Below are 108,005 nucleotides of genomic sequence, written 5' to 3' on the forward strand. Positions count from 1 at the left end.
TGTACTGGGGTAGTAGTGGGTGGTGCTGGGCACAACTGGGTGTTACTAGGCACTGATGGGCTTTAGTATGCACTGCTGGGATCCTTTAGGGTGCACTGGGCACTACTGGGCTGCGCTGGGGCATTGCTGGCACTGCTAGGGTGTGCTGGGCGCTGCTGGATGTTACTGGGATGTGCTGGGGTTTGCTGGGCACTGCTGAGGTGGGGGGCTTGTGGAGGTGTCACAAATGGCCATGGGGGAGCACTGAGGCTCCTGGGGGGTGCCATGGAAAGGCCTTTGGGGCCATAGTGGGGACTATTGTTTGCCATGAAGGTTCATTGAGTCCCACGGTGGGGGGCGGGGGAAGGGGCATTGAGCACCATAGCGGGGCCACCGGGCGCCATGGAGCAACCATTAGGTACCACGGGAACTGACCACGGGGTGCTATAGCAGGGGGCCGCTCGGTACCATGGAGGGAGCGCCGAGTGCCATGGGGAGGTATTGCGGGAAGGGCCATTTGGTGTCGTGGGGGTCCCCAGGGGAAGGCTCGGGGGCCGGAGGGGCCGGGTTACCGGGGGCCGGGTTACCGGGGGCCGCTCCGCGCCCCTTTGTGCCGACTCCCGTCACCATGGCAGCCGCGCGGGCAGGTGGCACCGCTGGGCGGGACCCTGTGCCCTGCCCCGCCCCCTCCGCCCGTCAGTCAGGGGCGCGCAGCCAACCCTGCTGGGGGCGCTCGGGCCCGCCCCTCGGCGGACAAAGGAGGGCGGCAATTGGCCGGGGCGGCGCGCAGGTCCCGCCCCCGCCGCGCAGGTTTGGGTGAGAGGCGATCGCGGCCGAGGAGCGCAGCGGGAGCGGCTGGAGCGGCACCGGCTCGGCATCGGACTGGCGGGAGCGGGAGGTACCAGCGGGAGCGGGAGGTACCGGTGGGGGCGGGCCGGGCCGGGCTGTGCTGTGCTGGGCTGTTCTGTTCCATTCCGTTCCATTACATTCTGTTCATACTGGCGGGAATTGTCGCGGAGGTATCGCGACGGCTACGACAATCGCGGCAGGTGCATATATCGCGATGGGCGAGGGTGTCGCGACAGGCGGAGAAGAGGAGTACCCCGCCACCCCTGCACAGGGCGTCGGGCAGGGTGTGGCGAGTCAGAAACATTGCGTGTGGCTCCCGCCCATGTACGGAGAGCCCACCTGTCGCGACAGGGCGATGGTATCGCGACAGCGCGAGGGGTTCGCCTCGGCGGAGTGTGCCGACGAAGCAACCCCGCCCGAATGAGCCCGGCTCTCTTTCGTCTGTGCCGTGTCGCGATCGGGTGCGGAGTAGCAGGTGCGCGAGGTGCGGTAGATCGGGGCGCCGGGGCAATGCGGGGCTCTGGGGTGCGGGGGGAGAAAGAGGCGGTGGGGGTGGCGGGCGAGGGTCCCGCCAGGCCAGGGCCATTGTTCCACGGGGGTTCCCGAACGGCCCCGCCCCGGCTCCGAGCATCCTTTGTGCTGGGCGGCACCGGGGCTTTGTCTGCGGGGCCGCCCCGGGGCCCGTGGGGCCGGGGCGCAGCCGCATCCCCCCTACCGGGACCTGAGCAATGGGGCCCCGCCGCAGCATCTCTGCGGCCGCCCCTCAGCCTCGGGCCGCGCCTCGCCCTGATGCCCTCGCACCTTGCCCCGGGGCCCTGCAGACTCCTTCCCAGGGCGGGCACCTCCAGCTCTCTGTCCTGGGACCACTCACCCCCAGCTCTGGGCTCCCTCCCGCAGCCTCATATCAAACCCTCTCCCCGAGGACTGGCAGCATCCCTGGATTCGGTGCCCGCCGTGTCGCCGGCCTGCCGCAGTGGCGGCCGCGGCGTGCCCTCCCGGCACACCCTGGGTGTGACAGTGACCCCATCACAGGACCGGGAGAGTCCCACCGGGCACTGTCACCTCCCGGCTGTGACACCGCGCCTGTGTGCACTCGGGTGTGGCCATGCCGTACTGTGGCACGTGCTGCACCAAGGTGCCGGAGGGGACCGTGCCCGGCTGCTCGCACACCCGCAGCACCCCTGCCAGAGCATCCTTGGCCCATCATCCATGTATCACAGTCCCCCCAGGCACCACATGGGTTTTCCTGTCCCTTCTGGTCCTGTGACATGGTCACCCAGACGCTGAAACTCATTGTGGCTGGGGGGTTGGTCAGTTGGCCCCTGGCACCAGGGCAGCCCAGGCCCCATATGCATCATTGCAGTGGGACTCTGGCATCCACCCTGGCTGTGTCTGAAGCAGAGTTGGGGAAGAGGCAAGGCTGGGAGTGATGTGGCATTGTGACCCCTCACAAGAGGCACCTGTAGTGGGGGGTGATGCCCATCCACCTGCCCCTGCTGCCAGCCAGAGACAGGCAGTGGTTATGGTTTGGTATCACCAGAAGTGCTTGTGCCAACAAAAGAGGGTCCCGGCTAGGGCCCAGCCAGGAGGGTGGGTGACAGGCAGGGTCACTGCCGGGGATCTCACTAGTACAGACAAAAGCAGAGGACACTGGGGTGACTGTGGCAGGCCAGTCATGAGAGCAGCTCCTGGCCTGCCCTTGCCACACAATGCAGCTCTGTGTGTGGCCGTACCACAGCCCCCAGTGCCCCAGCACAAAGGCCCCAACAGGTGCCCCTTTAGCAGCCCCCGCCAGGGCAGAGTCCCTTTGTCCTAGCAGGATAACAGCTGTCCCTGTGCCCCCGCCCCGCCAGCCACCGCGGCTCAGGTCCAGCAGAGCAGCCGACAGCAATGGGTGGGCCATGAGCCCTCCTAGGTGGCCGCACTGCTTTGTATGTTGTGAAGCATCACCACAGCTCGACTGTGCTGCTGGCAGTGCCCAAGGACTGCCAAGCCCAGGGCCTGTGACATGGGTGTTAGCTGCAGTAACGAGGGGGGTTCCCCAAGGACACTCACAGCTCCCCTCCCTCCAGTGCTGACACTGCTTTTCTGCCCTGCCTGAGGAACCTGTTGTCTCCCAGAAACCTCCTGCTACAGCCTCAGTCAGCAGCCACTGCTGCTGCTGCTGCCAGTTGTGCCACCAGACCTCATCAGCTTACCATGGCACAGGCAAGAGCCCCCGAGGTGTTCTCAGGGCAAGACTGCCACGATGCTACTGCAGCAGAAGATGTGGGCCAGAAGGGCAGAGGCCCTGGGGATACTGGGTTTGAGCCGTGGGGGACTGCTCTGCCAGGCATTGGGACTGGCATGTCAGCTGGCATGGTGACTGGTGGGGAGTGGCAGATCTCTCCTGGGGCCCGGGGCAGTGAGTGGCCAGTCAGGTTCTTGAGGAGGAGGCAGGAAGGGAGCCTGTTTCAGTGAGGCTGGGGGAGCAGAGTGGCAGGTATGTGGGTGGCTCCATGGTGGCCAAGGCCTTGGGCAGCATGCTGGGCTGCCAGCCCTCATCTGTATAGTATGTCCAGCCCACACGGGGCTCGCCCTTGCCTGTGTCTCCAAGAGATTCTCTGTCTCCACGGCCAGCACCTCACCCCCTGTGCATCCTAGTGATGTCCACCGTGCTCTGCCATGCACCAGGCACAGTGAATGCCCTCTCCCCCCATCCCACCCGTGTCGAGTGGGTGCTGCAGCACCATGGGGAAATGGCACAAGCTGTCTCCCCGTGTGCTGCTGTGCTCCAGATCTGTCCATCACAGCAACCTGTTTTCATCTTGGGGTACGATGCACCACCTCCCTCCACCACGGCAACACAGCCATGGGTCTGGGTGCCCCACAGCACAGCCCTTGCCTGGGGTAGCAGCTTCCCTGAGTGCCTGAGGCAGAGCTGAGTGGCAGTGTGGGGACAAGTACAGGCAGGAGCTGCCCCAGTAGCAACTCTGCTGAGGTGCCAGTGCTCAGTGTGCCTTGGAAGCCTGGCATGCTGCACAGGGAGCTGCTGCCGGTAAGGTTGTCACCATCCCGACTCAGACCCTTTGGGACTCATTTTTGGCAGCTGGCACAGTTAGCCTTGGTGGTGGCACTTCTGGCAGAGTGAGAGGCTACCTTTCCCAGGGGCATTCCCCATAGTGGAGGGCTGCCTGTGAGACCTTCCCAGCAGATGTTTACTGCAGTCCTCAGACAGGAGCAGAACAGCAGGAAAAGACATGGGCTGACACTGGGCTTTTCTGTGACATCATTCATGGAACCCTGGGGAAGGAATGAGCCTGGGAAGGGTGGTTGTGGTGGTCATGACCCTGTGGTGGGCATAGCTGATTTCCCTCCAAGGGCAGCTGCTGCTTCTTACCGTGCTGGGAATGCTCAGCTGTTGGCAAGGCCCAGCTCAGACCCTCTAAGCTTCCCTGGCACCCAGGGAAGCCATTTGCTGCCGAGCCAGTGTTTTGCTGGGCAGTTGGGAATCTCTCACATGTGCTCAGGGCAGTCCCTTTGGAGCGGTGCTGGGATGCCAGGAGAACAGGCCGGTCCCTTGCCATGAGGGACTGTGCCCCTGCCAGTGGCACACTCGTCTGGACAGCCTTGTGCTTGCCCTGCCATCACGGCAGGAACAACATACACTGTGTCTTCCTAGGGGCTCAGGGGCAGAGGTTGAGCAGGCACTGGGGCCTTCACCACACCATGGTCAGCTCTGGCCCGTGGTTGTGCCAGCATGGTGCTGTGCTGCCCACGTGTGCCCTGGCTGTTGCCTGGAGGCAGCACTGCTGGAGTCTCTGGAAGTGGGTCCATCAGGCAGTAGTCCTGGTGGGGTCCCAGCACCTTGTGTCCCCAGGGTGGAGACGTACTCCCAGGGTGCGCATGCAGCCAGCATCTGCCGTCCTTGCTCAGACTGGTCGATGGTGTTTGACCTTCATCCACCAAAGGACTTATAGATTGTGTCTGGGGACACCCCTTACTACTGAGGGGGGCAGAGGTGGCTCTGGAGCAGCACAGGGAGCTCTAGCAGAACTGGCATCCTGTGGGGCCATGGGGCATGCCTTGGGGTGCAGTGCCAGCCTTGATGCCCTCTGCATGTCAGCCCGGGCCACCCTACAGTGCCTTCGGGGCAAGGTGGGAAGCCTGCCCCAAGCACGGATGCAGGGCTGAGGGTCCAGCAGCCCTACGCCCTAGTCAACACCGGGTGCAGGGACTACAGGTTAACTGGCGTGGGATGGGATGCGGGATCACATCATCAGAGCAAGGGGGGGCTTGACAGGGCGGCAGCTCTCACTAAGCACTCAGTCCGTCGTCGCCCTCCCCCGCCTCCACGGATTTCCCGGGATAATCCAGTGTTGACATGGCCCGGGGCGGGGATGGGCATGGTGGATGCGCAGCCGCGGGGCTGCCCGCAGCCCTGCCTGTCCTGGTTTCCCCGTGCCGAGAAGAGGAACTCGCTGCAGTGACAGCAGTGTGCCAGCCTAGGGACCCCCTGGGGTGGGAGATGGGGGTGAATTATTCCTGGCCCCGGGGCATTGCATGGGATGGGGGCACCTGTTGGTCACCCCTGGGCTGACACCTGCCTTCACAGCGCCATGCTCGCCAACGCGGCCACCATGCGGATCCTCATCAAGGGGGGGAAGGTGGTGAATGATGACTGCACGCTGGAGGCTGATGTCTACATCGAGAATGGCATCATCCAGCAAGTGGGCCGTGAGCTGATGATCCCTGGTGGGGCCAAGGTCATTGATGCTACTGGCAAGCTCGTCATCCCGGGTGGCATCGACACCAGCACCCACTTCCACCAGACCTTCATGAATGCCACCTGCGTGGATGACTTCTACCATGGCACCAAGGTACTGTCTGTCTGTGCCCCCTTTGCCCTGCACATTCCTGGATGTGCTGCCCATCTGCACCACTAGCCTCCAGCTCTGGGGCTTGGTTCCCAGCTCTCTGGTCCCCAGGATGCTGATAGGTACTGCAGGGGGATGCTGGGCAGGCAAGAGCATTCAGTGGCAGGAGCTGAGTGGTGTGGGCAGGCTCTGCCCTAGCACTGCAGGCAGTGCTGGCTCCCTGACAGCCTGGCCTGGCACTGCCTGTCCCGATGTTCCCATCCATCATGTCTCCTTGCTGTGAGCATCCTCCTTCCTTTCTGGGTCCACAGCACTCATGGTGCCAGCTCAGCTTGGGGCCCTCCCAGTGCTGCATGCGTTGTGGTGCTGTGCACCAGCTGCCACTGCCTGGGGGTGTCAAGGGGCTGAGGTGGTCTTGTCCTGGGCAGTGTTTGGGCCAGCTGTCTCCAGCACTCTGCACAGAGCAGCCATTGTGCCAGATCAGTACTGGCTGTGCCTGGTCCCAGTGCTCCCAGCATCACTAGGCAGAGGGCTCAGCAATGCCACAGCTGCTGCAGCAAGGGATTAGGAGGCAGTCCCACATCATGACACAGTGAAGGGGGCACAGAGATGTACCAGAGGGCAGTGTGCTGATGCAGTGACCATGGGTATCCTATGCTGTACCTGCTCCCTGTCCCAGCAGGCTGCCTTGTAGCACCATGCCAGTGCCTGTACCAGCCCATGAGGGCCAACTGGTAAAGGAGCTTTGGGGATTAGCCAGGCCGGGTGAACCAGGGACACTGCTGGGTGCAAAGCACCCTCCCTACCGCCCACACATGCAATGGCTCGGGGGGGGGCTCTCCCTATGACCTCCATGCTGCCAGGGCTGGGTTAGGCACTCCCATTCCACCCCATGCCAGGGGTGCAGCTGGGGGAGGCTGCAGTACCCAGACTCACAAGCAACTCAGGCAGGGCATCCCCTTGGTACCCCAAATCCAGCTGTTGGTGTTTGTGGCAGGGGTCAATGTCCAAGTGGGTAGCAGGATGGGGCCCTCTACATGTTTCATGCACCCAGATGTGTCCTACTGCAGCTGAGGAGCTGCAGACAGAGCTATGGTCCTGTGGGTGGCAGTTGTGCCCCACGGTGATGAGGGGGATCCCTGCCTGCAACAGGACCCAGCCCAGGGTCCACACCAAGCTGTGGGCAACACTGTGCCCCAAATGTTGCTTCCCCAGACTACCCACCCAGGGACTGGCCCCACTCGTAGCCAGGCAGGATTTGTACCACCCCATGGCTTGAGCAGCACCATGGGCTCTGAGAGATGTTCACCAGCAAAGTGAATCTCGTGTCCCCCCCACCACCCTGCAGGCAGCCCTGGTCGGGGGCACAACGATGATCATCGGCCACGTCCTGCCCGACAAGGAGACCTCACTGTTGGATGCCTACGAGAAATGCCGCAGCCTGGCCGACCCCAAGGTCTGCTGTGACTATGCCCTGCACATGGGCATCACTTGGTGGGCACCCAAGGTGAGTCCAATTGCCCTGACACAGCCTGGCTCCAGCAGCCCCAGCACAGCCAGTGCCCAGGAGCAGCTGCTGTGACCAGGGCTAATTCCTGACCCCACTGATCCCATTAGCTGCTTGGTGAGGTGGGCTGGGCTGAGCCCCCAGGCTGCCTTTTGAGCTGCCTTGAGCCAGGCTCAGCAGGGCAGGGGGTCCCTGCAGAACTGAGCACATCACTGGATGCTGCTGCTCTTTGGAAGATATTGGGGTGCCTAGGTGTGACACTCCCAGCTTGGGGTGGGGACCCTATCCTCCAGCATGACCCCCATGGTGGTGGTCCTGTTCAGAGCCCTGACTCTGTCCCACAGCAATCTCAGTACCTGCAGTCCTGGAGCAGGAGCAGGCCTTACTTGAACCAAGCTGCTGCCAGGTGTACTGCAGGGAGACCCCAGCCCTTGAGTACCCCATGCCCCAGCCAGAGATGGGGATGGATAGGGTGCTCCCCAGGGTGCATCCCAGTACCAGCACACTGGGGATGTGGCCAGGCCAGATCACAGCATGACGTGGCAAGCAAAATCCCCCCAGCATCTGTCACTCCCCAGATCACCCCAGGGTGTGGGTACAAATCCTGTATCTTGTGTCCCCAAGGACAAAGTGTTGGTCCTGGCCCCATGGTGGGATGAGGAGATGGGAGCATGCACCCCAGGGCCACCGTGTTGTCTCCCTCACCGTGCTGCCCTTCCTGTCCTGGCACAGGTGAAGGCAGAAATGGAAACGCTGGTGAGGGAGAAGGGGGTGAACTCCTTCCAGATGTTCATGACCTACAAGGACCTGTACATGCTGCGGGACAGCGAGCTCTACCAGGTCTTTCGGGCTTGCCGCGACATCGGGGCCATCGCCCGCGTCCATGCTGAGAATGGCGAGCTGGTGGCCGAGGTGAGCACCAGGAATGCATCAGGGATGGGCACCTAGCCATGTGCTTGGGTCATCCTGTCACCCCCTCCTGCCCCATCTTCATTCCTGACTTAATTCCCCAGGGAGCAAAGGAGGCACTGGACCTGGGCATCACGGGACCGGAGGGCATTGAGATCAGCCGGCCTGAAGAGGTAGGTGTCCACTGTCATCACCGCAAAGATGGTGGCCTGGGACACGGGTGAGATCCTCTAAGGCATCCTCCTAGCTGGCACTGCCTATCTGCCCCCTGTGTACCCATCTGCATGCCTATCGTTGCACCACCAACCCAGCCATTGGTGCAAGCAAGGCGTTTTGCTATGCCATGTCTCACTGCCCACTCTCTTCACAGCTGGAAGCTGAAGCCACACACCGTGTCATCACCATTGCCAACAGGGTGAGTGGTCCTGGGCTGTATCTGGGGGTGGGCACCCCATTTCCATGGGGCCCTCTTGTAGAGCTGGGGTGCCCACAAGGCTGTTGGCACTGACCCCTTCTTCACAGACCCACTGCCCCGTCTACTTGGTGAACGTTTCCAGCATGTCTGCGGGGGATGTCATTGCTGCTGCCAAGATGCAAGGTATGGGGGGCTTGGGTGGGCAGCTGGCTGCCCTGGGTACATGTGGGGACACGGGCACAGGAAGAAGGTTAATGTGGGCACTGGGAAGGTCATGCAATTGAAGGGATGTGGGCACGGGTACAAGCAGAGTCATGTGTGTGCAGAGGCATAGACGTTCATAGCACAGGAGATGGGTGGCAGTGGATGCACAGAGACAGACAGGTGGCTCCAGCAGCAGCGGTGAGGGGACGTGGGCCCTTGGCCACATCTGCACGTGTGACCCCACAGCTCTAGGCTTGCACAGACGTGACCACATGGGCACACGCATGGAAACTGGCTTGTGCCCAGCTGGGGGCACACGCTGCCTGCAGCAGTGCCCACGCAGGCAGAGCTCACACACGCTCCTTGCACACTCGCCCCAAGCCCCACGCCTGTGCTTCTGCCCGGCAGGGAAGGTGGTGTATGCAGAGACAACCACGGCGCACGCCACGCTCACCGGCCTGCACTACTACCACCAGGACTGGTTCCACGCTGCTGCCTACGTCACTGTGCCACCCTTGCGCCTGGACACCAACACCTCGGCCTACCTCATGAGCCTGCTCGCCAAGTGAGGCACCCCCTGGCACCCTTTTGCCCTGGGCACCCCATCCCCACAGGCCTTGTTTCTCTGTGCACCCTCCTCAGCTGCTACGTTTGCTGGGCATCCTGCAAATAGTACATGGGGCTTTCTGGGCATCTCTCATGTCCAGCATTCCCAGATGTCCTGCTGCCAGGTGCCAAGCCAGCCAGCTTCCCTGTCTGACAGTACCATGCTTTCTGGTACCATGCTCCCCTGATGCTGTGCTCTTCAGACACCCCATTCTTTGGACACCCTCCTCCTGGGCATCCAGCTTCCCTGGCACCTCATTTCTTGGGCACTGGGCTCTCACTTCACACTGTGCTCCCTTGGTGCCTCACTCTGTGACTGCTGCGCTTCACAAGCACTTGCTGAGCACCTGGGATACTGGGTGTTCCACTCCCTAGGCACCCTGTTCCCTGTGTGCTGAGGTCCCTGGGCACCAGACTGCGTAGGTACTGCATTCCCTGAGTGCGAAGCTGCCCAGACATCCCACTGTATGGATGCCCCACTCCTCTGACACCCTGCTCCCTGGGTACCCCACTGCGTGGGTGCTCCATTCCCCAGGTGTTGAGCTACTCAGGAGCCCTACTGCATGGATGCTTCATTGCCTAGGCACTGAGCTCCCTGGTCCCCCCACTGCCAGCTGGCTGTGCCTGAGCTGCCCTGGCTATGCCATCAGCAACTCTACCCTATCCTCTTACAGTGACACGCTGAACATTGTGGCCTCTGACCATCGACCCTTCAGCACGAAGCAGAAGGCCATGGGAAAGGAGGACTTCACCAAGATCCCCCACGGCGTCAGTGGGGTGCAGGACCGCATGAACATCATCTGGGAGCGAGGCGTGGTATGGGGGCCTGCACCCCTCCCCTGCCCCTCTGAATGAGACTGGGATGGGGCTGACCCCCCCCTTTCTCTTGGGGGCTCAGCAGTGGGACAGCTTTGGGGTAGGATGTTGCTTGGGGAGTTTGCTGTCTGGGGTGGGAATGGGTGAGGTGCTCCCCAGTGCAGTCCAGTGGGTCTCAATAAGGGGCACAGCCCCAGCAGCACACAAGGGGATGAGGAGATGAAAATTCCAAGGGGTGTCGACCCCAGCAGTGAGGGGTCACCTGGGGACAATTTTGAGGATCACTCAAGGATGTCACCTCTAAGGGCTGGGGCCCTCCAGGGAAGGTGTTCCCAAGGGTTGGGACCTTAAGGGAACATAAGTACTAAGGACCCCCAGGATTAGGGCCCTCCAGGGAGGGTATCCTCAAGGGATGGAATCAGAGGGATATTAGGGGTTAGAAGGGACCCAGGGAAATTGAATCCAACCCCCCTGCCAGAGCACAACCACAGATCACAGAGGAACACATCCAGACAGGCCTTGAAAGGCTCCAGAGAAGGAGACCCCACAACCTCTTTGGGGAGCCTGTGCCAGTGCTCTGGGACTTACAGTAAAGAAGTTCCCCCTTTGTTGAGGTGGAACCTCCTGTGCTGCAGCTTCCATCCATTGCTCCTTGTCCTAGGGAGCAGTGAGCAGAGCCTGTCCCCCCTCTCCTGACCCCCAGCCCTCAGATGTTTACAAACATTGATTGAATCCCCTCTCAGTCTTCTCTTCTCCAGACTAGACAGCCCCAGGTCCCTCAGCCTCTCCTCCGCATCTGCAGTCCCCTAATCACCCTCGTAGCTCTCCAGTGGACCCTCTCCAGCAGATCCCTGTCCCTCTGAAACTGGGGAGCCCAAAACTGAGCACAGTATTCAAGACGAGGTCTCAGCAGGGCAGAGTAGAGGGGCAGGAGAACCTCCCTTGATCTGCTGGACACACTCTGCTTAATACACCCCAGGACCCCATTGGCCTTCTTGGCCACAAGGGCACATTGCTGCCCCATGGTTAACTTGTTATACACCAGGACTCCCAGGTCCCTCTCCATAGGGCTGCTCCCCAGCAGATCACCTCACAACCAGTCCTAGTTAACATCCCAAGGGTGAGACCTTGCAGGGTTGGGACCCTTGAGGTCCTTTACCCATGAGCTGGGGGGGGGTTGGCGTAGGCAGCACAGGGTGTGAGGGATGAGACACAGGCATCTGGGCAGCACTGTGGGGCTGAGGCAGGATGTAGCCTGGCATATCCTCATCCCACCCAAACCCGCTGGCAGGTCGGGGGCAAGATGGATGAGAACCGTTTTGTGGCCGTGACCAGCTCCAACGCTGCCAAGATCCACAACCTGTACCCCCGCAAGGGCCGGATCATCCCTGGGGCTGATGCCGATGTTGTGGTCTGGGACCCTGAAGCTACCAAGTAGGTGCAGCCACTGGCAGATGGCCGGAAAGAGGACTCCCAGTGCCATTAGGCACCTGCTCACTGCCAATTTCTCCCACCCAGGACTATCTCGGCCAGCACCCAGGTGCAGGGTGGCGACATCAACCTGTACGAGAACATGCGGTGCCATGGAGTGCCGCTGGTCACCATCAGCCGCGGGCGCGTGGTCTATGAGAACGGCGTCTTCATGTGCGCCGAGGGCACCGGCAAGTTCTGCCCGCTCCGCTCCTTCCCAGACTCTGTCTACAAGAAGCTGGTGCAGAGGGAGAAGGTATGGGGATGGTGCTGGGTTGCACTGGTATTGTGCTGGTGTGAGGGCAAGGGCTGTACTGTTCCTGGCTGCTGGAGGGGACACGAGAGGGACAGTGACCACTGTGGGGTGAGTGGCATGGGACAGTGCTGCCTGGTGCTGAGAGGAGTAGATCTGTACCACCTAGTTCGGTGACATGTCAGTTCTGTGCTGGTACCATCCTGGAGTGTTGCATGGACACAGTGCAGCTGCTATGCCCAACTGGGCTGAGTGCCAGTGATGAGATTCCTGATGGTGGACACACAAAGGAACCCCCTGGCCCTGCCGGTCCCTGGCACCTTAGCTTCATGTTGCAGATGTCACCCTGCACGTTGCTGCCATCATCCCAACGCATGTGCCAGGTGTGTGCCAAGCAGTGGGGTCTTCCACACTCCACTGCCCTGGGCTCTCTGTCCTTTGCCGGGTCTCTGCAGCCCCATGAGGTAGGCATGGTGGCTGCAGTTCATGGTGGCTCTGTGTGCACCAGGAGAGTGACACATTTGGGATGTGAGGGAATCCTGAGGCATTCCTGATCCTGCTCATGCTCAGTGATGCTGCAAGATCCCCTCTCTTCCTCTCTGTCCCCCCATCTCACAGCAGGCATGCAAGCACGCCCCACCAAACTCCTCTGCTCTCCTGTGTCCCTAGGGCTGTCTCAGTGCAACATTTGGAAGCTCTGGCACTAAGGACCCTTCTGTGCCTGGCCATGGTGAATGCACAGGGGGGCTCAATGTGGTGCTGATGCTTTGAGGGAAGGGGAAACCTGGCACCATCTGAGGGGTCTGGGAGGCGATGGTCAGCACTGGGGTGCCCATCTGGACCTAAGCATTGCTGTAGCAGCACCAGGAGCACGGGGCAGGGTCTGCTGTGTCTGCATGGGGCATTGCACGTAAGAGGAGTCAGCTTGGCATTGCCATGGGGACAGTGAAAGGGCAGTGCCATCAGGGTCACCCCCTGCCTTGGCACTTCTCTGCACCAGCAGCCCAGTCAGCACCCACCTCAGCGCCTCTTCTCCCTGGCTGTACCCTTCCTCACACCAAAACTCTCTCCCTAGCCCCAGCATGCCCCAGCCCCGGTCCTTTCCCCCACACCCGGCTGATCCGCACCCCGCGGTAAGGCAGTGGCATCTCAAATCCCGCTTCGCTGCGAGCCATCCCGATGCTCCCCCTGCGTGCTGTCCGCAGCCCCTGGCCCGCCATGGCACGGTGCCAGCCGGGGCTGACGCGCTCTCTGCTTTTCTTCTCTCCCTTCCGGCAGAGTTTAAAGCTGCGGGGTGTGGATCGCACCCCGTACCTGGGGGACGTGGCCGTGGTTGTGCATGCCGGGAAAAAAGAGACGGGGACACCCTTGGCCGATACGCCCACCCGGCCTGCCACACGACACGGGGGCATGAGGGACCTCCACGAGTCCAGCTTCAGCCTCTCCGGTAAGAGCAGGGCCACAGTGAGGGTTCCGGTAGCTCTCTGGCACCGAGTGCTTGCCACCCCACTTCTTCTAGGTAGGGGCCTGCACCCCACTGGTGCTGCCATGGCAGAGTAAGGAGCAGACCCCAGACCGATCCCCAGACTTGCAGGTCCCTCACCCATCCGTCCATGCATGTGTCCATGCCAGGCAGGGATCCATGCTAGGCATGGGGTAGACAAGGTTCCAGGGCAGGCAGGACTGTTCTGGCGCAGGCATTGTGTTTGTCCTGGGCAGGCACCTTTGTCCCTGGGGGCAGCACCAGAGGGATGGGAGGCATTGCCATAGCCCTGGTTGGTGCCCACCCTCCCAATGCGGTACTGCCCCGCACTTGAGTTGACCAAGCTGTGTGCTATGTGCCATGCTCAGGTGGAAGTGGGGTCTGCCACATCCCGCTCCTTGGGTTGCAGTGCTCAGTGCTGCCCATGCCAACCACAGCTCAGTGCCAACCAGTGATTCTCCACAGAGTGGGTCACAGGGACCTGAGGGATTGCAAGAGTCTGTCCTAGCATGGCCAGTGCAGCACAAGACACTGGTGCTCCAGTGCCCACCCACGACAGAGAAGCTGGGGACACACGGTGCCCGTGGTCGGGCTGCTGGCTGCACGAGTGGTGCCAGGGTGGCTATGGAGCTCTTGCCCCTGCCCCAGCCTCCCTGACGCCTGTCCGTCCGTCTGTCTGTTCGGCAGGTTCTCAGATCGATGACCACGTTCCAAAGCGAGCTTCGGCCCGGATTCTCGCTCCCCCCGGAGGCCGGTCGAGCGGCATTTGGTAAAGCCGGGGACCTGTCCCCCAACTGAGGACCAGGCGCCGGCCTCACGCCGTCCCCCATCCCGGGACCCCGGCTCCGGCGGGGCTCCCCTCGCATCGGGAGAGGGGGGCCCTGCCCGGCCCCCGTCCTGCCGTGATAGCCGGTAGCCGTGTGCGGTGGGCCGGGGGCTGTGACCCGGCCGGCCGGAGGGGACAGGGGGCAGTGGGTGGCTCTGCCCCGGCCCTTTTCTGTTTGCACGTTGGGTTTGGATCAGTGAATTTTTGACTTGTTTGTGCATCACGTGGAAATACTCTGAAGTGGTTTGTGTCACTAGCATTAGGGGAGAAGCAAGGACCCCCACCCCCCCGGGCTGACCCCCTCGAACCCTGCACCCACCCCCAGTCCCCGCCCCAGCCCTTCCTCTGCCTTGACAGCATCACGACATGAATGCACCTGCACACGGGGCTGGCATCTCCGTGCTGGCACACGTGTGCAGCTGATCATGAGTTGTGCCAGCAGACTCCTCACTGCTGCATGTCACACCACACATGGGGCTCAGTGAGACCTTCATGGCACAGCCATGCCCTTGGTGCAAGGTGCTGGCAGGCTCCTCACCGTGCCGTGCGTGTACACGCATGTCACGCTGCGTGTGATCTCGGCGGGATGGCTGTTGCACTCACTTGCATCCCACCAGGCAAGATGCCACCAGGTTTGCTGTGCCACGGGTGTGCACACATCTGTCACACCGTGTGTTTTCTCAGTGAGATGATGGCAGTGGACGTGCCTCGGGCACACGGCGCCGCGCATGTCACATCGTGTATGGCACTCCCTCTGCGCGAGGTGCCAGCAGGCTCTTCACTGTGCTCCGTGTGTGTCGACACATGTCTCACACCATCCACATGAGCGTGCACACATGAACTCCTCAGCAGTGAGGGTCTGCTTCATACCATGCCAGTGTACCCCTTGCCTCTGCCTCTCGACGCTGGGGACCCCAATGATCCTGAGCACCCACAGCGGGCGCCAGTGGAGTGTGGGTCGGTTAGATGCCAGCGGGATGTGGGCCGGGGGCTGCAGGTCGTGGTGCTCATAGCCCCAGCAGGAAGGGGTCCCTATCACCTCTACTGTGCACTCATCCCCACCAACCCAGCTGTCCCTGGGGTAGTGTCAGATGTGAGTTGTCCCTTGTGCACTTTTCCCCTAGATGGTCCCTGTAGGTGTGTGGTGGGGGGGAGCCAGGTGGACACAGCCTGGGGCTGGGGGGGGGGTCCCGCCCGCCCCCGGGTAGTTCCTATTGACCGTTTTAGGATCCTGCAGTACGTTTCTGTTTGCTCAATAAAGACCGTTCTCACAGTGCCCAGCCTCCACCTCTCTTTAGGTAGGGGTCACTGAGGGAGCCCATGGGAGTCAAAGCTGAATTAAGGCTCACAGTCAGCTCTGCGTCACCTCCACCTGCACCCCAACCCTGTCAGGATATGGGACCATTTACCACCTCTACGCACCTGTCCATTGTCCCCCGTCATGCTGCTCCCAGGATGGGGTGCTGAGACCATCTCCTCAAGCAAGGCCGGCTTTAGAGATGAACATTCTGTTGGGTGGGGGTGTGGTGCAGGTAGGAGTTTGGGGTTCTGTAGTTGGGTGGGGATGGAGAGTCTGTAGAGCAGAGGTGGGGTGCAGGTAGGGGACTTTGTGGATCTGTAGGGGCAGGGATGGGGGAGGAAGGGGTGGGCAGCCTTATAGGGTAAGAATGGGAGGTAGGGGTTTCAAAGAAGGTACAAGGGGTCCTGGGCTGCACTGGTCCCAGCATCTCAGGGGACTCTGAGTATCCCGGATTCAGATTTACAGATTGCACTGGGTTGGAGGGGACCCTCAAAGGTCATCTTGGTCAGCCCCTCTGCAGGCAGCAGGAACACCTGCGCTTAGATTAGGCTGTCCAGGGCCACATCGAGCCTGATCTTGAATATCTCTGGGGACAGGACCTCAACTGCATCCCTGAACAGCCTGTTCCAGTGTTTTACCACTCTCAGGGTAAAGAACTTCCTCTTGATGACCGACCTAAATCTCCCCTGCTCCATTTTCAAACCATTGCCCCTTGTCCTATTTCTCCAAGCCCTTCTGAACAGTCCCTCCCCAGCCTTCCTGACGATCTCCTTCAGATACTGAAATGTAGCCCTAGAGTTTCCCCAGAGCCTTCTCTTCTCCAGGCTGAACAGCCCAAATTCTTCCAGCCTGCCTTTCTAGGAGAGGTGCTGCAGCCCTGTGATCATTTTTCTGTCCCTCTTCTGGACCCACTCCAGGGTCTGTGCCCCTCTTGTGTTGAGGATCCCGTAGCTGAACACAGTACTTCAGTGGAGGTATCACCAGAGCAGAGTGGCAGAATCACGTCTCTCAGTCTGCTGGCAACAGTTCGTCCGATGCAGCCCAGGATGATTTGCTTTCTGGGCTGCAAGTGCACATTGTTGGCTTGTGTCCAGCTTCTCATCCACCAGTCGCCCAAAGTCCTTTTCTGCAGGGCAGCTCTCAATTTCATCATCCCTCAACATGTGTTGGTGTTGAGGATTATCCTGACCTAAGCACAGGACCTTGCACTTTGCCTTATTGAACCTCGTTAGGTTATCCTTGGCCCACTTCTCCAGCCCATTCAAGTCCCTCTGGACGGTATCCCATCCTTCAGTCTTATCAGCTGCACCACTCAGCTTGGTGTCATCTGCAAACTTGTTGAGGATACGCTCAGTCCTGCTGTCTGTATCATTGATGGATGCATTGAGTAGCACTAGTCCCAGTACAGACCCTTAGAGGATACCACTTGTCACCCATCTGCATCTGGTCATTGAGCTGTTTACTGCGATCATCCACCCAATTCCTTATCCGCTGGACAGTCCACCCATCAGATCCATATCTCTCCAGCTTAGGGAGAAGGATCTTGAGAGGACTATGGCAAAGGCTTGACAGAATTCCAGACAGAGGACATTTGTTGGTCTTCCCTTGCCTGCCAACGTAATTACACCACCGTAGAAAGACACTGGGTATCCCCAGGGGATTCCTGGCTGCAGGGGCCCTGGGAGCCCCTGTGGTCTTGGGGGGAGCGTTGAAGTTTCTCACGTGTGTCACAAGGACTGCCGAAGATTGGTCCCAAATGTCCCAGGAGGCTCTGGGACCCCAGGATGCCCCGACAGAATCCCGGCGATGCGGAGAGAGACCCCACCCGCCCGCAGGGGGCGCTGTGCAGGAGGGAGAGCTCCGGGGGAGGGCGTGGTCGGAACGCCGTTACCATGGCGATAGGGGCGGGACGAACGAGGCCTGGCCCCGCCTGCGGGGCGGGGCGGCGGCGGCAGCGGTAGCGGGTGCGCATGCGCGGGGCGACCCGTGTGGTCCCGGCCCGGTCCAGGCGAGCCCGGCGCGGTGCGGAGGTTGCGGAGCGGCGGGAGGAGCGGCCGCTGCTCGAGCGCGGTGAGTGCGGGGCGGCACCGCGGGGAGGGATTTGGCAGCACCGCATCGGGCCGTCGTCATCTCCCGCATCCCGGTACTGGCAATAGACATCCCCCTCGGGACCCGACGCGGGGGGCCGACGAGGCCTCGGGGGATGGAACAACCGGCGCGCGGAGCGGCCGGGGTCGGGGTGTCTGTTCGGTGCCCCGGAGGATGGTGCGGCCGTGACAGGTTGAGCGGCCCGGGGATGCAGGGGCCCTGTCGGGCACCGGAGATGGAGCGGCCGTGACCGTAATGGAAACGGCTGGGGAGCTCTGGGGCCCGGGAGGGTCGAGTCCGGCGGTGTCAGTGACGGCGGGGTTCGGCCTGACGCAGCGGCGGCCACCGTTGCGTCCCCGTTGCGTCTCCCGCAGGGCCGCGGCCCCGGTACGACACGGTACGGTATGGCACAGGCACAGCACGCCGGGAGCTGTAGTCCTGGGCACCGGCCTCTTGGTACCACGCAATGTCAGTTACCGGGCATCACCGCCGGTTACTGGTCATTACTACCGGTTACAGGGCATCGCCACCAGTTACTGGGCATCACAGGGGAGATCCCCGAGCTGTAAGGGTCCTGCAGGGCCCGAGTCTCTGCCAGGTGTGGGGTTCGTGGTGCTACTGGCCCCTGTCCCACGGGCAGCAGGGTGCTGGTGCTGGGTGATGCTCCTGGGACAGGTGAGCAGAGCCTACGTGGCATAGGCTTGGCCAGAGCAGTCCAGAAGAGTGCGGTTGGCAGCACGGTGGCCTCTCTGAGCATGATGCACTCCTGTCCATAGTCCTCATGGTGACTCCAGCATGGTGTCACACCCAGGACAACTGGGGCATAGGCAAGTTGGCACCAACGATGCCATTCCCATGGGACGTTCAGCCCCATCTACCAATATCCCTCTCATCACAGGGTCCCCAGAGCCATGGCATGTAGTACACAGATCCTGGCTTCTCCAGTGCCACTGGGGCTCCCTGGGAACACTCTGTGCCACTATAGTTGGTCTGTGCATGGGGACATGTTGAGGAATGGTTCTCGCCAGTGAGTGGCACAGGCACACTGGCATGTGGGGCCTCTCTTCTGTGGCTTGGCCATTGCCCATGAGAAGTTGTCTGGATCAGAGGTTGCTCTGCCATGGCACAGACCTGCTGGCGTGGATGTCTCCGGCCATGGGGTGCCAGTGACTGGCTCTCCCCATGCTGAGTCTGCCAACCGCTGGGTTTGAGCCATCAAAAGGCACTTGTCATTAATATTTCAGGAATGCAGTGCCGGATGAGGACGCCAGTACGGGTGAGGCGGGTACTATGGGAGGTGCTGCCAGCGTCACTGAGCTCTGCACATGTTCCTGCTGCTGCTATTTCAAGTTATTTAGGTTAGCCAGAGTGGAGCAGAGAGGGACTCATGAGGCTGGGCCACCCTCTCTGTGCTCCATGTCCCCATCAGCCTGGCACCACCAGGAGAGCCATGAGCTTCTGATGAATGAGTTTCCCTTGCCACAGGCTGGGATGAGCGCTGCCACCTGCTAAAGACCTGGGAAACCAGTAAAGTGCCAGGGGATGGATCCTGCAAGGAGCTGGGTGCTCTCTGCACCCAGGCAAGCCCATCTGCCATGCATGAGCTCTGATGTGGCACAACATGGGGATACTGTCCTCAGGGTAGGAGGAAGTGGCACTGGGAAGGACATCTGTGATGGTCACCAGTGCAAGTGGCCACCTCTGCCAGTGCCTGGGCAACCCTGCCCACTGCCTGCCAGCTGCCAGATCAAGCAGGCGGCACTGCAGCAGCTACGCGCAGCACTCAGCCCCCACTGGCTTGTCTGCCACCCCCCTCGCGTATTTGTCACTTGAGAAGCCACCGGGACGACTCCCAAAATAGAACCTGTGAGTCGCAGCAGCCCACCTCGCTCTGCTACAACGGTGCTGCCAGGCTGGTGCGGACGGCGAGGGGTCAGCACCAACTCACAGGCTCGGTAGGCAGTGCTGCCCATCTGGTGCCCGAGTAGCTGCAGTGGCACGCAGTTGGTGCCCAGCTTTGGCAGCCTGCGCTGGCACCACTGCCTCGGTGCTGAGCAAACACATTCGGCACGGCTGCCGGCCTCATTCTCCTCTCGCTTTGTTTGGCCAGAGCGCACCGGCCCCGGCCCAGCGAGGGCTGCGGCGTGGGACGCCAGTGCCTTGCCGCCATCTCCCCGGCAGCGTCGGTGCGAGGAGCCAGGCTGGACGACCTCTCCACGCCCCGGCAGCGCCGGCGGGACAGGGCAGAGAGACACGCCCGAGGGTTTTGTTCGCTGTTGGGCCTTGATTAGCAGCTCTGCGGCCGGACAATTAAAATGCAGCGGTAAGCGTCCCCCCCTGTCCCGGCAGCAGGGCTGGCCAGGCGCCCGGCACAGGCGGCACAAAGGCAGGGGGGGGCTGCCCAGCATGACAGGGGATGCACCCCGAATCCCTGCATCACACCACCACGGAGGCACCAGCCTGGCAGCAAGGGCAACGCTGTCGCACCAGCCACTGCCCCCTGGGGACCTCACATCTGAGGCAGCCATGTGATGAGCCCTGTGCCAGAGCAGCTCCTCTCCCCACGGCATGCCAAGAATTGGGGCTAACTTCTTTTTTTTTTTGATCCTTTTTTCTTGCATAAGCTGGTGGCAGCGGCAGCAAACTGGCCAGGCCAGAGGTTACTTTCCCTGGGTGTGTCTGTCACCTGACATCGGGGTGGCAGCAGGGCCAGAGGGCTGGCACAAGCAGTGGCTTCCCTGTGATTATGCTGGGGCATGTTTGTCACTGCCACAAAGGGCTTGGAAACATGGTATGGTGTTTCAGAGAGTAGGTGTCACTCTGTGCCCTGGGCAGCGTCCCTTTACAGTGCTGGTGACGCTGGATGCTTGGGGCTGTGTCGTGCCAGAGCAGGGTCAAGGTGCACGACAGAGTGTGCAAGAGTTGGGGTGCAGCTGGCGGCAGCACGCCAGGGTGTGGCCGCTGTGGTGACACCCGAACTCACCCTGCAGTGACACCCATCCCTGCAGCCTTTGGCATGAGTTTTGGCTTGCTTCAGCGAAGGGGAGGCCGTGGCTGCATCAAGGCACGGGGCACCAACGCCGGCAGCTTGCTGGGAAGCACGGTGGAAATCCTGAGTGGTGAGGGGGTGGCATAGGTGTCCCTTCCTGCTTGGCAAGGTGAAGAGGAAGGTGCTGGGCTGAGCTCGCAACCAGCAATGGACAAAGTTTTTCCTGGTGGTGTACCCCACTGATACTGGCACTGGGATGGCACTGGGGGCTGCCCTGTGCCTGAAGCCATGATTGAGTGCTTCAGTCCTTGGCTCTGTGCCATCCTACGTACCCGGGGAGCATCCCTGGTGAGGGGCTGCCTGCCTATGTCCTCAGTGGTGGTGCAGCAAAAGTCTCTTGGGCCTGGCCATGAGAGGCACACCACAGTGAAGGGGCTGAGTGGTAGGCTTGCCTGTGGGGATGTACCAACCCTGGTGCCAGCAGTGTGTGCCCCATGGTGCATGCCGCCCACACAGAGTGCTGGCAGAGGCCAGAGAGCTGTGTGCCGGTTCCGGGCACCATGCATCACCTCGGCTTGAGCAGGGCAAGAGCTACCCCTGTCTGGCTCGGCACAATGGCCAAACGCTGCCGGGGAGCCTCCAGCACCCGTCGCAGCCCTGCCCCGGCACTGCCATGCGGCAGCTGCTCATAGCTATTTTGGGAAAGGACGGCAGTGGCAGGGAGGGGATTGTCAACCGGCTGCTGGCTCCTCGCCGGGGTGGGCAGCCAGCCCCCTGCCCGCTTCGGCAGCAGGCAGGCAGACGCTGTCCCTTTCCCGGCTGCACCGCGGCGGCCTCACCGCAGTGCGCGTGGCTCTGGCTCTCCGCCGCGCATGACTCAGCTCCAGTGCTGCCGGATTGCGGGGGGCACCTGCCAGCAGCCCCCAGCCTGTGCTGGGCGTCCGGCGGCTGTTCGGACAGGCGATGCGAGCTCCTCACCGGCGATTGCGGTGCCCCCGACGCCGTGCCGGGGGTTGCTGGGGCCTCGTTTCCAGCAGCTAAAAACGCCAGCACTCCTGCCGCTTGACAGCGACGTTGACCCTGCGTGGGGTGGGACGGGGCGCTGGGGGTCCCAGGGAGGCTCTGGACCGCACTTAGCTGCTGGCGGCCGTTCAGTCAGCTGAGATGTGTAGCTGTGCATCACCGGTGCTGAGTCACAGCAGTGCCGAGGCTGTGAGTGTGTGTGGGGGGGCTGCGGTCACCAACACCTTCCCTCTTCACAAGCCCAGGGAGGTGGCAGCACCCCGCGGCCACCCACCGGTGCACCCACAGCTCCTTTCTGCCGGGTGACAGGGAGTCCCTTTCATGCCCTTAGTGTAGGCATGGTGCAGTCAGTGCACCCCTTCACCAGCCCCACACAACACCCTGGGCTGTGGTAGCAGGAAAGTGGGGCTAGGCAGGTGATGGAGGGCCAAAGGGGGCTGGGGGGGGAAGGGAGGGCACTCCCTACCCAGAGCCCTGCCCTGGCTGGCAGCTGGGCCCACACCCTACAGCCCCCCTCACCGGGAAGCTGGAAGCGGATTAACACTGCTGCTGCTGTGCTGGGACGGAGGGGGGGGGGGGGGTGGGGAGGGTAAGGGAGGCATGGAGCTACAAGGTTTGCTGGGGACCCTCACTCAGGCAGGGCGCAGCAGGGATGATCTCTGCTCTAAAACATTTGATGGCCAGGGATGGGATGGTGCACCACCCCCCAGCTCCTCAGCATGGCTCCTTAATGCTCTACCGTGGCACAGCCGCGGCGGTGGGGTCTACACTCCTGTGGTGCCCAGGCAGAGCCCTCCACCATCTGGGAGCGGGTTTGTGGATGTGCCTGCTGGCAGATGTTGCCCCTCTAAGCTCTGCTCTAATGGACCCCGATCCTGGCCCCAGCAGATTAGGGCTGCAAGGGGGGGTATAAGCTGCTTATGGGCCAGCAGCAGCCCCCAGGAGCCCCATGGCCTTGCATAGGGAAGGAGCTGTGCCCTGGCACAGGGGCAGTGCCCTCAGTGGTGCCTGTATCCCTCTGAGACACCCTGCCTGTGAGCCGCATCCTGCTCTGCATGCGTGTCCTGCGGTGGGTCCCGCTTCTCAGCACCCAACTGCCCCTGCTTAGAGGAGGGGTCCACCTGGCCATCTGGGATGTCAGAGGACTACCAGGGACCCTCATGCCCCATACACCTGAAGATGCAGTTGGGGCTGGGGGTCCTCAGTGTCCTGGCCCTGGTGTCCCCTGATGCTGGAGGCTGGATGAGATGGACACCCTGAGTCCTGCTACCCTTTGCCATGCAGCAGGGCTGTGTTGAGACGCACAGCACCCAAGGTGAGGGTCACACCGGGGTGATGATGCCATCATGGTGCTCATCTCTTGGCAGCTGGGGCATGGCCGTCAATGTGTACTCGACGTCGGTGACCAGCGAGAACCTGAGCCGCCATGACATGCTCGCCTGGGTCAACGATTCCCTGCAGCTCAACTACACCAAGATTGAGCAGCTCTGCTCAGGTGAGACGTGGGTCCCAGTGGCGGGGGGGGACAGGGACGGGGACATAGATGGTGGTGGTGTGCTGCTGACCCCCTCCCCTGACGCCACGGTGTGGCCCCGGTGCAGGGGCTGCCTATTGCCAGTTCATGGACATGCTGTTCCCTGGCTGCGTCCACCTGCGGAAGGTCAAGTTCCAGGCCAAGCTGGAGCATGAGTACATCCACAACTTCAAGGTGCTGCAGGCTGCCTTCAAGAAGATGGGAGTGGACAAAGTAGGTCCATGGGGTGGTCAGGGATTCACAGTGGGGTGGGGGCCATGCTGGGGTGCAGCCCTGCCACCCTCTCTCTGTCCTCATTGCAGATCATCGCAGTGGAGAGACTGGTGAAGGGCAAGTTCCAGGACAACTTTGAGTTCATCCAATGGTTTAAGAAGTTCTTCGACGCCAACTACGACGGGAAGGAGTACAACCCGCTGCTGGCACGGCAGGGCCAGGACGTCACACCCCCCCCAAACCCAGGTGATCACATCTTCAACAAACCCAAGAAACCCATTGGCACTGCAGGTAATGTCCGGGTCCTCCCCGGCAAGCGCTGCCCCCCTGCCCTCCTGCACCCTGCGTCGGTCTGGCCACAGACGGGTGTCTACCCCCACAACCCTGTCCCCCGCCATCCCTGCTTGTGCCCTGCTGTGCTGCCTGCTTTTGATCAGGGGTGGGCCAGAGAGTCTGCAGGGACATGCAGGGCAGAGGTGACACTGGAGGGACTGGGGACTGGGGAGCTGGGTAAGGTTCAGCTGCCTCCATCCTCCTCACCCTGAGTCTGACTGACCCCACTCTGGCTGTCTTCCCCACCATGCCAACCTGGTCCTAGCCATGAGTGATGCACTGTGGGCATTGTGAGCTACTTGTACCAACCCTGTGGGAGCATCTCAAGAACTGGGCCCTCTCCATTCCATGTCAAAGACCAGCTAGGCTTCAAGCACCCCTCACGGAGTCTAGGGATGAGATTGGCCAGGGAAAACTGAGGCAGAGGACAGCCCAGTCATGGCTCAGTCTCCAGTGCTCTGCCTGCTCTTGCTGCCTGCTGCTGGCCTCAGGCACCACAAACGATGCAGGGAGGGGTTCCTGCTATCATGACCCCAGGCCGGTATTAACCCATTGGTCCCCATCTGTTGTCAAGTCCCCCAGAGAACCTCTCCCACCGGCCCCAAGAACACATCAAACCCAGCTCGCCTCAGCAACGTTCCCAGCGGCATCCTCCGGAAAAACTCCCCTGCAGCTCGTAACGGGGGCACTGAGGCTGATGCACAGATCCTGGAGCTCAACCAGCAGGTAGGCAGGACCCCTGCCCACCCCTGCCTGCTTCTGGGGTGCCCAGTGGGCACCCTGGGTGAGTGGGGACAGTGCTGAGCCCACATGTATGGGGGCTTTGAGCTAAAGGCTTTGGCCCCTTGCTGCAGCTGATGGACCTGAAGCTAACAGTGGATGGGCTGGAGAAGGAGCGGGATTTCTACTTCAGCAAGCTGCGGGACATCGAGCTGATCTGCCAGGAGCATGAGAATGAGAACAGCCCCATCATCACCGGCATCATCAGTGTCCTCTACGCCACAGAGGTGAGGGCCAGGCATCGCTGCCCACCCCACAAGGACCTCCATCCTGCTCTTTGGGCATCACTGGGAGGAGACCCTCTTCCCAGCTGCTCCCAGCCTCTGCCCTCATTTGGTGCCAGAGGGGGCAGTTTGGGCTTTGCTGAAGCCCTTGCTCATGCTGGAAGGGTGCATGGGGATAAGGCAGGAGCCAGTCAGGAGCAGGATTGCCTACCCCATGCCAACCCTGAGCTAATTGCCGCTTGTACCCCCTTGCCAGGAGGGCTTTGCCCCACCAGACGATGATGAGCTGGAGGAGCAGCAGCCAGAGGACCAGGACGAGTACTAGCCCCGGCACGCTCCCGCGCCCCGCCCCGCGCTGTACCCCCCACCATAGACATTCGAGGTCCTGAGCCTGTGCGCCTCGCCCCGCACCGTCACACGCCATTACAGTCTCCATCACGGCGTCCAGCAGCTCCAGTGGGAAGCTGCTGTCTCCATCATTGATGTCCACCCAGCGAGGAACACAGCTGTACCTCTGCCGGGGGCTGGGGGGGGTGGGCACGGGCTCCAGCCCTCGCCACCCCCACCCCCCCATATTTATTTCCGTTGTCCCCTCCGGTGTGAGTGCCGCAGCTGCCCCTGTGTCCCCGCCTGCCCTGCTGTGTGAGAGCAAGAGGGAAAGAATGAGTCCTCCTCGGGGCGGTTGTCCTGGGGTGGAGGGTGCCAGCGTGCTGCCTGCACCCTGCCAGCCCCAGGGAGGGAGGCTGGAGCCAGGGACCACTGCACGGAGCTCGGTGGCCACTCATCAGCTGCAGAGAGGACATAGCTTGGAGGAGGGAGACGTTGCTTCAGGTTTCTGGAAAGATGATAAAGAGCCCCCAGCCTGGCTGAGGACATGGCCACCTGCCTGCACATGCAGGTGCAGGCAGCAAGGGAGAGACTGAACCACCAGTAGCCAGGATTGAGGATCCCAGAGTGGGAGCCTGTCACCACCATGGAGTCCTCTCCTCTTGCCCATGGCCGCAGAGGACTCCCTGGGGCTGAGCCAGCCAGGTCTGCGCTGGGGTGTGTTTGCCAAGAGCGGCAGGCAGAGCTGGCCCTGGCCATCGTCCCTCCCGTCGCATTGCTTGTCTGGTCTGTCACTCCGGTCGCAAAGCCTGCATCTGTGTTCAGTTTTATTTAAAATAAAACTCGTGTGGTTAAAACCTTCTCCTGGCCGCTCCCTGGCCTGGCTCCAGGCCTCCTCTGGTTCAGAAGGGTAGAGGAGGAACTGGGAACCACCAGCCTGCCAGCCTCGCCTCTGTGCCTGAGGAGATCATGGAGCAGGTCCTCCTAGAAGCTCTGCTAAGGCACACAGAGGACAGGAAGGTGATTCCAGACAAGCCAGCATGGCTTCAGCAAAGGCAAGTCCAGGCTGACTGACCCAGTGGCCCTCTGTGATGGAGTGAGTACATCAGTGGACAAATGAAGATCTCTGAATTTTGCCAGTCTGGCCTTTGACTTGCTTCTACAAAACATCCTTGTCTTTCAGATGAAGAGAGACATTTACTGGATGGTCACAGCCAGAGAGTAGTGGCCAACTGTTCGATGTCCAGATGGAGATTGGTGGCGAGTGGTGTCCCTCAGGGTTCTGTAGTAGATTCATAGAATGGTTTGGGTTGGCAGGGACTTTAAAGATCATCTAATTCCAACTCCCTGCCATGGGCAGGGATGCCTCCCACCTAGACCAGGTTCCTCGAGGCCTCATCCAACCACTGTTGTTTAGTACCTTCTTCAGTGACATGGATAATGGGGTCAAGTGAAGTGCACCCTCAGCAAGGGTGTAAATGACATGAAGCTGAGTGGTGTGGTTGACACAACTGAGATTGTCATCCAGAGTACAAGATGAATAATTGAGACCATGTGAACCAGCTGAGGTTCAGCAAGGCCAAGTGCAAGGTCTTGCACCTGGGTAAAGACAGCTCCAAAGCTGGTCAATGAAAGGATGGAGAGATGGAGAGCAACCCTGTGCAGAAGGACTTGGAGGTGCAGGTAGGTGAAAAGCTGGACAGGAGCTGGTCATGTGCACTTGCAACCGAGAAGCCAACTGTCTCTTATGTTGCATTCAAAGCAGCATGGCCAGCAGGTCAAGAAAGGGGATTCTGCCCCTCTGCTCCACTCTGGTCAGCCTCTACCTACAGTGCTGTGTCCAGCTCTGGGGTCCTCAGCACAGGAGAGACACCGACCTGTTTGAACAAGTCCAGATGAGGCCTCAAAGATGATCCAAGGGCTGAAGCCATCTGCAGTGAGGATAGGCTGAAAGATTTGGTGTTGTTCTGCCTGGAGAAAACTCTGGGGAGACCTGGCCTAGTGTCTGCTGCCTGATGATGAGATCACAAGAGATCATGGCCAGTGTGTGGATGACAGTTGTGACAGCACTCAGAAGGCAGCCCTTCCACTGCAGGGCACAGCACCAGGAGCCCAACAGGGACAAGTAGGGAGTCCCTGACAAAGCTCAGGCTCTGCAGGGAGTATGCAGAGTGTGTAGCCAGGATGGGAACCATGGGGAGCAAGTGTGTCCCAGCCTCGGGGACAAACGCTAGGGGAACTGAGGGTCCAGAGGTGCCACAGACCATGGGCAGGGTGCTGTACACAGGAAACCTGGTGACACAGAAGGTGAAAGAGGCAGAAGCACTGGATGCCAGTGTCACACTTGGCTTTGGGATACCAGGGACTGAGGAAAGACTGGTGCAGAGATGAGAACTAGGGCAGCAATCATCCCACTGTACTGTGCATTGGTGAGGTCAGAGCTCAAATACTTGGTCAGTGTTGACCCTGCACCTCAAGAAAGGTATTGAGGTGCTGGAGCATGTTCAAAGGGCCTAGAGCACTGAGGAGCAGCTGAGGGACCTGGGGTTGTTTAGCCTCAAGATGGCTCAGGGACACCTTCTTGCTCTGTACAACTCCCTGAAAGGAAATTGTTTTGAGGTGGAGGTTGGTCTCTTCTCTGGGGCAAAAAGCTATAGACAAGAAGGAAACAGCCTCAAGTTGAGCTGGGAAAGAATTATGTTGGACATGAGGAACAGTTTCTTTGTGGATAGAGTTCTTAAGGCCTTGACCAGGCTGCCCAAGGCAGGAATGGAGTCCCCATCCCTGGGAGGGGTTTAAAAGTCCTGTAGATGTGGTACTGAGGGAGGTGGTACAGTGGTAACCTGGCAGTGCTGTGCTAACGGTTGGACCCAATGATCTTAAAGGTCCTTTCCAACCATAGCCATTACAATTCTGTGATGCCTTCTGAAACAGGGATCAAGGCACCTGGACGTGCATGACTCCTTGGGCCTGATGTGCCACACCAGCTGTGCCCAGGAGCTGGAAGAGGCCATAGTTACTGGCCCGTGATAGCCACAGTGATAGCAGAGGTGCCTGAGAGCTGCAGGACAGTAAATGTCACCCATGTCACATGCAGCAAGTCTCAGTGCTGGATCCCAGGAGGTCGGTGGTGAGTGAATCTTCAGCGTTGGGCTCCTTGCACAGACGGGCTAAGCTGAGTCCTGGCTTGAGCAGCGCTCGCCGCACAATGGGGCGGCGGGACTGCTCCTTGGGCATCCCAAAGGTATCGGCTGGTGACGGTAGAGCAGATGCACCGAAGCGAGCAGGCTGGCTTGGCAGCAGCCATGGAGTTGCACGACCCTGCCTCTACCGTAACATGGCATCCTCAGATCCTGGAATGCAATGGCTGAAAGGCTAAGGGGCCGGGGCGGGGCCATGCAGATAACATAGCGCGCGGCATGCTGGGGGATCGCCGGACCGACAAAACGCCGGGGCCGGGCACGCGCTGCCGCCGGCGGGACAAAGGGTGTCGGTGCGACCCGAGTGTCGGGATGCGACTTAGCGGGGTGTGCGGGGTGTCGGTGCGACGTGCGAGTGTCCGTGTGTTTAGTGTGCGTGCGGCGGCGTGCGGCGGGGCGGCGTAAGGCAGGAGAGCATACTTACCTGGCAGGGGAGACACCATGATCAGGCAGGTGGTTTTCCCAGGGCGAGGCTCATCCTTTGCACTCCGGGTGTGCTGACCCCTGCGATTTCCCCAAATGCGGGAAACTCGACTGCATAATTTGTGGTAGTGGGGGACTGCGTTCGCGCTCTCCCCTGGTCTTTCGGGGTGCGAAGAACAGACAAGGTGGCTCTGGCTGTCCTTTAAGGGCTGCTATCTCTTTTTCTCTCTCGCTCATCGCGCCTGGGCCACTGACAGTCGCTCTTGCACGCACCTACGTGCCATTGCCAACACTCGGCCCCATCGCGGCACCTCGCCGCACGCCCTGCCTGACGGACAGCGCCACGCCGCCCGGGGGGACACGCACGCACCACTCAGCGCACAACACCACGCTCGCTCCTCGCTCTTCTTCACCAAACCAACCTAGCGGAGCCAACCGCTAACCGGACCAACAACGCATGCTGCTGAGAACGAGACCGACGGCTCTCACGCCGGCCCCGTCCGACCGTGCAGCTCATCGCCAGGCGCCTCGCCGCCGCCCACTCAGAGCGCGGCGCCGACGCTTGGCAGCTGTTTTGGCCAGGGCCGCACGAGAAACGGCACAAACAGCGGGCTCAAATCTCCGCGACGGCATCTCAGCCTCACCTGCTTCTGCCTAACTCCTCACAATCCAGGGCCACGGTAAGGCTGCACAACGCCCCAACGGCAAACCACTGGCCACAGATACACAGCACAGCACAGACCACTTGGCTCTGCTTTTCGCACCAAGAAAGACCAGGGGAGAGCGCGAACGCAGTCCCCCACTACCACAAATTATGCAGTCGAGTTTCCCGCATTTGGGGAAATCGCAGGGGTCAGCACACCCGGAGTGCAAAGGATGAGCCTCGCCCTGGGAAAACCACCTGCCTGATCATGGTGTCTCCCCTGCCAGGTAAGTATGCTCTCCTGCTCTACGCCGCCCCGCCGCACGCCGCCGCACGCACACTGAACACACGGACACCCGCACATCCCACGCACGAACCGTGCATTCCCACACACCTCATCCGGCCAGCCCCGGCCCGCTCACAGCGCTCTCCCGCCTCCACAGCGCCCCGCGCCCGGTCCCGCCGTTTTGTCGGGCCGGTGAGCTCCCGGCACACCACGCGCCCTGAAATCTGCATGGCCCCGCCCCGCATCTCTAGTGGCAAATCACAGCTTTCCTCTTAGCATCCTGTAGTACGCCCTGTCCCCGGGCGTGCTCTCTACAGCCATCAGCTGACTGCCAAGGTATAAATCGGTTCTAACTTGCTCAAGGCCACAAACACTTTTGACACTAGATATGAACCATCCATTCCCAAAACAATGCTCCAAACATCTCGTTATCTTGCTATCTTTACCCCATGTGCATAAACCAACCAACATACAGAGTCAAGACATTTGGATTATGCCAGTTCTGCGCAGTAAAGGGTGCTGGGTGATGAGTCCCCAAAGCTATCACTCCAACTCAAGCTGAGGCAGAGACCTGTACGGTAAAACATTCCGTACAGCCAAAACGAACACTTAGCACCTAGAGAACAGCAGACATAGCATGATTCTTACTTCATGTTCAAGGTACTGATGCCATAAAATTTGGCTATGTAAGGAAATCACCTAAGACTCCAGCTGTAAACTTTGGAAGGCAGACATTTTTATTTCTAATTTGTGCATGTTTGGGTGTATGGAGAATCATGTCTCAGATCTTGTGCACTGGCAAGGCAGAGGAGCCACTTTTTAGCTTTTTATTTTTCAAACACGTGCATATCTGTTTGGATTTCCCAGAATGGTCACGCTCATCCATCTAATTTACTAGAACCATATTTACATATCTATTACACATGTGTGGTGGTCTCTGGTGGCATTCAAAGGGTCAAACATCCTATCCTTCAGTTGAAGTTTAACTTTATACAGTTTGCTAGAACTACATCATTGGTCTTTCAGCCTTGGGGATGGCCTGATTTGGGCCAGTTTGCTTTCTTATCAAAGAAGCAGGGCTCCTACCTATTGTGTGTGCTTTAAGAACATCTGTGTCTTGTCCTTGGAGATTCTGTTTGCACAGCAATAGAGTCATAGAAGCAACCAGGTTGGAAGAGACCTCCAAGATCATCCAGTACAACCTAGCACCCAGCCCTATGTTGATTACTAGACCATGGCACTAAGTGCCTCAGCCAGTCTTTGCCTGAACAGCTCCAGGGACGGTGACTCCACCACCTCCCTGGGCAGCCCATTCCAATGGCAATTCCAGTTGCTCTTTGTTAGCAAGTACTCACACTGGGCTGTATTTGCTCCATCAGTAGAACTGCTTCTAAAATCACTTCACGTGCTGGGAGGGTATGGGGCTTGTAGGGGTCAGGGCTTATCTAGGGAGGTGTTACTGATTAGAGCCACGGATACAATGCAGAGCCTTTGTTGGTAGCTCGACTTTCAGGTGTTTGTTCTTGCACATACCCTTTTAGGAACATAGTTCAGAATCACAGAGCTCAGCAACAAATAGTGCGGTGAGGCAGATCTCGCGGAGAAGGGCTAATCTCAAATATGCAAGGACACCGCACAATCCAATGTGGATCAAAAGCGAGTGACAACTTTATTTAGTAGACGCGCGCTTATATGTGTTACAGATAATATATGCATACATGTAAGAAGCTAAATGGCTGAATCTCTAAATACCCCATTTGCATGGTGCACCCACTTGCTACGTGCAGCTGCAAGCAGCAAACTACTTCTTATCTTATTCAGAGTTAGCTGTATCCTGCTCTGCTTGAGTTGTCTGCTGACTCGTCAAGGACAGTGCCTCCCTAGCTGACTATATTAAATGCTGCCTTTGTTTATTCAATATGTCTTTGTTTCTTCAATGTGACCTTTGTTTCAGTGTGGCCTAGCACAGCCTTAATTTAGTTCCATATACTCATCCTGCTTGCCCACCTCTAAGTCATGTCCATTTCCCTTTAGCCATTCTGCAACAAAATAGTAGAGACTTTCAGAACTCAGCAAAGATAGCAAGATAACGAGATGTTTGGAGCATTGTTTCGGGAATGGATGATTCATATCTAGTGTCAAAAGAGTTTGTGGCCTTGAGCAAGTTAGAACCGATTTATACCTTGGCAGTCAACTGTTGGATGTAGAGAGCATGCACGGGGACAGGGCGTACTACAGGATGCTAAGAGGAAAACTCTGATTTGCCACTAGAGATGCGGGGCGGGGCCATGCAGATTTCAGGGCGCGTGGTGTGCCGGGAGCTCACCGGCCCGACAAAACGGCGGGACCGGGGGCGCTGTGGAGGCGAGACAGCGCTGCGAGCGGGCCGGGGCTGATCGGATGAGGCGTGTGGAATGCACGGTTCGTGCGTGGGATGTGCGGGTGTCCGTGTGTTCAGTGTGCGTGCGGCGGCGTGCGGCGGGGCTGCGTAAGGCAGGAGAGCATACTTACCTGGCAGGGGAGACACCATGATCAGGCAGGTGGTTTTCCCAGGGCGAGGCTCATCCTTTGCACTCCGGGTGTGCTGACCCCTGCGATTTCCCCAAATGCGGGAAACTCGACTGCATAATTTGTGGTAGTGGGGGACTGCGTTCGCGCTCTCCCCTGGTCTGTCTTGGTGCAAAAAGCAGAGCGAAGTGGTCTGTGCTGTGTATCTGGGGGCGTTGTGCAGCCTTACCGTGGCCCTGGAGTGTGAGGAGTTAGGCAGAAGCAGGTGAGGCTGAGATGCCATCGCGGAGATTTGAGCCCGCTGTTTGTGCCGTTTCTCGTGCGGCCCTGGCCAAAACAGCTGCCAAGTGTCGGCGCCGCGCTCTGAGTGGGCGGCGGCGAGGTGCATGGCGATGAGCGGCACGGTCGGACGGGGCCGGCGTGAGAGCCGTCGGTCTCGTTCTCAGCAGCATGCGCTGTTGGTCCGGTTAGCGGTTGGCTCCGCTAGGTTGGTTTGGTGAAGAAGAGCGAGGAGCGAGCGTGGTGTTGTGCGCTGAGTGGTGCGTGCGTGTCCCCCCGGGCGGCGTGGCGCTGTCCGTCAGGCAGGGCGTGCGGCGAGGTGTCGCGATGGGGCCGAGTGTTTGCAGTGGCACGTAGGTGCGTGCAAGAGCGACTGGCACTGCCCGAAGCGCGATGAGCGAGAGAGGAAAAGAGGTATCGGGTCCCAAAGGACGGCCCGGGCCACGGCGTCTGTTCTTTGCACCACGAAAGACCAGGGGAGAGCGCGAACGCAGTCCCCCACTACCACAAATTATGCAGTCGAGTTTCCCGCATTTGGGGAAATCGCAGGGGTCAGCACACCCGGAGTGCAAAGGATGAGCCTCGCCCTGGGAAAACCACCTGCCTGATCATGGTGTCTCCCCTGCCAGGTAAGTATGCTCTCCTGCTCTACGCCGCCCCGCCGCACGCCGCCGCACGCACACTAAAGACACGGACACTCGCACATCGCACCGACACCCCGCACACCCCGCTAAGTCGCATCCCGACACTCGGGTGGCACCGACACCCTTTGTCCCGCCGGCGGCAGCGCGCGCCCGGCCCCGCCGTTTTGTCGGTCCGGCGATCCCCCAGCATGCCGCGCGCTATGTTATCTGCATGGCCCCGCCCCAGGGCCCTCCCCGCGACGCCCTCTGCGACGCCCTTCGTGGTCCCGATCCCGCTCCAGCTCCTCCAGGTGCTGCTCATCTCCCTCTGCCGGTCCCCACGCAGGCTCCCGCACACGCCAGTGACAGGGCTCTTTCCTTGAAGGGCGCTTAGGGGAAGGTGGCGCTCCAGGCTCCGCGGTTGTGAGATTCGCGCCGCCCTGGGAAGGAGTCTACCAGACAGACACACGGTGAGGATGCTGCGACCTTTATTCACCCTCAGGCCTAACACAGCGAGCCACGCACTAAGGCATGGAGCCCCCTATGCCGTATGGGTCACCTCATGACCCACCGCACCTGCTGCTCTCAGCAGAGGCACTGGTGCAGACCCATGTCCCTGCTCAGGGGGTCTTGGCTTTCCGACGCTGCGTGCCCCACAGCAGGAGGGACATAGACACGGTTACAGCTCCCAGGATCCCACAGAAGAGCAGCATGGGGAATGTTCCCTGCAAGAAAGCAGCAGTGAGCAGTGCTGTCCCCCAGTGCCCACCCCCACCCCATGCAGCCCACGCTGCTCCAGCATCATCCCATGGATGCTGACCTCACGCAGGCACCTGTAGCCATGGAAGGGGCTATTGCAGAGACACTGGACAAGGCCAGGGCCATCCGGGGCACAGGCAGCATTCTCTGGGCACAGCCAGGCTGGTAGAGCAGAAATGCAGAGGTCATGGGCCTGGGCCAGGCCACCTCCCAGCCCCAGACATGGCCCTCCTGCTCCTTGCCATACCAAGCTCCTCAGAATTGTTGCAGGAGTTCCTCTGACCCTGGCAGAACCGACTAGTCCCGTTCGTCGTCACCTCCTCCCAGGCGCTGTGCCCTCCTGGGCACTTCAGTGACAGTGGCAATGCTCTGTGGAGCAGACAGCTCAGCCCCCAGCACCCCAGGAGGCCCGTGCCCTCTCCCCGAGGTACTCACAGGATCTGCAGTCGAGTGAAGCCCAGGAAGGAGCTGTTGGGTAGGAGTGTCAGGGGGTTCTTTGTCAGGTCCCTGCAAACAAACACCAGACACTTGGACTTTCTCTGCAGGGCTGCTCTCCATCCCTTCATCTCCCACCTGGACTGATACTGGGGATTGCCCTGACCCGTAGACTTGGCCCTGATGAATTTCAGGAGATTGCCATGGGCACTGACCTCCATTCAGATGCTGAGCTGTTCATTAACTATGTCTTTCAACGTGGCCATCCAGCCAATTCCTTCCACCAAAAAACATCTCTTTGCAGTTGAGAGACAATGATGTTACATGAGACTGTGTCAAAAGCCTCACAGAAGTCAACACAAATGATGTCAAGTTGCTCTTCCCTTATCTGTCAGCATGGTCTCCCCATCAGAGAAGGCCTCCTGGCTGGTCAGGCAAGGACTTGCCCTTGGTGAAGCCATGCTAGCTGTCTTGCTCCACCCCCCCACCACCCATATGCCTTGGCAGATCTTCCAGGAGGGTCTGCTCCATGCTTTGACTAGGCACAGAGGTGAGGCTGCCTGGACAGTGGTTCCCAGGGTCCCCCACATTCACCTGCTTTAGAAATGTAGGTGATGTTGCCTTTTTTCCAGTTAGTGGGGACTCCTCCTAACTGCCAGCACAGTTCAAAGACAGCGTGGAGTGGCCAGTGTCCCCTGGGTTTTGGAGTGCCATGGGACTTGGGGACAGTATGGTGCTGAGTGCACAGTGGAATGGCAGGGATCTGGACCAGCGAGGCAGGGCTGTGCTTGCCCATCAAGATGGGGGGGTCACACCACACCCCTCTCCCTGTCCAGGGCACCCTTTGTTGCAGGGAACAGGAGGGGACACAAAGAGATATACAGACTCACAGGACGATGGTGGTGGTAGCCTCAGTCAGCTCTGGTGGGAGGTTGTCCAGAGAGCAGTTGCTTAGGTCCAGCCTGGGAGGGGGGTAGTGCAGTGAGGAGGGATGCCAGGATACCTGGCACACCCAGCACTCCCACCCTGCTTTTCCCACGCAGCCCCTGCCCCACAGAACTCCCACCCCTGCATTACCCTGATCCACTCTGTCCCTACAATATACACCTTGTCACATCCCTGCACCAGGCAACCCTCCAGCCCAAGCCATCCCATAATGTTGTCTCTGAACACCCTCTGCTTATCCCTCTGCACTCTCAGCACCCCCTCATACATCACTCCTGCCCCATACCCCAGCAGTCGTTCTGGATGGGTGTCCTGTTCCCAGCAGCAGCGTCCCTCACTCTTGGTGCCAACCTGGGATGTACAGTATTGGGCCACGATGGAGTCATTCTGCAGTGGTCCTGGGCAGTGACTGCACACCTGTCACAGGGGACATTCAGTGGGGCCCTGGCAGCACCATCACATGCACCCCTCAAACCCTGGAGCCTCTCAATCCAAGCACCTCTAAGCCAGGCACCTTCCGACCCCTCCAGAACGGCTACTTGCTGATGTGTGGAACTCCCCCGGAGCCCATCGACATGGTCACCTGAGTGCACACATCTTCACGCCGGGCACTACGGCTCACCAGCACCGCTAAGCCGGGCACCCGGGGACAGCCATTCCCCGACCCCCCGGCATCCACGTCCTTGGACATTCCCGGCCCGGACACCCCCGACACGGGTACCTTCTGGAGCCGCCAAGTTGGGCCCTCTCCGATCTCCCTCGATCGGACATTCACCGACCCTCGGGGCTCCCTCGGACTCCCTCCTTCATCCCCCGACGTGGGCACCTCCGACCCCGGGTGTCCTCATCTCGGGCATTTCCCGACCGGCACCCCTCGAGCCCCGGCACCCTCAAACTCCGGGTTCCCCGCCGCTCACCGCCGCCCCACTGGCGGACCAAGGCATCAGCAAGAGCACCAGGAAAGCAGCCATGTCCCCGGCCCCACCCCGGGGCTCCTCCGGGACCGCCCTGGTCCGCCGGACACGCCCGCTATGAGGACGCCCCCTGGCGGGAACGGTGTGGGTTTCTTCCGGGACACCGAAGCACTACCAGACAACGGCGGGCGCAGTGCCGCGGCACCGACACTGACCGGCACGGCCTGGGACGCGGGCAGGACACAGCTGGGTCCCGCACCAACGGGAGACGGCGGAAAGCCCCGAGAGGAGCGGAGCCTTTGGGAGGCTGCACAACGGGGCCGGGCCGGACCAAGCCAGGCCAGACGACCCCTGGACCAAGAGCGAGGCGCAGCCAGGGTTGCCCGCAGCCAGGGCTGCCCGCAGCCAGGGCTGCCCGCAGCCAGGGTTGCCCGCAGCCAGGGCGCGGTAACTCGCTGGAGGCAGCCGAGCGCGGCCGCGGCGCCCCCGCTGACCCCGTGCGGGCCGTGTGACGCCGTCGGGGCGCGCCGGGGCCGGGCGGAAGTGGCGGTGCGGGCAGCGTCATCTCGTCATAGATGGTCAGGTTGCGCCCACGGTTGCTGCGGCGGCACGTGGGGGCTGAGCTCTGCCGCGCCGGTCGCCGCCGCCGGTGAGTGTTACACCGCGGCTGCTGGGGAGTCCTCAAGGTCACCGCCCAGGACAGCCCCGCAGCGGTCTCTCCGGGCTCGGAACGCACGCTGAGGCTGTGCCGGGGCTCATCTTGTCGCTGCCCGCCTCACCTTGTCTCCTGTCCACTCTGGCGGTACCGAAGCGCCGAGGAGCCGCGCCAGGGTACAGGGTCATTGGGGACAGCAGAGTGGAGGGGGACCAAGGGTCTGGGGGCACCGTGAATCCTGAGTGATCAGGGGCCCGGACATTGGCGGAGGGCACCGGGGATCCTGAGGGACTGTGAGGCTGATACTCGGGCTGGGGGCACCAGGGAGCACAGAAAAGGGAGCAGGGTCGCTGGGGACGCGGGAACGATGAAATGCAGGTCAGAGGGCACCGGGACACAGGAGGGCCGGGCCTCAAAGGGGGTGACATGGGGACACCGGGAGACAGGGAAGAGCAAGGCAGGGGAGAGGGGACACGGGGCAGCCTGGGGCTGTGGGAGCAAGGCTGGGCATGGGAACTCGGGGACATCAAGAGAAGGGTCAACAGGGTCTATGGGACCACTGAGAGACAGGGAATGGGGCCTTGGGCCAGGGACACCAGAGGACGCTAAGGCTCGGTGCAGCAGGGCATCAGGGACACCAGGTACAGGGCAGCCTTGGGCAGAGAGCACCCGTGGCTGGCCGGCCTTGGGCTGCAGTGCTGGTGAGGCAGCTGTCAAGGACCACAGCACTGCCTGCCCCGTGTTTAGTCTTGGTGGTGGAATGTGGTGACCTTGGACCCTGGCTGGGAGCTGTGCTGTGTGGTTGAGTGGTGTCCGTCAGGAACAGGGACGGTGGCAGGCAAAGCAGGAGGTGCTGCCCTCTCACCTCCTTCGTGCTCAGCCAGCACTGCTGCAGGACACGGTGCCAGCACAGCTGCCCTGATTCCCCTTGCCCCCACAGTGGGCAGGCCTGGGCAAGCTGTGCTGGATACAGTGGTTCCAGCCTAATCCCCCCAAGTATGCCCCAGACAGACATTCCTCTGAGGATGTGGTGGGCACAGCGCCAGTCCCTCACCATTGGCAGGCCGGTTTTGTCCTCCTTGTGCCCTGCAATACCCCTTGGCAGACCTTAACACTGCCCCACAGTATGGTGGCACAGGAGGATGCTTTTTGTCCTTCATCCACTGCCCCGTCAGTGCGTGCTGTTCCCTGGACCCTTGCTGCTTTTGACTGCCTGCTGCTTGCAAGCCTGTGCCCACTGGCAGAGGTAGAAGGTGTGGTGTCTTTGTTCTGGCACTCTTTCAGCCCTGCTCCTGAAACTGCCTCTCCCCTCCAGCTCTGCTCTACTGGGGCTTGAGCCACGGATGGAGGGTCCCGAGGATGAGCCTGTGAACAGGGCATGGAGGTGCCAGGGCCAGCAGCAGCTCAGGTGTGCACCATCTGGCTGCTGCCCAGAGCCTCTGAGGCTGTCGGTACTCATCTGTGTGTCCATCTGTCCATCCCTGGTTGTGTGGGGTGCGTGTCTTGCAGGTCACCCTATCCAACCTCTGCTCAGCTGGACTGGGGGTGGCAGGGCTCCTCCTGCACCTGCTCACTGACACAGACTGGGCTCCACTGCTGGTCCTTCTGCCCTCCTTATCCCCATCTGTGGGTCCTGCAGGGCCAGGGGCTGCCCAGCGGGGGCTCCTGCGGGGGCAGCCGCTCTGGCGCTGGCTGTGCTGTGCTTGTGCTGTGCCGCCCGCAGGGCAGCTGCCTGGCGCCGGGGCGGTTCAGGTCTTGGCTGGGCTTTGGCACCGGGGGCGACTCAGGCGGGTTTGGCGGGTCCGCGCAGGCTAGGGCGGTTGTCTTTGGCGAAGGCACAAGGAGCGGTGCTGCCGGGCTCAGCAGGGCTGCCGCGCACCTAGGGCGGTTGTGTCGCTGCGTTTGGCCGCGCCAGGCCGGTTCTGCCGGGCTTTGCAGGGCTTGGCAGACTTACGTGGGGCCGGCAGGGATGGAGTCCTGGGTGGGACTCTTTTCGCAACCATGGCCTCGGTGCTCTTCGGAAGAGATGCTCGTTTGCCTTGGCAGAGGCGGAGGGAGGAGAGGGGTTAAGGAGACGTCTCTTGTTCTGCTTGGCGCCCCGCCCATTCCAAATGCTTGAGGCTGAGGAGCGAGCGAAGGTCCTTGCAGTGTCGTGCGGCTCCCAGCGTGGTCGTGACACTTTTCTTTCCTCCTGCAGATGCCAGTGCTGGGGAGATGACGGCCAAGACCCGCTGCTGTGGTGGCTGCCGGGGTTCGGCGTACCCCTGAGGCCAACGAGGTGGATCCAAGGCAGGTGGCTGGGCAGGGGCAGCTCCGGTGGGGCAGCAGCAAGAGGAGACGCTCACCATGGAGTTCACGGTGATCGACTACAGCATCTTTGCGCTGCTGCTGGTGCTGTCGTCGGCCATCGGGCTCTTCTACGCGCTGACTGGGAACCGGCAGCGCACAGTGCAGGAGTTCTTGCTGGCCAACCGCAACATGAGCTTCCTACCTGTCGCTCTTTCCCTGCTGGCCACCTTTCAGTCAGCTGTGGCTATCCTGGGTGTGCCAGCTGAGATCTATCGCTTCGGTACCGAGTACTGGTTCCTGGGCTGCTCCTACTTTCTGGGGCTGCTCATCCCAGCCCACATCTTTATCCCTGTCTTCTACCGCCTGCGCATCACCAGCACTTATGAGGTGAGCCGCGTCCTGCCTGCTGCCACAGGGAGGACGTGGGGGACACGGGATGACCCCCGTGCTCGGGACACTGTGTGCAGGCAGGACAGTGCCCTGACCTATCTACCCCACAGTACTTGGAGCTGCGCTTCAACAAGACGGTGCGGGTCTTTGGCACTGTCACCTTCATCTTCCAGATGGTGAGTGGGGCAGGAGTGGGGTGGGCATGGGGGACCAGGCACAGCTGCAGTGTTGCTCTCTCTGCAGGTTATCTACATGGGAGTGGTGCTCTATGCACCTGCACTGGCCCTCAATGCAGGTAAGGGAATAGGAGCAGAGGGTCAAATGTGGTATCCCTCATCCTGAGGGGGACAGAGGGGCAGCCACTCCCTGCTTATTAATGGCTTCTGCCACTTCCAGTGACAGGCTTTGACCTCTGGAGTGCAGTCCTGACCATCGGGCTGGTTTGCACGCTCTACACCACGCTGGTGAGTCCCTGCCTGCTGCTCTCTGGCTGTGGGGTGCCCAGTGCTCCCCTCTCTGGGCTGTGGTGACAGGTGCTGTGCCTCCACAGGGTGGGCTGAAGGCTGTCATCTGGACAGACGTCTTCCAGACGCTGGTGATGTTTGCGGGGCAGCTGGCTGTTATTGTGGTGGGTGCCCAGCGAGTGGGTGGCATGGCCCGCGTCTGGCACCTGGCCGAGCAGGAGGGCAAGATCTCTGGCATTGAGTGAGTGGCCCTTGCCAAGACACCTTCACCCACCCAGGGCAGAGCATCCCTTGTCACACTGTGGGGACACATGAGGCAACTGGGAAGGGCCTGAGCTGGTGCAGAGGGACACCAGCACTGCATGGTGTGGAGGAAGTGTCATTCCTGCTCCACCCTTTCCTGTGCTGTGGGCTGCGGGGTGCCGACGAGGACCTGACACTGTGACACGCACCCCTCTTCTGCTGACACCTCTCTGCAGCCTGGACCCTGACCCTTTTGAGCGTTACACCTTCTGGACCCTGGCGATGGGAGGGGTCTTCATGATGCTGTCCCTCTACGGAGTGAACCAGGCACAGGTGCAGCGGTACCTCAGTGCCCGCAGCGAGTGGGAGGCCAAGCTGTGAGTGGGGCCAGAGTTGGGGGTCCCATGGCTGGGATGGGCCTCTTTGCCACCCCCCCTCAACCCCTCTGACACTTACCTGGTGCCTACAGCTCCTGCTATGCCGTCTTCCCCTGCCAGCAGATTGTGCTCTGCCTCAGCTGCCTCACTGGCCTGGTCATGTTTGTCTACGACCGGGAGCACCCACTGACACCTGCCCAGCGCCCCAGCTCCTCTGACCAGGTGAGTGACTGGGTCTGCCCAACACCTCCCACAGCCTGTGGGGCTGGACCATGTTTGCCCTGGGTTCCTGGCCCCATGGGTGCTGACCCTCCTGCCTCAGCTGGTGCTGTACTTCGTGATGGACGTGCTGCGGGACCTGCCTGGGCTGCCTGGGCTCTTCGTTGCCTGCCTCTTCAGTGGATCCCTCAGGTGAGGAGGTGGTCTCAGGGATGGTAGGGTTGGGGGAGTCCTAGATGAGCCCCATCCTGCTCCTTCTCCTCCCCAGCACCATTTCCTCTGCTTTCAACTCGCTGGCCACGGTGACAATGGAGGACCTGGTCCGGCCCTGCTGCCCTGGGCTGTCAGAGTCACGGGCCACGCTGCTCTCCAAGCTGCTGGGTGAGTGAGGGACTAGGGTAGGGGATAGCACTGGTGATGGGGAATCCCCAGCACCCCCATGACCCCCTGCTTCTCTCCTCAGCTCTTGGTTATGGATTGCTTTGTCTGGGGATGGCCTACATGTCCTCTATGCTAGGCCCTGTGCTGCAGGTAGGGGTGGTGGCATGGCCACCCCCAGCTCTGGCACCCACCTGGTGTGTGGTCAGTGCTAGGGCAAGGGGCCAGCTCTGAGACCTGTGTCCCTGCAGGCAGCCATCAGCATCTTCGGCATGGTAGGGGGCCCTCTCCTGGGACTCTTTTGCCTGGGCATGTTCTTTCCCTGTGCCAATGCCACGGTAAGTGTCCCTCTGCCTGGCTGAGGGCATGGACCCTGCGGGCCAGCAGGTGGTGGAGCAGTGCCAGAAGGCCTGGGGTTCCCTAAGCCCAGCCAGGGCTCAGCAACCTCCCTCTCCCCTGGTGCAGGGTGCTGTTGTGGGGCTGCTGGCAGGCCTGGCCATGGCCTTCTGGGTGGGCATTGGCAGCCTGCTGCAGAGCATGGGGTCGGCCAGGGAGCCCTCCCTACCCAACGGCACTGTGCTACCCATTACTGGCAACCTCACCACTGTCCTTGCCACCACGCTGCTGACCCCCACGCTGGCTCCCCAGAGGTGAGTGGGGCTCAGGGCTTGGCCCCAGGGTGCTGTGGGGTGAGTGATGCAGGGGTGCTGTTCTGTGCCCCACCTTACATTTTCTCCTCTCTCCTGCTCATCTCCCCCAGGCCCACGGGGCTACAGAAGTTCTACAACTTGTCCTACATGTGGTACAGCGCCCACAATTCCACCACTGTCATTGTCGTGGGGCTTCTGGTCAGCCTGCTCACTGGTGAGTGCAGGAGCTGCTGGGGCTGGCAGTCAGACCCCCAACCTCCCTGCTCACCCTCTGCTCTGCCTGCCCAGGCCCCACGCCAGCAGCAGCCGTGGACCCCCGCACCATCTACCCAGTGCTGCCTCGTCTGCTCTGCTGTCTGCCCCGCAAGTACCGGCAGAAGCTCTGCTGTGGTGTGGCTTTCCCTGACCAGGTGAGGGGCCCAGACCCCCGTGAGGGAAGGGCATGGGGTCTGTGCCACGCTCCCCATGCTCCTGCTGCCACTGCTCTGTCCCTGCAGGATGGTGACTGTACAGACACTGTGACAAAGAGCAATGGGGTGCCCAATGGCTTGGTGCCCCCTGGCTCCGGGCGTCGAGAGGAGGAGGAGGAGGGGCAGGGATACATCTGTATGGCTGGAGCTCCAGTGTGTGCCGTGCAGGAGACCTCCTTTTGAGCTCCACAATGCTGACCCTTCCCAAGTGTGGGGATCCCAGCCCCCCCCGTACCCTTCCACAGCTCCCCCCAAAGCCAGGGGGCGCAGACCCTTGTGGGTTGGTAGCACAGGGTTGGGGAGCACCGAATAACAGAGGGGCTGGGTCCTTCACTGGAGGGGGCTGGCTGGGCTGCACCCCTATGAGCAGCTGAGCTCTCAGCCTTCCAGCTGCCCACGACAGGGGCTGTGCTGGACTCTGTTCTCTGGCCAGGGGGATTTGGGACCACAGGTACTGGGGTGGATGTTGGAGCAGTGCTGAGTACCCACCCTAGGCTGGAATGCTGCCTGGTGCCCCCAGCCTGGCCATGTGCCTTACTGCACTGCTCCCAGTCTGGGGGCTGCCCCATACCTCTCCGGCCCCACCCATCACTCATCTCTGTGTTTATTGTCCCCCAATAAATGGTTCTGGAGCACAGTTGTCAGAGAAGCTCTGTGACTAGCCACCTCCCCACCGTCACCTGGAGCCTGTGGGGAGATGGACCCCTGTGTCTCCAAGCAATGGGGGCCCCTGCTGTCCCCTGGGAGTGGGAACCTTGACCAACAGGACAGATTTATGGCCACAGCCTTGGCCCCTTTCCCATGGCACAGGGCCGGCAGGGGGGCCTGGCTGGGGGGCCAGGTTAGCAAGGCTCACAGGGGCAGAAGGGGGGAAGTGTGTCTGTGTTAAGAGGGGGTGCAGGGTTCCCATCTCCCCGCCCTCTGAGCACAGATGACTTGGGGCAGTGCTCAGGGTGAAGGTCCTATGGAGGAGTGGACCAGGGTGAGGGTCCCACGGGGGTCATATCCTGCAGCACCATTAGCCGAGGCAGAAGGCAGGTGCTAGCTGCAGGTTTATTACTGTAGGTGGGGCCAGGTGTGCCCAAGCCCCCATAGGCAGTGTTGGGCACCCCCCTCCTCAGTCCAGGCAGGGAACACATCAGCCCCGTGATGGCAGTTCTCACTCTCAAGTGTCTCTGGGGTCCTGACACGCTGACTGCAGACAGGGACTGGGCAGGGAGCCTGGGTGTGCCACTGCCCACCCTGTGCCCACAGAGCTTGCAGACCCCTGTGCAGGATAGGGGTGTGGATCCCATCAGCACTGCTCCACCCCATCCTGACGGATGCTCCCAATCCTCACCCCAGAGCACACCCTCCCCGTAGTGTGGGGAGGGGGCAGATGTAGGGATCCTGTGGCCATAAGCATGGCAAGGCTCAGGGAGGGCTGTTCCCTGCTGCCAGCCTGCTGGCCCCTATACCTGCATGCTCATGGTTGCTGCTGGCTGCATCTGGCCCGGAGAGGTCAGGACCAGGGCCCTGCCATGAGCCAGCATAGAGAGGCAGGAGCACACTGGCCACTTCTGGTCGTGGCTGTGGGGCAGACTCCTGTCCTGCTGCCAGTGCCCCACACTCAAGGATGGGGGAACCCAGGGACGGCTGATACGGTGTGCTGGAGGCCCTGGGGACAGGCTGATGGCAGGGATGGAGCATGGTGAGGTCCCCAGAATAGAGTGGGCACCAAGAGCTAGCTGCTGGCATGTACTGGGGTAATGGCGGATCCTAGGGTGCCATCATGGAAGGGGACTCTAGGGACCAGCTGCAACATGTACTGGGGGACCCTAGAGGCTAGCTGCTGGGTAATGGGGGATGCCAGGGTGTTGTCATGCAAGGGTACCCCATGAACCAGTGCCAGGGAGCTGGACCCCAAAGCAGAGGTGCTGTAAATCTCACCTTCAGAGGATGCAAGAGTGTTCATCAAGTGGGCAGGAGGGTGCAGCTGTGGGGGGCCCACAGCCCAGAGTTTGGCTAAGATGGGCAATGTAGCTGGTGGCCAGGACAAGGATGTCCAGCTTAGAGAGCTTGGTGCCAGGAAGCATGGTGGGCAGGGCTGCCTGTTGAGACAGGAATGCCCGACAAAGTGCCTGCACCCGGCTCTGCTCCCACACTGTATTCTGGGGGCACGGGGCACCCTGCAGACACAGGAGGGGCTGAGCTGGCCTGGGACCCATGGCGCCCTGCAGCTGGGGCTGGGGTGGTCACCATCTCCCCCAGTGAGAATGGGGACAGCACTCATCCTCTAGGATACCATCTGTTCCTGGGGACCCAGGTGAACCCAGGATCTAGGCCCACGGGGTGTCTGTGCCCCCAGGACTGCATGCCGTGGGGCAGCCCACGTGTCCTGCCTGTACTCCACCCGTCTCAGCCCTGCCCACAGCCCACCAAGCAGGGTAGACTGGCACTGCCAGGCATGCACACCCTTCACCACGGCATCTCCCCAGGGCCTCCTGTGCCATCTGGCTTTAGTGCAGTAAGCTGAGGGGTGGCATTGCTGGGGCTCCCTGCTTCCACCACACACCGAGGCCATGGGGTCCTCCTCCTGTGCTCAGCTGGCCCCTTACCTGTTCTGATGTGGAGCTGCTCCCTGGGGTGCCAGGGTAGGCAGTTGAGACCCCTGGAGTTGTGTCTGTGCTCCCTCTCTGTCAGCAGCAGGCAGCTCGTGGGGGGCTGCAGGCAGCCCTCCTCCCCTGGCAGCTGGAGGAGACAGGGGAGTGGCTGTGGGTGGCAGCTGGCTTTGCTCTGTGCCCCTCACCAGAGCATGCCCCCATGTTCTCAGCCGTGCTGGGCCCCACCAGGCAGCCCCTGCCTACACTCCTGCTTGCACTTCAGCCCCGCGAAGCACTGGTGGGTCGGGGGGCCCAGAGGAGCACCTCTGCATCCCTGCCACCTCCCAGCATAGCTCAGCCCACAGCCTCCTCTGGGTGGGTGTCCCACCTCCTCCTCCTTGGCACGGGGATGAGCTGGAGGTACAGGCTGCCCCAGCCAGAGCCTCCCCCAGCCCACAGCCGCCTGCAGCAGCCCACCTTGCCCCACAGCCTGGCCTCAGTGTCACAGGACCCACCAAGATGTGGGCAGGGTGCCATAGGCAGAGGTCATGCTCTGGGCATGGCACCCACGTGGGGTCACACCAGGCCACAGGCCCTCGAGGCCCTTCCTGTTGGATGGAAGCCCAGTGCTGGTGTGGCACTGGTGGTGGGCAGCTGCCTGAACTGGCCCAAATACTGAGCCCCAGTGAAGGCCACTTGTGACTATCTGCCAGCTGGATTTAACTCCATTCACCACCACCCTGTGGGCTCAGCCATCCAGACAGGTTTTAACTCAGTGAAGCATCCACCCAGCCAAGCCATGTGCAGACAGTGCCTCCAAAGGGCGCTGTGGGAGACAGTATCAAAGGCTAGAGGTGAGGTAAGTAACACCCACAGCCTTTCCCTCACCCACAAAGCTGGTCACCTTGCAAGGGGAGGAGATCATGCTTATCGACTGGGACCTGCCCTTCATTAACCCATGCTGACTGGGTTGCCCTGCACATCCTGCGTAATGGCACTCAGCATGACCTGGTCTGTGACCTTCCCCAGCACCAAGGTCAGGCTGGCAGGTCTGTAGTTCCCCAGATCCTCCTTCTTGGGGCTGGGTATCCAGGGAACAATTGGTCTCACTACTAAAGACTGAGGCAAAAAAAGATATTGAGTACCTCAGTCTTTTCCTCATCCTCGACCGCTCCACTCCCCCCTGACTCCAGCAAAGGACAGGGATTCTCCTTAGCCCTCCTTTTGCTGCTAATTTATTTGTAGAAGGACTTTTCTTTAACAGCTGAAGCCATACTAATTTCCAGCTGGGTTTTGGCCCTTCTCATTTTCTCCCTGTCTAGTTTCATGACAATCTTGTAGTCCTCCTGCATGCCTTCCAACGGCACAGGCTCCTCATTTTCTCCCTAAGCAGCAACCAAACCTCTCTATCCAACCAGGCCAGCCTTCTGCCCCGCTGACTTGTCCTTTGGTACACGGGGATGGCCTGTTTCTGCACCTGTAAGACTTCCTTCCTGAACAATATCCAGACTTCCTGGCCTTTCAGGACTGCCTCTCAAGGGACTCCCTTGACCAGTCTCTGAAACGTGCCAAAGTCTTCACATTGAAGTCTAAGGTGATCATTCTCATGACCCCTTTAGTGACTTCTCCAACAACTGAGAACTCTGTCACTTGATAATCACCATGCTCAAGACAGCCCCCGATCATTGCACCCCCCACCAGACTTCTCTGACAACTGAGAACTCTGTCACTTCATGACCACTATGCCTGAGACATCCCCTGACCATTGCACCCCCCACCAGACTTCTCTGACAACTGAGAACTCTGTCACTTCATGACCACTATGCCTGAGACATCCCCTGACCATTGCACCCCCCACCAGACTTCTCTGACAACTGAGACCTCTGTGGCTTCACGATTGCTGTGCTCAAGACGTCCCCACCGGTCCTCCCCTGTTCAAAGAGCAGGTCCCGCAGGGTGCCTTCCCTAGCCAGCTTTCTCACCCGCTGCGTCAGGAAGTTGTCCTCTGCACACCCTAGGAACTTCCAGGACTTCTTCCTCTCTGATGTATTGTGTTTCCAGCAGACATTAGGGAAGCTGAAGTCCCCCACAAGAACAAGGGCTAGATGCCTAAAGAATTTTATCTGTCTCTTCATCATGGTTGTGTGGTCTATGACCGACTTCCACCAGGATATCTGCCTTGTTGCCTTCCTTCTGATCTTGCTCATAAACACTCAACTCTGTGAGCCTCAACACAATTAAACCACTCTCCAACACACAGGGTCATGCCACTGCCTCTTTTTCCTTACCTATCTGAAGAGGTTGTAGCACTTGACTGTGGCGCTGCAGTCCGCAGTGAGCTGTTCCACCACAACTCTGCACCACAGCTTTCCTGTTACGCTGTGGCTCCCAGGTAGTCCTGTTTGTTTCCCATGCTGCATGCATGAGGGTAGATGCACTTCAGGTGATCTAAACTCCTTGCCACATTTATGTAGGGTGGAGTCCTAATTCCTACCTGGCTGTTCTCAGGTGCTCCTGTGGTTGCTAATTCACCAGTGGCCCTGGAGCCTTTGCTCCTCGTGGGTCTCCATTCCCTACCTCCACTGATGCCGCAGACTGACAGGGCTCACTAGCACACCATCCTTCAAACGTGGGTGCACTGCTCTCAGGCTTATTTTCTTGGCAAGCTGTTTTGTGCCCTGTCCCCTTTCAATCTCGCTTAGAACTCTTCCAATGAGCCCTGCTAGCTCCTAGGCTAGGATCCTTTTCCCTCTTTGTGACAGGTGTACCCCATCCCTTGCCAGCAGTGCTGGTGACCTGTAAATCAGCCCATGGTTAAAGAATCCAAAGTCCCGACAGAGACACCAGTCTTGGAGCCAGGCATTGATCTGCTGACTCTTTTGTTTATTCCTTCATCACACCCTGCAACTGGGAGATAGATGAGAAAAGTTATCTGTGCTCCTGATCCCTTAGTTAGTCGTCCTAAGGCCTTGAAGCTGGCCATGGACTTTGCATTGCAACTTCCTCATTGCCGATCTGAAAGATTAGCTGAGGGTAGCCTGAGGGCTGCACTAGGGAAGAAAGCGTTCTCCTCACATCGCTAACCTGCCCCCCACGAACGCTGGCGGCTGCTCCATCCCCACCCCAGCGCCCTCTCGCTCGGGGCCCCAATCTCAGCACACCCTAGCGCCTGCATCTGCTGCCAGGCAGCGGAGCGAGATCCCCCAAGGGAACTGGAAGCCGGCGCAGGAAGAGCAAAGCCAAGTCAAAGCTGGGATGGGGAAGGCGCAGTCGGGATCAAGACTTGGAAGTAACAGTCTGGGGGTCCCATGGCAGCCCAGGCAGCTCTCTGTCCCCTGCCTCGCCCAGCGTGGCTCCGCAGGTGGGGGCACTGGGGCTGAGCGGTGCCTCTGCACTGCACCGGACCCCCGTCCCAGGCCACCCTCGGGCCGCAGAGCTGCTTCCCCGCGGCCGTGGAGCCGGCGAGGGCCCATCCCGGGCAGCGAGCCAGCAGCCAACCTGGAGACCAGCGAGCGAGGCGAGCGACCCCTAACCGAGGCGCCGCGACGGCAGCCCGCCGACGGGCGGGGGAGCGGGCGGGGCTTAGGGTGAAAAGAGGCTGGGCTGGGGACTCGGCGGCGGGGCCCGGGGCGGCGGGGGCGGGCGGGGCGGTGACGCGCAGGTGACGCGCAGGTCGCGGTGCCGAGCGGGGCGGTGACGCGCAGGACGCGGTGGCGGAGGGGCGCGGCGATGCGCTGACGTGTGCGGCGCAGCCATGGCGCCGCGGCGGCCGGCGGAACTGTACCGAGCGCCGTTCCCTCTGTACACCGTCCGCCTCCACCCACGGCGGCCGTTAGCCATCACTGCCGGCGGCGGCGGCGCCGCCAAGACAGGCATCCGCAATGGCGTGGTGCGGATGGGTCGGGGGTGCCGCGGGTGGGTGGAGGTGGGGTGCGGAGGCCCGGGAGCTTCGGGGCCGGGCACAGTGGGCGGGGAGCTGGGGGTCCGGGGGCCTCGGAGGGGGAGAGGGTCCCAGACCGCGGGCTGGGGTCGGGTGCAGGCGGCAGCGGTCGGATGCTATGGGGGTAGCCTGGGCTAGGATGTGGAGCGGGTGGTCCCGGGGCGAGTCCCTATGTCAGAGCCTGTGGCTGAGTCCGACTGCTGTCCTGCAGCACTTTTTGCATCTGGAGCAGATCGGGGGGCAGCTCAGTGCCTCCCTGCTCCACTCTCACGACACCGAGACTCGCGCCACCATGACCATGGCATTGGCCCACGACGACATCATTGCCGCGGGGCAGGATGCCAGCTGCCACATCCTCCGCTTCAGCCTGCAGGCACCCGAGGCCAAGAGCAGCTCAGACGGCCAGAACGGTGAGGTCCCGCTTTGCCTGGGGCCTGACAGCACTTGCCCTGGGCAGTGTGGGGCAGGATGTGGGGAGCTGGGTGATCTGTGGGGTGCTCTAGAGATGGTCTGCAGCACCCCACTGGTCTCAGCCTGCCTAGTGGCAGGGACCTGTGCTAGGGCTCCATGTCATCTGCCCCACCACAGGCAGTGGGGAGAAGGGGCCACGGAAGCGGAAGGGTCCCAGTCCGGTGGGGCAGGGTGACACACAGAGTCAGACAAGCGAGGTGACAGTGGAGAGTCTGCACAGCGTCCGTACGGATTTCAGCCCCGACGCCCTGCAGAAGGCTGTCCGCTTCAATGCTGACTGCTCTCTGCTTGTCACTGGTGGTGCTGATGGCTTCCTTCGCCTCTGGGAGGTAAGTACAGGGAGAGCTAAGGCCAGGCATCGCCGTGCTTGTGCCATGCATCTGGTAGGGAATGCCAAGTCACAGTGTTGTCAGTTTGGCAGCACCTGTGGCTGTGTAATGCTTTGTCTTCCCTACACCTTCTCTGAGTGATTCTGGGTGCTGCTGTGGGGATCTGGCCCATGGGCACCACTCTGACACCTGCTGTTCTCTTACAGTTCCCCAGCATGAAGAAGACACTGGAGTTCAAAGCCCATGATGGGGAGATTGAAGATATTGCGCTGGGCCCTGACAACAAGGTGAGTGGCAGGTGGCTCCCTGGCCCCTGACATTGAGGGTATCAGATGGTTCCACGTGATGAATCATCCCCTGGGTGCCTGTGGCCTCTCTGTGCAGGTGGTGACAGCAGGACGGGACTTCCAGTGCTGTGTGTGGCAGCAGGACCAGCTGGTGACAGGGCTGCGCTGGAATGAGAACCTGCCCAGCATACCTGACAAAGCTTACCGCTACCAGGCCTGCCGGTGAGGGCAGGGGGCTGGGAACGGAACACCCCCACAGAGCTGCTGCTCTACACCAAGCTTACTCCCAGTTCCCTGGGCTAGGGGAAAAAGCAACTCTGCTGTTTGCTTTAGTGGGGTTGGGTCTGGCTTCAAGTCTGAGCATGGGAGAGGTGAGGTGGGAAGTGGAAGGTGCTGGGTGCTGGTGAGCTTTCATTGCAGTGCTGGCAGGCTTTCCCTCAATGCACCAGATGTCCCCCTCACAACCCTGGGTGGAGGAGGCATGGTGGTGCTGACTGTAGGGAGCGATTCACCGTGTGCTCTCCCTGGGGCAGGTTTGGGACTGTGGAAGACAACGCTGGGCTGCTGCGGCTTTACACTGTGCAGGTGCCCCACAAGCGAGAACGTCGCCCTCCACCCTGCTACCTGACCAAATGGGATGGAAAGAGCTTCCTGCCACTGCTGACCCGACCCTGTGGCAGTGAGGTCATCTCCTGCCTCTCTATCAGGTACCCAGGGGCCAGGCAGGTTTGGGACTGAGGGCTGCACAAGTCCCACTGACTGTTCTTCTCCTGCAGTGACTCAGGCACCTTCCTGGGGCTGGGCACAGTGACAGGATCCGTTGCCATCCACATTGCCTTCTCGCTGCAGGTAAGCTGTGGGGTAGCCAGGTTGAGCAGGGAGACGTGAGGTGGCAGTCCCAGTGTGCTCCTGTGGCCAGGCTACCTTGGGCCAATCCTCCCCTCTCCCACCCTGCAGAGGCTATACTACGTGAAGGAGGCACATGGCATTGTGGTGACGGATGTGGCTTTTGTCCCCGAGAGCCAGCGTGGGCGGGAGCTGCTGGCAGGGAATGAGGCTGCCCTGCTCAGTGTCGCTGTGGACAGCCGCTGCAAGCTGCACCTGCTTCCCAGCCGACGTAGGTCCTGGGGAGCTGCCGTGGGTGCTGGGGTACCTACCACTTCTCTGCATTCCGGAGCAGGGTTTTGCCTTTTCCCATCCTCCAGCATGCATGGGGGTCCCGGGGGCTGCAGCACCCATCTTCACCTCTGTCTCTTCCACAGGCTCCCTCCCTGTCTGGCTGCTGCTGCTGCTCTGTGCGGGGCTCATTGTGGCCACTATCCTGCTGCTGCAGCTTGCCTTCCCAGGGTTCCTGTAGGTTACAGCCTCCCCCCAGCGCCAGGACAGACACGCCCCCCTCCCCCGAAGCTGGCCAGTCTCTGCTGTACCTCGGCCCACCCTAAGCAGACTGTGAAGCAGACAAGGGACCAGCCCCAGTCCTGCTGTCCCCGCTGGTGCTCGGGGAGCAGACGAGGGGCCCTGGCCTGGCAGGACTGTGCTGGCTGCATTGTGGTACGGGGCTGGCCCCGCGGAGGAGGTGGTCCTACAGCCCTCTGTCTCCGTGCTGCCATTAAAACTGGAGAGCAAAGGCACCGCTGTCTGATCTGTGTTGACAGAGAGTGATGCTGGCTCTGGAGCTGCTCCTGGCTTGGGAATCTGCACTAGCCGCCTGCCACACCTTCCCTGCCCAGTCCATGGACACATGGCTGCAGCTGTGCAAGTTTATTAGGGGGTCAGGTAGTGCCCTGCTCGACAACCCTCTCCCTGATGCCCTCCCCATCCCCTTCCAGCTGCCGTACTTCGTCCCCGTGCTCAAAGACAGCAGTGATGAACTGGGAGAAGAGTCGCTCCATGAAACTACCAGGGCGGGGCCAAAGCCCTTCCAGGAAGCCAATATGTCCCCCATGGGCTGTGACCAACAGTGCCACGTAGGGCAGGTGCCAGGCGGTCTCCACGGGGATGGCTGGACAACCATAGTGAGAAGGAGTTTGCCAGGGGCAACCCCACTGTCAGGGCTGGCCCTCGGTTCCCCCCACTCACCATGCAGTGGGGAGAAGGGATCATCTGAAGCATTGAGGCAGAGCACAGGCACGTGGATGCGGTGCAGCTGGCGCTTGGGGCTGGCCGCCTCGTAGTACTCGTGGCAGGAGCGGTAGCCAAAGGCCTGAGCCGTGTAGCGCTCATCGAACTCTCGGATGGTTCGTGCCTGCACGGGGTGGGGGTAAGGGCAGGCTCTGCCTGTGGGGCCAGGGTGGGGTTCTGCATCCTACCTTTAGAACGTGCTCCACATCCACTTTGTCCCCGATTGCCGCTCTGTGCCTGCACCAACCCCTAGGGTCAGGGCTGGGTGATGACACCACCCCTCTGCTGGATGTGTGGACCCCACTGTGTCCCCCACCCACCTGCTGACAAGCTGGCAGAGGCTGACAGCAAGGCGCTGGTTGAAGAGCAGGCAATTCAGAGGCTGCTCCAGTGATGTGGATGAGATGCTGGGGTCCCAGACTGGGGACAGGGCCATGGCTGCCACTAGCCCTGCTGCCTGACCCTTCCGCCCCAGATAGTTCAGCACCTGCATCCTGTGGCACAGCCAGTTAGGGGCAGCTATGCCACCATCCCAGCCTGACCCCGTTCAAGGCCAGGCGTGCCACCAGCCTGACCCATTCCTGGTCAGAGACAGCCATATTGCCATCCTGGTCTGTCCCTGACCAGGGACAGCTGGGCCACCATCCTGACCCATCCCTGGTGAGGACTGGCCGGGCTGCCATCCCGGCTCATTCTCAGCGTGGACCCTGCCCATACCCGCCCAGGGAAACGCCCACAGCCAGTACTGGGGCACACGGGTACTGGCGCTTGACATGGGCAATGGCTGTCTCCAGGTCTTCGGTGTTGCTGGCGCAGAATGTCCGGGGCGTCTGAGGGGGTAGCAGAGCTGAGGACGGGTGGTGACCCACCGTGCCATGTGGCCCAGCTCTGCATGAAACTGGGGACGGGGGTTTAGGGGTTGTGCCCACCAACAGCTCCTCGCCCCGGCAGCCTCGGTGGTTGAGCACGACGGACCTGTGGTGGGACAATACGTGAGTTGGTTGGCTAATCTGCAGCCGGCCCGTCCCCGGGGCTCACCTGTAGCCGGCGCAGCTGGCCCGGTGCGCAAGGCGGAGCAGGTAACCGGCCTGGCTGCTGCCAGTGAGACCCGGCAGCAGCAGGACGGTGGGGCGGGCACGGGGATCCGGGTGCCGGTGACTGTCGGTGTTCTCGGCCCAGTCGAGGATAAGCTGCCCTCCGTCAGGGGTGCGGATGGCCTCGCTGTGGGGCGGAGCGGTGGGTCGGTAGAGCGGCTTGAGAACCGGGCCGCTGCCGGTGCCGAGTGCTCACCTGCGGTAGGAGACAGGCGGGCGGGCCTGGAGCAGGGCTCCCAGCACGGTCTGCAGGCGGCCCTCGAAGCACCAGGGCGTGGGGCAGAAGGTCTCGCCCACGGCGGGGCAGTGCCGCTGCAAGAAGGCGCGGAGCCGCGGGCCGGCGGCGAGGAGCGGCCGCTGCGGGGCCGGGCATGGGAAGAAGCCGGTCAGCGGGGCCGCTAGGCGGGGCCGAGCCGCTCCCCCGGAGCCCAGCAGGCGCTCACCCGCGGCACCCGAGCCCAGTAGTAGCCGAAGAGGACGGCGGCGGCGGCCACCAGCAGCAGCGGAAACGGCGGCAACAACGCGGGCACCGGCAGCCCCTCCGCGGCCATGCCCCAGCGCGACGCTGCCGCTCCGCACCGGCCTCGCCTCGCCGTAGCCCCGTCCACTGCGGCACCGCCCACCACTGGCCCCACCCTGGAACGGGCGTGTGTGGCGCCGGCTGCCATCTTTGAAGCGGGCGCAGAGTGCCGGTTAACCCCTGCACTGCCGGCGGGGCGAAGCCGAAGAAGCTCCGGGACGCCGCGGGTGGGGCTGGGCCCTCCCGGGCGGGGAGGACTCAGCGGGGTGGGGTAGGGCGAGGCGGATCTCAGCCGGTACCGGTACGAGGCAACGTGTCAGCTACGTGGCCCCGGGCGGGGCGGGTGGCACCGGGCGGTGGCGGGACGGGAGAGCGGGACCGAGTGAGTGGGCAGAGGGGCTGCGGGAGCGGGCTGAGATGGTGCATGGTGTGCGCGGCAGGGCAGGACGGTGCGCTCATGTGCACCGGCTTCTCCGTGTGCCTGCAGTGCCCGGAGTACGCCCGAACTGTGACTGCAGAGTGCGATCAGTGAGTGTGAGCAGCGAGTGCGAGCAGTGCCAGCAGTGAGTGTAAGCAGTGCCCTCCGGTGCTCGCGGCTGTCCCGGTAGTGCCAGCGTGTCTCTGTCGCGCTGGAGCCATGGACCGCTCCTGCAGCTTCTCGGGACTGCTGCACGCTTCTGGGACTGGGGTAGCTCGGGGCAGCTCCCTCACCCCAGTGCAGGCAGAGGCTGCGGGTACGGCTGGCCGGCAGCAAAGACCAGATGGGGCGGGGGGGGGGGGGAGGGGGGCTGGCGGACGATGCCGTGACCAAGGCTCGGTGGAAGCGTCTCGTACTGACTTCCCTACTCTCCCGTGGCCAGGCACAGCTTCCCCCAGCCAGGAGTGTCCACTTTGCCACTCTTGTCTGGCTGCAGCCCAAAGGTGCAGAATGAGGAACCCATTGGTGGCCTTGCTGCTGCTGCTGCTGGTCCCGGTGGCACTGACTGCCCCCAAGATAGGGGAACAAAGGTATGTTCAGGGGGCAGAAATATCAAGGGGTGCACGGGTGTGAAGGGAATGCATGAGTATTAGGGTCTGCACAGGTATTGGGCAGCACAGGTATAAGAGAACTGCCCTGGTATGGGGTGGTGCAGGTCTGGATGGGGTGCATATGTACAGGAAGGAACAGGTACAGATAGGCACTTGGGCATGAGAGAGGTGCACAGGTACATGGGTGCAAGTGGGGTGGATGGGTGCAGGGCTGGGGGCACAAGAGTGGCTGAGGCACATAGCTGCAGGTGGGTGCAGAGGCCCAAGTGGCACGGCCAAGGAAAGGGTTTACGTGTCCAGACAAGGCACAAGGGTGTGCAGAAGGCTGTGGTGGCTGTGGATGGAAGGAATGCTGTGTGGGGCACTGCAGGGATGTCAGGCCAGGCTGGAGTGGAGTGGGGTGGGCAGCCTCCTCCTCACTACTCCACACCTAGGAATACAAGTGACATTCCTCTCTCCTGCCCAGGCCTGAGGACCCCAAGGCCATGAGACTGGATTATGACACGGACCCACTGAGCCCAGAGCTGTCAGCGCTGCTGTGAGTTCCTGCCCCTTGGGCAGCCCCACATCAGTGGGTTCCAAACCCTTTGTCTGGGTGCTGTGCATCACTGAGGACAGTGGGCACAGGTACTACCCAAATAACTGTGGGGCAGGGTTGTGCTGGGGACAACTCTAGGGCAGAGCTGCCCTGGGTGAGGTCGTGGGGCAGGCTGTGGGACAGAGGCTGTGTGCCCACTGCCCTGCCTGCTGCCCCCAGGCTGCTGCAGAACGTGGTGAGGAGCCTGGGGCTGCCACCGGAGTGGGACGCAGAGGCCATGACACGGGAGCAGGGTAAGGTTGCAGGGATCAGGGGGTCCCATAGGTGCAGGAATATGGCTCCTGACTTATGGCACCCTGTGCCCCATAGTCCTGCTTTTCCTCTTTGTGCTGCATGACCATGACCGAAGCGGACACCTGGATGGGCTGGAGCTGCTGCAGCTGCTGGGCACAGTGCTGGCACAGCAGGAAGGGGGGTGGCCAGATCTCAATATGGTAGGTCTCACGAAGATGGCTCCTGGCACCCCACAGAGCCCTTGGACTGCACTCTCACACTGTCCTCATCCTGTCCCTGCAGGTGGTTGTGCTTGTGGACAGAACCCTGGAGAGACAGGACCTGAGCAGGGATGGGCTGCTTGACCCACCCGAGCTGCTCTTCTTGCCCCTCTGGGACCACAGACCCCCAGAGCAGCCCCACCCACAGCAGTCTGGGGAGCCGCAAGCAGGGACTGGAGCTGCACCTAGGCAGAACAGAGATACCCCTGGGGAAAACACAGAGGTGGGTGGTCCAGAACATGGCCAGGCAGAGGAGCAGGCAACTCCCCATGTTGAGGCCTCTGACATGGAAGCCATGGAGGTGGAAGAAGTCCATGAAGCTAAAGGCTCTGACATGGAATCCATGGAGGCAGAGGAAGTCCCTGAGGCTGGAGCCTCTGAGAGGAAAGATGTGCCAGTTTAGGGAGATCTCAGGGAGGGGCATGCCATGAAAGGTAGGCAGCATTGTGCCAGTCTCTGAAGAGGGTTGCAGTGCTGTGACTGTTCCCTGCCCCACTCGGGACACATGGGGATGGGGGAGCTCCCTTCACCCCTCCGTCCTGTGGCAGGGCTGCAGAGCACAGTGGGGCTGGGGCTGTGTGGCAACCCTTGTAATGTGGCAGGACAGAGAAATATAAGTGCTGCTGGTGGTGCTTGCCTGGGCCATGTTCAATGCAGCTTCTGTCCAGGGCAAAGGGCTGGGCACAGGAGGCAATGCTGTGGCAGTGCAGGGCTTTATTTGCAGCAGGGCAGTGAGGGTGCAGCAGGGTGCAGTGTGTCCCAGGGATGGGGTCTCCTGGCATGGGCTGCAGAGCTCAGACAAGGCTGTCAAAGCCCTGGATCCCACATTTTCTGCCTGCAATCTGGCAGCCGAAGGTGAGGGCATCCTGCAGGCTCTTTCCTGGAGAAGAGGCACCTTGTCAGCCCTGCCAGGCCATGCTGGGCTGTGCTGGGCCATGCCACGACCATGCTCACCTGCTGAAAGCGCGAAGATCGTGGCGGCATTGAAGGTGTCCCCAGCTCCCAGGGTGTCCACAAGAGTCTCTGGGGGGAATGCCTCTGAGTGCACCAGCTGTCCATCAGGTCCCACTGCATCAGCCCCTTTCTCGGCCCAGGCACAGATCAGTGTGGCCCTAGGGGTATGTAAGGAGTGGGTACAGGGCTTGGTCGTGCCCTCCTGACCTGCAGCCCTCTTGTGCTTCATCATACCCTGGCTGTATGCGGCTGCGTAGCCCTTGCAGTGCCTCGGGGGCTGACTGGTACCCAAGGTGCTGGGCCAGGTCCTTGCTGATGAACACCTGCAGCAGAGGGGCTAAGATGATGTGATACCCTCCCCAGCACTCTCAAAGCACCCACTGCTGTGCCCCAACCGTACCACCCTCACATGACAACTACACCCCCTGCACCTTGACTGTGGCCCCCCATACCTGAACCGAACTCGTGCTCCATCTGCACTTGCTGACACCCTGGCACCCCTTGGACCCTGGCTGTTCTCAAATGCCATCTACAGTTCCCTATCCGCACACCCTCCAACCCCTGTACGCCCCCTAACCCAACTGAACTTCCCCATTCCTGCATCTCCTATCGTCCACCCCGTACCCCCACCTGGCCCCCGCATCTCTGTATCCTTCCTGAGGCCTCGATACTTCGTCTCCTCTGCTCCCTTACCTGTTGCTCCTGGGCCGCATCCACGGCAGGTAGCCCCACCCCGTGCCACTCCCCCCGTGGTCCTGACCCCTCCCAGGGGCGGTAACGCAACCCCCAGCCCTAGCACCGCTCTGTGGCTCCCAACCATATCCTCAGCCCCTGCCTTCTCCCAGATCAAGGTCTGGTCCCTGCCCCCAGACCCAGTCCCTCGACGGTCCCGCCCCCGATCGATGCTCCCGCCCCGTACCACGTGCCCCAGGCCCATCAGCTGCAGCAGCTCCTGCCGTGGCTTCTCCACTTCCACCGAGATTCGGACCCTCTCCGCTGCAGGCCGGGACTGGTTGTACTGCTCCACTCGCCGTATCATTGCCACCTGCTCCGCTGCATTCCGGGCCTGCGGGCACACACTGCCTGGCACCGGCACTGCCTGTCCATGGAGCCTCCCTGCCTTGTGGTCACCCTGCCCCCTGGTCCCCATCCCAGCCCCGGGCTCACCCTGCCCCCAGCCCCAGGCTCACCTCCCAGTGGATCCACTTGTACTGGGAGAGGTCAACCCGCTCGAAGTCACGAGCTGTCACATCGGGCAAGTTCCTGCGGGGCGGGGGGTCAGGCAGGGTAAGGGGACCCCCCTTTCCCCTGGCACCCAGCCGGGGGCGAAGTGCGGTGCCAGGGGCTGCAGAGGGCTTGGCAACGCCCGGGGCAGAGGTCCCTGTGGGGGTTGGCACTGCGCGGGTGAATCATTAATAATAGTACAGCTGGACCCCGAGATGGACTCAAAGGGCAGCATGGTGGCAGTCAGGCTGGAGCTGCAGGGGGTTGGCAATGCCCAACGGTCCCTTCCACCATTAACCTGTGTGCCTTGGCACCAGCACAGCTGAGAAGCACTGCTCTGCACAGTGCAAGGAGATCGATGAGGACCGTACCAGCCTCCCAGCACAGTGCGGCACGTGACCACACGGGGGTGTCACCACCAATCATGGCTGTGGCACAGGGGATGATTTGAGGCTGTGGGGATGATTCCAAGTGATTGTGTGTGCAGGATTACAGGAAATCACCCAATCTGGCACGCGGGACCCCCCGGATGGCAGCACTGGGCTGGCACCAGCTGAGCCCATGTCTGGGGCTGAATACTGTAAGACCCCTGAAGTGCAAGGGGTGGCCTTGGCAGCATCATAGGCATAGAGGAGGCCACAGCCCTGAGCTGGCCCAGCCGAGTGGTGCCAAACAGGCGATTGGGCCCAGGGCTGATGCCCTTACGTGTCGTAGAGCACGATGGTTCGGGAACCGCTGGCGGAACTGACAATGCAGCAGGCGCAGGGTACGTTCCCACGGGGCTGCCAGGCCACGTGTGTCACATCCACACCTCGGCGCCGGAAATCCGCCACAATAAAACTTGAGGGACAGAGAGCCGGGTGAGGGACACCACGCACCCGCTGGCGTGCAGGATGGTGCGGGTGCCCCGGCTGGCACTGGCGATGACGACGGAGGTGGGCAGGCAGCCACCAGGCTGCAGCACCGCGTGGCTCACGTCCACCCCATAGCGCCGCAGGTCGGCCAGGACGAAGCTGCCGGCGGGAGAGACGTGGAAAAGCCGTCGGGAGCGTCAGGACGGGGGCGCCCCCAGGACCCTGCCAGTAGTCCGGATCCCCCCCCCGTTCAGCACCCCACTTACTCGGCGGCGTACCCGGGGGCCAGCGAGCCCATGAAAGAGCAGGGGGCTCCCAGCAGCGCCAGGACCGTGCAGGAGTTGGAGGCATTCCCGCCCCGCTGCCACCGCTGCGACAAGCACCTGCAAGATGGTCGGTGTCGGACCGGGAAGAGCCTCAGTCCGAGTCCCGGTGAAGCCCTGAGAGGGGAGCCGCGGGAGACCCATTACTAGCAGTACCTGCTGTCGGAGTCCTCGGACGGGTAGGACTCCACCACACTGATGATGTCCAGACACACCAGCCCGACGCACATGATCCGCTTCTCCCCCGCGGGGCCGGAGCTGGGCTTCGCCGCCATGATGCGCTAAGGCCGGGTCGGGACGGACCCGCTCCGCAGCGGCACCGAAGCCGCCGCTCTGCCACGGCCCGCCCTCGCGCCACACCCCTCGGGGCGCCGCCCCCCGCCAATCCGAGCCCACCGGCGCGCGGCGGGCGGGGCGGGGCCGAGCAGCCCTCGCCCGCGAGGCCACGCCCCCACAGCCTGCGCGCTCCCGCCCCGCGCGCTGCCGGCTCGAGCGCCGCGCTCCGGGGCGCCGCGGTTGCGCTGGCGGCGGAGAGCACGCGCGCTGCGCGTGGTGTGCGCCCGGTCCAAGGACAGCCAACCCCCAGGGCGCCCGTACCGGAGCTGCTCGGAGACCTATGGCCCGAGGGCAGCATGTGCGGGGACACGCCGGGCGCCTGGGGGCATGGCCACACGGCGTGCCCGCAACCCCACCGTCAGCCACGCACAGCGCACTGGAAACACAGTCCCGCGGACACTGGATACGCAAACGCGTGGCCCCATAGGCTGTGACACACAGGGTGCCTGCAACCCCACGGTCACCCACGCACAGGGTGCCAGAGACACACAGTCCCATGGATATTGGATACACAAACGTGTGGCCCCATAGGCTGTGACACACAGGGTGCCTGCAACCCCACGGTCACCCATGCACAGGGTGCCAGAGACACACAGTCCCACAGATATTGGATACGCAAACGCGTGGCCCCATAGGCTGTGACACACAGGGTGCCTGCAACCCCACGGTCACCCACGCACAGGGTGCCAGAGACACACAGTCCCATGGATATTGGATACACAAACGTGTGGCCCCATAGGCTGTGACACACAGAGTGCCTACAACCCCATGGTCACCCACGCACAGGGTGCCAGAGACACACAGTCCCATGGATATTGGATACGCAAACGCGTGGCCCCATAGGCTGTGACACACAGGGTGCCTAGGGACACATATCCCTACGGCTACCCACATAAAGGTTGCTGGGGGACATGTAGCCCATGGGCATAGGGACACATGGAGTGCTTGTGGACACATGGTCTGGGGATACATAACCCCAAAGGTAGCCAGGAGCACACAGATGATGGCAGCCATGTCCAGCATGCTGGGGACATACGGCCCCATGGACATTGCTGCCCAGGGTGCCAGGGACAAAACCCCATGAGCAGCTATGCACAGGGGACATCACCGGCACCCTCCTCCTAGTGGTGCTGATGAGGGTCAGAAACTTTCCTCAGCCCCAACCCCACACCCTGGGGACCCAGAGGGGAGATCAGGCAGATGCAGGACAGCACAGAAAAATCAGTTTAGGTGCAGCACTGGGACTTGTCCTTGTGGCAGGGAAGGCTTTTCTTCATGTAGTGATTCCCTGAGGAGTTTGTCACATGTGAGCTCATGAAGGTGTGCTCCCCTCTTGCCTACCTTCCCCAAAACCTCTGGTAGACTTGTGTGGTCCCTGCTCAGCACTGTTTTGTATTGGCCTCAGAGGAGTCCTGCAGACTCTCTCAGCTGCACTCCAAGGAACAAGCACTCCAGGGGACCTCCATCCAGCAGCACATTTTACCATCATGACATGAATTTAATTGTGACATATCCACAGGTGGTGCAAGGATTATTACAAACATTTCACACAGACTCATCCACGAAGCCTTACATAGTGCTGGGACAGTAGCTTCAGTCTGGACACCATGGGAAACTCAACTCTTCTCCATAAACTTCTCTCTCCAGAGGAGGTTTCCCAGCAGTCAAGCACAATTTAAAGGGAAACATGCAGCAGTGATGTTCCCTGTGCCTGTTAACACAGCTCACATTGGTTGTAACCACAGCCCAGCTTCATCTTCATCGTCTGGAGCTCGCTATGTAATGAGGAGCCACCAAATTCACAACCAGTGAGAGCTCTTTGGGAGGTCTCTGAGACAGCTATAAGCATGTCCAAATTCTCCCTCCTCAAATTACAGAGGGATCCCCACCTCTGCTGTCACCACAGCACACAAAGTTACACAGATTGCAACATCAGTGTTTGCGTCCGCTCTGCTGCTGGGACAGCAGTGAGACAGCCCAGACAGGGCTCCTCTCCTCTAAATCCCGTTGGATTGGAAGCCACACCAAGCCTCTCCATGGAATAAATACCACTGCAGAACTGAAAGTCTCTTCTGCTCCCTTCCATCCCTGCTCCTGGCAGAGGTGTATGAGCAGATGTATGCATCTTCTCCTTTCAGATGCTGTCCCTGGCATGAGCTGGTCAATCTGCAGAACACATCAGGGTCTGAAGCAATGGGAGCCACAGTTCTCTTGTATGGCTGTTTTTGTGTGTGTCTATTCTCAGTAGTGTTGATTTCAGACATGCCTGACCTTGTGATTCAGAGTGGAGAGAAACCCTTCACATAAAGCCATCTGAATCATTGCCATCCTGCAGGGAGAAAGACCAATCAGGATGGATGTACATGCTGAAATGGTGCAATGGTGCATCCTGCAGGAGTCAGAACTTCAGTTATTATGGTTTCTTTCCTACCACTTTGATGCCAACATCCTTACAATGGACCAAATGGACACACACAGCAGCTCTGGAGTGGAAACACCTCTGAGGAAGGTTCTGCACCGTGGGGCTGTTATTTGCTGACTCTATGATGTGTCACCTCCTTGACTCCACAGACCTGGAGGAACCAAAGACCAGGCTCTCACCATCACTTTCATGGACCATCCCTGTACCACAAGCTGAGCTTTTCTTCCAGTTCTGGCATCATGTGGGAGTCAGATGCTGAGGAGAAGATCCCTGGCACAACATTTTTACCATGCCTCTCACTGGCAAGTGGCACTGATGTGCCACAGCCTACTTGGGCACGTCAGGGGGCACTCAACCCAGCACGCTGACCTAGCTCAGGGTTCACAGGGGACCTGCACATCAAACAGGAAGAACATCAACAATTCCTGAAACCCACATATTTGTCTAAGCCCTTAGTCATGGACTAGGATGGCAAAAGGTGGATTTGAAACCCAGGGAAGCTCCATTTGCTCAAGTCCCATCAAGGAGCAAGCTGCAAATACACCAGAGCTCAGATCTCTGCTCAACCTCGGCCCTCCTGAAATCCCCCTCCTAATCCTCTCCCTGTCTCTTTTCACTTCGTTGTCTTCTACACCACCAGATAAGAGCCATCTTACATTGCTCCAGCCTTGGAATGACACCAGCAAGCACATCCCTTCAAGCTTCCTCTTCTACTCCTCAGCACCCACTCTCCTCCCTCCCCAAACTGCTGTCCATTCACTGCCACTTCCTTTCTTGTTGAACCTGAGCATTTTCCTCCTCCCCTGAAGTAGTAAGTTGGCACACGCAGGTCACGGTTGCCATTAGGAAGATCTCTGCTCAGAAGCCAGTTTATGCTCAAACAGCTCATGAGCTGAGTCAGTTCTCTCATGAAGACTCTCCTTAAGCTCAATCTGTTCTTTCACTTGGGTGAGAAGGGGATTGGGAGGACTTTAATTGGACTAGAGAGCCTCTAAAAGTCTCTTCCAAACTAAAGCACTCTGTGATTTGATAACTTTGCCCACATTTCCTGCAGCACAGGTTCCTCCAGGTTGACAGACAGGTGAGACAGCCCTCTTGGAGAGCAGAAGGTGGTGGTGAAGTCCTTCACTGAGAAGGAAAATGTAGATGTGCTGTCAGGCAGGAGTCGTTCAAAATACATTGCAACACATGAGCTGTGCCATCGTTATCCTGCATTGGATTTCAGTCATCTTGGAACAGTTTCTGTGGGCAATCTCACCTGATTGGAGGGCATGTTCTCAGCCTTCATCAGCAAGTATTAGCTCCTGGAAGAGGAAAAAATGCAAGATAATTGCATGATACATTTTCAGAACCCAGCAACCAAGAACTGTTCTGGATCAAGCACCAGAAAAACAATGGTTTTGGTTTTGCCTTCCTGAACTCCTCAGACTGGACCAGGATTTGCTTCTCTCACATGCTTTGGCTCATCAAAACAACCAGACAAAGCCCAGGGACCTTACAGACCACTTCTGCACAGCTTTGATCAGCACTCAGAGCATCCCAGGAGGGAGACAGTTCTGTACTTTGTGGAAAGGTCAAGAGGCAGCTTTGGTGCAAGGCTAAATAAGCCAGCAGCACAGCCATGCCCACTGGTGGCTTCTCCTCAGCTTAGTTTGCTCCCCTAAGCCCTTTATTCTGAGCTCTCCACGTGTTGAATCACACAGGAACTCCTCAGGTTCTTCCAATTCCTGCTTTACTGTCATCTAGAGACAGTGTTTTAGTTTACACCTGTGATGCAGCAGAAGGCTGAAGCACTCTAGTGAAGGCTCAATGCTTTCCAAGGCTGGAAGCAATTGCTCCCATTCCAGTGATGGAAAGAGTCAAGCAGCTTGTCCAGTTCCATCCAAGTGAGGGATGGGTTTGAAAAGATGCATTCATTTTTTTCTACAAGTATTTACCACCCCAGTTTGTTTTAGGAGCAAAGTGGAAGCCATCTCTAATCTCAAGACAAAAGAACTCACTGGGCCATGCAGGGGCTGAGCCAGAGCAGTCAGCTGAGCAGTGCCAGGCCAGCTATTGAGCATGACTGCTGACCACAACTCCCTCCTAGCACCCATCAGCACCACGGGGGTTGGCTCCACAACTCAGTACCCACCTCAGTTCTTCCAGCTCTTTCTTCTTCTTCATCTCTTCCTTTTCCTTCCGCTTCATCTCTTGGATCTGGGCTTTCTTCTCATTTCTCTCCTCCCTGTCCCGGGCCTCCTTCTCTGCAGCCAGGTCTGGGAACCGCTCCACTTTGGTCTTCTCCAGGCGGTTCAGGATCTCATTCACCTTCTTCTCCACCGTCAGCATCTTCACCTTTGGAGTGCAAACAACCAAGAGCCTTACCAAGAAACACTTCTACTCTGGCACTTGCCCAGAGGAAAGGAAACTCTCTGTTCCCACTTCACACATGGCTGAGTCCCACACAAACAGCTGCTGAGGAAAAGCTCATCCACCGAGGGCTCTTCAGCTGCTTGTGTAACAGCAGAGAGAGGCCAACTCTCGACGCTCAGGAGCACAGAGCTAACAAGCACAGGTGCTGCCACCTGCATCAGCATTTCTAATGTCACCTTTTGGCACATGAAGAGGCCAAGAGATAAGGACTGGTCTCTGCCATTTCTTGATGAGGTGCCAGGAGGGCGCTGCAGGACGTTCGGGGAGGAGAATTTCGTGTGCTGCTGGTTGGCTGAGGGGGTTTGTAGTGTTTCTTGTCCTGGTAAGGCCTGTTCCAGTCAAACTGCACCTCCAGAGAGGCTTCTTGCCCGGCACCTGAGCTGTATAACTACAGTTTAACCTTAACAGCATTAGGTCAGGTTTAGGAATAACTCAGTCCACTGCCTTTGCCCTACACCAAAGCTCAGCAGCTCAGCCTTTGACAGATTTAACAGAGGCAGCACTGTGGTGAGACAACTCTCAGAGCAGACACCACAGAGCAAATGCAGCCAGAGACACCTTGAGGCCCACTCCCTGGCCATGCTGTTGCACAGCAACTTCATGTCCTGAGCTCTTCCAGGCCATTTGGCTACACTACTGTGAGCTGATCCAGTGGGGACCAACTCAGACAGTGAGCACAGAGCAACGCGTGACTCCAGCATCAGCAGAGATGTGAACTATGCCAGCTGTACCCTGCTGCAGACTGGAAGCACACACTGCAAAGGCTACACCCTGCTGCAGACTGGAAGCACACACTGCAAAGGCTACACCCTGCTGCAGACTGGAAGCACACACTGCAAAGGCTACACCCTGCTGCAGACTGGAAGCACACACTGCAAAGGCCAGACCCTGCTGCAGACTGGAAGCACACACTGCAAAGGCCAGACCCTGCTGCAGACTGGAAGCACACACTGCAAAGGCTACACCCTGCTGCAGACTGGAAGCACACACTGCAAAGGCTACACCCTGGTACAGGATGAAATCAGCTACAGATATACAGAAGTATTTGGGCAAGTCCAAAGTCCCAGCACAGTGGTGGTGGTTGGAAGTGACCTCTGAAAATCATCTAGACCAAGCCTCCTCATAAAGCAAGGTCACCCACAGCAGGCTGCCCAGGTTTGGAATCTCCGCAGAGAATGAGATGTCACAGCCTCTGGACAGCCTCTTCCGGGGCTTGAGCACCTTCACAGCAAAGAAATTTCTCCTTATCTTCAGATGGAACCTCTTGGGGTCCAGTTTGTGCCCACTGCCCTTTCACTGGGCACTGGTGAAGAGTCTGATCCCATCCTTTTGTCCCTCACCCTTTAAATATTGATTAGCATTGGGAAGATCCCTTCTCAGTCTGCTCTTCCCCAGGATACACAGCCCCAGGATTCTCAGCCTTTTCTCCTCAGAGGGATGCTCCAGAGTCCTCAGCATCCTTGTAGCCTCTGCAAAGCCCTCTCCCTGTCTCTCTTAAACTTGAGAGCTCAAAACTGGACCCAGGACTCTAGATGTGGCCTCAGTGGAGCCAAGTAGAGAGGGAGAATAATCTCCCTCGACCTGCTGGTCTCTCTTCCAGTGCACCTCGGGAGACCATTGGCCTTGGCCATGAAGGCACAGTGCTGACTCATGGGGAATCTGTTACACGGTCCTGGGATTGCTCTTACAATTCAGGAATGGACAATTTCCTGGCTCTAGGGCAAAGGCTGAAGACAACCCACGGAGCTCTTGAGATGAAAATGTTACAGTCTGCCACCAGGTCACCATCACACTCACATCCTTCTGCCTGTGAAAGCCAGTGTGTCTCATGTCCATGTCTGCTGTTTCCTTCAGGTTGGTCCATGGTGTGTACACCACCTTGACATTGTTTACTTTGCAACTTGGGACGCAGAGGAGAAGAGAAATGTGTCAATTCCCTCCCTGCTGCAAGAGGGCTTAAGGCTTCCCTGCACACAGAAATTCTGGCCATTATTCCTGTCACAAACATTACAACCTAGATAAGAGGGGAGGGAAGAGGAAGAAGGGAAAGGAGGAGGGATGGAAGAAAGGAAGAGAAGGGTTTGTAGAAGTGAAGTCCTTTCAGTGTCACAGTGACACAGAACAAAACATCATTTTCTGCAATAACATGAATGCTGCAGAGTGTTAAACTCCAGATGGAGATTGCCTCTACCAGCAGGGCAACTGCAATGAAAGGTGCCCCTAAGCTGAGTGTTAGAGAGGAGACTCCAAGTCCTCTTTGGCTCAGAGAACAACATGGAGGCACAAACACCAATGTCAGAGATTTAAAACCTCTCCTTATAGAAGGGGAATGTGCTGGAAGAGATACCTGCTTCCTACAAGACCTGTAGGCACAGGCTTAGCAGAGCACCATGGGATAAATGTCACAAACACACTCCTGTGGATCAGAAACCCTTGCCACAGACACCTCTAAGGCATTGGTATCACCTTGGATGCTGTTTGCCTTCACCAGCTGGGCACAGTCTATCAAAACCTCTTTGGGAATGTCATCTGCTGTCTGTCCCTGTGACAGAGCAAGGCAACATCAGCTGGTGAGCACAGGACAGCCAGGAACCATCCAATCACAGAGTTGCTTGGGTGAGAAGAGACTTCTAATGGTCACCTAGTCCAACCTCCCTGCAGTGATAATGGACATCTTCAAGTAGAGCAAGATGCTTAAAGCATTGTCCACCCTGACCTGGAAAATCTCCAGGGATGAAAGCAGGGAATGATACTCTGCCAATGCAGCCAGAACCTCCACACTCCATGTTTAACAAGACCAGAGTGTTCCATGGTGTTCATAAGGGAAGGTTTACAGCATCACAAGGAATATGATTTTCTCACAGGTTTTCTCCCCATTACACTGGGGTCATTCCTAGACAGACACTTGATGTCAGGCCACATGAAGTGTCCCATCCCTCCCCACACTGCTTGGTAACAGCCTGTAAATTCAGCCCCTGCCCACTGCAGGCTACCTGCACCCTGAGGGAGCCCTGCAGACTTCAACAGTTGAGGTGAGCAAAGATGGCCTTGAGTGCAGGACTGGCTGCCTGTGGCACTGCTGTGGGTGAATGTGGTGGTCCCTAAAGCTCATAACTGGGTCCAAGTCTTGCTCAACGTCTTCATCAATCACCTGGATAAGGAGACAGAGTGGACCCTCAGGCAGTTTGCTGATGATACCAAACTGGGAGGAGCGGTTGACAGCCCATCAGGCTGTGCTGCCATTCAGTGAGACCTGGACAGGCTGCAGAGCCAGGAAGAGGGGAACCTCATGAAGTTTAACAAGGGCTAGCGTAGGGTCCTGTCCTGGGGAGGAATAAACCCCTGCACCAGGACAGGTTAAGGGCTGACCTGCTGGAAGAGAACTCTGTGGAGAAGAATGTGGGAATGCTGGTGAATGAGTTACCTATGAGCCAGCAATGTGCCTTTGTGGCCAAGAAGGCCAATGGTCTCCTGGGGTGCACTCAGAAGAGGTCAAGGAAGGTTCTCCATCCTCTCTACTCTACCCCAATGAGGCCGTATCTGAAGTCCCGGGTCCAGTTCTAGGTCACCCAGTCCAAGAGAGAGGGAACTACTGGAGAGGGTTTCTGTGGAGGCTACAAAGATGCTGAGAGGACTGGAGTACCTCTCTGACAAAAAAAGGCTGACACACCTGGGACTGTTTAACCTGGAGAAGAGACTGAGAGGGGATCTTCTCAATGCTGATCAACGTCTAAAAGATGAAGGACAAGAGGATGGGATCAGACTATTTTCACTGGTGCCCAGTGACAAGGCAAAGGGCACCACGCACAAACTGAAACACAGGAGGTTCCACCTGAACATGAGGCAAAACATCTTTCCTGTGAGGGTGGCAGAAGAGGCTGTCCAGAGAGGATGAGGCATCTTCATTTACAGGGCATTGTGATCCTGGGCAACCTGATGAGGATGACTCTGCTTTATGAGGGGGGCAGGGAGTTGGACTAGATGATCTCCAGAGGTCCCTTCCAGCCCCCATCACACTGGGATTCTGTGACTGCTTAAGACAGGGAAGGGAGTCAAAGTCCATTCTCTGAGAAACATCAGCCCTCCCAATGGGAAGTGAAAAAATAGCCCTCTTCCCCCCTCCTTCTTTTTTATTCTTCAGTGCTACACTACATGCAGAGGAGACCCACAGGATGCCCTTCTCTTTCACTCTGCCTGTTTCCTACAAGCAGTCAGAGCAACACAAGACAGAACCTTTATTCTGAAACACAAGTATCTGTCTGTGGAGTTAGTGCTGCTCCAGCAGACCCAAAGAGAACAAAATACTTTGCAAAGAGGCAAGCTTTTACAACAACCAGAGGAGAAAGGTGAGGGGGAGATGCAGGGGAATGTATTCAGACTCAGCAGAGTCCAAACAGCTGCACCTGGGTCTGCTGCAACCTATCTCCACCCACCCTGGGACTGCATTTAACCTGCTATGTGGTCTGGGAAGAAGAGACTTTGTGGGAGCCAGAGGATTGGTAAGAACATTCCACTCAGCTGCATAACAAAAGGTAGTTTGTGTTGGTACCTACCAGATATCTTCAGGCTAGCCATACTTTATCAGGTCTTCATCTGCAGGAATGAAAACACCAATGAGAAAAGCCCAGAACATCATCAACAGCAACTACCTGAAGGGAGGCTGTAGCCAGGTGGGGTTGGGCTCTTCTGCCAGGCAACCAGCAACAGAACAAGGGGACACAGTCTCCAGTTGTGGTAGGGGAGGTCTAGGCTGGATGTCAGGAGGAAGTTCTTCCCATAGAGAGAGATTTGCATTGGAATGGGCTGCCCAGAGAGGTGATGGAGTTGCCATCCCTAGAGATGTTCAAGAAAAGACTGGAAGGGGCACTTAGTGCCATGGTCTAGATGACTGGATAGGGCAGGGTGCTAGGTTGGACTGGATGATCTCTTCCAACCTGGTTGATTCTATGATTCTACAAAAACATCCTTTCAGCATGAACTTATACCTCCACAAATCCAAATCTAATTCACTTACTTTCATACTTATCCTTCCCTGTGTAAATGGTATAAATAGAAGGAAAAGCTGAGGGATAGAAAAACAAATCAGAAGGGGTTTGGACAAAATGTGCAAGTAATGACAAACATACCAGCTCTGGTCACAGATATTAGTATGGAAACTGCTAGGCCCATTGTCCATCTACTCATCCATCTGTCCATTCCTCCTTCCCTTCCTTCCTTCCTTCCTTCCTTCCTTCCTTCCTTCCTTCCTTCCTTCCTTCCTTCCTTCCTTCCTTCCTTCCTTCCATTTATCCACCCCACCTTGCTCCTGGAGCTACAGGAAGGTTGTTTTTCCTTGACTTTATCCCAAATGCTTCAACAGAGTTTGGGAAGTGTAATGCAGTGTGTAGTTTCTGGTGCTTTCCATGGAAGATCAAGCAGCCAAGGAACAGCTTTCTGGGCAAGACATGCCCAACACCCAGCTGGTTCAGTCTATGCCTGTGTAAATCTGCTCCATTTAGCACCCAGCTGTGACCCAGAAAGGCTGATTCTGTGTTTACACTTTGAGACTCACTCTCTGTGTGGCCTTGGAACAGCTCATCATAGCTTTTCCAAAGTACCAGCAGCTCAACATGAACCTTACCCAGATAGCCTGACAACCAGATGATGGAAAATTCCAAGTTCCAAACTCTGCACTCTTTTGGGACGCTTAAATCAACAACTTTCTGCTCTCTGGGGATCGTTCCACCAGGCACTGAAGACACAGGAACACCAAACAAGTGTCCTCATGGTCAAAGTCACTAAAACAGTCAACGTGTCACTTGTGGTACAACCCTGGCAGGGCAATGACCTGGATCCCAAGCTGCTTACTGATCCTGTGCTCTCCGAGGGTGTTTGTATTGGACATCCAGCACCCCTAGCACACAGCCAAGCCAAGCCATTTCATTTCAGTAACGAGGTAAAAAGAGATGGAAATGCATACAATTGTTTTAGTTGGAAGAGCTCTCCAAGATCATCAAATCTAACTATTAACCCAGCACTGCCAGGTCAACACTTAACTACATCCCTCAGCACCACATCTACGCAGCTTGTAAATCCTTACCCAGGGATGAGGACACCACCACTGCCCTGGGCAGCCTGTTGCAGGCCTTGACAACCCTGGTCTATGATGAAATTGATTGATCCTCACATCCAACCTAAAACTCACTTGGCACAATTGTTTCTTCTTGTCCTATCACATTTCACTTGAGAGAAGAGACCAAACCCCACCTCCCTCCATCCTCCTTTTAGGGAGCTGTAGAGAACAAGAAGGTCTCTCCTGAGCTCCTTTTCTCCAGGCTCCACAAGCCCAGTTCCCCCAGCTGCTCCTCAGAAAACCTGTCATCAGCTTTGTTGCCACTCCATGTCTCCCAGCACCACACCTACACATCTTAATTCAAAACTATTAAAGGATTATATGCTCATGAGAGGTAAAGACTGGGAAAAGTCCACCCTGAACAAACAGGAGAATCCAGAGAATGAGAGATCATTGTGACTGCACACACAGCCCATAAACAAAATGATCAGTAATTTACTGATGGAAGATGCACTGCTCAGAATTAAAGCTGCTTTAATGATGGCTCTGTGGAAACTGAACCCATGCTGCCAAAACAGAGTGGCACACTAGATGAACCAAGGGGGAGGTGACTTAAACCCTTATGTTTTAACTCACACTAGGAACTGCACAATGGACTTTAGGCAAACTGCCACAGTATTCTGATTGCAGAGCTCTCTGTGGCAGGAAAACTGATTACAGTGTGTGAGAAACCCTCAGCAGAGCTCACTTAAAACCAGAGATTGCTGTTCCCATCATCAGCAGAGTGAACTGCAGCTTGTCTGCTGCTGGTGCCCCTCAAGTCACCCTTGAGGGGCACTTCTTTCCTCCCCACAAAAAGGGGCCATGTCTAGGCAAGTCTCTGAAGTCCTCACCAGCAGCTGCTGATCAGCAGATGATTCTGAGTGACACACACAGCCAATGCCAGTTCACAGTGTGTAAAGGGCATGGGTCTCCATGACAGAGGGCAAAAAAGCCTTTGAACAGATCCCAAGAACAAATCATTTAAGAAACATTCACAAGATTGCTATGTTTTTCCTCATTCAAGGAAAATCAAGCAGTTGAATCAAGTCCCTATTAAGGAAATTAATCTCTAGAGCTAAGAAAAGTGATGCTACAAAACACTGTCTTGTAAGGGATAAAAACCACACTGAAACTTCTACAACTACCTGAGGGGTGGTTGTGGCCAGGAGGAGGTTGCTCTCTTCTCTCAGGTGGCCAGCACCAGAACAAGAGGACACAGCCTCAGGCTGTGCCAGGGGAGATTTAGGCTGGAGGTGAGGAGAAAGTTCTTCCCTGAGAGAGTCATTGGACACTGGAATGGGCTGCCCGGGGAGGTGGTGGAGTTGCCGTCCCTGGAGCTGTTCAAGGCAGGATTGGACGTGGCACTTGGTGCCATGGTCTGGCCTTGAGCTCTGTGGTAAAGGGTTGGACTTGATGATCTGTGAGGTCTCTTCCAACCCTGATGATACTGTGATACTGTGATGCTGTGACTTGGAGCAACAGAAACCAATATTCTTGTACTGTTCTCATATCACCAGCCCACACTATACCAAACCACTCATTTATGGTGCTCCAGAAGCGGCCAACCTTCTCACAGAGAAAAGTGACATCTGTTTATAGCAAAAGAAAAATCATGAGACAACTTCAGGTACTGTCCCTTCCCTCTAGCTCCTGACAGCAGGACACACAAGAGTCATAGAATCAACCAGGTTGGAAGAGACCTCCAAGATCATCCACTCCAACCTAGCACCCAGCCCTAGCCAGTCAACCAGACCATGGCACTAAGTGCCTCAGCCAGGCTTGGCTTCAACACCTCCAGGCACAGAGACTCCACCACCTCCCTGGGCAGCCCATTCCAATGCCAATCACTCTCTCTGACAACAACTTCCTAACAACATCCAGCCTATACTTTCCCCAGCACAACTCCAGACTCTGTCCCCTTGTTCTGTTGCTGCTTGCCTGGCAGCAGAGCCCAACCCCACCTGGCTACAGCCTCCCTGCAGGCAGCTGCAGACAGCAATGAGCTCTGCCCTGAGCCTCCTCTTCTGCAGGCTGCACACCCCCAGCTCCCTCAGCCTCTCCTCACAGGGCTGTGCTCCAGGCCCCTCACCAGCTTCGTTGCCCTTCTCTGGACACCTTCCAGCACCTCAACATCTCTCTTGAACTGCGGAGCCCAGGCCTGGCCGCCGCTCCGCTCCCCGCACGCAGGCACAGGCTCAGCCGGGGCTGAGGCAGAGCAGGCTCTGCGCATGCGCACAGCGGCAGGGACGCTCCGAGCCGGCGCCTCTTGCGCATGCGCGTTAGGCCGCGGTGCGCAGCCGTAGCCAGCTGCCCGAGCACCTTCGGCATCGCCGAGTCCAACCTGTCGCCTTCTAATTAACTGAACCACAGCACTAAGTGCCAGCCTCCTTTTAAACGCCTCCAGGGACGGTGCCTCCACCACCTCCCTGGGCAGCCCATTCCAATGTCAATCACTCTCTCTGACAACAACTTCCTAACAACATCCAGCCTAGACCTGCCCCGGAGCAGCTTGAGGCTGTGTGTTTTCGTTCTGCCACTGACTGCTTGGGAGAAGAGACCAACCCCTGCCTGCCTGCAACCTCCCTTCAAGTAGTTGTAGACAGCAATGAGGTCTCCCCTGAGCCTCCTCCAGGCTGCACACCTCCAGCTCTCTCAGCCTCTCCTGCTAGGGCTGCACTGCAGCCCCCTCACCAGCCTTGGTGCCCTTCTCTAGACACATTCGAGCACCTCAACATCTTAAACTGGGGGGCCCAGAACTGAACCCAAGGTGTCCTAAACAGTGGCCTAACCAGTGCTGAGTACGGAGGCAGAATGACTTCCCTGAGTACAGGGGCAGAATGACTTCCGTGGCCATGGCTCTCCTGGCCACCTGGGCACACTTCTGGCTCATGTTCAGCTGCCAAACAGTACCCCCAGGTCACTCTCTGCCTGGCTGTTCTCCATCTACTCTGTCCCCAGCCTGTAGCATTGCATGGAGTTGTTGTGGCCAAAGTGCAGAACCCAGCACTTGGCCTTGTTAAAACTCACTGGCATTGGACTGTGCCCACCCATCCAGCCTGTCCAGGTCCCTCTGCAGGGCTCTCCTACCCTCCAACAGATCCACACTTGCTGCTAGCTTGGTGTCATAGAATCATAGAATCAACCAGGTTGGAAGAGACCTCCAAGCTCAGCCAGTCCAACCTAGCACCCAGCCCTGGCCAAGCAACCAGACCATGGCACTAAGTGCCTCAGCCAGGCTTGGCTTCAACACCTCCAGGCACAGAGACTCCACCACCTCCCTGGGCAGCCCATTCCAATGCCAATCACTCTCTCTGACAACAACTTCCTTACAACATCCAGCCTATACTTTCCCCAGCACAACTCCAGACTGTGTCCCCTTGTTCTGTTGCTGCTTGCCTGGAAGAAGAGCCCAACCCCACCTGGCTACAGCCTCCCTTCAGGGAGTTGAAGACAGCAATGAGCTCTGCCCTGAGCCTCCTCTTCTCTATGCTAAACAACCCCAGCTCCCTCAGCCTCTCCTCATAGGGTTTGTGTTCCTATGCAAACTTGCTGATGCTGGACTCAGTCTCCTGATCCAGATCATCAATAAAGATATTGATCCTACCCTCTGACAGAGTGACACCTGCTCCCAGCTCGAGTTGTCTGAATGCTGCCTTTCCTCGACGTACATGTGCAGCACTACAGTGCCCCTTGCCTGGCGCAGTTCTCTCTGTCACACCTTCCCCAAAGCAGTGCAGCAGGTGGAGGAGAACTTCCCCTACTGGGATGTTACTGGATGAATCATTACTCCTGGCAGTTTATGGATAGTTATTATTCGTCTTCTTGGCTTGGCTGTGGAGGGTTGTCCTCGACCCCTGGCGGTGTGCTCCCTCGAGGGTTCCTTCTGCATATCGAGTAGTTCAAGAGAATATTTTTCTCTTTTCCTGAATGTGCTCTCCATGAGCACCCTGAGAGCTGCTCCCACGCAGCTTTGGCCCGGCCGTGATGTCACAGCAGGGCAGTGTGGCCGTGGAACCCTGTGGTGCCACCACAGCCACCACTCAGCCTTTGGCCCTCGCTGCAGCAGCAGTGACAGCCACAGCCGTGGCATAAGGAGCATCAGTAGCTGGATGTTGTGAGGGCAGGGACCATGGTCCTCTTCTGTTGCCTTTTCTTCCTTCTCACCATCTTGGTGCTGGGGCAAGTCAGGCCTGTCCAGGCTGCTCTGTGGCAAGCACGGGGAGCAAGTAAGTGTGTGCCCAGAGGCTCTGCTCCCCAAGAAGCTGGAGGATGGTTCTTCCTCCAGAGCTAGATTCCAGTGTGCCATGAAACAAATCTTGTCTGTATTTGTTTCCAGGTGAGGGTGGTGGCAGTCTTTACCCAGCTTCTCTGCTGGGTGTTGGTTTGGAGCCCTTGGAGCATCCTGCAGGTCAGTTTCCAATGGCCCTTTCCTTAAAAGGACATCAAGAACATAGGCAGAGCTTAGAATCATAGAACTGTAGAATCAGTCAGGGTTGGAAGGGAGCACAAGGATCAGCCAGTTCCAACCCCCCTGCCATGCCCAGGGACACCCTACCCTAGAGCAGGCTGCACACAGCCTCACACAGCCTGGCCTCAAACACCTCCAGCCATGGGGCCTCAACCACCTCCCTGGGCAACCCAGTCCAGCCTCTCACCACTCTCATGCTCAACAACTTCCTCCTCACCTCCACTCTCAATCTCCCCACCTCCAGCTTTGTTCCATTCCCCATGTCCTGGCACTCCCTGAGAGCCTCTAAAGTCCCTCCCCAGCTCTTTTGTAGCCCCCTTCAGATGCTGGAAGGCCACAAGAAGGTCACCTGGGAGCCTTCTCTTCTGCAGACTGCACAGCCCCAACTCTTTCAGTCTGTCCTCACAGCAGAGCTGCTGCAGCCCTCTGAGCATCTTGTGCTGTTTTCTTTCAGCTCCTTCAATGGTTGGTGGCTTCCAAACTTCCCAAGAGATTCCTGCCTTGGAGCCTGAGAGTCATCCCACAGGTAAGTCCATGAGAGGAAGGAGTGTTTCCCTCTTCATCTTCTTTCTGAGTGAAATGGCAGTTGTTCCTTCCGTGGCACATGTGCAGAGGTGGAGCACAGCAAGGGTACGTGGTGACTTTTCTCTCCCATTGAGAGCTGTCACCTCCATGCCCAAGAGCCACCAGGCCAGGCATGGAGATGGGAATGTGCCCCTCTCCTTGCCTGATCCCCTGAGCACTTCTTACGTTCAGTCCTGTTGATGGAGATCTCAGGAGGGTGACAGAAGCTTCTCTGGAGATTTCTTTACAGATGTGCCCAGAGGGAGGACTTCTCCAGCTTCTCCCTGGCTGGATGCTGCTTTGCAGCCTGGCTGGCATTGCAGGGATGAGCAGCCTGTCTGTGCTCATCTCATGGGCTAAGCATTGGGTACCTATGTTTGATTCATCTGAAAGTGAACCAAATCCTTTCTGTTAAGGTCCTCCAAGAGTGAAGGGCACGGTGGAAGGAGGAGAAATGTCCCCAGAGATCTCTGAAGTGCTCAGGAAAATCCTGCAAAGCCTGAAGGGACAACATGGTGAGTGTATTTCCCTCTGCCTTAGCCATCAGACTGGGCAGCTGGAGGTTGCAGATGGCATTCTGGCTATGCTGGAGCCCACCCAGGAGGAAGGAGTTGATCATAGCAGGCAGAAGCAATGCTGGGTTCCATGCCTTGCAGGCACTGGCCAGCCAAAGGGCTGGAGCACAACCTCTGCTGCCAGTTGTGGTTCCAGCTGAAAGCCAGAGGCAGCTGCTGCCTCCGTTATTACACCAGTTTATGGCTCAGAGGGGCTGCAGCAGATGTTGGCAGGCAGATTTGGAGCTTTACCTGTCATGTCTCTGCTTTTTGGCAGCACTCTCAAAGACCAGACAGAACCACACCAGCCGCATATGGGACATGTTTGGAGCAGACTCAGGTACGGAACAGTTTTTGCTGGGGTGCCTCAGCAGGAGACATGTCCCCACACCTGGGAGTGGCTGCAAGTGGTGCCCAGGCTGGAGAAAAGGCAGAGGGGGAGAACAAGGCTCAGGTCTCTGCAGAGGGACCTGGCCAGGCTGGATGGGTGGGCAGAGGCCAATGGGATGAGATTGAACAAGGCCAAGGGCAGGGTTCTACATTTTGGCCACAACAACCCCAAGTAGCACTACAGGCTGGGGACAGAGTGGCTGAGAGCAGCCAGGCAGAAATGGACCTGGGAGTACTGGTGGATAGTAGCTGAAGATGAGGCAGCAGTGTGCCCAGGTGAGCAGGAGAGCCAATGGCATCCTGGCCTGCATCAGGAACAGTGTGGCCAGCAGGACAAGGGAGGTTATTCTGTCCCTGGACTCAGCACTGGTCAGGCCACACCTTGAGTGCTGTGTCCAGTTCTGGGCCCCTCAAGTCAAGAGAGATGTTGAGGTGCTGGAGGGTGTCCAGAGAAGAGCAGCAAGGCTGGTGAGGGGCCTGGAGCACAGCCCTGTGAGGAGAGGCTGAGGGAGCTGGAGGTGTGCAGCCTGCAGAAGAGGAGGCTCAGGGCAGAGCTCATTGCTGTCTACAACTCCCTGAAGGGAGGCTGTAGCCAGGTGGGGTTGGGCTCTTCTGCCAGGCAAGCAGCAACAGAACAAGGGGACAGAGTCTCAAGTTGTGTCAGGGGAGGTCTAGGCTGGATGCTAGGAGGAAGTTGTTGGCAGAGAGAGTGATTGGCATTGGAATGGGCTGCCCAGGGAGGTGGTGGAGTCTCTGTGCCTGGAGGTGTTGAAGCAAAGCCTGGCTGAGGCACTTAGTGCCATGGTCTGGTTGCTTGGGCAGGGCTTGGTGCTAGGTTGGACTGGATGATCTTGGAGGTCTCTCCCAAACCTGGTTGACTCATTCTATGATTCTAGATGTCTCCTGTGAGGGCCTGACATGTCCCCTCACGGTGTAGAGGAGCTCAAGGTGGCACTGCCTGTTGCAGGGATGGGTTTTGTCCCTTCCTGAGCGCAGCAAATACACTGCAAGCTGGGCAGTGGTGCTCAGGCCAGACTAACGTTCTCATTGCTCCTGCAGGTGTGATTGGCAAGCGACCCGCACAGGCTGCCAACCCCCAGAGCACCGCAGCTGCTGAGGATCACCAGAGCATCACCAGGTTCTTCCATTCCCTAGACATGCCCACCCAGTACATGATCATCGTCGCAGCAGCGCTGCTTACCGTGGCTGCTCTGACAGCACTGTGCTGCCTCGTGATGCGCTTGAAGCGGTGCAGGAAAAAGTGAGGCACTGATTTTTCTCCCTTGCCATGGCTCCCTGCCTTGGCTGCTCGTAGCCATCAAGCATTTCTAGCCCAGTGCTTGAACTGGCTTCTGAATTCCCGGGCTGCCTTCTGGGGAGCCTGCTTGGGTTGGAGCCAGTGTCAGACTGCCCCTGCCTGAACGTGAGCAGGGTGAGCCTCACGCCATCCAGGCTGTGGCTTGGGAGGATGGTCCCTGTGTCCCTTCTGCAGCTGAGGGCCTCAGCCACCTCCTCTCTCCTCAGGCCTGTCTCTGGAGATCCTGAAGAGGAGCTGAAAACTGCTGCCTTCTCCTCACAGCAGGACAATTAGACCCTTGCACTCCTGAGAGCCAGACCCAGCTCCAGGAGCTGCTTGTCCTGCTTGGGACACTGAAGCACCCATCCTTGCTACAAACCCCAGCTTATCCTTGTTAGCGTGCCAGAGAAGGAGCACAGCAGACCAGCCTCAACTTCCATCCCCAACAAGCCATTTCTAGGGATGGACCTGGCTATGCTGAGTTAGCAGTTGAACTTGATGACCCTAAAGGCCTTCTCCAACCTAAGCCACACTGCACTTCTCTGACTCCATGTTACCATCATCACGATGATGCCCAATAAAAACACATTAACAACTCAAAAGGTTGGAGTTACTTCCTCCTGCTGCAGCACTGCATCTAAAGGATTTCTGTCATTGATTCTGCAGCAGGCTCTGTCATATCTTGAATGCTGAGTGATTATAATCTAGATGATCTTGGGGGTCTCTTCCAACCTGGTTGATTCTATGTTCAGCTTGAATTAAGAACATCACTGGCGAATAATATAGAGAAATGGGGAAGAAGAGGCGCTGGGGGGAAAAGGGATTAAATTCCTAGGCCTTCGCACAGCTGAAGTAGTACAGGCAAAAGTCCACAGGGTGTCCTCAGAGCATCAAGGAACATCAGAAAACCCAAGTGCAAACGCAAAGGCCCTTTCTGGAATCAAGGCTTCCTTCCTGTGCAGCTAGAATCACAGAATCAACCAGGTTGGAAGAGACCTCCAAGCTCAGCCACTCCAACCTAGCACCCAGCCCTATTCAGTCAACTAGACCATGGCACTAAGTGCCTCAGCCAGGCTTGGCTTCAACACCTCCAGGCACAGCGACTCCACCACCTCCTTGAGCAGCCCATTCCAATGCCAATCACTCTCTCTGCCAACAACTTCCTCCTAACATCCAGCCTAGACCTCCCCTGGCACAGCTTGAGACTGTGTCCCCTTCTTCTGTTGCTGCTTGCCTGGCAGAAGAGCCCAACCCCACCTGGCTACAGCCTCCCTTCAGGTATCTTAGGAAGAAGCTCTTCAGTACAGGGGTGGAGACACTGGAACAGGTTGCCCAGGGAGGTTGTGGATTCCCCCTCTCTGGAGGTTTTAAAGACCTTGAGCATCTAAGTCTAGTTGAGAGGCATCCCTGCCCATGGCAGGGAGGTTGGAGCAGATGATCAAGGCCAGGCTGGATGAGGCCTTAAGCAACCTCTTCTAGCGGGAGATGTCCCTGCCTATGGCAGGGGGTTGGAACTGGATGATCCTTGAGGTCCCTTCTAACCTAAACCAATCAATGATTCTGTGATCTCTAAGATCCCATCCAACTTAAACCATTCAATGATTCTATGATCTCTAAGATTCTTTCCAACCTAAACCATTCTATGATCTCTAAGGTCCCTTCCAACCTAAACCATTCAATAATTCTATCATCTCTAAGATCATTTCCAACCTAAACCATTCATGATTCTATGATCTCTAAGATCCCATCCAACCTAAACCATTCAATGATCTCTAAGGTCCCTTCCAACCTAAACCATTCAATAATTCTATCATCTCTAAGATCATTTCCAACCTAAACCATTCATGATTCTATGATCTCTAAGATCCCATCCAACCTAAACCATTCAGTGATCTCTAAGGTCCCTTACAACCTAAACCATTCGATGATTCTATGATCTCTAAGGTCCCTTCCAACCCGAGCCACTCTATGATTAAAAATGATAATCACTTTTGAACTGTCAGCAGATGGGACATAGCTCTTCAAATCCATGTTTCTATAACCTGGTTCAAGAGTTTCAGAAACAGCTGCAGGGCTTTGTGTGGTCCTAAGGGACTACAAGGGATGGTTGTTCCAGGGAAGCAGACAGACCTTGGATCTGAGCAAAGATTCTCCTCGCTGCTAAATGTTGTCGTCAAAGGATCTGCAGTGCACCTTTGTAGAGAGGCAAACCGACCTCAAAGAACAAGCAAAGAAGTGACAAAACAAAGCCAAGCTGAGCTGGAAAACATAGACACCCTCGGGTATTTGCTGCCTTGCTAATTAGATGAACTTGCATCATCAAAATTCATGGAATGCAGTGGCTGATGGCATCCAAACGCCGCGTAAACCTTGGGCACGCTCTCCAAACACTTGTGCTTTGTTGCTGTTGCCTGTCTGTGGGGCAGAAGAGAGAAACAAGGAGAGAAGAAAAGTTCATGTTCCCGAAGCCAAACCAGCAGCTGCTCTCCTGGGTGATTCTCTGCCACTGGGGTAGGGAAGATTAAACATCCCAAGAGCCTAACACCATTAATCAGACATTGCAGACTTCCACAGAACCATGGAATCGCTTTCAGGTGGGGTTGGTCTCTTCTGCCAGGCAAGCAGCAGCAGAACAAGGGGACACAGTCTCAATTTGTGCTAAGGGAGGTCCAGGCTGGATGTTAGGAGGAAGTTGTTGGCATAGAGAGTGATTGGCATTGGAATGGGCTGCCCAGGTTGCTGGTGGGGTCGCCGTGCCTGGAGGTGTTCAAGAAGAGACTGGCTGAGGCACTTAGTGCCATGGTCTGGTTGATTGGCCAGGGCTGGGTGCTAGGTTGGACTGGCTGAGCTTGGAGGTCTCTTCCAACCTGGATGATTCTCTGGTTTTATGATTCTAAGATCATTCAGTCCAGCCATTAACCCAGCACTGCCAGGTCACCACTAAACCATGCACCTCAGCATCACATCTTTATGGCATTTCAATCCCTCTGGGGATGGAGACTCCAGCACTGCCCTGGGCAGCCTCTTCCAGATCTTGACAACCCTTCTGGGAAAGAAATTGTTCCTTGTGTCCAAACCTAAACCTCCTGTGGCTCGACTTGAGCCCATTTCCTCTTGTGCTGTAACTTGTTACTTAGGAAAAGAGACTTACACCCATCTCAGTCCAATCTCCTTTCAGGGATTTGTAGAGAGTGAGAAGTCTTCCCTGGGCCTCCTTTTCTCCAGGCTGAACAACTCCAGTTCCCTCAGCTGCTCCTCACAGGATTCGTGCTCTAGATCCTTCACCAGCCTTGCTGCTCTTCTCAGGACACACTCCAGCACCTCAATGCCTTTGGAGTGAGTGGTCCAAAACCAAACCCAGTATTTGGGGTGTCAAGCGCCCAGTTCAGAGGGATGATCTCTGCCCTAGTCCTGCTGTCCACATGATTGCTGATCTGAGCCAGGATACCATTGGCCCTTCTTGGCCATCTTGCAGATTTCCTCCTCATTTGCAAGGAAAGAGGATTGTTGGTGACTGGAGCATTTTTCCTGCCTGGAGCCACCTTCTTGTCTCTTGGGACGTATCATGTGCATTGCCAAAGCTGACATTTCAGAACACATTTGGCAGTTCGACTTTGTGTGCAAAAATCCTTTGCCCTTGTCTGTGCCTTTCCTGGATGATTTCTGAACTCCTTTGGAACAAGTAGAGCTTCTTTCACCTTGCCCAGGTGGCAAAGAGAGCAAATTGCATTCTGGCCTGTATTAGGAGCAGTGTGGCCAGCAGGACAAGGGAGGTTATTCTGCCCCTGGACTCAGCACTGCTCAGGCCACACCTTGAGTGCTGTGTCCAGTTCTGGGCTCCTCAATTCAAGAGAGATGTTGAGGTGCTGGAAGGTGTCCAGAGAAGGGCGACAAAGCTGGTGAGGGGCCTGGAGCACAGCCCTGTGAGGAGAGGTTGAGGGAGCTGGGGGTGTGCAGCCTGCAGAAGAGGAGGCTCAGGGCTGACCTCATTGCTGTCTGCAACTGCCTGAAGGGAGGCTGTAGCCAGGTGGGGTTGGTCTCTTCTGCCAGGCAAGCAGCAACAGAACAAGGGGACAGAGTGTCAAGTTGTGCTGGGGGAGGTCTAGGCTGGATGTTAGGAGGAAGTTGTTGTCAGAGAGAGTGATTGGCATTGGAATGGGCTGCCCAGGGAGGTGGTGGAGTCGCTGTGCCTGGAGGTGTTGAAGCCAAGCCTGGCTGAGGCACTTAGTGCCATGGTCTGGTTGCTTGGCCAGGGCTGAGTGCTAGGTTGGAGTGGCTGAGCTTGGAGGTCTCTTCCAACCTGGTTGATTTTATGATTTTATGATTCAGGATCTGAAGGGGCCTACAAAAAGCTGGGGAGGGACTTTTGAGGCTATCAGGTAGTGACAAGACTGGGGGGAAGGGAGCAAAGCTGGAGGTGGGGAGATTCAGACTGGGCATGAGGAGGAAGTTGTTGAGCATGAGAGTGGTGAGAGGCTGGACTGGATTGCCCAGGGAGGTGGTTGAGGCCCCACCCCTGGAAGTGTTTAAGGCCAGGCTGGCTGAGGCTGTGGGCAGTCTGCTCTAGGGTAGGGTAACTGCATGGTGATTCTTAGTGTTGGTCGTTTCACACCTTTTATTCCCTTTGTATTACCTAGGGCTTTGCTCCTTGATCTGCCTTGAGTAGCAGCAAAGAGATAAGCCAAACAGAATCACAGAATCGTTTAGGTTGGAAGCTCTTTGTTTGCAGCAGTGCTGGGGAGATGACCAGTTGCCTTCCCTTCTCAGTCCTGTTGCTCCCACTTCAGTTTCAGCCACCACAAATCCCATTTGCACTGGTGGGTTCAATTCACTTCAGTATCTATGGCTCCTCCCTTCATCTCTCTGTGGGTTGTAACTGTCCCCATTCCATCTCACCTCTTGCTTTCACTCACAGGCTTTTTGCTCCTATTTCTTCACCACCCCTAAGCAGGTGACTACACTCTACCTTAGACAAAACAGGAGGAATCCATGGAGAAATCCAGCTGGGCAGGCATTGCTGCCCCTCTTTGTGCAGCAGCAGGAGCCCAAATCCCAGATCCCTGTCTCTTGACAGGCCATGAAGTTCTCCCAGACCTGTCTGCACAATGTGGAGCTGAACTCATCGGCTGCAGCACGGTGGTGGTGCCGTAGGGTGCCAGCTGGCTGTAGCTGGGGATGAAGGAGGCTGCAGACACCCTTTGCAATGATGCTCATTCCTTTATTGGTGTCATTGCCAGTTTTTGAAGGGTGCTGTTGCTTTCTGGGTCGCTTCCAGCACTGGGTCAAAGCTACATTACAGCATATTGAAGAGGTGTCCATCCAAAGCCAGAGGGAGGGTGGGATTAATGACCTCTCTCCATACAGTATGTATAATATATATATATTTATAGTATGTCCTGTATATCCATATGTATAGAGTGACAAGGATGGGCCACCACACAGTAAAACTTTTGATTTCCTAAACAGATCACCAGAGCAACAGGCACAAAAATTTGGTCCTAATCGAGGCCCTCACCTTGTCAGTTAGCCCGAAACAGACCCCACCCTCCCCCCCCCCCAAAAAAAAAAAGGTCCAGATTTGAACCCCCAAACCAACCAACAACAACAACAAAAAAAAAATCTCCAGCCCAGCCCTCCCCACCCCTCCTCCCCCCCACCCTGGGATGTGCCCCCTGTACAGTCACTCCCGTGGATGGTAGAGAGATCTCTTGGCTACACGCACGCAGCCTGCACACGCACACACACACGCTCCTAGGGAGATACTCACACACTGACATACCAACACCCAACGTCACAAATACATCAGAGGTTGCTGCAGTGATGCAGAGAGGCTGGGGATGGAGCACGGAACCGTTTTGGCTGGAAAAGACCTGTAAGGTCCTCAAGCCCAACCATTCTCTAGCGATCCTGGTGCTAAACCGTGTCCCTCGGCACCGCATCTCTCTGAAATGCCTGCAGGGATGGTGATTCAAACAGCTCCCTGCAGAGCCTGTTCCAGTGTTTGATAAGCCTAGTAGCAAAGAAGTTTCTTCTGAGACCCAACCAAACCTGCTCTGGTGCAACTTGAGGCTGGCTCCTCTTGTCCTGGTTACCTGGGAGCAGACCTGCCCTCACAACACTCCAGGCTCCTTTTAGGAAATGGTAGGGAGAGTGAAAAGGTCTCCCCTGAGCCTTCTTTACTTCAGGCTAAACAATCCCACTTCCCTCAGCTACTCCTCATAACACTTGTGCTCTAGAGTCTTCACCAGCTTCATTGCCCTTCTCTGGGCACAACTCTGGACCTCAACACTTTTCTTGTAGTGAGGGTCCAAAACTGAAGACAGTAGTCAAGGTGTGGCCTCACCAGTGCCCAGTACAGGAGGACAATCACTTCCCTAGTTGTGCTGGCCATGCTATTGCTGACCCAAGCCAGGATGCTGTTGGCCTTCTTGGTCACCTGGGCACACTCTGGCTCATCTTCAGCTGCCTGTTGACCAACACCCTCAGGTCCTTCTCTGTTGGGCAGTTTTCCTGCCACTCTTCCCCAAGCCTGGAGTGCTGCAGGGGGTTGTTGTGACCCAAGTGCAGGGCACAGCACTCAGCCTTGTTGAAGCTCACTGCTGGCCTTGGCCCATCAATCCAGCTTGGCCAGGTCTATAGACTGGCCCCACCCTCCAGGAGATGAACACTCTGTCCTAAGGACACACCACCATGAACTCATCTGGTCTCAGCTCACGTCACCTTCACCTGCTTTTGACCTTCCTCAGGGTTTGTGCTAAGAAGGCTGAGAGGTCATCACAGTTGTCAAGAGAGATGCAGACTGCCAGACCCACATGCATGACAGGTATGATACCAGCAGCACTTGGGTATTGAAAGAGATCCATCCCCTCCGGTACTGCTCATAAACTCATCCTGCACCCTGCTGGAAGGGCTTCCATGTGAAGTCCACCATGACCATGGTCCTGCTGAATCTGGACCTCTCCTGTGCTGTGACACAGATAAGCACCAGCATGTGCTGTGGGAGATGGGTGTGGAGCACATCCACCCTTCAACATGATGCTTCATGGTCTGGGGCAAGCCAGAGTGAGTGAGAGGCCATTATCAGCTCATGAGCTTGGCTTCCCATGCCCTGGGTAGAGAATTGAGGTAAAAGAGACTGTCAGTGGCTCATCTTCTTGGGGCTTCACGAGCTGCTGATCCAGCTGAAGGTGAACTTGAGGCACAAGCTGCTGATCTGCCTGAAGGTGAACTTGAGGCAATTAGAAGAGAAGGAAGAGAGGAAAAGAAATTGCTGCAGGCCACCCTGCAGGCAGCTTCTGTCCTTTGAGATCTGTGCTTCCTGACCCTGACTCCCAGAGGCTAGCCTGAAAACGAGATTAGAACTGGACCTCTCATCCACCTTGTTCCACTGGGACTGAGCCAGCTTGCTACGAGGGATGCTCACAGACAGCCTGCTGCTGGTGGTACCTGCAGACAACAGGTCACTACAAGCTGCAGAAGGGACTCACTTCTTATTGCTACAATGTCCTTCTTCCTGCACCCTCCTCCCCAGGATGAGCACAGACCAGATCTGGCTACTGCTTAATGCAGGTGAGCTCAGTCCTGGGAGCAACATACAGCTTCCAAAATTGCCTACAAGCTGCTACTGGGGTAGAGGGGAAGAGGACAAAGATATCAGAGAGGCAAAGGGTGTTATGGGGTGCAGGTGGGGAAGAGAAGATGGTGGCAGAAGGTGACGATCAAGAGCATGAGGCAGGATGATGTTACACAGGATGGGGAAAAGACACCCCGTGGGATTTGTCAGTGGATTTGTCAGGTGATGGATGGGAAGGTCTGTGGCTGCCCCAGCCCACCCACATGGAGCATGCTGATTGGACTGGACACCCTTGTTGGGTTGTTCCTTGCGCTGCTCTCATGTACACACAGCTGATGTTTCTGCTCCATGTCTGTTCCTCGTTCAGTCTCTCTCCCATCCCCTGCGTCCTGTGTGCAGGAGTCATCAGGGCATGTAGAAAAGCAGTTCTCTTTGTCACCATAAGGCTGTTCTCACCTGCAGTCTTCTCAGATCTGCCTTCCCAGGAACTGCCCTCAGCATACATCCCTCTGAAGACCTGAACTCTCCCACATTAGCCTAAGGGTTGCTCCCTCATTCATTAGCATCTCGTCAAACCAAGCTGGAGCTCCTTCACCTCTGCACATATGGAAGCCCCAGAGCTGGCCTGGCACTGCCAGGGATGGTCTTCAACAAGAACTCATCTTCCCTCAGTCCAGCTACTGAAAGCTGAATCATTCAGTAACACCAAGCAATGTTCTTGCACCTATGTGTGTTTCTGCCTAGGCCAGGTTTCAGATCACCAGAGAGGCCTCATGGCTTATCCCATTCCACATTCATCCCTCCACGACCCACATAATCACCAGGAAATTTCTCCCAACTATGAAGTGACCTCCACATGGTATCACCCAGCCTGGAGGAGAGTGATTCTGACATCACTCCTCTGGGCAACACAATCTTGTCCAGCATTTCTTCAGTGCCTTTAGTTGTCAGGATGGTGGGCACTCACCTCTGGTTTCACTTAGGTAGCATGGCTCCCCTGACTATGTGTATCTTTGGGTGGAAGGAGATGGAGATTTCCACCTCTTGTTCTTGGTGTAAGGAGTTAAGCACCCACTTGGTCAGAGATGGGAGCAAGCTGGGTGTCAGGCAATGGAACAGGACAGGGCTAGCATCTCCAGAGTGTGGCACAGGTGAACAAAGCCCTGGGAGCACCAGGACTGACTTGGTTTGGTTAATCTGTAAGCCCTCTCTGTGGATAGAGCTGGCATTCCTGGAGTGTCAGCCATGCCCAGAAGTCAATGAGATGTCGTTGCTGCTACCATTGTTGATGCAGGCTTGAGAGTCACTCCGAGCCTCTCAGGAGCCCGGTGAAAGTTGCTGCCACCATGATAGTCTCCAAATTTGAAGGTGGTCTCTCCATCTGAAGTCTCCAAGTCCTTGTAGAAATCACCAAATCCCACAGGATCCACCAAGGAAAACACAGCACTGGAGTCCAGGGCTGCCTCGCCTTCTGCTGAAGCCACCAGAGAGGGGCACAAGCCCTCCCCTGCCTGCTGTGTGGAGCACAAAGGCAAGCAATAGGCCTGTGGTGCCTACCGTGGCAGCTCAGCATACCCAAGGAGCATCGACGTGGTGCCCACTTCCAGCCTTGGATGTCCTCCAGTCCAAACGCAGCTCCTGACTCTGCTCATCAACCACTCCATAAATAAATACCTTAAATAAATAAAGTGACAGATCCAGATTGGGGGGAGGGGCAGGAGGAAGGCTGGCAGCTCCCCTCGGCCCGGGGGGGCTGTGCCTTAGCGTCTCACAGAAACACAGGCGCACACAGAAGTAGCTGAAGACAAAGACGAACGGGGACCGGTGGAGATGCTGCTGGCTGGGGCCCCTTCCCAGCCCTTGGCAGGGGCACAGTCCTTGCTGCAAGGCAGTGGTGGGGACCAGGGGGTGCAGGACGTCACTCCTGAGCTGACATGGTGGCGGCGCGTGGGGAGCTGGAGGTGAGGGAGACATGCGTGGTGGAGGACGGCAGTGACCGCGGCGTCTGGCACCTGGAGGTGCAGATGGAAGGGAGAAAAATGAGGTTTCCTTCTCCTTCCCCTGCCTTCCCCTCCCCCCAAAATGCAGACATCTCAGCCATTGGCAAGGAGAGTGATTGGCATTGGAATGGGCTGCCCAGGGAGGTGGTGGAGTCGCTGTCCCTGGAGGTGTACAAGCAAAGCCTGGCTGAGGCACTTAGTGCCATGGTCTGGTTGCTTGGCCAGGGCTGGGTGCTAGGTTGGACTGAGTGAGCTTGGAGGTCTCTTCCAACTGGGTTGATTCTATGACTCTGTGACAGGCAGTGTTGGGCAGGGCAATATCTTATGTCTTGCCATCTGTGATATGTGTATCACAGAACAGTTGGGGATGGCACAAGACCTTCAAAGTTCATCTAGTCCAAGGCTCCTGCAGTCAGCAGGCACATCTTCAGCTGCAGCTGGTAACTCACAGCTCCATCCAACCTGACCTGGAACGTTCCCAGGGATGGTGCCTCTCTGGACATCCTGTGTCAGCGTCTCACCACACTTGGCACAAACAGTTTCTTTTTTTCTGCCTGGTCTGAATTTCCTCTCTTTTAGCTCAAAGCCATCACTCCTTGTCCTGTCACAAGAGGCTCTGCTAAAAAGTCACAGAGTCATGGAATCGTTTTGCTCAGAAGAGACCTCTAAGATTGTGAAGTCCACCTGCTAAGCCAGCATTGCCAGATCAGCATTAAATCATAGAATCATGGAATCAACCAGGTTGGAAGAGACCTCCAAGATCATCCAGTCCAACCTAGCACCCAGCTCTATCCAGCCAACCAGACCATGGCACTAAGTGCCCCAGACAGGCTTTGCTTCAACACCTCCAGGCACGGTGACTCCACCACCTCCCTGGGCAGCCCATTCCAATGCCAATCACTCTCTCTGACAACAACTTCCTCCTAACGTCCAGCCTAGACCTCCCCTGACACAACTTGACACTCTGTCCCCTTCTTCTGTTGCTCCTTCTCTGGCAGATGAGACCAACCCCACCTGGCTACAACCTCCCTTCAGGATGTTGGAGACAGCAATGAGGTCAGCCCTGAGCCTCTTCTTCTGCAGGCTGCACACCCCCAGCTCCCTCAGCCTCTCCTCACAGGGCTGTGCTCCAGGCCCCTCACCAGCTTTGTTGCCCTTCTCTGGACTCTTTCCAGCACCTCAACATCTTTCTTGAATTGAGGAGCCCAGAACTGGACACAGCACTCAAGGTGTGGCCTCATCAGTGCTGAGTCCAGGGGCAGAATAACCTCCCTTGTCCTACTGGCCACACTGCTCCTGATACATACCAAGGTGCCATGTCCCTCAGTCCCTCTCCATCTTTCTCCTAGGACTCCTTAAGTACTGAAAGGCCAGAAAAAGGCCTTCTCTTCTCTGGGCTGAACCACTCCAACTCTCTTGGTCTGTCCTCACAGCAGAGGTGTTCCAGTCCCTTGGTAAATGTTGTGGTCTCCTTTGGACCCACTTCAGCAGGTACATGTCCCTCTTGTGCTGAGGACCCCAGAGCTGGACATTATCTTTCCTATCCTGAGCTGTACATGATAACATATGACATCATCACCCTGTTTTTATACCCACACAAAGCAACGTCCAAAGACTCATGGACAGCTTCAGCCTCAAAAGAAATGGAAGGCTTGCAGCTCTGCTATGACTCCTGGTCTATAGTCCTGTCTCACCAACCTGATCTCCTTTTATGATCAGGTTCCCTGCCTGGTGAATGTGGGGAGTGCTGTGGATGTAGTCTACCTGGACTTCAGCAAAGCCTTTGACACTGTCTGCCACAAGAAGCTCCAAGCCAAGCTGGCAGCTCATGGTTTGGACAGATTCACTCTGTGCTGGATCAAGAACTGGCTGGATGGCAGAGCCCAGAGAGTGGTGGTGAATGGTGCCACATCCAGTTGGCAGCTGGCACCAGTGGTGTTCCCCAAGGATCAGTGCTGGGCACAGCCCTGTTCAATATCTTTATTGATGATCTGGACCAGGGGATTGAGTCCAGCATCAGTAAGTTTGCAGATGACACCAAGCTAGGAGCAGGTGTGGATCTGTTGGAGGGTAGGAGAGCCCTGCAGAGGGACCTGGCCAGGCTGGATGGGTGGGCAGAGGCCAATGGGATGAGACTGAACAAGGCCAAGTGCAGGGTTCTACACTTTGCCCACAACAACCCCAAGCAGCACTACAGGCTGGGGACTGAGTGGCTGAGAGCAGCCAGGCAGAGAGGGACCTGGGGGTGCTGATAGATAGTAGGCTGAAGATGAGGCAGCAGTGTGCCCAGGTGGGCAGGAGAGCCAATGGCATCCTGGCCTGTATTAGGAGCAGTGTGGCCAGTAGGACAAGGGAGGTTATTCTGCCCCTGTGCTCAGCACTGGTCAGGCCACACCTTGAGTGCTGTGTCCAGTTCTGGGCTCCTCAAGTCAAGAGAGATGTTGAGGTGCTGGAAGGTGTCCAGAGAAGGGCAAGGAAGGTGGTGAGGGGCCTGGAGCACAGCCCTGTGAGGAGAGGCTGAGGGAGCTGGGGGTGTGCAGCCTGGAGAAGAGGAGGCTTAGGGCAGACCTCATTGCTGTCTACAACTCCCTGAAGGGATACTGTAGCCAGGTGGGGTTGGTCTCTTCTTCCAGGCAACCAGCAATAGAACAAGGGGACACACTCTCAAGTTGTGCCGGGGTAGGTCTAGGCTGGATGTTAGGAGGAAGTTGTTGTCAGAGAGAGTGATTGGCATTGGAATGGGCTGCCCAGGGAGGTGGTGGAGTCACTGTCCCTGGAGGTGTTGAAGCAAAGCCTGGATGAGGCACTTAGTGCCATGGTCTGGTTGACTGGCTAGGGCTGGCTGCTAGGTTGGACTGGCTGATCTTGGAGGTCTCTTCCAACCTGACTGATTCTATGATTCTATGACTCCTCCACCCACCCCAGGTCTATGCACTGCCCCACAGGGATCTGTGCTGCAACTCCCCCCAGGCAGCTCCTGCCTGCTGGCACTCACCAGGAGCGGGACTTCCTCACCCGGGAGGACACTGGCCTCTCCAGGAAGCTGTCCAGGTGCATCAGCCTCTCCAGGTGGAGAGCCCGGGGGTCCTGCTCTGCTGGGTCCTTGCTCCGCTCGAACTCGAAGATGGCCGGAGGGGAGAGGTCCAGCTCCAAGAACATGATGTTCTCAGCCTGCAGAAAGACAGGACAAAGGTAAAATCAGCACAAGGAGTCATCATATGGCAAAGCTTCGTCAAGTTCACGCTGCTGAGAGAAGCTGACCATCACGCCAGGGAGCAGGACCCTCCTCTGGCTGCCACAGCCACACCGGACCCAGACTTCTAGCTCTGCTCAGGTCTTCTGGTTTTAACTGGGGCTGAGTCCAGCAGCAAGGCTGAGTGGCTCTGTGCTTTTGAATGGCAGAAGCTGCCTGAGCCAGTGAGACAGCTGCTCAAGGACCAGCTAAGAGCATGGCCACTCATCCTGCTAAGAGGGCAGATAAAGCTGGGAGCTTGAAAGGACATATGCCAAATGATCCTGAGTTTGTTTACTCCATCTGCTCTCCCACTGTTATCTGTTTGTCTGTCCATCCAGCCATAGAATCATAGAATCAGCCAGGTTGGAAGAGACTTCCAAGCTCAGCCAGTCCAACCTAGCAGCCAGCCCTGTCCAAGCAACCAGACCATGGCACTAAGTGCCTCAGACAGCCTTTGCTTCAACACCTCCAGGGACAATGACTCCACCACCTCCCTGGGCAGCCCATTCCAATGCCAATCACTCTCTCTGACAACAACTTCCTCCTAACATCCAGCCTAGACCTCCCCCAGCACAGCCTGTGACTGTGTCCCCTTGTTCTGTTGCTGGTTGCCTGGCAGAAGAGACCAACCCCACCTGGCTACAGCCTCCCTTCAGGGAGTTGGAGACAGCAATGAGGTCAGCCCTGAGCCTCCTCTTCTGCAGGCTGCACACCCCCAGCTCCCTCAGCCTCTCCTCACAGGGCTGTGCTCCAGGCCCCTCTCCAGCTTCCTTGCCCTTCTCTGGACATCTTCCAGCACCTCAAAATCTCTCTTGAATTGAGGGGCCCAGAACTGGACACAGCACTCAAGGTGTGGCCTGACCAGTGCTGAGTCCAGGGGCAGAAGAACCTCCCTTGTCCTGCTGGCCACACTGTTCCTGATCCAGGCCAGGATGCCATTGGCTCTGCTGCCCACCTGGGCACACTGCTGGCTCATCTTCAGCTACTATCCACCAGCACCCCCAGGTCCTTTTCTTCCTGGCTGCTCTCAGCCACTCTGTCCCCAGCCTGTAGCACTGCTTGGGGTTGTTGTGGCCAAAGTGTAGAACCCTGCACTTGACCTTGTTCTATCTCATCCCATTGGCCTCTGCCCACCCATCCAGCCTGGCCAGGTCCCTCTGCAGGGCTCACCTACCCTCCAACAGATCCACACCTGCTCCTAGCTGATCCATCCATCTCTCCCTCCCATTAACACAATGAGTTCTCATCCCCTCAGCACCCACCGGTGCCCTCTGACTTACTCGGTACCGAGGGTGAGACCCCATGGCCATGGCCACGCGGGCATACTGGCTGATGGGTCTCTTGTACCCCACGGCAGAGGTTGGCCTCTTCTTCATTTGGCTGCTGTTTCTGAAAGACAAATTAGAAAGGGCATCGTGTTGGAGAACACAAATACCTACTGAAAACATGCCCAAACAGTGACAAATGCACCTTGTCTACACTGGGTGAAGGGTACCCTTTCCTGGTGGGGCCTGGCTTGGAGAAAGTTTCCACCTGCAGGCAGCTGCAAGCAGCTGCAAGCACCCCAAGGTCTCTGCCCCAGTCCTGGGGATATCCTTGCCCTGCTTGCAAGGTGAAGCTTCATGCCCACAGGTTGTCAATGCTGGGTGAGGGTTGGGGACATACCCTCCGGTGGGCACCAACGGCTGGAACTTCCACTGGTCCTCCTCACCATCAAAGTACAGGCGGTTCATGATTTTGTTCTTCTCCTCTGGTGGGATGAAGTTCTCAATGATCAAGTACCTGAGTGAGTGATGGGTCCAGGGAAAGACAGAGTGAGAGCAATAGGGTGGGAAGGAGAGAGAAAGGATGGAGTTAGTGTGATGAGTGGCAGAAAGCACATCAGAAAGGGAGAAGGGATGTCAGGAAGAGAGGGAGACACAGGGAAGTGAAAATCATCCAGAAGATGGAACCGTGATGGAAATGGAGAGGTTGAAGCAATAGATCCAGAGACAGAGAGGTGAGAGAGGAAGAGAAGGGCAGAGGAAAAAGACACCAGAGGAGTGAAGACATTCAGCAGGTTCTCAAGCCTTCCTTCAGACATATGCCCTCCCTCTCCTCTCCATCAATTTGCTCTTTCCAGGAGATGAATCTCTTACTGGGAGGCTCCTGGAGGAAAATGCATCAGGTTGCACCAGGAGAGGCTTAGCTTGGAGATAAGGAACAATTTCTTCCCCAGAAGGAAAGTCAAAACATCGAATAGGTTGCCCAGGGCAGTGCTGGAGTCACCATCCCTGGAGGGGTTTAAAAGCCATGTGGATGTAGTGCTGAGGGATGAGGTACAGGGGTGACCTGTCAGTGCTGGGTTAATGGTTGGACTTGATGATCTTAAAGGTCTTTCACAACCATAATGCTTCCATGATTTTGCAATTCCAGAGGGAAAGCATTGCCCAGCTTTACCAGGTGCCACCATGGGCCTGGGACTCACCCCAAATCCCCACAAAGCTGCTGGGGTTGGTGAGGCTCTCCAAGCGCCCTCAGGGGACACTCACCTCCAGCTCCCCCCATCACATCCCATAACTCTGCCACAGTCCACCCAGCTATGAGCTGAGCTCCCCAGCTCTGCTCTGCACACCACAGCTCTGTTCTACACACTCTCGCTGTTCTCCATGGACCCCGACTCTGCTCTGAGCACCTCCCTTTTGCCCCACATTCCCTGTACAGCCGTGCTCAGGGAAGGGGGACACTGACCACCACCTACTTCAGCTTCAGCTCCCGTGTCTGCTCGTTCTGTGCCTCCTCCAGGTCCTGCCGCACGCGGATGTACTCATCGTGCTGGTCCTGGATCTCTGCCTTCACAGCCTGCAGCTTGGCATAGAGCTGAGGAAGAGGAGCAGGCCCTCAGCCCCACGGCTCAGGGGCTGCAGTGAGCCCCAGGGCTCTGGTGGCCAGAGGGACGGTTGTCCCCACCTGCCATCTCACCTTCTTCAGCTTCTTGGTTTTGATCTCCACCTCCTGCTGCAGGGAGGTGTAAGTCTCGCGCAGCTCCATGGTCTCCTCATCCCGCAGCAGCATCTCCTGCTGCATCTCTCGCTCCCGGCGTTTCTGCAGTGCAGGGAGAGAAGCTCAGAGCTGGGGAGGGGGAACCAACCCCCTCCTCAACCACACACACACACCCTGGGACACCTGCATCACCTGTCTAAGCCAGGGGAGGTCCCCATGCCGTTACCTGCTCGGCTATCTCCTGCCGCTTCAGCTCCAGCATCTTCTGCTGCTCGTTGGTGTGGTCCACGATGGTCCTGCCGCCGATGAGCAGTTTGCTCTCCATTGCCTAGGGGAGGGAAAAGCAGAGTTGTGAGTCAGAGCACGGCTCTGCCACTGACCAGCTCTATGGGGCTCACCCCAGCCCAACCTCACACGGTGGGCACTCACATCCCTGGTCCCTGTCCCGGGCATCCCATCCTCAGTCCTGCTTTTGCTGGGGTGGAAGTTCTCAGCGTGGTACACAAAGGGGCCAGTTCAGGGGGTGGAGAGGAGGTGTGAGTGATGAGCCCCCTCCATGGGGATATGGCAAAGGGCTGCTGGCACCGAGCCCAGGCTGTTTCCAGTCTCACTTCCTTCCGCACAGCTGCGAGCCCACAGCATGCTGCGGATGTGCAGCAGCTGCCAGCAGTGGGGACCTGGACCTGGCCAAGACACGGTGAGCTGTGCCAAGCCATGGTGAGCTGTGCCAAACTGGGAAGGGGGTTTAGCTCCAAGCCCTGAGGGATGTGCCAAGGAGATGATGCAAGGAAACCACCCACGGCAGCACTTTCCATAGCTCAGTTGGATTCTAGGGCAATGCATATCCATCCTGACCCCTTGTATTCCCATTCATCCCACCAGATCCCACCCCATCCCATTTCACAAAGTCCCAGCATGGCTGGGGCTCTGGGAACTCCAGGAATTATCTAGCCCAACACCTCTGATAAAGCAGGGTCACAGACAGCAGGTTGCCCAGTCATAGTGCTCAGGTCTAGAATCTGTCCAGAGGAGGAGACTCCACAGCCTCTCTGGGCAGCCTGGTCCAGGGCTCTGGCACCCTCACAGGAAAGAGGTCTCTCCACATCTTGAGATGGAGAACCCCCTGGGTTCCAATTTGTGCCCACTGTCCCTTGTCCTGTCACTGGCACCACTGAAAAGAGTCTGTCCCTCTTGTCCCTCATCCTTTAGGTATTGATCAGCATTGAGAAGATTCCCTCTCAGGCTGCTCTTCTCCAAGCTAAACAACTCTCTCAGCCTTTCCCCCTCAGAGAGATGCTCCAGACCCCTCAGCATCTTTGTAACCTCTGCTGGACTCTCTCCAATAGTTCCCTGTCTCTCTTGAACTGGGGAGCCCAGAACTGGATCCAACACTCCAGATGTGGAGAAGAAGGACAGCAGGACAGAGCAGAAGGTGAGAAGAACTTCCCTTGGCCTTCCAGCCCCAATCTTCTGAACGCACCTGAGGAGACCACTGGCCACAAGGGCACATTGCTGGCCCGTGGGCAACCTGTCCATCAGCACTTCCAGGACCCTCTCAGCAGAGCTGCTTTCCAGCAGGCCAACCTCTAATCTGTATTGGTGCAGGGAGTTATTCCTCTCCAGATGCAGAGCCCTACACTTGCCTTTGTTTAACTTCATGAGGTTTCCCCCTGCCCAGCTCTCCTGCCTGGTAGAGTCCCTACAGGCCTCTCACTCCTCCCATCTCTTCCAAGTGCAGTTTCTCAGCTGTTCCCTGCTGCAATCCATGCTGGCCAGTGTGTCCCCTACACCTTCCCTGGTGTGTCCTGCTCCAGCAGGACTGGGAGAGACCAGAGGAGCACTAGGTAGGTACTGGGGTGATAGTGGGTCAGGACATGGTACTACCAGCCCTTCCAGCAAGGGTTTCACCACCAGTGACTGTCTTTGCCCACGGATGGAGGGGTTTATCAGTGCTGCTGGGGTTTCCCTGCCAAATCATTTATTCCCTTCAACAAAGATGACTCCAAATCTCCTTTAGAGGGTGGCACAGATTGGACATTGAGCCTCCTCGTGGGAACTCATTTCTGGCACACAGGGACCTTCCTGACACTTTCCCACCTGCTGATCCCAGCCTCGGCACCTGGCAGAGCTATAGGGGGTGAAAGGCTTGGTGCAGCCTCACCCAGCAGCTTGGCCAGACCAGTGCTGATGCTCCCCTGTAGCCTGCTGCCATGCTCCTCCCCTGTTCCAAGGGGAACATAAGGGTGCCAAGGTGCAGATCTGTGAGGGCCTCTCTGAGCTCAATGCTGCCCATGTGTCCTGCAGACAGTGGGGCCAGGCCCTGGCTGTGCCAGGCAGCAGAGGTAGAGCTCACATCCATGACTGTGATGGCGAGATGGGGTTCAGCATGCACCACCCCTGTGTCCCCATATCCCCCCAGTCACTGCAGCTGCCCTTGGCATGGATACTATGGGGCCATTAAACATCTGCACAGGACACAGGGCTCCTTCCACATTGGTACCTCCTTGGTGGAGCTGCCCATAGGCAGTAGGAAGCCATCCACTGTCCCCCACAATGTCCTTCCTGGCAGTGCCCAGTGGGATAAGCATCATGGGAGGCTCTGCCCCTCCATTGCTGGTACATGGTGCACTTTGTCCCCTGGGGTGATGCCTCTCTGGTGTGACTGTGCCATATTTCCATGCCCAGAGGGTCCTAGCATGGGCAGCAGCTCCAAAGGCCAGCAAAAGCGATGTGGCATCACCTTGCCTCTGGCCCTGCCTCGTTACTCAGCAGTTACAGGACACGCTGTGGCCCTGAGCCAGCCTTGCTATGCCAGTGTCAGATGAGGAGACCTCCTGGGACAGCTGCCAGACACAACCTGCACTCCATCCACTGCAGGGAGCCTACCTCAGTGCTGAGCATCATATCTGCCAGGACACTCCTCGCAGGGCACTAGTCATGCCAGCTGGTGACCAGTGTCCTGAACACATCCCAGTGTGAGCCAAGGCAGGCCATGGCCTCTGCCAGTATCCAGGCACGGCCACGCACCCCTGGCCTTGACCATGCATCCCTGGGCACAGTCACAAGTCCCTGGACACTGCCACGGGTCCTTGGGTACTGCCACGCACCCCTGTCCACTGCTGTGCATCCCTGGGCATAACCACGTGTCCCAGGGGCTGTAACAAACACAGGCCCTGGTGGAGGGCATAAGAGCATCCCCCTGCTCAGCTATGAAACCCTAGGCAGGGACCACACTCCAGGCACGTCCCCTCCTGGAGGGCTCCATGCTAGGCCTCCAGCATGGCCACAGTGGTGAGAGAGGGGCTGCATCAAAGCATGACATGGAGGGTCAGGGTGTCACGGTTCCATCCTCAGCACAGTGACCATCAACCCAGCCCTGCAGCAGCAATGGGCAGGGGTTAATGAACCCCCAGCCTCACCAGAGATGGGAGCAGCGCTGGAGTGGGGCAGTGGAGCAGCCCCAGATCTCCAACATGGCCACCCAAGGCTGGGCTGGGGCTGCCACAGACCCTTTTGTGCTCAGCCCCACATCCCTGGGCACTCTGCAGCATGCCAGAGCTGGCACATTCCCAGGACCACAAGGGATGAATCTGCATCACTCCCCAACCTTGCCAAAAGCTGCTTTGTTGTGTCGAGGGTCACAAGACCCGAGCACAGCACACTTGTGCCACCCGAGATCTGCCCTCCCATGGCCCTTCCTATCCTGTGCCCCCATGAGCTCCCACACAAGGTCCAATGCAGGTTCACGTCTGAAAGCAACCTCAGCCTACCACTACACAGGAGCATGGGACCCTGCTGGGGCACCCTGCTTGAACATCTCACTCAGGGACCTTGCCTGGGAGCCATCTGAGCACCCCACTCCAAGCAGGAGGCAAAGCACTGGCACATGGTGACACATACCTTGAATTTGGTGGCCAGCAGCTCTGTGGCCTCCTGCTCCTTCCGCAGATCTTCTATCATCTTCTCCTTCTCCTGCAGCAGCTTCTGTTTCTCCTCGCTCACCAGGCTGTGGTCATCCTGGATGGCAGCTTTCTCTTCTTCCAACCTCTCCTTCTGCTCCTTCAAGTAGTTCTCCATGTTCTTCTCCAGGCCATCCTCATTGTCATCATCCCCTTCGTTCTCTGCGGTGTTTTCTCCATCCACCATCTTCTTCCTCCGGCTGCTCCTTCTCCTCTTCTTCCCCAGCATGCCACGTTTCTCCAGCTGGGCTTTCAGGCGGACAATCTCCTCCTGAAACTCCCGCAGCAAGGTGTCTTTGGGGTCCTCGTTCACCCGGGGCTTGTTCTTGATGTTCTTGGCCCTGTTGGCAAACCTGAGGGTGGAGAGGCTCTCGTCGTAGCTGTGGGAGGCCGGGCCTAAGGTGGCCACCATGATTGTCTTGGCGTTGCCCCCAAGGGAGTCCTGCAGCAGGCGGGTCAGCTTGGAGTCCCGGTAGGGAATGTGTGTGCTCTTGCCGTCCACGAGGGCGGAGATGACATTGCCCAGGGCGGAGAGGGAGAGGTTGATCTTGGATGCCTCCTTGGGGCGCTCTCCGTGGGTGCCCATTTTGCTCTGCCGCTCGCTGCCCGCCAGGTCCACCAGGTTGAGCTTGCCCACGCGGATGTGCTCCTCGCCGTCCGGCCCCGTCTCGCTGCACTCGATGGTGATGAGGAAGATGGCGTGGGAGCGGGAGCTGTGCTCGTTCATGTTGGTGCTGCCCACAGAGCGGGTCTGGCTGCCCAGGTTCATCACGTGCTCTATCTCCTTGACGTTCTTGGTCACGAAGGAGGAGAGGTCCTTGATGTACACCCCTGTCTCGGGGTTCTCCTTCAGCTCCAGCTTCTTGCTCTGGTCTTTGGCGAGGAGGTCCCTGATCTCCTCCTGATAGATCTCCAGGTAGGAGGCCCTCACCAGGTACTGCTGGTTCTGGGAGCGGGAGATGTGGGTGAAGATGTGCTCGAAGGACATGGGGATGATGCCCCTCTTCTCCGGCTCTGCCCAAGCCCCCTGCATGGTGTAGGTCTTGCCCGTCCCAGTCTGGCCATAGGCGAAGATGGTCCCGTTGAAGCCCTGCAGCACGCAGTCTATCAGCGGCCGGACGGTCTCATCGTAGAGATCCGCCTGCTTGGAGCTGGCGTCGTAGACGGCGTCGAAGGTGAAGGTCTTGGGCAGCTCCCCGGGGACGGCTCGGGGGTTCCGGATGCTCACCTGCCCCAGCTTCACGTCCAGTTCCAGGACGCGTTCGTAACCCGCCGCCTCCTCCTTCCTGCTCATGGGCCGGCACCGGGCCACCACCTTTAGCGCTTCGCAGCCGCTGCGGGACTTACCGGCCATGGCGGCGGCGGGCGGGGCCGGGCAGCGGCGGGGAGCGGCCCTGGGTAGGGGTTGGGGAGCTCAGCCGCGCCGCTCCCGCAGCATCCCCCGGACTGGGGCTGGGCCGGGGCTGGGCCGGCGGGAGCAGCCGAGCCGGAGGGTGAGGGGAGCAGCGGAGGGGCGGGGAGGGCTCAGCCGCGCCGCCCCCGCAGCATCCCCCGGGCCGGGGCTGCAGCCAGGACCGGGGCCGGGCGGGGCCGCAGCGTGCGGGGGTCCGGAGGTCGGCGGGGGGGCCCCGCCGGGCGCTCGCTCATGGCAGCCCGTGTGCGGGGCCGGGCAGGGCGGGGGCCGGGGCGGCGGGGGGGGGCCCGAGGGGGCCGGGCAGAGCGGCTGATTCGCTGCTCAGACGCACACGCACGGGCAGGGCCACGGGCAGGAGGGTGCGCGGCCGCCCCGGCCCCCGTCCGCCCCCCGCCCGGCACGCCGGGAGCTGTAGTCCGGCCTTTGTGTGGCGGAGCGGGGAGCGGGAGGGGGCTGGGGTGAAGGGTTGGGGTGCGAGACACAGTAACCAGGACTGAGATGCAGGGCTGGGATGCAGGATATAGAGTGCAGGATTGCAATACAGGAGGTAGGGCTGAGATGTAGGGTGCAGGATATGATAGGAGGGATGGCAGTTTAGGATGCAGGATGGAGGACTGGGATGCAGGATGAAGGATGCAGGATACAGAATGCTAGGTTGAGATGCAGGGCAGGGATACAGAATGCAAGGTGCATGATAAAGGATGAAGGATGCAGGTCCAGGATGCACTATACAGACTGCAGAATTGGGATGCAGGACTGGAATATGGGATGCAGGGCTGGAATATGGGATGCAGGGCTGGGATATGGGATGCAGGGTGCAGGATACAGAATGGAGAATCGGCATGCGGGATGCAGGGCTGTAATGTGGGATGCAGATGTAAAATGTAGGATAGGATGCAGGGCTAGGATGTGGAACACAGGGTACACAAGGTGAGGTACAGGGTGCAGGACTGGGATGTGTGATGGTGACTACAGCACGTGGGGTGCAGGATAAAAGGCTGGGATACAGGATGTAGTGTGCAGGTTACACGACGAGTGATGCAGGATTGTGATGCAGGGGGCAGGATGGAGAACAGGAAAGGCAGGAGACGGCAGGGCAAGGTGCCCAGCCTCAGCAGTCCAGCAGGGACAAAGGTCCTTCCTTGGGACTGGCAGCCAGAGCAGGGATACCTCCCCACATCTCATCTGCAGCATCACCCTTGCCAGCCATACCTGCAGTGTTTTGGAGTTGCTGGGCTGCCCCAGGCTGTGCATGCCACTCACTACAGCAAACTCCAGCCCTGGTACCCAGTCCTGTCCCTCTGCCAGCCCTGGCATAGCTGGAGCATTCCTGCATGGGCTTGCTTGCAGCCCAGTGGGAATAATCTCCGGCACTTTACAGAGGGGAGTAGCAGCCTCAGCTTCAGGAGATTAAACATTCTGGTAGTTAATCAAGTCTCAGCAGCCACCCATTCCCCAGAACCAGAGATTATCTCATAATTAATTAATTAGGGTATTTGGAGCCATACACAGGGCTGCCTGGTGCAATCCAAAGCCTCTATCTCCAGAAGGAGCTTTAAGGGTGGGGGACAGTCCCCTCCCTGAAGGCTCAAGGGGACAGAGGTGACAAAGGAAGGCACAACGGGAGGGGGGAACGGAAGGGGGATGCAGCAGGGATGGAGAGCAGATGGGAGTGGGGGGGCATAATGGAGGGGGAAATGTAGGAAGGATGGAGAAGATGATGGGGAGGGTGGAGGGGATGGAAGCTTCATGCAGAGCATGATGGAGGGGGAGTGGAAGGCGCGATGCAGCAGCGATGGAGGGAGGGTTGAAGGGGGATGGGAGGATGCATGGAGGGATAAAGGTCATGGTAGAAGCAGGATGGAGATGATGGGGAGGGTGGAGGGATGGAGAGGATGATGAAATGAGGTGGAGGGATGAAGAAGCAATGCAGAGGATGGAGGGGTGGCTATGGAGAGAGGATGAAGGGAAAGAGGAGGCAACGGGAGATGGAGGAGCGGTGGAGAGGGGGATGGAGGGAATGGAGAAGGGATGGAAAGGATGATGGGGAGATGCAGGGAGTAGAGAACAGAAAGAGAGGATGATGGGGAGGTGGTGGGTGCAATAGAGTGTGACTGCCAGGGCCTAGGATGCCCCAGGACAAGGACAGGACACTGCAGGACTGGGGCTTAGCCCACATCAGCCTTCGGGAGGGGGGCTGGGTAACACGGCACCACATCCATCACAGCTTGGTCCCACCAAGCTGTGATGCCCCTTCTCCTCATAGGCATTTGGGGCAGTTGTGCCTCTGGCTCCATGCCTCTCCCAGCCCTGGCCTCTGTCAGCGTCTGGCACTGCTCCATGGGACTGTTACAGCCTCTGTGGATGATGCAGGGCAGGACAGGGTTCTGCACCAGAGCCAGCTCCCCTCTCCTGCTCCATCCTGGTGAAGGGTCTGCCCATGAGGTCCTACAGATGCCCCACACCATGGGCACAGGTGTCAGGTAGTGGTCAGGCCCACCACAGGTCTGACACCCTTCCACATTCTGGCTGCCTCCCAAGTTCCTTTGACACAGGGCAGAGGGACTCCAGTGCTGCCCAGCTCAGCCTGTGGCACTGGCCCAGTGCCCCGAAGGTGGATGGGCTCACGGTGACTGTAGCCTTGCTCCCTGTGCAGCCCCTCGACATGCTGCCCCTGCCCCAAACCTACCAGAGGACCGGGACGTGGTGACAAGTGGAGGTGACATGCAGGAAGGAGGTGATCTTTAGGCAGGGCATGACATAAGGGCAAAGGGACACTGAGGGACAAGATGACACGGGACGGGCTGACGGGCAGGAACGGCGTGACACGGCAGGATGGCAGGGTGACCCGCAGGGACACGGTGACCCGGAGCAACAGAGCGACGTGGAGGGACACGGTGCCACGCAGGGCAGGGCGACCTGCAGGGACATTCCCTCACCCGCAGGTGTCAGCACCGCACCCGAACGGGCTGCTCCTGGCCGGTGGCCTCTGGCCTGGCCTTGGAGCTGCCCCGTAGGGGTGGTGGGACCAGGGGAGCAGCAGACCCTCCCGCTGCCGCTCACGGGCCAGCCCCAGGGTGCGCGGGCAGGGCACGGCCACTAGACGGCACTGTGCCACCCGCCGCACCGCTGCCCCCGGAGCAGCCGGGCAGAGCCCTGACCCCCTGCCACCTCCTTGCCCTTAGCTCTGCGGAGGACACGCTGTGAATGGGGGTCGTGGCATGCGTCACGGCTTTATCCCCTCCACGTGGTAGTAGGGTGGGTGAGGGCATCCCAGCCTGAGTTCTGGTGGTGTGGCTGGTGGTGTCCCAGCACAGTCAGCGACACGGGGCAGGGTGGGAGGGTGTCTGAGCACCCTCAGGGGTGAATTGCTGGGCCCTGAGTCACAGGGTGGGGTACAGGGTGAGTCCCGGGGTGGAGGGAGCTGCAGCCTGACTCACGGCCCAGCTGGCTCCCCAGCGTGTCCTCGGTCCCCAGCACCCAGCCTGCTCCCACCCAGACCCCGGGACTAGAGACCCCCAGGGATGCTGCCTCCTCCCTCACTGGCTATGAGTGCAGCACTGACATCAGTGCCACGGCCGAAGAGGGGTTAAGCACCCCAGGGGTGACACTGCCACAGGGAACGCTATCCAGGTGCCACGCAAGGGTGGGATGACATTTGAAGCCTGACCATGCGCTTGGCTCAGCCCTAAAGTACTGCTGCTGTTGCAGTGGGGCTGGGAGCAGGGGAGGGACCAGGCTCCTGCAGCCTCAGCTTCGCTGTTCCTCCCCACCCCATGTTTCCATGCCCACTCCAGGACATTGCAGCCATCCCTCGGGCACTGTGACTGTTGTCAGGACAGTGCAGACACCGCTGAGGGGCCAAATCCAGCCCTCGGCTTTGGGTATCACAGCAACCCCTGTGACACCGTGGCTGTTCTTGGGATCACAGGGACACAGCCAGGACACCAAAGCCATCCTTGAGGCATCACAGCCATCTCTGGGAACACTGTGGAGATCCCTGGGACACCACAGCCATCTCTGGAACACCATAACTGTATCTGGCACATCTTGGCATCATTGGGCCACTGTGGAGAGACCCAGGACACTCTGCTACCCCTGCCTCATACTTGCCACTGGTGGTCTCTGTCACCCCAGAGGTGCTGAGGAGAGGGATGGGGCTATGGCCTCCTGAGCTCTCTCCTGCTCCCATGGAAATGCAGCCATGCTCTGCACCAGGGAGATGCTCTGCACTGGGGAAAATGCTGGAAAATGCTGAATGAGCCAATTCCCAGCTCTTGTGGATGGCCGGGGGGAGTAGAGAGAGAGCTGTGGCTCCATGTGTCCCCTAGCTGATAGGACACCCAGCATCCTCTTGCTAGGGCAGCCCCCGCAGTGAGACATCACCGTGGGGTTTCAGGGCTGCCCAGACTTGGCAAAGCTGTGAGCCAGAGTCGTTAAGGAATTAATGGTGAGTAGGAGGGAAGCCTGGCCAAGCCAGGCAGGTTTCTGGCAGCAGTTCTAACCAAACAACTGAAGCCCAGAATCTCAGCATGGTGGGGTAGAAAGAGGCACCTTTGGACATCATCTAGTCCAACCCTTCTGCTAAAGCAGGGTGATTCAGAGCAGGTGGCCCAGGACCATGTCCAGGCAGCTTTGGAACCTCTCCAGAGAAGGAGACTTCACAACGTTCCTGAGCAGCCTAGTCCAGGGCTCCAGCAGCCTCACAGGAAAGACTTTTCTTTCCCATCATGTTCAGATTGCCAGAACCCATCCCGGGTTGCACTTTGTGTCCTTTGCCCCTTGTTCTGGGCACCACTGAAGAGAGTCTGGCCCCATCCTCTTGCTCCCTGCCCTTTAGCTATTGATCAGCATTGTGAAGATCCCCTCTCAGGCTGCTCTTCTCCAAGCTAAACAGCAGGAGGTCTCCCAACTTGAAGAGATGCTCCAGTCCCCTCAGCATCTTTGCAACCTCTTCTGGACTCTCTCCAGTACTGTCCTCTCTTTCTTGATGTGGGGAGCCCATAACTGGCCCCAGGACTCCAAAAGTGGCCTCTCTAAGGCAGATTAGAAGAGAAGGAGAACCTCTTTTAACCTGCTGGCCACACTTCTGAATTCACCTGAGGAGACCATTTGCCTCGTGGGTGACTTACTGTCCTCCAGCACTTCCAGCTCCTTCTCCAAGGAGCTGCTTTTCAGCAGTTCAACCCCTAGTCTGTCCTGGTGCAAGGAGTTATTCCTCCCCAGGGACAGGACCCTACACTTGCCCTCGTGAAACTTCAGGAGGATTCCCTCTGCCCAGCTCTGCAGCCTGTCCAGGTCTCACTGAGTGGCAGCACAGCCTGACAGGGTGTCAGCCACTCCTCCCGTTTCTGTGTCACCAGCAAACCTTCAGGTTTCATGGCTTTTATGTTTTGGTTTGTGACCTGAGAGTAAAGCAGCAAAGCCTGCCCGGGCACGGCACAGGAGGGCAGGGCAAAGGGAGCTCCCACAGCCACTCTGGAAGGCAGCGAAGGATTTGCTTTGGTGCCAGATCCACCCCATACAGAAAGGAGGGGGAGCTGGAGGGGCAAGTGCAGCTCATACTAAGCCTGGATTTAGGATGGATCAGTTTGCCAGCAGCTGACTCCTCTATAATTAGATGGCAGTGGTGGTACCAGAGCCAGTTCTGGGCACGGAGCTCCAACAACTTCCCAACCATGGGCGTGTTGTTAAAGGGAACTACTCCCCCAGCTTAACAGAGTGAGATCAGTGATCAGCTGCGTCTCCTGACCAAGAGAAACAAAAGCTACTACAATGAGCTGCCTCTCCTGCAGGACTTAGAGGCTGTCCTCAGGGAAAAGACTCTTTGCTGTGGTCTCAAAGGACGAATCCTGTTGGGATATGGGGAGTTGAAATGGCTGAGTGGTATCTTTTGCCACTTCACTGATCACCAGCCACGCTAATGAGGAACTGGAAGGAGATGCAGCCCTGCCTGGATTTGGGAGCCTACATGTCCCTCTTGTCCCTTGTCTGTGGACCTTGAGCCATGTCCCAGCTCTGCCCCAGCTCACAGAATCTGGGGATCATCTAGTCCAATCCCCCTCATAAATCAGAGTCACCCACAGCAGGCTGCCTAAGACTGCAATGTCCAGGCAGGTTTGGAATCTCTTGAGAAAAGGTGACTCTACAGCTGCTCTGGGCAGCCTGATCCTGGGCTCTGGCACTCTCACAGGAAAGAATTTCCTCCTCCAGTTCAAGTGGAACCTCCTGGGTTCTGGTTTGTGCCCATTGACCCTCATCCTGTCACTGGACACCACCGAAAAGAGTCTGGCCCCACTCTCTTGAGATTATTGAATATTTTTAAGCTTTGAGAAGACTCAGTCTGCTCTTCTCCAGGCTAAACAGACCCAGGTCTTTCAGCCTCTTCTCCTCAGAGAGATGTTTCAGTCCCCTCAGCATCTTTGTAGCCTGTGCTGGACTCTCCCCGGTAGTTCTCTGTCTCTCTTGATCTGAGGAGCCCAGAATTGGAATCAGGACTTCAGAGTAGGTAAGAGTAGAGCAGGAAGAGAATCTCCCCCAAACTGCTGGCAACACTCTCCTGAATGCACCCCAAGAGCCCACTGGCCTTCCTGTCCACGAGGGCATGTTGCTGGCTCATGGGAAACTTGGCCACCAGCACTCCTAGCTCCTTCCCCTGGGAAAACTCCATGGCTGCTTGCTGAGGTAGTGCAGCCCCAGGCTGTGCTCCCTTCATCCCTTTTCCCATCTCTGCCATCATCTTACAGGAGCTGAGAGGGGAGAAACGGGATAGCTGGCAACCACGTGGGAGGCAGCAGGCTTTTATCTGGGCTTGGGGTTTTCAACAGATGTGGTGTGAGCAATGTCTGTAAGGCAACCAGATCAGCATCATCGCTCAGGGATTAAAGGATTTAATAATCTGCTGGCAAGATGTAATTGCAAAAGGCAGAGCTCTGTTTGTACAGCACTCAGCAAATGCAGCCTGGCCTTCCTGTGCTCCCCCCACCCCCCTAAGATCCCTCCAAACCCACCCTCCAGCAGTATAAATCCCTAGGGTGTGTGAGGCAGGCCCCTATTCCACAGCAGTGGTGGTGAGGAGCTGGCTGTTGCTGTTGTCACTCCCTTGTTCTAAGTGCTGCTCTGCTCCCTGCTGAAAACCCCTCGGGAAACAAGGCAGCGACTGGCTCTGCAAAGCACTGACAACAACAATGGGGAGCTTCTTCCCTCGCTCCTGGCACCCTGGGATCGTGGTCCAGCATCAGCAAGTGGTGCTTCAGCTAAAGGGAAGAAAGTTTTGGCAGCAGACAGGGGTTGAAACTCTTGGAGGGGGTGGGGGGGCGGACATCCTGCAAGGGGGCAGAGGCACTGGGAGGAGGACCAAGGTGAGGTCCTAGTGAGGACACATCTTCAGTAGTGGGTCCAGTTCTGGGCTCTCCACTTCAAGGGAGACAAGGAACTACTGGAGAGAGTCCAGCATAGGATATAAAGATACTGAGGGGCCTGGAGCATCGAGAGAGTGATTGGCATTGGAATGGGCTGCCCAGGGAGGTTGTGGAGTCACTGTCCCTGGAGGTGTTCAAAGAATGACTGCATGAGGCACTTAGTGCCATGGTCTGGTTGACTGGACAGGGCTGGGTGCTAGGTTGGACTGGATGAGCTTGGAGGTCTCTTCCAACCTGATTGATTCTCTCTTCTCCTCTCTTCTCTTCTCTTCTCTTCTCTTCTCTTCTCTTCTCTTCTCTTCTCTTCTCTTCTCTTCTCTTCTCTTCTCTTCTCTTCTCTTCTCTTCTCTTCTCTTCTCTTCTCTTCTCTTCTCTTCTCTTCTCTTCTCTTCTCTTCCCTTCTCCCTTCCCTTCTCCCTTCCCTTCCCTTCCCTTCCCTTCCCTTCCCTTCCCTTCCCTTCCCTTCCCTTCCCTTCCCTTCCCTTCCCTTCCCTTCCCTTCCCTTCCCTTCCCTTCCCTTCCCTTCCCTTCCCTTCCCTTCCCTTCCCTTCCCTTCCCTTCCCTTCCCTTCCTTTATTTTTCTGAGGTGGAAAGGCTGAAAAACCTGAGGCTGTTTAGCCTGGAGAACAGCTGATTGAGAGGGGATCTTCTCAGTGCTGAGCAACAGCTGAAGGGTAAGGGGCAAGAGGATGAGACAGACTCTTTTCAGTGGTGCCCAGTGACAGAACAAGGCCAACAGGCAAACTGGACCTCAGGAGATTCCACCTGAACAGACAGAGAAACTTCTTTACTGTGAGGATGCTGGAGTCCTGGAAAAGGCTATCCATCTCAGTTGTGGAGTCTCCTTCTTTGCAGAGATCCCAACTGTCCTGGACATTGTGATCATGGGCAACCTGCTGTGAATGACCCTGTTTTAGCAGGGTGGTTGGACCAGATGATCCCCAGAATCCCCTTCCAACCCCTGGAGTTAAATCTGCAAGCACCTGGCTGACATCCACCCCATCAGATTGTGCAGAGCTGCCCTGGGCAGTGATAAGGGCAGAAAGGTCCTCAGACATGTCCAAGTGCTCTGTTGCTAGCAGAGCCTCTGTGATCTGCCCTCTCTCTGGCACTACCTTGCCAGCAGCTGAGCTGAGGTGACTGTGCAGAAATAAGAGCCATGTCCAACACTCAGAGCCCTCTGCCAGAGGCCCTGGGCTCTGCATGACCTTTGCATCCTGCCTGCACCTGGCATTGCTGACCACGGGGGTGGTGTGAGCTGGAACAGAAAATGGAGGAGAGGCTTCTTTTTTCATGGATGCAGACCTGTCTTTCCTGAACCTCTTACTCTCTGGCTGTCCACTACAGTCCTGCCTGAGAGACAGGCAGGGTAAGAGGCAGGGATGTGTGACCTGATGTGGTGAAAGCCTGATCCTTCCAGTATCAGTGGTAAAAGCCACTCCAGACATCAGTCTGTGGCCTTTTGGAAGCAGCTCAGTCTGGCTGTGCAGATCAGGAAGCCTGGTGAGACCCAATGCCAGAGTTGCAGGAGTCTGCAAAAGAGAAAAGCAGAGCAGGGCACACTTCTTGCACCATGTTTGCTTCCCTGTCTCAGGAATTCACCTCTCTGACAAAGCTTATTTCATGGATTGGGCTCTCCAGGGTGCCTGAAGAAATTCACCCAGCTCCTGTGTATAGTTTGCTCTTGGGGTTTTTCTGCCTCAGTGGCAGCAACAGCAACATCAAAAAGGCAGCTGGGTTTTGCATGTGGCTACGTCAGAGGGGTGGCTGAAGTTCAGAGCCCAAGGTCTGGCCCAGGGTGCTCATAGCATGGTGGCAAGCTGTGGTCACTGATGTGGTCACCACTGCTCAGACAAATGGTGGTGTACAGCAGCAGGAGCAACTTCAACACCTTTTCTGTTCCTCCTCAGACAATGTCTGGGGCTGT

General features: G+C 58.1%; 10 protein-coding genes and 4 non-coding genes across 25 annotated transcripts; 7 read left to right on the forward strand and 7 right to left on the reverse strand.

Annotated features, from left to right (window-relative positions):
* The first annotated feature begins 769 nt into the window (after window positions 1–769).
* DPYSL5 (dihydropyrimidinase like 5) lies at window positions 770–15,449 on the forward strand. 4 transcript variants are annotated; one of them, XM_064146504.1, is made up of 13 exons: window positions 770–877; window positions 5,423–5,687; window positions 7,033–7,191; window positions 7,924–8,103; window positions 8,205–8,273; window positions 8,471–8,515; window positions 8,623–8,698; window positions 9,128–9,284; window positions 10,000–10,141; window positions 11,433–11,575; window positions 11,660–11,867; window positions 13,143–13,311; window positions 14,035–15,449. In XM_064146504.1, the coding sequence occupies exons 2-13, from the start codon at window positions 5,427–5,429 to the stop codon at window positions 14,118–14,120; spliced, it is 1,695 nt and encodes a 564-aa protein (XP_064002574.1). In that variant the 5' UTR covers window positions 770–877; window positions 5,423–5,426; the 3' UTR covers window positions 14,121–15,449. The 4 variants fall into 4 exon arrangements, with proteins under 4 accessions (XP_064002574.1, XP_064002576.1, XP_064002575.1 ...); XM_064146505.1 differs by having other exon boundaries at window positions 786–896; XM_064146507.1 differs by lacking the exon at window positions 770–877 and adding an exon at window positions 1,083–1,303.
* A 1,955-nt stretch (window positions 15,450–17,404) lies between these two features.
* Window positions 17,405–25,841, forward strand: MAPRE3 (microtubule associated protein RP/EB family member 3). 5 transcript variants are annotated; one of them, XM_064146509.1, is made up of 8 exons: window positions 17,452–17,543; window positions 19,672–19,884; window positions 22,941–23,068; window positions 23,175–23,320; window positions 23,410–23,611; window positions 24,228–24,379; window positions 24,508–24,660; window positions 24,914–25,841. In XM_064146509.1, the coding sequence occupies exons 2-8, from the start codon at window positions 19,877–19,879 to the stop codon at window positions 24,980–24,982; spliced, it is 858 nt and encodes a 285-aa protein (XP_064002579.1). In that variant the 5' UTR covers window positions 17,452–17,543; window positions 19,672–19,876; the 3' UTR covers window positions 24,983–25,841. The 5 variants fall into 5 exon arrangements, with proteins under 5 accessions (XP_064002583.1, XP_064002579.1, XP_064002580.1 ...); XM_064146510.1 differs by having other exon boundaries at window positions 23,410–23,566; XM_064146512.1 differs by having other exon boundaries at window positions 23,234–23,320.
* Window positions 25,842–28,600: 2,759 nt separating this feature from the next.
* LOC135177215 (U1 spliceosomal RNA) lies at window positions 28,601–28,764 on the forward strand. The gene has a single exon (XR_010302984.1). It is a non-coding gene; the product is annotated as a U1 spliceosomal RNA (small nuclear RNA).
* Window positions 28,765–29,381: 617 nt separating this feature from the next.
* Window positions 29,382–29,545, reverse strand: LOC135177204 (U1 spliceosomal RNA). The gene has a single exon (XR_010302974.1). It is a non-coding gene; the product is annotated as a U1 spliceosomal RNA (small nuclear RNA).
* A 2,494-nt stretch (window positions 29,546–32,039) lies between these two features.
* Window positions 32,040–32,203, forward strand: LOC135177205 (U1 spliceosomal RNA). The gene has a single exon (XR_010302975.1). It is a non-coding gene; the product is annotated as a U1 spliceosomal RNA (small nuclear RNA).
* A 593-nt stretch (window positions 32,204–32,796) lies between these two features.
* On the reverse strand, window positions 32,797–32,960 carry LOC135177206 (U1 spliceosomal RNA). Its single transcript, XR_010302976.1, has one exon. It is a non-coding gene; the product is annotated as a U1 spliceosomal RNA (small nuclear RNA).
* Window positions 32,961–33,417: 457 nt separating this feature from the next.
* Window positions 33,418–36,056, reverse strand: ATRAID (all-trans retinoic acid induced differentiation factor). Its single transcript, XM_064146853.1, has 8 exons — window positions 36,014–36,056; window positions 35,807–35,928; window positions 35,372–35,502; window positions 35,031–35,102; window positions 34,141–34,212; window positions 33,953–34,074; window positions 33,767–33,867; window positions 33,418–33,671 (listed from the first exon to the last, which is right to left on the reverse strand). The coding sequence occupies exons 1-8, from the start codon at window positions 36,054–36,056 to the stop codon at window positions 33,567–33,569; spliced, it is 768 nt and encodes a 255-aa protein (XP_064002923.1). The 3' UTR covers window positions 33,418–33,566.
* Window positions 36,057–36,116: 60 nt separating this feature from the next.
* SLC5A6 (solute carrier family 5 member 6) lies at window positions 36,117–42,771 on the forward strand. 2 transcript variants are annotated; one of them, XM_064146537.1, is made up of 16 exons: window positions 36,117–36,830; window positions 38,852–39,330; window positions 39,444–39,509; window positions 39,577–39,628; window positions 39,730–39,797; window positions 39,884–40,038; window positions 40,277–40,417; window positions 40,510–40,639; window positions 40,740–40,828; window positions 40,905–41,017; window positions 41,100–41,167; window positions 41,266–41,352; window positions 41,480–41,664; window positions 41,775–41,878; window positions 41,953–42,074; window positions 42,162–42,771. In XM_064146537.1, the coding sequence occupies exons 2-16, from the start codon at window positions 39,001–39,003 to the stop codon at window positions 42,315–42,317; spliced, it is 1,866 nt and encodes a 621-aa protein (XP_064002607.1). In that variant the 5' UTR covers window positions 36,117–36,830; window positions 38,852–39,000; the 3' UTR covers window positions 42,318–42,771. The 2 variants fall into 2 exon arrangements, with proteins under 2 accessions (XP_064002607.1, XP_064002608.1); XM_064146538.1 differs by having other exon boundaries at window positions 36,117–36,648.
* A 5,630-nt stretch (window positions 42,772–48,401) lies between these two features.
* Window positions 48,402–51,374, forward strand: PREB (prolactin regulatory element binding). Its single transcript, XM_064146541.1, has 9 exons — window positions 48,402–48,605; window positions 48,868–49,066; window positions 49,245–49,456; window positions 49,663–49,743; window positions 49,841–49,965; window positions 50,277–50,450; window positions 50,520–50,592; window positions 50,701–50,860; window positions 51,006–51,374. The coding sequence occupies exons 1-9, from the start codon at window positions 48,471–48,473 to the stop codon at window positions 51,098–51,100; spliced, it is 1,254 nt and encodes a 417-aa protein (XP_064002611.1). The 5' UTR covers window positions 48,402–48,470; the 3' UTR covers window positions 51,101–51,374.
* ABHD1 (abhydrolase domain containing 1) lies at window positions 48,849–53,585 on the reverse strand. Of its 2 annotated transcripts, XM_064146540.1 has the most exons (9): window positions 53,402–53,585; window positions 53,155–53,315; window positions 52,903–53,085; window positions 52,794–52,839; window positions 52,582–52,694; window positions 52,185–52,358; window positions 52,053–52,101; window positions 51,823–51,988; window positions 51,490–51,745 (listed from the first exon to the last, which is right to left on the reverse strand). In XM_064146540.1, exons 1-9 carry the CDS (start codon window positions 53,507–53,509, stop codon window positions 51,516–51,518), a joined length of 1,230 nt encoding a protein of 409 aa, XP_064002610.1. In that variant the 5' UTR covers window positions 53,510–53,585; the 3' UTR covers window positions 51,490–51,515. The 2 variants fall into 2 exon arrangements, with proteins under 2 accessions (XP_064002609.1, XP_064002610.1); XM_064146539.1 differs by having other exon boundaries at window positions 48,849–51,988.
* A 1,580-nt stretch (window positions 53,586–55,165) lies between these two features.
* On the forward strand, window positions 55,166–56,364 carry CGREF1 (cell growth regulator with EF-hand domain 1). The gene is made up of 3 exons (XM_064146545.1): window positions 55,166–55,338; window positions 55,415–55,539; window positions 55,622–56,364. Exons 1-3 carry the CDS (start codon window positions 55,323–55,325, stop codon window positions 56,000–56,002), a joined length of 522 nt encoding a protein of 173 aa, XP_064002615.1. The 5' UTR covers window positions 55,166–55,322; the 3' UTR covers window positions 56,003–56,364.
* On the reverse strand, window positions 56,294–59,308 carry KHK (ketohexokinase). Of its 3 annotated transcripts, none has more exons than XM_064146542.1 (8): window positions 59,111–59,308; window positions 58,898–59,014; window positions 58,483–58,617; window positions 57,744–57,816; window positions 57,473–57,619; window positions 56,788–56,876; window positions 56,554–56,711; window positions 56,294–56,479 (listed from the first exon to the last, which is right to left on the reverse strand). In XM_064146542.1, exons 1-8 carry the CDS (start codon window positions 59,227–59,229, stop codon window positions 56,394–56,396), a joined length of 924 nt encoding a protein of 307 aa, XP_064002612.1. In that variant the 5' UTR covers window positions 59,230–59,308; the 3' UTR covers window positions 56,294–56,393. The 3 variants fall into 3 exon arrangements, with proteins under 3 accessions (XP_064002612.1, XP_064002613.1, XP_064002614.1); XM_064146543.1 differs by lacking the exon at window positions 58,483–58,617 and adding an exon at window positions 58,656–58,790; XM_064146544.1 differs by lacking the exon at window positions 58,483–58,617.
* A 2,281-nt stretch (window positions 59,309–61,589) lies between these two features.
* LOC135177201 (coiled-coil domain-containing protein 25-like) lies at window positions 61,590–72,549 on the reverse strand. Its single transcript, XM_064146854.1, is given in 7 exon segments — window positions 61,590–61,619; window positions 62,971–63,016; window positions 63,847–64,049; window positions 65,925–66,027; window positions 66,572–66,669; window positions 67,497–67,512; window positions 72,458–72,549. Coding segments are annotated over 7 exon segments (588 nt in total).
* Window positions 72,550–84,193: 11,644 nt separating this feature from the next.
* On the reverse strand, window positions 84,194–98,904 carry KIF3C (kinesin family member 3C). The gene is made up of 8 exons (XM_064146546.1): window positions 97,185–98,904; window positions 93,511–93,612; window positions 93,264–93,386; window positions 93,043–93,161; window positions 91,968–92,084; window positions 91,583–91,691; window positions 90,063–90,238; window positions 84,194–87,079 (listed from the first exon to the last, which is right to left on the reverse strand). Exons 1-8 carry the CDS (start codon window positions 98,595–98,597, stop codon window positions 86,986–86,988), a joined length of 2,253 nt encoding a protein of 750 aa, XP_064002616.1. The 5' UTR covers window positions 98,598–98,904; the 3' UTR covers window positions 84,194–86,985.
* Between the last annotated feature and the right edge of the window lie 9,101 nt (window positions 98,905–108,005).

The sequence above is a fragment of the Pogoniulus pusillus genome, chromosome 7 (genome assembly GCF_015220805.1).
Source record: "Pogoniulus pusillus isolate bPogPus1 chromosome 7, bPogPus1.pri, whole genome shotgun sequence".
NCBI classification, from domain to species: domain Eukaryota; kingdom Metazoa; phylum Chordata; class Aves; order Piciformes; family Lybiidae; genus Pogoniulus; species Pogoniulus pusillus.

Excerpts from the sequence above, each read along its gene's own strand:
- KIF3C (XM_064146546.1), bottom strand. The coding sequence starts at position 98,597 with ATGGCCGGTAAGTCCCGCAGCGGCTGCGAAGCGCTAAAGGTGGTGGCC. Across the intron at positions 93,613-97,184 it reads TGCTGGCCACCAAATTCAAG|GCAATGGAGAGCAAACTGCT; the intron begins GTATGTGTCACC and ends TCCCTCCCCTAG. Across the intron at positions 93,387-93,510 it reads GGCAGGAGATAGCCGAGCAG|AAACGCCGGGAGCGAGAGAT; the intron begins GTAACGGCATGG and ends CCTGCACTGCAG.
- PREB (XM_064146541.1), top strand. The coding sequence starts at position 48,471 with ATGGCGCCGCGGCGGCCGGCGGAACTGTACCGAGCGCCGTTCCCTCTG. Across the intron at positions 48,606-48,867 it reads CAGGCATCCGCAATGGCGTG|CACTTTTTGCATCTGGAGCA; the intron begins GTGCGGATGGGT and ends GCTGTCCTGCAG. Across the intron at positions 49,067-49,244 it reads CAGCTCAGACGGCCAGAACG|GCAGTGGGGAGAAGGGGCCA; the intron begins GTGAGGTCCCGC and ends GCCCCACCACAG.
- CGREF1 (XM_064146545.1), top strand. Across the intron at positions 55,540-55,621 it reads GGTGGCCAGATCTCAATATG|GTGGTTGTGCTTGTGGACAG; the intron begins GTAGGTCTCACG and ends CTGTCCCTGCAG.
- KHK (XM_064146542.1), bottom strand. The coding sequence starts at position 59,229 with ATGGCGGCGAAGCCCAGCTCCGGCCCCGCGGGGGAGAAGCGGATCATG. Across the intron at positions 57,620-57,743 it reads ACAAGTGGATCCACTGGGAG|GCCCGGAATGCAGCGGAGCA; the intron begins GTGAGCCTGGGG and ends GTGTGCCCGCAG. Across the intron at positions 56,712-56,787 it reads CGCAGCCGCATACAGCCAGG|GGCCACACTGATCTGTGCCT; the intron begins GTATGATGAAGC and ends ACATACCCCTAG.
- SLC5A6 (XM_064146537.1), top strand. The coding sequence starts at position 39,001 with ATGGAGTTCACGGTGATCGACTACAGCATCTTTGCGCTGCTGCTGGTG. Across the intron at positions 39,510-39,576 it reads TCACCTTCATCTTCCAGATG|GTTATCTACATGGGAGTGGT; the intron begins GTGAGTGGGGCA and ends CTCTCTCTGCAG. Across the intron at positions 41,665-41,774 it reads CCCACGCTGGCTCCCCAGAG|GCCCACGGGGCTACAGAAGT; the intron begins GTGAGTGGGGCT and ends CATCTCCCCCAG.
- MAPRE3 (XM_064146509.1), top strand. Across the intron at positions 23,612-24,227 it reads GAAACCCATTGGCACTGCAG|TCCCCCAGAGAACCTCTCCC; the intron begins GTAATGTCCGGG and ends TCTGTTGTCAAG. Across the intron at positions 24,380-24,507 it reads TCCTGGAGCTCAACCAGCAG|CTGATGGACCTGAAGCTAAC; the intron begins GTAGGCAGGACC and ends CCCTTGCTGCAG.
- ATRAID (XM_064146853.1), bottom strand. The coding sequence starts at position 36,056 with ATGGCTGCTTTCCTGGTGCTCTTGCTGATGCCTTGGTCCGCCA. Across the intron at positions 35,503-35,806 it reads CAACTTGGCGGCTCCAGAAG|GTGTGCAGTCACTGCCCAGG; the intron begins GTACCCGTGTCG and ends CCCCTGTGACAG. Across the intron at positions 35,103-35,371 it reads CATCCAGAACGACTGCTGGG|GCTGGACCTAAGCAACTGCT; the intron begins GTATGGGGCAGG and ends CCCCCCTCCCAG.
- ABHD1 (XM_064146539.1), bottom strand. The coding sequence starts at position 53,509 with ATGGCCGCGGAGGGGCTGCCGGTGCCCGCGTTGTTGCCGCCGTTTCCG. Across the intron at positions 53,316-53,401 it reads ACTGGGCTCGGGTGCCGCGG|CGGCCGCTCCTCGCCGCCGG; the intron begins GTGAGCGCCTGC and ends CCGGCCCCGCAG. Across the intron at positions 53,086-53,154 it reads CCGCCTGTCTCCTACCGCAG|CGAGGCCATCCGCACCCCTG; the intron begins GTGAGCACTCGG and ends TCCGCCCCACAG.
- DPYSL5 (XM_064146504.1), top strand. The coding sequence starts at position 5,427 with ATGCTCGCCAACGCGGCCACCATGCGGATCCTCATCAAGGGGGGGAAG. Across the intron at positions 8,699-9,127 it reads TGCTGCTGCCAAGATGCAAG|GGAAGGTGGTGTATGCAGAG; the intron begins GTATGGGGGGCT and ends TCTGCCCGGCAG. Across the intron at positions 11,868-13,142 it reads AGCTGGTGCAGAGGGAGAAG|AGTTTAAAGCTGCGGGGTGT; the intron begins GTATGGGGATGG and ends CCCTTCCGGCAG.